Genomic DNA, 144,179 nt, shown 5'->3' with positions numbered 1-144,179 from the left:
TTGGAGCAGAACTGAAGCTGGCATTTCAGGCCCAGGTGTGGAGGGAAGAATCAAACTAACAAGCCTGTGGGAGAGACGGGACGAGACTGACCAGAGAAGAGAAGCCGTGGAAGGGAGCCACACAAAATGATTCATCAGGAGAAGGGCAAGGGCGTGACGTGGAGACGCCGGGAAGCCAGGCAGGGGCAGGTGGGCATGACTTCATCGGAAATGGGTTTAATTGTAGGTTCTGATATCATGAGATCAGAGTTTGATGGAAGGGAGAGCTACGGGCCTCCTGTCTCCCCCGACAAGAGGCCTGCAGGAGGAGTCAGTAGGAGAATCATCCACACGGGGGGGGGGGGGGGGAATGGCGAGGTTCACCATGGCATAGATGTTGGGGGTAAAGGGGAGGAGGAGATGACTCCTGGCGTAAGTCAGGACAGCAGGGCGAGTACACCGACAACACTGAGACTAAGAAGTTAGGAAGGGGGTTGCCTGAAGGAGAAAGCCCCGTGGTTGATCTTGTTTATGTAAGAGCCCTCCGTGCGGATGTCTCCAGGGTCTGGTTCCGTTTCTACTGAATGCTACCCCTCCTCTCACTTTCTTCCAGCATCATGTTTTCTAAAACCTCAGCTGAATTCATCTCTAGGTGTGCCTGGAGGCAGGAAGTTATGCAAGCTGTCCAAAGGTAACCATAGGTGTGCTCAACAGCTGTGTTGCCTAAATCTTTGTTGGGTCCCTGATGCAGTCAGCTAGCGGTCCCCCTGATGTCATATTCAGACTCCCTCACCTTTTTTTAAAAAAAATTTATTTATATATTTATTTTTGGCTGTGTTGGGTTTTCGTTGCTGTGCGCGGGCTTTCTCTAGTTGCGGCGAGCGGGGGCTACTCTTTGTTGTGGTGCGTGGGCTGCTCATTGCGTTGGCTTCTCTTGCTGCAGACCACGGGCTCTAGGTGCATGGGCTTCAGTAGTTGTGGCACATGGGCTCAGCAGTTGTGGCTCGCAGGCTCCAGAGCGCAGGCTCAGCAGCTGTGGCGCAGGGGCTTAGTTACTCCGCGGCATGTGGGATCTTCCTGGCCCAGGGCTCGAACCTGTGTCCCCTGCATTGGCAGGCGGATTGTTAACCACTGCGCCACCAGGGAAGCCCTCCCTCACCTTTTTGCAGAAGAAAACATAAGAGTTTCTGGAAAGGATGTGACTCCATATCAGGCAAAATCTCATGACTGAAGGAGAGTCAACGCCATAGAGAATCTTAGAATCCTAAGGTAACCCGGAGATGTTCTTTATGGGTTCTTGATAATATTCTTCCTCGATTATGTGCGTTCCAACTACCTCCTCCTAGTCGGTAACTTGTCTTTTCTCTTTCTGTAAGGTACCCTTTGATGAATGGTCACGGGTACCTTGCACGGATCCTCTGGTCCATGCATCCTGCCTCCAGGGAAGCCCACCCTTATCTGCTGCTGCAGTTCCCCATGGCTTCAGCTGGCAGAGCTGTGTGGGATTCTGGGCACCAGCACAGCAAGCAGGCCCGGAGGCAGCCAGCATCAGGAATTGAGGAAGGGAGTTCCAGATGGAAGCAGCAGAGTGTGAAGATGCTTGACTGCAGGCCAGCCCCGGGGCGGGGGGAGAGGTGCGGGGGCTTGGAATGCCCTAAAAGGTTCCAGACCAGTGGAGAAAGGCTGCTAGGAAAGGCTGAGAGCATCGGCACGCAGACCCAAAGGAACGTCTGGTATTCAGCCCCTATGTTAATAAGATTTGGGGAATTACAGACTCCCCAGGATTGAAATCACCCTCACCCTAAAATTCTCATGCCCACCCTCAAGCCTCCTGCCAAGATGACCAAAGCGGTGTTTCCCAAACAGAGGTGGAAATCTGCCACAACTCTTATGGGTCATTCCTTCAATTCCCCCTAATACTTCTATTGCCTTCTATGAAATGTCGAGAAGGATAGGAAATCCAACTTCAGATTTTTCTGGACAACTAGAAGGAAACAGGTAAGAGCAGAGGAAATGATATGCATCAATTACAACGAAATGAATAAACGTTAGAGAACAGAAAGAACTTCTCAGGAGTCTGAGAGGGTGTGAGATACAGACTACAGTCTCTAAAGTGAGTTTCCGCATTCTTTTATGGAAGAGACAACCACACTGGGCCTCGGATCCCTCATCTATAAAATGGGGAGACCATTCCCTGCCTTGTCTTACTTGATATTGCAAAGAGTAAAGTCCACTTGAGATGCTATAGACCTTAACATCTTCAAAGGAAGTTTCTTATGACTTCTGCAAAGTAGAGGCTTATGAACCGTGAGGTTATCCAACCAAGGAGATGGGAAAATGAGGGCCCTTCACCCCTAGATCATCTTCCAGAAGCACTAGATGGGTAAATGGGGCCAGAACCATCTGTAACATGCTACCAGACTGTGCTTATCCTTTCAGTTGCCAGATAATACCCTATTTTCTTCCCACCAAAGCAATCATGACTTGACCACTCCCAGGACTTGGTGACCCCGAGTACTCCAAGACCACTTCCCACCTGCCTCCATCAGAGCGCCCAAGTAGCAGGTGCAGACTCCTTCTGGAACCAGGGACTGGCCACATGCCCAAATGGAGGCAAGGAGAGAACACGAGGAAAGCCTGAAATACCGTCTCAACCTGTGGGTTTCAACTGCAGCTGAGCGAACCCCAGAGTCCCAGTGAGGTGTCTCAGTAGGCCAGGACTAGTTTTGGGTCTCCCACCCCTACCTCAACCACAGTAGCTCTGATGTTATTGGTCTTACATATTGGGGTTCCATATATGCTTTTGTTCACTAAAGGGGTTCTGTGACTCTAGAAATGTTTATAAAACTTTGTCTGCACTAATATATTTTATAGGTAAAGAAACCAAAGCCTAGAGGTGTGAATTAATTGTACTCAAGACTTCTTTAGAATCAGATACCAAATCCAACAGAAGAATTTTATTGGGGAAAGTGTCTATGCTGTCGACCCCAAACTAAGGTAACATGCACATAAATCCCATCTATCCTTCTATTCTTGCTGTTTCTTCAGCTCTCCCCATTCCCTCAACTCCTAAGCACTTCTCGGACAGGTAGAGATGCTATTTAGGAAAATGTCCCCTATGTATCCTCCCTCTGGGGCACTGCAGACCTTCCCTTCAGCTCTGTTTTGTGCCTCCTCCATCACTAACACTCCGTACTGTTGGTAGATTTAGGCTATGAACACCTCGAGGGCAGGGACCAGGTCTAATTCCACAAATCTGTACAGTCTCCACATTAGGGACAGTGCCAGTAACTCAGGAGAAGCTCAGTAGATGGTTGCAGGAAGGAAGGAAGGAAGGAGGGAAAGAAGGAAGGAAGGTAGGAAGGAAGGAAGGAACTTCTGCAGAGACATAATCTCTTGGTTTCTCTTCCCTAAGCAAGCTAACCTCCTCCACAGTTTTGTTTTTTTTTTTTTTTTTTCTTCTGGGTTACAGAGGGCAAATGCTGTAAATTCTCTCTAAGGGAAAAGCTGGGCAGATGTACTTGGGAACATTTAAAAAACTAGGTTGGCATTGGAAAGGAAACAGCCAATATATTTAGCTACCCATGGCACGCCAAGGCCTTATTGAGACAGAAATAAGCACTGTAGGAGGAATCTCAATTAAATATTTTTCTAAGCAGTCAGTTCTGGGCTTTGCCTGAACATGGGTATAGAGCTGGGGCGAAGCATAGGACAGGAAACCCAGAGGATTCTGAGTGGGGCTTCTGAATCGTCTTGGGGCTCAGCTGCTTGCAATATAAAGCTAGTGACCCCAGGGGTAGGGGCCTGACCTACTTCCATGGTCCAAAGAGCAGGATACCTTCCTTTTACGCACTTTCCAGAATCCCTGCAATGGAGGGACCCATCATCTCCTCCACACCTATTCTTAAGTGGCACCATGTCCCTGAAATAGTCTTCCTACAAGTGCTACCCAATTTTCCCAAAGCTCTTTCCATTCGTTAACACTCCCCAAGAGTCCGGCCTTATCGAGAAATAAGGTTCCTGGAATGACCTGAGCGGAAGCAATGACAATTTGGGCATGGGACTCCACACACATCCTGCTTATCTTTGTTCAAATATGCAGTACATCAATCCAGAGGCACAAGAATGACCGTCCCAAACTGACTGGGATGTGAGGATGGGGTCTCATGCTAGGCAGGGTGAGGATGAAGGAGGGTACCTGGTGGTGGCATAGGCCATAGGCAATCCAGTACGGAAGCCAGATCTGTCTGCCAAAGTACACACATGTGAATAATAACAAGTATCTTTCCTTTTTCATATTTGGGATCATACTGTTTTGAAAACAGCTTTTTTCACTTAAAAACGTATCATCAACATTTTCCCATGTCATTGAGTATTCTTCTACGACATGATTTTTAACATCTATATCACATGCTCTCATTTGGAAGTCAGACTTTATTTAGCCAACCTCCAGCTGTTAAGCATTTAGATTGTTTCCTGTTATTATAACGCTAAAATGAGCACCCCCAGGGCGCGGCCTTGTGTTCATTTCTAATCATTTCAAGAGGCAGAATGGCCTAGTGGTTAAGAAGGACCTTGCAACTGTTCTCTCCAAATCTCAATCCCTCAGTCGCTGGACCTTGCTCAAATGACAGAACCTCTCTGGGCCTCATTTTCTTTATTTGTAAAACGAAAATTTACTCGTAAAAAGAATGAATAGTACTGACCTTATAAGATTGTCCTGAGGATTAAGTAAATTAATAAATGTAAAGTGTTTTAAAAAATGCTATCCTTAGCATAGGGTACTCTGCTCAATATTCTGTAATAACCTAAATGGGAAAAGAATTTGGAAAAGAATAGATACACATATATGGATAACTGAATCACTTTGCTGTACACCTGAAACCAACACAACATTGTTAATCGACTCTACTCCAATATAAAATAAAAATTAAAAGAAAAAGAATACTATCCTTGACACTGTGTTGTTGGTTGAGAAAGTACTCAATAAACTTTAATTATTATCTCTTTTGGGTTATATTCTTTGACGAAGAATTTCTGCATCAGCAATTTTATAATTTTAAGGCCTTAAACCCCAATCCCCTGGTTCTGTCTCTTTTTTTCTGGGCTCTCCTCTTATACCTCTGGTCTTTCTTCCATGTCTTTTGTTACACCCCTGTCCCTGGGACCAGGTAATGCTGAACATTTCCTCAGGTCCAGACCTCGGCAGCGTCCTTCTCTTTCACCACATCCTTGTCTCGGAGGTGTCACTCACTCCACCCCCTCAGCTTTCTGATACCTGTAGCTCTCACTCATCACTAATGTCCCAATCCTATGCTTCTTGCCTGCTTTGGGGTAACCATGGGATCCAGTGCTGGCCAAAAAGTCATGAGGGCGTTTGCTGGGGATCTTCTGGCGAGATTATCCTAACTCTTAAGAAGGAGACACAAGGTTTTCTGACCTTTTTTCCCCTGGACTATGCCACGTCTGAAGTCTGATGTCTAGGATGTGCAGCCTGAGGAGGGAGGGCCTCAGTGTTGGTTGAATGATGTCATCAAGGACCCAGACTCTCCTGTCTCTCTGGTCATCCTCTTCCATGTGCTGGTTTCTTCCAAGCAGCAAGTTGGCTGTAGCAGTCCCAGGCATCATGTTCCAGGCACAGCGACAACCAGAGGAATAGAGAGACTGCCCTTTCCCGTGGCCATTAGGAGCACAAGAAGCTTTCCCATAGGCTGCCCAGTAGCCCCCTGTTCCTGCCTCATTAGCTGGAATTGTGTCACATGGCCTTTCTTGAACCAACTAATGGCAAAGGAAATAAGGAGCCCAATCAGGGCAAGCCTAGACCTGGGAGAGGGGTCATCACCCTGAGACAACGATGATACCCCTAGCAGCATCTCTACTGGCTCCTCTGTCCACTGGAAGTGGCGTCAAGATGAAGGACCTCCATGTAAGGCTCAAGAGACCTGCGTTCGGGTCCTGGCGAAATGGGTAGCTAGCTGGGTGACTTTGAATATGTCACTTAACTTCTTTGGGTCGATGTGCTCATCAGTAAAGTAGGAAGAGTAACCCTGTCTTCCTGTTGGAAGAAACCAAGGAGAATATGTAAGACGGCACTTTGTGAGCTTAAAGTTGTTCTATAAATGTAAATAAAGTGTATGAATTTTAAGGGGCTGTTTTCCTTCTTTATGAATCCACTCTCTTAGGCAACAGAGCTCTATAGCCAGCAGCCAACTCAGGGAGTCAGGAATCTGTCTCCTTCCTCTTGGCCACTCTCTTGGGCTGCCTCACCTTGTAACCCAGTGTTGTATCAGCAACCCACCACGGGTCATCTGTCCATCTCCACTCCCATAACCACAGGCCTTTTTTGGACTGGAGAGTCTTTTTTTTTTTTTTTGGCTGCGCCACGCAGCATGCAGGATCTTAGTTCCCCAACCAGGGATTGAACACCACCCCCTGCAGTGGAAGCACGGAGTCTTAACCACTGGACCTCTAGGGAAGTCCCTGGACTGGAGAGTCTTTAGGGAAGGAAAATGTCCTGCTTACTTCAGATGCCCAGGTCTGTGTGCCTCAAATCTCACTGTCAGAGGGCTGGAATGTTGCATTTCCATCTAGAAGCTCTAGGCTGTCTCCCTTTTGAATCAGTATCCTGAGATCTGTAAAGGCTGGACAAGAAGGTTTTAGAAAGTAGCTGTTAAAAGCATAGGCTCCAGAATCAGGCGGTCTCTGACTTAGAATATGGACCTCAATGCTCAGTAACTGGTTGATCTAAGCAAATCATTTAGCCTCTGCACTTCAGTTTCCCCATTTTTAAAATGAGGCTGTGAATGTCTGCTTCATAAGGCTGCTCTTAGATAAGATGAAACATGTAAACCGCTTAGCACTGGTTTGTGCCTGGCATACAGCTAGAACTCAACAAGCAGCAGCTAGGCTTTCTAGTCTATTTATAACAATTGTTGGGGAAAACTCATCCTAGCTCCTCTCCAGCGCTTGAGGAGGTAGAAGCCTTGGAAAGCGGAGAAGGAGATCTAGGTTCCAGTCCTGGTGCTACCACCATGAACTGTGTGGCCTTGGTCACCCCGTTTCTCTCTCAGCTTCCGTTTCCTGATCCGCGAAGTGGTGCGAGCTGCATGGAGCGACTCTCAGGCTCCTCCTTATGCCAGATGCTCACGAGCTTATTTTTGTGGCTTCCATGTTCTTCCATGGCAAGACTTCCAGAATCTCCTTCTGTCCATCTGATTTTGAGAATCGGCTCCCGGGACTGTCTGTGTCCAGGAATCTGCTCCAGGGTGCTCCTCACCATTTTCGGGTGTAGACACTGCATCTCCAGATCGGTGTTGCTGCTGCCCTTTTGCTTCTATCTAGGGCTCCTTCTGGGTTTCCTGGAGGAGAAGCCATCCTCACCCACCGCCCACCCCCCGCCCCAGGCTTCTGTGTCCTTTCACTTTCCCGTCTCCTGCCAAAATTCCTGGCTCCCTAAGCCAGGTAAGAAAGCGGTTTAGTTCGACCCGATCTGGCACTTTCTCAGAACCTCCCCTGCCTCTGGCACATTCCTTGTGTTTGGGCAGAACCCAGAGAGCTAGAGAATTCTTCTCCCTCCTTAGCGTGGGTCCCCGTGTTGGCATGCCAACAGTCCCAAATATTTAAAGCAATCATGAAAATGAGCTCAGAGTCCCATGCCAGAGCCTTGAAAGGAATTAGGCTAAAAACAGGACAAAGGAAGAGGTGAGGCCAAACGGAAGATGCCATGAAAGGCACTGCCCAGCCTGCCCGGGGCCCAGCGCCCTACTCACTGGCTTCATTCATCTGCAGCCAGGCCCTGTGCTGAGCACCAGCGACGCAAAGTTAAATTCATCATTATCCCTGCCCTCGAGGAGCAGCAAGTTCAGCCAGGGAATATACCAACAGATAATCAGCTACAGAGTGGTAAGTAGGGGTGAAAGGTCACCAAAGGCACAATGGAGCCACCAAGGAAGGGGGCATCACCTCTGCCAGCGAGGTCAGCAAGGCATCTCCTAGAGCATTGGCCCAGGCCTGCCTTAGGACAGGCCTTCTCCAGGGGACGAGGCAGAAGATGTGCTTCCAGGCAGAGGGGAAACAGCAGATGCCAACGCGCTGGAGCCTGAGACAGGGTGGAGGAGAGGGAGAAAGGGCTCATGCACAACTGCTTTGTACACTGTAAAAACGTCTCCACTGGGCATGTTTATGCACATGTAACGCACAGGACAGAGAACAAAATTAGCCTTACGATTTAATATTTTTTAAAACGTTGACAGGGATTGACATATATACACTAATATGTATAAGATGGATAACTAATAAGAACCTGCTGTATAAAAAAATAAATAAAATTAAATTAAAAAGTTAAAAATAAATAAATTAATTAAATGTTGACAGAGATGGACCCTTGGCTGCACATAGACAGAAGGAAAGTCTTGAGCAGAAAGCCTTTATCAGAAGGGCCTTGGAGTGCGAGCCAAGCATTGTGCATGTGCAGGGAGAGTGGCAGGGCCGTGTGCCCACAGAGCAGCACCTTTCCTGTGATTAACCCAGGGAGACTGATCCCCTGCTGGAGGGGAGATGGGATTTCCCAGGTCACTTGTGTGATGGAAGAGAGTCAGCTTGGCAAACTGGGAGAGCTGGCAGCCCTCCAGGCACCTGGCACTGTGCAGGGAAGGTTCCAAGGTCAAAAGCAGATGCCTGAGTGAGCTGTGATTAAGCGAGCTCCAGAAGGAGATGGGAGAGGTGGGGCAGGCCCAGTGCCTCCCTCCTGCCAGACTGCTTCCAAGTCCTCACAGCAGGGGTGGGGAGTAGCTTTGATCTGAATCTTGGTGTGCTGGGCAGCCATGGGGAAGCCTCTTTTGGAAAGAAATGAGCAAAATGAAAATGACACAAGTGATATGATTGTCAGGTGCTGTAAAAAGGGACAGTTATGACCAAGACATCTGCTAATAACACCGGTGCTGTCAGCAACATCATCATCTTTATTTATTTAAATGGTTCTAACGGTTACTAAGCACCTACTATAACGCAGGCTATGTTAAGCCTTATAGCCGTCTTCACAACAACTTCAAGAGATCAGTATCCTTACTAATCCCATTTTACAAAGGAGGACATATCTCCTCGGAAGCCTAAATGAAGGTCCAGGATGCCCTAAAACTGGGCAGTGTGCATTTAAAAAGTGGAAAGTGTTGGAGGTTGACTTGTGTCCTACCTCCCAAATTCATATGTTGAAGTCCTAACCCCTAGTACCTCAGAACGTGGCTATATTTGGAGATGCGGTCTTTAAAGAAGTAATTAAGTTAAAATGAGATCATTAAGGTGGGCCCTAATCCAATATGACCGGTGCCTGATAAGAAGAGGAGATCAGGCCACAGACAGGTACAAAGGGAAAACCATCCGAAGACACAGGGAGCAGGTGGCCATCTACAAGCCCAAGAGAAAGGCCTCAGAAGAAAACCAAACCTGTCAACACTTTGTTCCTGGACTACCAGCCTCCAGAATTGTAAGAAACTAAATTTCTGTTCTTTAAGCCACCCAGGCAGTCCAAGCAGACTAATATAGGGGAGCAGGGGCCCAGGAATACCTTAAAGAAACGAGGCAGACCAAGACTGCAGGAAGCATGTGGTGCCCATGAAGGGGAGCCGACCACCACAAGCCTTTGCCTTGTCCTTGGCTGTAGGGAACCTAAGGACATCTTAGCATCCTCAGCTGAGCGCTGAGGGTTTGCAGTTGCGCAGCAACAGTGCCATTGATGGGTGTCTTCCTTGACAAGATCGGGGCTTGAAATCAATGGGATGAACACTGAAGTTCAAAGAGATTAAAACACTAGCTCTAAAACAAAGCAAAGACATCATAACCTTTCCTTTATATACCTTTATACACCAGACCTCCAGGAGAGGTGAGATCAAGGGGGCTGACCAATATTTCCGCTTGCTTGAGAAGCAAAAGTGGTACCACAAAGGAATTCACGTTCTCACCCGAAATAGACCAGAGCCCAGAGGATGGACGCTCACGAGAAACACCACTAGGACTGGTCAGCAGTCACTGGGTCTGGGTTCTTGAATTCTTCGAAGCAAATTAATCATGAAAAGGAAGAGACGAAAATGTAGTCTTGAAGTTTGGTTAAACTAAAACTGGTCTAGTCAGAGAGTGGAGTGGGGAAGAGGGTTTCAGGAATTCAATCAGCCCCCCATGCAGCTGCTGTAGAGACCCAAGTTGCCCTGGAATCTGCAGTCGATATGGAAATTACCAGAAGTACAGAAGGAATGGGGGCTCCAGGTTACAGGGTGAGGAGGACGGAGATGGAGGAGTCAGGGAGAGGCAGCTGGAACTTTCAAGACAGCTGGATTTCTGTGTTGAGAATAGACGTTTTTTTATTTTTTTTGGCAAAGCCACGAGGCATGCAGTATCTTAGTTCCCCGACCAGGGATTGAACCCGGGCCCCCTGAAGTGGAAGCGTGGAGTCCTAACCACTGGACTGCCAGGGAAGTCCCGAGGGTAGACTTTAAAGTAGGTACAGGCTACTTGGACAAGGAGAAGGCTAGCCAAATAAATAAGGAAGAGGTGCTTTGCAAACTGGGCTCTGAAGGAAGAAGGATCTGGAGCTTAAAGGACAGAGGAAGGTGCTTTTTCCCTTGAGAAGTGTGAGAGAGAAACTCAAGAAGGTTCGGCGGCAGGAAGTCCTCAATGAAGCATTTAAAACTGGAAGGGGAGCCTTGGGCAGCAACTGGGAGGGGTGTGTGTGTGTGTGTGTGTGTGTGTCCCGGGACTTTTTTTTTTTGGCAGTGCCACACTGCATGCGGGATCTTAGTTTGCCGACCAGGGATCAAACCCGAGCACCCTGCAGTGGAAGTGTGGAGTCCTAACCACTGGACCGCCAGGGATTTCCCTGTGTCCTGGGACTTTAACGGGGAGGATCACTTGGTCAGACATCTTTGGTGAGAAGTGGCGCTAACTAACAGAGCCAGAGCTGACAGTAGTGGGGTGTGGAGTGAGCCAGGAGAATTCAGCAGGCGCCTTCCTGGGCAAAGGGGGAGCGGGGATAAAGGGTCATAAAAGAGGCCTGCTGGATTTTCAATCAGACCTGGAGTGTCAAGTTGCAGCTCAAGTGATAGCCAAATGTCTCGTATTTCTATTTGATCATTTCCACACTTAACTTCCAGCAAGCAGAGCTCACCATCTGCACAATGTCAGGCCAAAGAAATAAAACCCGAGAGGAAATTGCACTCCAGTGCAGCATAATCGGTCCGATACGCCTGGGATATTAGCTGAGACATGTGTGTCTTCACTTATCTAAGTATTAACATCTTGACTGTTTCGAAGCAGGACGTTTCCCATTTGGTCTGGCTGAGAGGCAGCTCCAAAATCAGCCGTGAAGTGGCAGCTTTCCGGTCTCGCTGAACTCCTCTCCCCGGCTCCTAAATCATATTTCTCCCCAGTCGCTGCAGATGATTCTCATGTGTTGACAGGTTATACGTTTCAAGACAAGACACCAGCGGGAGTCCGGGTCTGAGCAAGAACCAAACAGCGCAGCAGGGAGGCAACGTGAGATGGATGTTAAGTGACAGGGGCAGGAGGGGACCTGCCCGCTCTTCCCAGCCGGCTCTCTTCTTGGCCCTGCTGACGTGTCCTCTGCAGCCCATGGGCACAGTGGCCCATCTCTAACAAGTCACGTAAACTCTTCAAACCTTAGTTTCTTCCTATGGAAAGCAGGCTCAGCAATGCCTACCTTGTAGGGCAGTAGGAGAAGCTCCAAACACAGCACCTGGCACACAATATCCACAACATCAAGAAATGCTTTGAAAATAATACTAATAGTGAACGCTTGGGAATTCCCTGGTGGTTCAGTAGTTAGGACTCCTCGCTTCCACGGCAGGGGGCAAGGGTTCGATCCCTGGTCGGGGAACTAAGATCCCGCAAGCCAAATGGCGCGGCCAAAAAAAAAAACTAACAGTGAACGCTTATATCATGCTTACTACATCCCAGGAATGGTCTTCATTTATATGATTGATTTAATCCTCCACAACCCTGTAAGGCAAATTCCATTATCATCTCCACTTTACAGAGGAGGACGGTAAGGCACAGAGGGGGGTCTGTAACTTGCGCATGGTCACAGGGTTGGTAGAGCTGGGATTCAAAGTCAGGCAGTCTGGCTCCAGAGGCTAGGTGTGAATAGATAAACGAGTGAATTAACCAGCTGGTGTATTGGTGTACAGACGGACAAAGAACGTGGATCCCATGAACTTCAGGAAGGGGCAGGTTATCTAAGCAGCACATTGATGGCTTGCAGGCTGGAAGGTCCCATCCCAGCCCCATGGCGCTTAGGAACGCCGGTTAATCATCTAATGTTGCTGTGCAGTGGCCTCACCGACTCCAAGCTAGAGGCGAAGGCTATCTCCCTTACTGAGACAGGGATAGTATATGCTATAATTTGGAAAGTTAGAACTGGAAAGGACCCAGAGATCCTTTCCAGTTCTAATTGGACATTTGAGGGAACTGAGGCAAGAGACAGGAAGCAACGGGCCCAGGGTCACGCAGTACCTGCTGAGACAGGACCCGCACCCATGCCCAGTGCTGTTTTCACTACACCATATGGCCTCTCTTCATGCCAGCAAAGTCCTATCTGAAAGACGGAAGAGCAATGACAGACAAAAAAAGCAAGCTTTTCTGAAGAAGAGTTGAATACATGAATACATGGCAGATTGTTTTACAATGGAAAGGTCTTCTTTTGTTGCAAGAAGTTTCTATTTATGTAAGTCTGGTGACATCATCAGGCTTTGCCTCTCCTCTTGCCTGAAGGCTCAGGAAGATGCACGGATGCACAGAGCGAACTGGACACTGGTATGCACCCTCCTCGGCCAAATGGGCCACTTGCTGTTCCCCAACTGGTACAGCCAGAGTGGACTTTCTGGGCTTGAGCCACCTGAGGGCAGTGGGTCAAGTTCTCGCTCCCACATCAGCCAGGCCTGGGTGTGATTCTCCATCCTCAGCTCATTACGGTGCGACGTTTGGCAAGTACCTTAACAGTCTCCCTGACTCTATTTTCCATTTATCAAATGGGGAAATAATCCCCTCCTGTGGGGTTATAGAAATGAGATTAACATATGTACAGAAAGCATTTAGCAGAGGTCCTGGCACTCAGTAAATGGGAAACAGGATTGCCTCCCTGGAAGGTCTTATTCCACAGGCTGTTTTGATTTATGGTTGTTTGGGTTTACATCTTATCTCCCTCCTAAGGAGATACCCATCTTAATGGCAGGAACTGGGCCAAGCTCATCTTTCCACTCCTGCTGCGCCCTGAGCCCCGCACAAAATCGGTGCTCAGTGAGCACGCATTCAGTCGGAGCGAACTGGACACAAGCAGGGTGAGTTCACTGTAAACAGAAGCAGGGGTTACAGCTTTGGTAAAGAGCCTGTGCTGACTGCCATTCTAAATAAGCTTCAGAGGTGCTGGGTAGAAATGGAGAGTGGGGCATCACTCACGTCAACTGAAAAAAAAATGCACAACCTAAAATTTGAGAGTTATGTTTCATTCGGCAGACATTCTGAGGACTTCAAGCCCGGAACACAGCATCTCAGATAATGCTGAGAAACTGCTCTGAAGAGCTGAGGGAGGAGCCAGGATGTATAGGAGTTTTTGCAACAAAAGGCCAGGGAGTTGGAACGTCAAAAGATGACTGTCAATCAAAGAAAACCAGACATCTCAAGTTAACGAATTTAGCGCTTTTCTATGTATGGGAAGATACAAAGTCTGGGCTCATTGAAATCATTCCTTTGATATGCACCTCAGGCATCTGGGGCCAGTGTTCTGCACTTTCCCATCCTGAGTCTCCTCAGGGAGAACTGTCAGGGGAGGCTGCAGCATCCTCTTTCCCTCCTGAGTTCCCTCATGGCTCACCGTCAGGGTGACTGTAATGTGGTGGCTTGATGGCTGCAACATCCTTTGTTTACTGATACGGCAGGCGATATTTTAGTTCACACTCACAACTCTCATTACTAGTTTTCTTATGAGTGATAAACACAATAATGGTAACCTCCACCTACAGAGGACTCCAAATAGTCCACATCAGGTTCTTCACACCCTCTACCTCAGGTCATGCTGACTGAGCTAGGCATCATTAGCCCTATTTGAGGGAAAGGAAACTGAGGCTCCAAGAGATGACATCATCTGCCAAAGGTCAGATGGCAAGTGTACATCTGAGCCGGGGTTTCACCCCAGGGCTGTCTGACTCCCAAGTCCATGGTCTAAGCTCAGGGGCTGAAAAACTCCCTCCCACTGTCTGGCCCTGTGCCTGTTTCGATATGGCCATCAAGCAAAGAAGAGTTTTTACACTTTTGAATAGTTGGGGAAAGAATCAAAAGGAGACATATTTTTGACACATGAAAATTATATGATATTCCAATTTCTGTGTCCATAAATAAAACTTTACCAGAATGCAGCTACATCATTTCATGTATGTATTGTCTGGCTGCTTTTGTGCTATAACAGCCGTGTTGGAGTATTTTCAGGAGAGACTATGTGTCCCTTAAAGGTTAACTATCTACGACCTGGCTCTTTACGGAAAGAGTTTGCTGACCCCTGCTCAATGCCATGCTACCTCTTAAAGATAAACTTCCTGCAAAGAAAACATCCCTTTCCACAAAAGTACCGTTATAGAAAGGGCACCCGCTCCTGCAGCTATCAACGTTGGTCCTAGATTCTGCCTTTCCCTATGCATGCCAAGCCAGCTCTGCATTCTCACAGCTATCACCAGCTCCCGGTGCAATTCGAAAGGCAGAGCCGGGGGCAGCGTCTGGACTCTGCCAGGCAGGGACAGGCCGGAGCAAGCCTGGAAGGAGTGGGAAAGGGATTTAGACGCAGAAGTCAGCCCGACTTCTTTAATACCTTCGCCCCCTTGATTTGCGGTTTCCTGCCACATCTTGTTCAGCTGTGAACGTGCCCAGGCGCCAAGCAGGGACAGGCGGGCCAGAACCGATGAAAGCACAGGGGCCCCATGCCTCACAACATTTTAGCTGGCTCCCACCCTGGAGGAGGATAGAGGCCCGGCTCGGAAGAGCCTCTCTGGGGGGCCTCAGGCTATTCCCTCCCTGTCCTCCTCCGTGAAACGAGAGCTTGGCCCGGCTGCCCTATCCCCCACCTGCCCCACGCACCTGCGAAAAGCAGGCCTCTCCTTCACGCTGCATAACCACCCTGGGGGAGTCTACAACACCCTCTGCCCCTCCATTGCCCCCCTGGGGGGTGAGTTCCAAAGAGCAGATTTTGCTCTCTGTGGCACTCCTTCATTCAACAGGATATTTGAGCACCAGCTATGTCCACCTCTGCAGAGATACGAAGGAAGTAAAAGTAACGGAGGAGCTTTCTATTTGTTTCAGGATACAGATGCACCAGATGGAGAAGCTACAGAACAATCCGGGCAAATTCAGATCCCTTGTACAAATGCTGAGTGCCGGTTATATGTTTGGCATGCTCCAAGTGCTTTCACATCCATGCTTTCACTTAAGCCTCAAAACACTCCTGTGGCCCAGGCATCCTTACACCCATTTTACAGATAAGGAAACTGAGAATCTCAGAGTTTGCCTGATCAAATGGCTGTTAAGAGGTGAAGCTAGGCTCTCCATGCAGGTCTTACTGGTTCTAAAACATGTGCATCTTTGAAAAATGGGGCTACCCCCACGGGGTGCAGTTGGGTGCCTGAGTGGGTGCAGCATGGCAAAGGTAAAAGTCTTTTTTCTTTTTGGCCACGTGGTTTGTGGGATCTTAGTTCCCTGACCAGGGATTGAACCCGGGCCCCCTGCAGTGAGAACGCCGAGTCCTAACCACCGGACCACCAGGGAATTCTGAGGAAAAAAAAGTCTTAATTGAACCCTTATATAGCAGCTGAAAGAGCACTGGACCAGCAATCAAAAATTCTTCTAGACCCAGCTCTGCCTTTTAATGAGCGATATGCCCCTGGGTGAGATTTTTGTTTTTTCATCCCTGGGTCTCAGGGGATGAGTGAAACTACAGTGGAGAAGCTGGACCAAGTGATCTCAAAGCACTGCCCACCTTCACTGCTTCTCTCTGTACCTGCTTCACAGGTGCTGCACTTGGCACAGGATTCATCATTTAGCTCTGGCCGTGAATTGCAAGGCTCAACCCTAGTGCCTGTATCAGAACCTTAAAAAGACAGAGAAGCCCTCATAAAACTCAGATAGTTGAGCTATATGGGCTTATTTGGCAATGAGAAGGGAGTGGAAACGGGGTGATGGGGGCAGGGCAGGGGGCAGAATTCTAACCATATGTCTTTTTCTAATGCCTTTAAATTTTCCCTCCCTCCCCCCCCCACCTTTTAACTTTTTGAATCATGTAAAGGTAGTACTCATTCAAAAAATAAATTGAAAAATGAACAAAAGGAGTTGATTTACATAAAATTATTAACTCAAATACTGTGGAGGTGAAATGTGGATACGGCAGCAGTCATGAAGGTCCTGTGCAAACGACTGGCGCAGAGAAGCTCTGCCCTGCTCTGTCAGCAACCTGCCAATTGCGCCTTGGTCTGCTTCCTAGTAACTGATTGATTGATTATTGATCACCCTTTAAATCTTTTGGGCTGAACATAAAGTGGTAAGAGAAGAAAAAAACAGCAAGACAATTCACAGATTTTTAGACGGAGAAGAAGCTGAGAGAGCTTCTAACTCAGTGCCCTCACCAAACAAAAATTGTTGGGGATGGAAGGCTCAAGGCTTGTCAAGCCTCGTTGGCAGGACTAAGACCTCCCTAAGCCCTGGGCCGTTGTTCTTTTGGAGGCTCTATCTCCCATCAAGCACGTCCAAATGCACCCACATTGAATAAATGTTGTTCGTATAATCTCTAAAGCAAAATTCTAATTTTGCTTTTGAAGTGATTTGACTCTATTTTTTAAATAATTTTTATTATTTATTTTTGGCTGCATTGGGTCTTCGTTGCTGCGCGCGGGCTTTCTCCAGTTGCAGCAAGCAGGGGCTACTCTTCGTTGCAGTGCGTGGGCTTCTCATTGCGGTGGCTCCTCTTGTTGCGGAGCACGGGCTCTAGGCGCACGGGCTTCAGTAGCTGTGGCACGCGGGCTCAGTAGCTGTGGCTCACGGGCTTTGTTGCTCCACAGCATGTGGGATCTTCCCGGACCACGGCTCGAAGCTGTGTCCCCTGCATTGGCAGGCGGATTCTTAACCACTGTGCCACCAGGGAAGCCATGGTTTGACTCTTAGGAACGTAAAATTTACGACTGCTTACGATTCCTGAGTATTTGAATAATTGTGTTCCCTGGGATTCCTGCAAAAAATGAAAACCTCAATAAAAGTTGTTTTCCTAGGAAAATTCTAAATGCTAAATTTCATAGTTAATGAAGGTGACATAAGGAGAAGTTTTAATTAAACGTACATTAACTTTGATCTTGCAATTTCCTTTGGTATCATCTTTTTTCATGACTTAAAAGTTTCCTAATGCCTGCAAAGCTCCTAAGTAACAGGCACTGTGAGCTGGTGGCAGCAGAGGTCGGAACCCACTCCCACTACCTCCCAAACCACTGTACCCTCTGAGAACACCAGTCTTTCAAAGGGAGGAGAGAACTCCCGCCACTGGCACTGACAAACAGAGCCCGTCTCCTGCCCACTCTCACCTACACGGATGCTGCTGATAGTGGAGGTGATGGGAGCCCAGGGGGTCTATCCCCCCCCCGCCCCGCCCCGCCATTCCTGAAATAACCTGCTGTGGAAGGGGCTGTCCCTCCCTCTTTCAGCACCTCCCTCCCATCAGCCCTTCCGGCAACTCCATAAATCATCAAGGCTCTGCACAAAATTCCCTTCCAAGGTTTCCCAGAAAGAATCACTATTAAGTAAAAAAAAAAAAAAAAAAAGGCAAGGGTGGTGCTTCTTAGAGGCTGACCCAGGCATGAGGAGAAAGAAACCAAGAATGGGGACTGCAAGCTGATGCCTACCAGGTTTTGTTTTCAGTAACAGAGTTCTCAGGCTGCCTCTTTTTCATTTCCATTTGAAGTTGGGGGGGTGGGGAAGGGGGAGAGCTTTGGAGTGGGGTTCGGTGCTGAGAATATACACACAAATGAAGATGAGTCAAGGCTGGAAGCATCCAGATGACCAGGATGAAAAGCTTCCCGGGCATAGAGTCACAACTTCTATTCTCTTTAGGGACCCAAGAGATGACTGCAGGGCAAGACAAAGAGTCTGAATCTGTCTGTTTTAACAGGATGTGGCAGCCCAGGGACTGCTATGTAACCGCCCCTACTCCTATACCTCAAAGAGCACACAGGAGACAGAGACACCCAATTAGATATGCATTTATTGTCCTTGGTAAGTACAAGTGTCAATGCATTATTCATCACCTGCATCTTTTATCCACTTAATTAAATCCTGTACTTGCTCAGTGCTTAGCCTGCGTCCCTCCAACACCGGCTCCGTGAGGTCCCAGAAAGCACTGGTCTTAGCTTAGTCCATGAAAATACAATAATAATAACATTAACAGCTAAAACTCATGGGCTTTTTTCTTGTGCCAGGTATTTTGCTAAGCACTCCGTTCATATCTCATTTAAATCTCAGAGTACCACACTGAGATAGGGATCGTCATTATCTCTATTTTACAGGTGGGGAAACTGAGGTTTGGAGAAATTAAATATCTTCCAAGAGCCTAATAGCTAGGGCCAGGAAAACCCAGGTAGTCTGGCTCAAGCCACTCTTTGAACCAGTCCCCTTCACGGCCTTATTAACTGACCTCTGACTGTTATTTCAGGTTTGCTGGTGACCTGTGCTCATGCTCACCATGGGCTAAGATTAAAAACCCTCTACTGGACTCAGAGTGGTCACTCCTAAAGCACCTGTCCTCAGGGGCTCCATGTCTCCATTCTAACTCCACCTCACTCCCCCATGGCACTTTCCTACCGTGCAGCTGGCACTAGCTTAGCTTTGCATACCCTCTCTCCTTTGAGTCTCACAGCCTCCGTATGAGGTGGGCAGGGCAGGCCTTTTATCCCCACTCAACAGAGGGAACTGGGCATAACAGGGATGGAGAGACTTGTCAAAGGACACTGCAAGCATTTGGTACAGTTGGAATTCTAGCCCAGTTTTCTAGAGCCAAAGCCACCTCCTATTGCCAGTACTACATCTCAAGGTCATGATGAGGAAGGGAAGGAGACTCTCTAGGGTCCTTGGTTCTATGGCTTGTCCTCCTCTCACCAGAGGTCAGAAAATAGCTCTCTGGGATTCTCCAGAATGACTGACAACGGTGATTCCTTCCCAGTCAAGACTCTCCCCTTAATTCTCTGTTCCTTCGGGTTATGCAGTTCCCCAAATTGGTCTTACGCTCAAAGCACAAATGTGCCCCAGGGAGGAGTAACACAGTAGCTTCCTAATTCTTTCATGTTGAGAGAGTTCACAATCCCTTTGCGACAGAAAGGAGCCCACCGAGCTAAAAGTGAGGCAAGGAGACGGGTAAAGGAGACAGCAGAAGGGAGGCGAGGACTCGAAGTCGTAGAAAACTCCTTTATAGTTTTGCCAAAGTTGGTCCAGCACACTGCAGACAGACTGCTGAGCTCAGGGAGTGGGAGGAGGAGGCCTCCACCTTCTCTTTGATCCTCTCTTCTGCTCTCTCTCCCTCACACTCGTTCTTGTTGATCTGGTGGTGTTAAAGCATGCCAGGATTCAAGAGGGGGTTCAGGTGACCAGGGTGGGGTTCATGGGGCTTTCTTGAAGGAAAGTCAGAGGCAGTCTGGCTGTTAATGAGGCAAACTATTCACCAGGGTCTTTAGAGTCAAAGGAATAATCCCAAAGACTAAATTCTCAAAGAAGTTCATCATTTTTCAGCACAGCTAGCTTACCAGTTACCTTATGTGACCTTGGACAGATGGCCTATCCTCTCCAAACTCAGTTTCCTCAACTGCAAAATGAGGCTAGAAGAGACCTGCCTCCTCAGGATTGGGTGAAGATCAAATGAGATAATCTAAGTTCTTTGTCAACTCTAAGCCAACAGAGAGATGTCATTATTCCTCATTCACTAATCACCTTTACCCCTAATTGGCTGTTGTACACAAAGTGAGTACCAGAATCTGCCATTAAATTGTTTTATTGGAAGAGATAAAAAGGCAACACAAACTGAAAAAAAGGTTAGCATAAGAGAGCAGACAGTCCTGGACTGAAGTCAACAGCAGCCTTGACAAGGAAATGCCAAGTTCTCTAACCTTTGCACCACACCTCAAAGGGCATTGGCCTCTGACTCACAGGTAACACAAATATTTTTTACTCCAATGTATTTCTTCGTTCAGTACACTCATGCCGCTTTCCCTGGGTCCTCTCCACATTTATCAATATTGTGACTGCCTTTTAAATAGTAACCTGAGTGTGATAAAAATATCACAGTCACTTATTTAAAATGCCAGCTTCTGGGTTCCATACCTAGAGACTCTGGGGGGGAGCCTCACAATGGGTGACCCCAGACCCATTCTTTCAGACCCTCTGCATCGGTTTAGTTAAGTCCCAAAGGGCACGGACTGTGTCATTTAACTACCCAGAATATCGTCAGTGCCCAACACTCAGAAACGATGCTTGCTAATAAACAAGAAACACCAGGAAGTCTGAACACTTGCTTCTTAAAAGACGTAACACTTTGTCCCCAGTATCCTTTCACAACTTCAACCAGTTGCATAATTCCCACCCCTCCTTAAGAATGAAATTCCAGCCACGTCAGTTTTCCTGTAGTGAACTTTTCTGACACCCGCAGGCTGGATTAAGCGGCCCTCCGTTGCGGTTCCACAGCTCCCAGACCAGACCAGCACTTACCTTACATTCTATTTGTCAACTTAACTGTTAATCTTCCCCCCGCTAGCAAAAAGTTTGCCCCCTTCCCTGAGGACAAGTGCTGTGTCCCTTCTCTTTGGTGTTTCCACAATCTAGACTGGTGATTGGCACTAAATCAGCAGTTAATGAAATGAACCACAAAGGGTATGGAATGGGATGGGACAGGTGATAAACACTTTGGGATGGAAGAGGGATGAGAACCCTCTGTGACGTTCTAGTACAAGGACCCTCTCCTCCTACGATGAGCCACATGACTCTGTGTCGTTGTTTTCAAGGACTGGAGATTTTTTATCTTTTCTGTGGTTTGGGGGTTTTGAGAAATTATTTCAAGGAGTGGACATCAAGAGATGCTCTTTTTAATGCTGTGGAAGTGTCTCAGTTTTTCACACTAATTTTGACATCTTGAAGCACCTGTTTCAATTAGCTCATATCAGAGGATCACTCACACTAAGGTTATATTTGTTTATGTAGCAAATCGTCATAAATTGTATTACTTTTCACCCATGTCTGGTTACCTCCTGTAAGGGGATCATGCTTACCCACATTGTTGAACTCCATATGGCCATGTGACTTACTTTGGCCAAGTATTGTGGGCAGAAGTGAACAGAAGCACCTCCAGATGAGGCTGTAAGAGTAATTTTAGGCTTCAGATACCCAGGTCCCAGAACAAAGATAATGACAGGAGCAGAGCCCCAACTGACCCACAATGGACATAGAGTGTGGGCAAGAAATGAACATTTTTTTGCTGTAAGCCCTGGCATTTAGGATGTGTTACTGCCACATAACCTGGCGTTTCTTGGCTCGTGTCCAGATACCCACACGTCCCCTTTTTTAAATCAATGAAAATGTTCACACACAACTAGCTCGTTTTGTAATTTTAAGAAATATATATATTTTTCTTTTTTTTTGGCCACGCCACGTGGCATGTGGGATCTTAGTTCCCCAACCAGGGATCAAACCTGGGCCCCCCGGCAGTGAGAGTGCCGAGTCCTAACCACTGGACCGCCAGGGAATTCCCAGAAAATATATTTCTTAACATATATATCTGTGAGTCTCAGTTTCCATGTCTGTAAAGTAAGGGAAAGAATAATAACATAATAATAATATCAAATGTTAATTAAATGCTTATCATGTGTCAGGCTGAGTACTTTACTTTTTTATTTATTTATTTTTTTGGCTGTACAGCATGCCGGATCTTAGTTCCCTGACCAGGGATTGAACCCATGCCCCCTGCCATGGAAGCGTGGAGTCTTAACCACTGGACAGCCAGAGAAGTCCCAGGCTGAGTACTTTAGCAAAAGTTATCTCATTTTATCCTTACAACAACCCAGTGAGGTAGGCATTTTTATCATTATTATTATTATCATTATACAGACAAGGGAACAGAGGCCTGGAGAGGTTAGGAAACTTACCCTAGGAAATAAAGATACTAAGAATAATTAGTGATGGAATGGAATGATCTGGCACCAGAGCCTATTCTCCTGACTTCTGTGCTGTATCTGTGGGGTCATCTCTAAGATCCTGTCCATCTGGGACCCACTAAGACTCTGTGACATTGCCATATGGTAACAACTGCCCTAGGTCTTCAATTTTGAAACCAAGACCCATTTCCACCACTGCCCTTCTCTTGCAGGTTTAAGAAGATCATCTGTGCTGTGCTTTGAACGTCTTGGAGGAAGCCACCAGAGAAATGGAGGGGATGCCCCAGGCCACAGAGGAGGATGTGACTCCCCTGGGTGCAGGGTCTGCTCCAGTTACTTTCCTCTCCAGAGTTGCTGCCTTGCTGTGCGAGGAATGTGCCACCAAAGCAGAAAGCCTTCCTGCTCTTGCCGGCAGATTTTTATAGAGAGATGGAGATCACTTACTGGAGAAGTGGTAGCCAGGGAGGGGGCTTCCTCTGGGCGAGGCCGGGATGAGGAGGTGTGGCCTCATTGTGTGGCTCTGGACTCAGGTTTGCAGCCCCAGGTCGCAGGGGATTTTGTTCATTTTATCCTACTAATCCTCACAACAGGCATACCTCAGTCCCCTAAGAAAGGAGCAAGGCATAAGAACTTTCCCTAGTGGAAGCCCAACTCCTTTCACAGAATGACACTGGAGGAACACACACAGACTTCCCATATCTTGAGCCCAGTGAGACCCTGCAAGGAACCTGCATCCATCTCCCTTCTTCTGTTAGGCAGAAAGGCTGTTTTGAGAAGACATTTTCATTCTCTCTTGATGACCTGGCTCTAGAGATTGAAAAAAGCTCAAGAGTCCAACTGACCTGAAAAGAAACTGGTCCCTTCAGAAGAACAGAAATGCCAAACTAAGGGCCTCCAGAGTCTCTCAGCCAGAGGGCAGTAATGAAGCTCTCACCCATAAACCTGTCCCCAGAACAATCCTGAACTCCTTCCAAGGCTCTTGCAGATTCAAACCTGGGGTCTTGTCATGGAAAGAGCCCAGAAGTAGACTCTTGGCTCTGTCATTATCTAGTTGTATGATTGTCGGCAAGCCACTTCATTTCTCTGGATCTGCACCTTCTTCTCTGCGAACGATGGAGTTGGATGAGACACCCTCTAAGTATGCTCCCAGCAGTATGATTCCAAGATGCCATGGGGTCTGTGGTTCTGGGACCATATTGGCATAACTGTCTTGCCTGACCATTGGCAAGAATGGCATCATTGGTTTATCTCCTCCCATCCACTCCATCCTCCCTGTTATTGGAAGACTGGTGTCTCTTAACTTCTGTCCCTCTACCTACCTTTCAGCCACATCTAACTCTCCTCGTGTCCCCACTACCAGTGTGTACAACCTGTGGAGGGGAAGTACAGATGGATGCCACCAAAGGTCATCAGCCACTTTGTTTTGACCCTCAGCAGCTCTGGCAAAGGACATGGCAGAATTGCTGTTGGGGTGAGGATTTCACTCACCTGCCTTCTCCTCATCTTCCGTTAGCTGAGTTCACAGAGATTTGGTTCCATTTTGGCATCCCTAAGAGTAGAGCTGAAGCATGAGAGGGACAAGATGGATTTTTTTAGGGCCCTAAGCAATATGACGTGAGTAACCCCTCATGTTTTTCTACGAGAAAGAGTTCTACCAACGGCTGATGGTCAATGACATCAGCAAACCAACCCCCTGCTCAGGCTCCTCTGATCACAACTCCAGGGCCCCCCATTCAGGTGCTCTTCACCATGCCTTCCTTTGGGCAACTAAATTCTTACTCCCTCCCCTGCAGGCGAGTGTCCTGCAGTACTCCCCCCTACTCCCAGCTGATCTGGGCCCTAACTCATTGGTGCTGACTCAAAGAAAAGCAGACCCCTCAGGCAGCCGGAGGGTGGACCCGGGCCAGAGCCTGCAGGAGTGGGCAGGAGGGCAAGCAGAGGCGGGAAACCCATCAATCAGCCTGTCACCAAGTCTTTGCTGATCCCCTCCCCCACTCCCTACCGGGACTTGGTCCCACGCCGAGCTGCGCAGTGGGGTCCCAGAGAAGGAAGGGGAGAAGACAGCAGTCTTTATTTTGTGGCAGCTAAAGATGTAAAGATGGAGCTCATTCTTTTTGGGGGTCCATCCCCAAGTGTGCTAACCCACCGTCACTCACGGGAGGAAGGTCTGGGTACTGCCGGTAAAGGCTGCCACAGTGGAGTTTAGGGAAAGGGGCAGCCAGAGTAGAGTTTAGAATCCGTATTTGCATAAGAGTGAGATAATGTCAGTTGTTTATAAGAAAGACAGGAGGCAAATGGAAATTACGAGGAGAGTTTAATGCCCTCAAATCGACACCCTTGGTGCTACCATTGCCACCGGCCCCCCCTTTTCTCTCCTACCGGCTTGCTGGGTATGGGATAACTCCTTTGAGTTAAAGCACTGTTTTTAAAATGTCCCTGCTAAAATGAATCAGCTATGCTACTCTGAGAGTGTCTTTTTGATCCTGTTAGTACCCAGGATTGCATTTGCAGAGAGGGAATACAGGCCCATAAAAGATTCAGGGGCACAGAAAAGTGACTTTGGGATGAGGAGGATAAACTTTAGAACCCGAGAGCCCTAAGCAGTGAAATCGTGACTCAGTGAGTTACCTCGTGTAACTGAACTAGGGGCAGTTAGTCAGCTCCTTTGAGGCTTAGTTTCCCCATCTAGTGAACAGGAGTAAAGCAGCAACCTCCACGGGGCCTCGGTAGGAGAGGCACAGTACTAGCACTGCACAGGCACTCTGTTCGGGAAATGATGCCCGGGCACTGAGTAAAGACGAGAATGGGGAGAAATGAGCTCGTGGGGAGGGAGCACCAGAGAAAACGGCACTTTCTCCTCCTTCTGAGGCCAGGCTTGACGAGCAAAACGTACCCAGGGCTCCCTCTGCTGTCCATTCTTTACACCTGTCTTCCTGTAACAAACACAACGTGCCCAGGGTCCCGAGTCTGGGGCGCAGAATGGGCACGTGTCCTCATTTAATCAGTGGAGTCCTGTTTGCACTTTGTTAACGTTATTCCTTGAAAACTTCCTTTCCTTTCCATTCTGCTGTCCCTTCCCTAATTTTATGCCTTTGTCTCATGCCTAGGTTGGCCCTCCCATCACCAAAATCCTTCACAATATATCACTCTCAAAAAACCTCAGTCTCTATCTGTCAAAAGAAAATGTTCTCTGAAGTTGAAGCCAGTAAAATAACAGAGTTAAAGTTCGATAACGTAACTTCTAGGTTCAAAGTTCATCCTTTTTCCACATTATCACCTCTCTCTGAAGCGTGTGACCTTAAACATAACATTTAACTTCTCTAAGCTTTTTCCTCATCTGTAAAATGGAGGAAACAATTGTATTCATCCCATGAGCTTGGTGTGAGGAGAAAGGGAGACAATGAAGGAGCAAAGGAGAACCGACAACAGAAAGAGCACAGTCAATACCTGCTATGATCTTAAAGCACAGTGCGTTCAAGTAACTGAAGCAAGTTAGGTGCTTAGAGTGGAAACAGAACATGAAAACAGATAAGACTGGAAAGGTAAACAGGAGTCAAGTCATGAGCAGCATTGGAAAATATGGTCCCACAGTCACCCAGTGCAGGCTGTCGTGAGGATTACGTGCGTTTATACGGGTCAAGCCCTTAGAACAGTCAGGCTCACCACAAGGCGCATGTGTTAGGTATTCCTGATAAAACCCTCCCGCCGCTAATCACGACTTAAAACGAAAGCAGGGAAATTTGTGAGCAGAACAGCCTTGAGTCGATGAGTTAAGAAATAGTTGCTTGAAGGAGAAAAGACTTAGAAAAAAGAACATCAGGAAAGAGAAGTGAAGACCCACGTCAACCCTGTAATACTGGCCTTTGAATCTTAACAAATTACACCATTTCATGTGCATGTGTGCACACTCATGCACACACACACACACACACACACACACACACACAGCTCCCTCTCAACAGAGAGAAGCCCCTCTCCTACTGGCTCCCTTTCAAGCCATACCTCCACTCAGCAAGCTGTTGGCTCTGCCCAGTGGTAGCGCCATTAGGGCATCTCCCTGCATCAGTGTAATCTTTTGACCTACTTTTGGCGGGCCATGCTCTCACTTAGGTTCGCCCACTGGTTTGCGTCTTCATTGCTCTAGTTACTCAATTGGAAAGCCCAGTGTTTTTGACAGTGTATTTATTTAATACTTTCCTCCTGTACTGACCTTCTGAAAGGGAAAAAAAATTCTTGAAGACTCTGAAAATGTGGTTAGAGACCTGAACACCCTAAGTTTGACAAATGCTTGATAAATAAAATCTTATACAATTAAATGCATTATCACTACAGAAGAGTTTTGTTTTTACAACTGGTAAAAATAATTTTTAGTATTATTAACAAAATGAAAATACTAAATTAAAATGTTCTCTTCAAAGTAGCAAACCCTAGAAAATACACCCAAGTTCACCTTAATTATATATTAGTGGGTTGTCTGTCCCAAAAGGCCTGTAATTATTAAATCCTTTGGTCTCTTTCTTTACTTAGTCTGCTTGGTCACATGATGACATTATGGAAATTTTAAAATAAGTTAATACTTACTAAACTGTAATTTTACACAAGCGCTTAACCATTTTATATATGCCCTCAAGATGAATATTCCAAACCTTACACTTCATTGCCAGGCTATGTTCCTTTCTTGTGGTTATATTGTATCACCCCCTAGCGTTATATATGATGCTTGCAGCCAATACATGATGTCAAATCTCTGCTTTATTGAAGGAATGAATAATATCTGTACATAAGTACTTTCCTGATTTACAGATTAGGTTTCCAAAGAATATATGTAAATCCATTGGGTTCCAAGGCCAAAGTGCACTATATAAATCTTCAAAAACATCTAGAGAACTAGTGACCATACCATGATACCTTATGAAAGTTGTTTTCCAAAGTCACTGCACAAAACATATAGTGAATATAGTGTTATAAAATCAACAATGATTATTCTGTTTTCCCCTGCTGACATTTCTAGAGATACATCAATGTTTAATGTCAATCCACGAAAATGGAGTGGCAGGCTTCAGTAACAGAAAACAAAACCACAGACAAAGAGATGGCTCTAGTTCCACTTAAAAGGTTAACTTCTTTTAATGATTAGCATCTATTACTATTATATCTTGAGCTGCTGAAATAGTTCTTGGTATTTTTTAGTTTTTTTTGCTTCATAGAATTTAATTAACATGTTTTATAGCTTATAGTGACTCCAGCTTGCTGGGTCTTCTTGTTCATTGGCACTGACTTTGTAGAATTTATCAGTTCTCCTTATTTCCTCTAAGTTCTATTAATTCTTCAGTTTGCTCCTCAAGAACATCTTCAGAGCCATCCCCACCTACTTATCTAGTGTTTCCTATCTTCATCAATGGCCCAGAAATGCTAAAAAATCATGCACACATTTTTTGTTTAACAATATAAATGTCCCTGTTTCTAGCAATGCTTTTCTGCCTTGAAGTCCACTTTGTTAAATATTAATACTGCTTTTGTTTCACGGATTAGTGTTTTCAGGTTATATTTTTTTTTTATCCCTTTACTTTATTTTTTAAAAATTATTAATTTTTTTTTATTATTTAGTTTTTGACTGCGTTGGGTCTTTGTTGCTGCCCAGGCTTTCTCTGGTTGCAGCGAGCGGGGGCTACTCTTTGTTGCAGTGCGCGGGCTTCTCACTGCAGTGGCTTCTCTTGTTGTGGAGCACGGCCTCTACGCTCATGGGTTCTAGAGCGCAGGCTCAGTAGTTGTGGCACACAGGCTTAGCTGCTCCGCGGCATGTGGGATCTTCCCGGACCAGGGCTTGAACCCGTGTCCCCTGCATTGGCAGGCGGATTCTTAACCACTGCACCACCAGGGAAGTCCTATCCCTTTACTTTAAACCGTTCTGTATCTTTGTTTTTAGTGTGTCTGTATCCTTATATTATTTATATCTGATTCTTTAGGCCTTTCTTTAATCTTTATATTTTGTGTATGTAATCCAATTTGACGATCTTTATCTTTTAACTGAAGCCTTTAGTCTGTTTATATGTAATATTATTACTGATACATAAATACATACACGTGTATTTATGTATATGCTTAAATCTACCATCTTACTACGTACTGTCCTACTAGTTCTTTTCCTATCCCTTCTGTTTTTTAATTCTATTTCCACTGCGTTAATTTGTTATACATTATTTTCTATTCTTTTAATGATTACCAGAGATTACAACATATACTTGATTTGTAGTTTGACCTCTTCCAGAACAATCCAAGAACCTTAGAACATTTTAGCTCTATTTACCCTTTCTCAACCTATATGCTGTTGCTATAATACATTTTAGTATTACCCCCAAATTTATTATTGCTACTATTTATACAGTCTATATTCACGTGTACTTACCTATTTCTCCTTTTTTGTTGACTTTCATTACTTCCTGCATTTTCAAGTCTTAGTTATTTTCTGTCCAATAGGTGGATCTGCGATAATAAATTGTTTTGTTCGAAATTGTCTTTATTTCACCTTCATATTTTAAGAATATGGTCACTGAGTATAGAATATGAAGGACTTTGAAGATATAGACTCTTACAGAGTCTATTGTTAAGAAGTTGACTGCCTTAGTGCTGCTCTTTTTTTCTACTAGCTGCTTTTAAGATATTCCTTTTGTCTTTGGTATTCATAACACTACAATATTCTTAGGTGTGATTTTCTTTTCACTTATTTTGCCTAAGGCTTACAGGGAGATTCTTGAATATGTGGCTTGATATTTTTTTATTGATTTGGGAAAATTCTTTCCCATTATCATCCCTCCTCTTTCTCCTTCTGGAACTCGTTACACACTTGTTATTAGAACTCTTCATTTTATTTCCTATGTTTCTTACACTTGCTCATACCTTTCCATTGTTTTTTTGTGCTTCTGGATATTTTCTTTTGATTTCCCTTTCTAGCCACAGGTTCTTTCTTAATCTGCATCTAATTTGCTATTAAATTAATCCATGGAATTCTAATTTTAGCTACTAAATTTTTCACTACAAGAATTGTTTTTTTTTTTGGTAATAAAATTCTTAGTCTTGTCTTTTATTACCTTGTTCATATTATGTAGTTATTTCAAAGTCAATGTCCGATAACTCTATTGTTTGGATACTCTCTGGATCTGTTTCCATTGTTCATTGTTTCTCTTGGTTTTTAAAATCAAACTATCTTGTTTCCTTGTACACTTGGTTATTTTTACTTGGGTGCCAGATATCATATATTTAAAAGTATAGAGATAATTGAAGTTTAGAATATCTTTTCTTTTTCCAGAGAGTATTTACATTTGCTTCTTGTAGGCAGCTAGGGCACTAGGAATTCTAAATTAACTAAATCCAATCATGGGTTAAGATGATTCAGAACTCATCTTCAGTCCCAGTGAGGACTTATTTCTTGCTCATTTCTACTCCCAGTGTGTAGCCTGCTGGAGGAGTTTTACTCCATACTGGGATCTCACCAAATCAAAGGAAGAGCTAATACCCAGGCAAGAACTTGGGCAACTTCAGGGAATCTTAGAGGCAAAAATTCATAATCTGTCTCTTAGGGTACTTCCACTAAAAGACTCAATTCCAGCTAACCATCTCTCTCTGTGTGTGACTCTGCCCAATTTATAAATTCCCAGAAGAATAATTTGTTTGATCAATTATGTCAGTTTGTATTGTGACCAAGGGAAAGGATCCTGCTATTGGTAATCCCACCATAACCAAATGGAATGAAAAAGGTAAGTTGCGCAAAGGAAGAGATTTGGGGAGACAAAAATGTCTTATTATGGAACATAAGAAAGAGTAAGGAATCAGAGATCACAAAAGATGGGGAACAAATTTGGAGGAGAATATGATTTCAGCTCTAGAAATGTCAAAACAGGTTTCTGTGAAACATCTGATTTGTTCAGGGTGCCAGCAGAAAACAGATGGGACACTAAAATGGGGTGATTGAGGAGAGCTGAATAAAGGGACTAAGGTCAACAATGTGGGCAGGGTTAAGGGAAACCAACAATGGATGAAGCCTTCAAGGACTAGTAACAATGGGGAGTCATTACCACCCTAGGCCTTCAGGAATAAGGGGAGAGAGTGGTTAGTAAATCTCAGAAAGAGCACCTGTAAATACAGGAAAGAGCCACCTAAGAGAGCTGAAGCCTTCAGTAGAAGGTCTACCTGAATGAAGCAACTCTGCAAGGAGGAACAGAGGAAATAAATATCATGATTCTGCTTTCTTCTCATCTGCCAAGTCTTCTGCTGGTGCCTCCCATTTATTGAACCTAACCAGAAGCCAGAGAACAAGAAAACACATTGCTACAGCCCATACAAGGCAGAGAATCTCCTGGAGCAGAGCTGGGTTGTAAAGATGATGTATCTGGAGAGACTCCCTTTTCTGCGTGTTGCTTCAGTGGCATAAAGAACCCAAAATGATCAAAGAATTGCCTCAAGATTTCAATTTAAATAGAACCAAGATTGTGTTCCCTGGAAGAAGCATTTCTTCCTTAGGCACTGAGACCTCTAAACTCATCAAATTCAAGGTCACAAAGCAAGGGAAACAAAAAATGCCTTCAATGGGTCAACTGGCATAATTCTCAGTGGTGTTAAGTCCCACTTCGATCCCTTGCTTTCTTGACCCATGCATCCTATGAGGGAGAAAGCACCATATACTGTTAGGTTTAAGGCACATACTGTATCTCCTAAAACGGTACCTAACCTCACAGAAAGTTAACGCCCAGCTGACCCTATAACCGAGCCTTTGGCAAACCATTAAGTCTATCAAGCAAACTGTCTCTGGATAATGAGGCACATGGTACAACAACGGATTTCCATGAGTGTGAGCCAACTGCTGCAATTCCTTTACTTCCTTCACTGTCAGAGACTACATATATCACTGTACGGGATATCACAGTGATGAATTAGGTGTTCTGCAAGTCCATGAACATTGATGCTGGCAGACATGTTGTAGGCAAGACAAATCCACACCTGTAATACACATCTATCCCTAAGAAGACAAACTGCTGTCCTTTGCACGATGGAAGGCATCCAGTATAATCACTTGGCCAAGGGGCACCCCTAATGGTGTCATTTTAGCTCAGCGCTGGCCTCTTGCAGTTCACCACTCAGCAGAGGCAACAGCCAGGTCATCCTTGGTAAGGGCAGATCCAGCTTTCTGAGCTCATACACAGGCTCAATCACCACTATCATGATTGTTTTGTTCATGGGCCTATTGAGCAAGCACCGAGGTAGTGACTGGGGAAAATTGCTGACTGACATCCACAGAATGGGTTATCTCATTTATCTGCTTAGTGAAAACAATATCCATAATGGATGCTTTCTTGTAGGCATTTACATGGGATATATGTATCATCAACTCTGTACTCATTCTAAGCATTGTCTACAAATTTGTCCTTGCAACATTCTTGTCACCAATCTTTGATTCTTATTCTTTGCAACTCCAGCTGGTTAAGTCTAAGACGCTGGAGCAGGTTTAAAGTTGTAGTCCAAGTCACTCTGCCACTTAGTCTCTACAATCTAGGAAAGGCAACATTCCACTTTAGAAGGTTGCTGTACATATCCGATTTTATAATTTTATGGACCACGTAACAGATGGGCAGTTTCACATGCATAGAAACTCTATGTTCTATGTTCAGGCATTCTACCAGTAGCAAACAAGAGCTACTTTTCAAATGGATAAGAGATGTTAGAAGCCTCTAACTCCAAACCCTTAGTGCGTGTGACTCTTCTTTTGGAGCATCACAGAGCACCTCTACCACTAACAATTCCAATCTAATTGGGATTTGCTAGGTCATAGATGAAATGGCAGTAACTTGGATTATGACTTGGACCGGCTCCAAAGTCCTTTCTCCAGTCTCCACTCAAAACTGATTGCCTTACAGGTTACTCAGTAAATGGGAGGGAGAAGCACACCCAAATGTGATGTTTTGTCCCCCAAATCCAAACAGATCCAATAAATATCATGCCCCCTTCTTAATTAGGGGTGGTCTAAAGTGAAGAAACTTGTCTGTCACTTTAGATAAGCAGGGTGACCTGAATCACCGTATCCATGTCGAAGGCATGTAAGGTTCACAATACTTCCTGATCTCACTTGGTCCAGTTATTTCATCAGTGTAATGGATCACTCTCATCTTCTGTGAGACATCAACATGATCAAGATGCATCAGAATTATGACAGAGAATATGTGCGTTGATAGCCCCGAAGTAAAACAATGAAAGTATACTGCTGTCCCTGTAACGTGAAGGCAAACTAATTTTGATTACTTTGCATATAGGGATGAGGGGAAACATTTGTTAGTCTAATAGCATGCCAGGGCCCAGAGGTGTTGCTTTCCTCCAATATAGAAATACATTTGGAATCACACTGAGATTGGTTATGACCAAGACCATTGCTCATGACAATTTCAGTTGTTCAGTCATACCATTAATCTGATTCCCCAGGGATTCCTTTTGGTTTACAATCTTAGTATATGTTTTAGGTGCAGGGGAAGGGGAGGAGGCAGAGGAGTACAATTCTAGGTTTGTGCTTGACTTTTCCAAAACTAATAGCCCTCCCTCCATTGGCCAAGGGATGAATGAAAGTAATTCACCAGCTACTAAGTATTATCTAGTCCCATTCTACATGCTGGGAGTGGGGTAAAAACCTCAGGACGGGAGGCAGCATTCCACACTATCCACTGATGACTCAATCCAAGATAGCAACTGACTTCCATAAGCTCCTGTTTTGATCATAGTCAATGGCCTCAGGTTTCCATGCGGAAGAACTGAGGCACAACTTACAGTGTGTATTTGTAGCCTAGTTGTAATGTTCTTCAGTGAGTTGCAATTTGCAAGGTGGTTTGAAAGACAAAATGCAAGAAGTGTTACTTTTAAACTAGATGGTTTCTAAAAGTTTAGAATACAATTCCAGTAATAAGTTTTATGTTATGGATACCTGTCCTTCTAAAATTATAGCCAATCTGATTTCCTCTTGGAGATTTTTCTTGTCATGTGTAATTTTGATGAGACGGTTGACTAAAGTGCCAAGGGACAGAAATGTAACCTCAACTAAGCCAATTGGACCCTCTCTTCAGGTTTTTGACTACAGAATAATGCCCAAAAGAAATAAAGGGGGCTTCCCTGGTGGCGCAGTGGTTAAGAATCCGCCTGCCAATGCAGAGGACACGGGTTCGAGCCCTGGTCTGGGAAGGTCCCACATGCCGCAGAGCAACAAAGCCTGTGCGCCACAACTACTGAGCCTGTGCTCTAGAGCCCGCGAGCCACAACCACTGAAGCCTGTGCGCCTAGAGCCCGCGCTCTTCAACGAGAAGCCACCGCAATGAGAAGCCCGCGCACTGCAACGAAGAGTAGCCACCGCTCAATGCAAGTAAGGAAAGCCAGCGCAACGAAGACCCAATGCAGCCAAAAATAAATAAATTAAAAAAAGAAATAAAGGGGACTGTCTCTCAGCTCCTCCATTGATAACTGTGAAGATGCCCTGGTTTCTTCATCTTACAAACCTAGTCTTTTTCTTCTAGCCTGTGAAGCACTGAATTATGCTCCAATAAATATCTCTTCTGCTGTAGTTAGCTTGAGTCAGTCTCCTACATACAACCAAAAAACTAACTGAAACAGGTAGGAATTGGGGCAGCTCTGTGATCTTGGCAGGAGTCCATGAACGTTTTCCAAAGCTTAGTGCTTTACCTTAGTGTATCTCTGTGTCATATGATTCAAATTCTCTAAAAAGAAATGATTGGAGGAATTCCCTGGCAGCCCAGTGGTTAGGACGCTTTGCTCTCACTGCCAAGTGCCCACGTTCCATCCCTGGTTGGGGAACTAAGATCCTGCATGCCACAAGGCACGGCCAAAATAATATATATATGATTGGTTCCATTTACTCTATCATTTGTCCATCCCTTTTCAATAGTGCTTGGGGAAATTCGTTTATGATTCATGTGCAAAAGCAACCAAACCATAACTTACTTTCTCCACAGCCTGGAGTAAGCTAAAGACTAATCTACAATTAAAATAAAATACTAGGTGAAAACACCTGGAAAAGTTACCATTTCTTGATCCTTAGCAAAAATATCCTAATGTAACCCTTGACAGATCCACATGACAACTTCACAGATAACAAAACCACAAGCAGATGGGATGGAGCCGAGTAAAACAAACCTTCTTACAAGGAACAGCACAAAAGCCCAAAAAATTTTAGCTGTAGAGTACTCCGGATTATGGGTATGTCATATGGTCGTATGCACACGTGCGCACGCACGCACACACACACACGGCATATTAGCTTCCTGTATTAAAAAATCTTGTTTTAGCTCTTTTCCCTGGGATCAAAAATGTACTTTTTCCCTCCTGATTCCACCTTTCTACTGAAATACAGCACCACTATCTCCAAACTTAGCACTCTTTCCCTCTCCAAGATCCAGTTAGTGAGTGTTCTGAAGCCAATTTTACCTGATTTGTTGTTTGAGGGGGAAACTATTATATTCTTTCTACAAATGAGGAAATTGAAGAAACAGAGTAAACTTGTCCAAGGTCACTAGCTAGAAAGCAATTTAATAAACTCCTTCTGACTCTAGAATCCATGTTTTTAACCTCTATGCTACATTTTCTTGTTCTTGTCCTTGTCCTAATTTTGTTTCCAAATTAAATTTTGGGAACATTTTGCAGATTTCAGGTAAAGAAAAATTAGCATTTTGATTGAAACTGCCTTATATAGAGAATTACTTTAAAACACTTTTGTCAAATAAACCAGGAATTTGTAAATGTTTAATGAGCCAAGCTGTTTCACCCCTGCTAGCAAACTTTAAGAGTAACGATCATGGGGCTTCCCTGGTGGCGCAGTGGTTGGGAGTCTGCCTGCCAATGCAGGGGACACGGGTTCGAGCCCTGGTCTGGGAGGTTCCCACATGCCGCGGAGCAACTGGGCCCGTGAGCCACAATTACTGAGCCTGCGCGTCTGGAGCTTGTGCTCCACAAGAGAGGCCGCAATAGTGAGAGGCCAGCGCACCGCGATGAGTGGCCCCCACTTGCCGTAGCTGGAGAGGGCCCTTGCACAGAAACTAAGACCCAACACAGCAATCAATCAATCAATCAATCAATCATCACATTAAAAAAAAAACTGGTTCACTCTTAAAAAAAGAGTAATAATCATATCTTGCCCTTATTTCAGGGAGTGGTCAATGCACACTGGTTTAATGTACGGTCTCTATCTTCAATTAACCCCCTTCTTCACTAGCTGAACCCACAAATGTACCTGAAGTTCTTTGGTGTCAGCCATACCTCCCACACTCCTTGATACTTCTTCTCAAGGGTCCTGGCTTACAGAGCTGTGACATGGCATTAACCTGACCCCTGACTCATTTTGACTCATGTATCCCAAAACATATAATCAAAGTTTCCCTTCCCTGTTGTTGAATTCTGGCCCAAAGTGCTACCAACAACAAAATGGCTTTTGGTTTTTCCAGAGGAAGACCGTTAACAGTGAAATTTTCAAAACTCTATACAGACTGCTTGGTTCTGGTTCTACTTCCAAATTGCTGATGTTATTTCCAATCTTAACCGAGTCCTCCCACAATTCCTTCTCAGCCCATTTTTGGTCCCAAAATTCAGTCTCTAGTCCTCATCTCTCGCTAATAATCCTTTGAAACAAAGCTCAAATATCCCCAGCCCTCACCTACACACCCAAAACAAAACTTGCAATTAGATGTGTTCCTGTTTTGGCTTTTTGGTGACCTGTATACAAATAGCATTGGGTTAGCCCAAAGTTCATTCCGGTTTTTCCGTAACATCCTTAGGATATATTTAGAATACAATGAGATGGCCTGTAAGCTTAGAGTCTAGTAAGGAACACAGGCATTACTCTTTATACCCTGATGCAAAGTCAATTAAACAGCTTAGAAAAACAAACTCAGAAAACCACTGTAAAACCAAACCAGAGGGTGGGGAAGCAGATTATGAAGGGACACTCTTGAGCTCATAAAATATAAGGCAGTCTAGTACAGTGAGAAAGCGTGGATTAGGGGTCAGAAACCTAATTTCCAGCCCTACCCCTATCAGTTGCCTCCTGTAGTCTTGGAAAAGTCACTATTTTTTTTCTTGTGAATTTATTTTATTTATTTTTGGCTGTGTTGCGTCTTCGTTGCTCCACGTGGGCTTTCTCTAGTTGCGACGAGCAGGGGCTACTCTTCATTGCGGTGCACGGGCTTCTCATTGCAGTGGCTTCTCTTGTTGCAGAGCACAGGCTCTAGGTACGCGGGCTTCAATAGTTGCGGCACGCGGGCTCAATAGTTGTGGCTAGTGGGCTCTAGAGCGCAGGCTCAGTAGTTGTGGCTCACGGGCTTACTTGCTACATGGCATGTAGGATCCTCCCAGACCAGGGCTCGAACCCGTGTCCCCTGCATTGGCAGGCAGATTCTTAACCACAGTGCCACCAGGGAAGCCTAAAAAGTCACTATTTTTTTAGCCACAAAAATATTTACTATTTCAACAGCCTTCTAATTGGTCTCTATGTTCCCCACCCACTCTTCTTAAACTATCATAAAAAAAAAAACTATGTCTAGGCATTATCAGCTCTGGAACCAAGAATGCATGGGTTGAAATCCCAGCTTCATCATTTACAAGTTATATAACTTTGTCACGTGTAAATGAGAATATTATCTACACTTCATTAAGCTGTTGTGGTCTTTAATGATACTCCATGCTTAGAATACCCAGGCTCAACAAATGTTAAACGTTACCTTACCACTTTTAAAATTCTAGTAATTCTCTATTGCCTACAGAATCACACCCAAATTCCCAAGCAAAGTAACACAAAAGCCTTCAAATGAGACTCCAAATTAGTAATCCCAGCTCCCATCACATACTCCATTCTACCACCAGGCATTACGCGGGAAACTAAGCAGAGAAGTTAAGAAACTTAACATACACCATACAACTACCCAGGCAGCTTGGCTGAGTGGGTGCTTCTTAACCGCAGCCACCTAATGCTTATTCAACTCCCTATGTGGATCCAAAATCCCATTCCTGCAGGCCTGTGTCAGACATTTCTACAAGGTCAATGTGTGGTCAGACAAAACACCAAAAGTTAATAGGCAGTGTATGTCATCCTACCTTCAAAATATTAAAATATATATATTAACTGTGATTTTAAAACAGCTTGCATTTTTTGAACCAATGTATCTGAAAGAAATCTAACTGGCAAGTACAGACTTAGGCTCTTATTCTTATGTATCATTTGACTATCGGAAAAAAAACTGGATTATGACAACCCATCTCAGCATGTTTTTCCAACAAAAATTAGAAGAATTTTAATATCCAAGTCCTTTTTTAGAAAGCAAATTAATGCAATGCAAATAAGAACGTCTAACCAATAGAATTAACAACAAACCAAAGTAATTTTGTTACATAAATTAACCCATTTATTATAGGCTAGCAACGTATCAAATGGTGGCGCTTCTACTGGTCCTTCAATTCCTTCAGTCTTCTGATGGCAGACTTTACTGTGACGGCAGAAGTGGTGCTGCAAAGAAAAACAAATGTGGTTCCAAAACTAGTTAACATGTAGAATGGCAAATGAGAAATGTGCCTCATTTTTACATTATAATCTTAATGATGATGATGGTATCTATTAACAGCCATGTCTTCAGAACCTGAAGAATTAGGCAACCTCATGCATCTGATTTCTCAGACAGTAGAGCATGAAATTAACACGAAGGAATGACTACAAGAGGCTGCCTAAACTCATTAAAAGAGAATGGACAGAATGTCAGAAGAAACTAATAAATTATAAGATGGTACGATGAGATATCAAGAAACCAATGACTAAGGCAGTAAAGCAGACTAAAGCACATTGTGGAAATGACAAAAGAATGTTTTACCACGATACTCAGGAACTGTACCTGAAAAACATATAACCACCCCACCCCACACAGCAGATGAATGCTAATTTAACCATCACAACCAAGAGAGCAACCAACTCCCCACTTCCCCTTTCATCCTCATAGATACTCCCACAGGTGCTTATATGCATATCCACATTATCATTTCAACATTTTCCAATGTTTTACGTTGCTTCCATTTTAAATTTAAATTTAACAAAAACCAATAACTTCAACTACACTAACCAAATCACTTTACTATAGGTAAGTGACTAGTGTATTGGACAGCACAAGTCCACACACTAGCTAGAGGAAAAACATGTCAACCTTCAGGGTCAGCAATGAACTCCAAGGTTAGAGGCCTTCGAGAGTGGCCTGAGTTTCCAGAAATGGATCAACTCAAGAGTCCACACACTCAATAACCAGCAGAGAGGTTTATCACAGCAAAAATATCACCTGGCCCTTGTCAGTCACAAAGCTGGAGAAGTCCAACCAATACTGTTTAGAATGGCAAAGGTGTGGTGGCCCAGATGGCCTCAATACACATACAGTAATAAGCTAACTGACCTCTTAAATTTTATAAAAGCAGCCCGCCACACAAGTGTTCAGCAGTCAGCCCAACTAACAGACCTGTTAAACAAACGAGCCCACCCAGCAACAAACCTGGAACTTCGACATGGTCCAAACACTTCCAAATACCATAAAGAAACGGACTCACTTGTAGGTCCAGGCACCACCAGCTACCGTTTTCATGCAGGAACCACAGTGCCAAATGCCCACAGCTCGTCGCTTCATCTTGGTCTGTAAAAGACAACCAATTTTTCCTATGACCAAAAAAAATGCCTTTTATAATAATAAACGTCCAGGAGTCTCAATTGCACTAGAAAACTAAAGCTGGTATATTTTATGTGGCCATTCATGTTTTTTCTAATTTCAAGTTCGCTGGTGCGAAATTTGCATTCACCATGGTGACACTGCCAGGGATGTGAAAGACCCTTCCCTCCCCCAAAAACAAGCATTGCCGTAACAGTACGTTTGCACACAATAAACGTACAAATATTTAACAAAAATCTCTAGCAACATCAGTAGACAAAACTTACAGAACATGTCCCACAAAGCAGGTTTGGCTTCGGCTGGGGCTGCCAAATAATTTTTCCCCCTTTAGCTCCCAAGTAGTTTTCTTTAAATGAAAAGCGTTTGACAAAACGTGAAGTTATAAACAATACTCTGTATCTCATGACCGGTCACCGGTGGTATGCGCAACTCTAACCGCTCAACAGTTTAGAACCAGCAAACCATTTATAAACGTCCTTCAAGAGCGGGCTCACTTCAGAAGGAAACCTTCCCTCCCTCTCCCCCGCCCCAGGGCCCATCTTACCTTGCCACAGAAGGAGCAAGTGTACTTGGCGTGCTGGCTGATTTCAATTTTCTTCACCATTTTCCTGAGGGAGGCACCATAACGGGTCCCGTATTTGCCCACGATTCCGACCTTCTTGGTGCGTTTCGCCTGTTAAGAATGAGATAAGAAAGAAACCAACAATATTAGGACCCAGAAACGGGGACTTCGCCCCTCCACCAGGTCCCGGGGCCTCCATACGCCATTCTTCCACCCACCCAGCCCCCGCCCGTCACGTAGCTCACCCCCATTCCACCCCATCCCGGTAAAACCAGGACCGACGCTGGGCCCGGTGCTCCGAGGGCACCCGGTTAACCCGGCCTGACGCGCCAGCCCCCGCCAAGCTGCCCCGCCCGTCCCCTCCAGGCTGCGTCCGAAAGGAGCGGCGAGGACACGGAGGCCAGGGACACGGCACAGAGCGGGCGAGCAGAGAGGTAGGTTAGGGCGAAGAAACAAACCAAAAAAAGGGCAGATGCAAGCGGATACACATCTAGGCCTCACCCGGGACCAACACTCACCATGACGCAGCAACCTAGATCCAAGCCCAAAGAGGAAGTGGCCAAGTGCGCAGGCGCGGTTTTAGGCGGTCAAGCGGAAGTGGAGGGATGGGAGGCCCAGCTAGGAACTGAACTCTATGGTGCGGAGGTTTTTCTCGCTCCCGGCGCCTCCCGGAGGGTGTGGCTGGACGCTTCTACGACAGGTTTACTCTGTTTCACAAGTTGTAGCAACAAACTGTGTAGCAAAAGCACTTTAACACATCGACATTATCTGACACATATCTCACGAAATCCTGCAAAGCAGGTACGATTTCCATCATTTTTATGGACAAGATTCAGAATTTAAGTGACTTGCTCCCTGGCACTTGTCTTAGAGAAGGGCTTAGATCTTACGATTCCAAATCTCATTGCTTTCTACAGTATGCCTTCTAAAAGCGGCAGGCCCTGTGCAGGGCCTGTGAGACCAGTGAGACCAAGGCTCCACTCATAAATTACAGTCCAGCCAGAGGAAGCCATATGACCACATTAACAAGTTATAAAACCGATCAGAGCTCTGAAGGAAGGAAGATGGTTCCACCCGATCCTAAAACGGAAGAGGCTTGGGTTCCCTGAGGAAAGTCAGATCCGAAGGCTGGGGAGGAGCGAGCAGTCACCATGTAAGTCTTTCAGCTTCTCCCTCCATCTCAGTTCTGATGGGCTACCTCCCGCTTCATTTCAGAATCTGCTCCCACGGCCCCATCCTCGGCTGTCAGGTCCCTGCCTGAAACCTTAAGCCCAAGCATCTCACTCTTGAACCACATCTGTTATCTTTCCTTCCAGCTCCTTCATAAGGGTCAGCAGAGAAGAGCTAGGTTTCTGGTTAAGGCCAGGAAGTGAAGGGTATGTTCAAATAAAGAGGCTGGGAACATGCAGAACACGCTCTTGAAAGCTTTGCTGCCTTTTCTCAGAAGATGGTTACGCCCGAGGAGAGGAAGCTCAGAGAATTTTGAAATAAAAGTGGAAGGGAGGATCCATGATTTAGGAGATAAGAAAGACCATGAGGGCAGAAAGGCATTGTGGGATTACTTGACCTTGTTTACAATCAGAATTCAGGTTAAAAAAATGGCTTCAGTTCACAAATGATTGTGCATGTGTTCATGGCTCCTCACAAGTATATTAAAATTCCACAAGCCACCCGGCTTCAGCAGACAATTAACCACCAATCCTTGCTATTCAATATGGGCAGGGAAATTAAAAACTGGTTCTCTAGTTTGTTCTCTTGGATCCCACAAGGTATAAAAAACTTTCTGGCAGGAGGTTTTCATTTTCTTATAACCCTTTTCTTTTCAGTCATACTGATTTATGCTATATTTCATCTAGTACTCCATTGTTTTCCCTACTGTTGTAAACCTGTGACTAAGACTTTTTGGTCAAAGGAGACCTGGGACCAACAGGTCCGACCTTCCACTCTAATAATAGAGAAACATGTTAGACTTTAACCCTGAGATGAACAAAAATATACACCCAAAAAGAATGGCTTCTTGGTAGGGGTTACGCCACCTCCCCGCCTGGTCAACAGTTAAAGAAGCCCTCCCAAAGTCAACCTGGTTCCTTCCCTTTCTAGGCCCTTTAAGGCTGTTGTTGTTCTTCTCTTTTTGGCCCGTGTTTGTTTAACCTTTTGGTTAAGTTTGTGTCTTCTAGGCTCCAACAGTTTGAAGTAAGGCTCATCATGATGGCTCAAGGAATTCAACCCATTCCAGCAGAGAGTGTCCCAGGTCCCTACAGGTCCTTGGAACAGTCAGCGAGGGACTTCTGCATCTCTAGGGTAGGCTAGGGTCTGCGGCCCATGTCCAGCAGGAAGAAGTTTCAGAAGAGACCTTCAGCGCCTTACCCCTTAAGAATAAGGGTGTAGAATCTCTCCGGGGGAATGAGACAGGTTGTGACCTGGGACCCTTTGCTGCTGTGCTTGCACCTGGACACACCTCTCCTCCAGCAACAAAATACAAAGAAACTGTATGGGACTAAAAATAACTGCGTGCATGACCAAGTGGGGCAAATTCTGGACAAAAGATACAAAAGACAAAAAAAGCCCAACTGCCATTTCTGAAGAGCCAGGAGCAAAAACTGGGTGCAGGGAGCAAAGGCAAGGTACTGAGCATGCACCCTGCACTCAACACCACCAGAGGGGTGGGCAAAACACCTAAGCCTCCCCTCCGGCCCGACCCCTGGACACAGCCCTACCCTCACCCCATATAAGGAACCAGCTCTCCCCACCCCCGCAGTTCCCGAGCAAGCAAGGAAACCTGTTGTTAGTTCTCGCTCCTCCTTGCTGCAGCAGGGGCCGCAGTAAAACCTTACCTGACCAAAAAAAAAACACACCTTGCAGACAGTTACATACTTCGAATTTCATACAGTTACGATCTTTCAACCCTTCAAGATTTGAGTACAGGATGGGTAGAGTTGTTACCGATCAGGGTTCTTGGCCTCCGTAATCAATAGAAATTGATCAGAGGCCAGACAAGAAATTCAGGCAAGGCTTTATTGGCGGAGAGGTGGCTTAGAAGGTGTTGTGTGCAGGCGCATGTGCAGTACCCTGCTTTTGCTCCTGGCTCTTCAAAAGTAGCAGTTGGGTTTTTTGGTCTCTTTGTATCTTTTGTGCAGAATTTGGCCCAGCTGAGCATGCACGCAGTTACTTTTAGTTCCATATAGTTTCTTTGTATTTTGTTGTCCAGATGCAAGCACTGCAGCAAAGGGCCCCAGGTCCTAGCCTGCCTCACTGGGGCTCAAAGCAGCAGAAGTGATAACAATAATGCCAGCTGGCATGTTCTGGAAGGTACCATATGGTGGGCACTGTTCTGAGTATTTTACATGGATGTTCACATTTACTTTTCACTATGATCCTTTGAGATAGGAAGAATCATTATCTTCATCATTAGGATAAAGAGAGGAGGTCTTATGTAATGGTTAGGAACATAGGTCTGGTTTCAAAGCAGGGCTCTGCTATTTACCCCTTGTGAGACCTCTGATAAGTTATTTTACTTTTCTCTGTGTCGGTTTCCTCAACTGTAAAATCTGAATAATTATAATACCTACCTCATGATGTTGTTGTAAAGAGCCAATGAGTTAAACACATGACAGGCGTTTGCCACAGTGCCTGGAACATAGTAAACACTATACAGTTGTAACTATTACGGTTATTATTTCAGATGGAGAGACTACCACTCAGAGAAGTTAAGTACTTTGTCCAAGGACACACAGCAATGTGGTGGAACTAGAACTCAAATCCACATCTATCTGACCCCAAAGTAAGTTCTGTTAATTGTTGTCTTGTATCACTCCAAGTCATAATATTTAGTGCACTGAACAAAATCATAGCAGAAGACGTTCTTAACTTGAAATCAGGTCTCTGGCACTTGGTCCAGGGCAGGCTCTCTGACTACCTTGTGGTATGACTTTGGGTTAGCCACAGTCCCTGCATGGCCTGGAGAACCACTTCCCTGCCTCCCAGCACTGACCATCTTTACAACGAGGGGCTGGACAAGATGACCTCTAGGGTCCCATCCAGTTCTTGTGTTCTATGATTCCAGGAAGAGTTTCCAGACTTTGCGTGCTGTTGGGGCAGCGGACTGACTGGGCAATTTGTGTTGTCACCATCCTGTAGACTTTTTGTATGGAACAAAAGCAGTTCTCTCTTTACCCTCCCCGTTCTGTTATGCCAGCTCTGGCTGTGTAATTCCAGAGAAAAAGCAAAAAGTCTACTTTTCTGTGGTTGTGGGTAGTGGGAATATTTAAATTGAGTTTTGTTTTTATACATTTCTGCATTTTCTAATTATCTTTTATAATGAGTATGTATTTATAATTGGAAAAAAAATTTTTTAAGTCCATTAGCAGTGGGTACACCTAGCTCTCATCATGGTTTCTAATATCATTCTATTACACGATGAAAGGAACCAGGGCTCCTTGGAGAAATGACTGATTCTAGGACTGGGGCAGAACATGTACAAGATGAGCCTGGAGCATCTTGTAGTGCCAGAAAGTAAAGGAGTGCTCAAAAAGCAAAAAGCAGAAAAACCCTACTGTGATGGAGCTACGTCAAAGAGCCACGGGAACCAACTGAAAGAACTCCCAATGGATAAGTCTGGAAATTTTTGAGCAAAAAGTAAAGTTTTATTGATTTTTAACCCAAAGTAGAAAATAGATGCCCATGAGTTCATGCTGATATAAATAAAATGGTTGAATAAATAAATAAATAAATGGGGGAGAAGAGGCAAATCTCTCTTGCAGAAGAATTCTAGATAATTTTTGTGGATTCTGTGCCCTCTAGGAAGGGGGCTATAACTCCTCACTCCTTAAGTGTGGGCTGTGCAGAGTGACTTCTTCCAAGGAGCACAAAAAAGGGGAAAAAAGAGTACCTTTAGAGTGGAGAAACCTGCCAAACAGGTCAAGGTCAATATCAAACAGTCGTAAAGCATGGAGAGACTATGTCCCTCTGATACGATGTGATGACAATGGCACTTTATTTTTGTGATCCTCCTCCCCCAAACCCATAACCCCAGTCTAGTCACGAAAAAAAATCAGACAAATTCCAATAGTGGGGTGTCCTACAAACTACTTGACCGGCACTCCCCCAAACTGTTAAGATCATAAAAAGCAAGAGAGTCTGAGAAACTGTCACAGCCAAGGGGAGCTTAAGGAGACATGATGACTACATGTAAAAATGAGATCCTGGAACAGAAAAAGACGTTAGGTAAAAACTAAGGTGCGGGCTTCCCTGGTGGCGCAGTGGTTGAGAATCTGCCTGCCAATGCAGGGGACACGGGTTCGAACCCTGGTCTGGGAAGATCCCACATGCCACGGAGCAACTGGGCCCGTGAGCCACAATTACTGAGCCTGCGCGTCTGGAGCCTGTGCTCCGCAACAAGAGAGGCCGCGATGGTGAGAGGCCCGCGCACCGCGATGAAGAGTGGTCCCCACTTGCCGCAACTAGAGAAAGCCCTCGCACAGAAACAAAGACTCAACACAGTCATAAATAAATAAATAAATAAATAAATAAATAAGAACGTGGATTTCTTTAAAAAAAAAAAAAAAAAAACTAAGGCGCTCTGAATAAACTATAGATTTAAGTTAATAGTAATGTATCAATATTGGTTCATTGATTATAATGAATGTACCATACTAATGTAAGATGTTAATAACAGGGGGAACTGGGTGAGAAAGTATATGGGAACTGTCTGTACTATCTCTTCAAGTTCTGTATAAATCTAAAGCTTTTCTAAAAATAAAGTCTGTTTGAAAAACAACAAGCCAAGGTCACCACCACAAGTCAACTCCATGACGACAGGGCCTCAGTTGTCCACCTCTGCATCGCAGGACTGAGCACAGAGCCTGGTACATCTGCGGTAGTGGATATGTATTGAGTGGGGACGTGTTGCCTTGGATGGTATAATGGTGATGGTGGGTTTTAAGGGTTTTATTTATCTGGGCTTCTCTGCCTTACAAGGTCAATCCACTCACGTTAGAACTAAAGAAAGGCTTTAGGGATAACATAGCTCCAACTGGAAACTGAAGCCCAGCGAGGTCAAATGACTTGCCCAAGGTCATACAGCCAATAAATGACTTCCAGACTAGTGCTCTTTCTACTGTATCACAAGATTCAAGCTGTTTCCTCAGCTGCAAAATGAGTATACCATAACTTCTAAGGTTCTTGGGAAGATTAAATAATTTCTTTGAGGTACCTAGTGGGCAGTTCTAAATGATGGCTATTATTGTTGAGATGGTGATGATGATACTTGATTTTAATGTCTCTTGATGCCTTTTCAGTCCTCTTTTCTGTTCTGCCACACTCAGGGAACTTCAACATATCTGCTTTCTACTTCTTCTTAAAAATATGCACATCTCTTGTCTCCTTAATTTCTTTAGCTTGAGCACAATGAGACTATTATAGTCATGGCTACTGCCACCGACTACATGGCTACGGCCGATGGAGTAGGGTGTGCTCAGTGTCCCTCAGTTTCACCAGAGGCTCCACCCACACATTCTCTGTCCCTTTAGGGTGGAGGATGGCAAGGGGCCAAGGGAGCAAGTCTCCCCCAGAAGAGAAACACACTGCCTTTGGGGACGATTTCTGGAAACCTTTCCACCCAAACTATGCCCTGTCTCCAGAAAACTGTAAATTAAAATATATTAGTGCAAACAAACAGGACTGGTGAAGGAGTGTTGAGAAACAAGCACTTGGAAGTTCCCTGGTGGTCCAGTGGTTAGGACTCGGCACTTTCACTGTGGTGGCCTGGGTTCAATCCCTGGTCAGGGAACTAAGATCCTGCAAGCCGTGTGGCTCAGCCAAAAAACAAACAAAAAAAACCCCAAGCACTCTCATGGCCCTCCTGTTCCAGTCTGTGCCTCTAGGCCAGGCAGGAGTGGTGCTCACTCGTCCAGGGTGGGTGGGTAAGCGCGGCCAGCCTCGCACTGGGGCAGCCCGAGCTGAGGTGAGCTCTCCTGGGCTGGCTCTAGAGTCTAGTTCAGATCATCTTTTAGCACATTTACCATCGCCCACCCCATCTCCTGTATAGCCTCCTATGTGTCTGGCCTTCAAAGGGACACAGAGAGCAAGAGAAGAGAGGATGCATGAGTAGAAATGCAGTAGAGTGCCTGAAAATGAGACACTCCATTATAAGAGGAAGTCGTTGGGACTCCCTTGGTGGCGCAGTGGTTAAGAATCCGCCTGCCAATGCAGGGGACACAGGTTCGATTCCTGGTCCGGGAAGATCCCACACGCCGTGGAACAACTAAACCGTGCGCCACAACTACTGAGGCTGAGCTCTAGAGCCCGTGTGCCACAACTACGGAAGCCCGCACGCCTAGAGCCCGTGCTCTGCAACGAGAGACGTCACTGCAATGAGAAGCCCGCGCACCGCAACGAAGAGTAGCCCCGCTCGCCGAAACTGGAGAAAGCCCGCGCGCAGCAACGAAGACCCAAGGCAGCCATAAATAAATAAATAAATAAATAAAAGAGGAAATTGTTCGTGTTCAGAGCAGTGTTTTCAAAACTCAACACTTCTCTTTAAATAGCAAGCTTGAGGATGTACAAAGAGCACTCTCATGAAATCAGCCCTAAGTGACTTCAGAGAATTGTGCGTGGAGTCTCAATTTGTCTTCTCTGTGGGCTAATAAATCTCCATCCCCATTAGAGGATCATCAGGTGTAGAAGTTGTTAACTGTGATGTGTGCCCATAAACGTCTCAGTCAAAAGCTCTGCTGAGTCACCCCTCCTCCACAGGAGCCCTCAAAATTCACTTTTTGCCTTTAGAAAAATAAATGAGTTAAAAGTTGCCTTCAGAGAAGAGTTCTTGTAGCTGCTGCATTGACCAGTTCTCCTGGGGGCATATGGAACATTTTATTCTTGAAAGAAATCTGAGGTGCAAGCATCATCCTACATTCATCTCCTGCTGGAGACAGAAAGGGCTTATCCCGGGGTCCCGGGGCCCATGTTGTTTCTTCACTTTGTGCCTGAAGAGCTCTTGCTCGCCCTTCTCTGATGGCCATAGACAAGAGCAAAGTCTGCATAGAACTGTCAAAGAGTACTGTAAGCCAGGCTCCCCTGGGAAGAGCCGACTCAGCAAGAGGAGGGAGAGGCTGCCAAGGCCAAGGCCTGGACACCTGGAAAGAATCAGCTGTCTGAATTGGATTCAGCACATGGATTCCTTCCTTCCTCTCTTCTCTCTACAAATTTACTTTAAATTCATTCTAGTGGTTGGTTGTTTTTTGAATGGACATTTCATAGAGAATTGACACACGCGGTTAAATCCATCAGGATGGGAGTTACTCGGCAACTCTTAAAAGGGATAAGGGAGAGCAGTATGAAACAATGGCCAAATGTATTATGGAAAATGAGCCATTGTCAGTATGAAGCATTTGATACAATTTTTATAAAAGCAAATTCTATGTATATTTACACAGATTGGTATATATAGGGAATAAGTTACCGATGGCTTCATCCCAAATTGTTTATATTAGTTATTACCTCTAGGAAATAGGGCTAGGAGTAGGAGGGATGAGGATGTAGGACTTTAATTTTTTTATTTAGGCATTTCTAGATTAGTTCATTTTTCTATAAAATTTATAGTAGTGAATAGAGCAATGGCTGAAGGGACAGGCTTTTCAATAATGGAAAAATATTAACCTTGACCTTATCTCACTCCATGTGCAAAAATAAACTCCAGTTGGATTGTACATCTAAACATTAAAAGCAAAACAAGCTTCTAGAAGATATTATATTCATAACTTTGGGGTCATGGTTACACAGGTTTTTATTTTATAAATATTTAAAATAATATTTTAATAATATTTAATAATATTATAATTATTTTATAATATTTTGTTAAGCTGTAAATTTGTTTCATGGACTCTTTTGTATGTTCTGTTTCATCCCCCAAAAGAGGGGTTAAAAGGAAGAGGAAGAGTGCTTGGTACTCAATGTATCTGTTGAATGGGTTGGGGGGGGGGGATGTGGGCAGAGGGTGTTACAAAATGAGATAACTGTTAGCTGTCATAATACCCCAAAGACCGTGACTCACAGACTTCTCAATGCTTTCTGCTATGATGAGGAATCCATTTCTTTCGCTGAGACCCGCCCCCCGGAAGACGCAGCACTAAAATAAAACATAGGTATGAGAGACTGAGCAAGTGAATCCTCTTTAAGCAGCTTCTAAGCCTTTTTTTACATTGTAATCCTGAACTTGGTAAGAAGTCAGAGGACAGGGTAAAAAAATAAGGATAGACTTCTTTTCATCCCCTTTGCAGGTTAAATTTCACTTAAAGAGAGCTTCAGAAAACATCGTTTCCAATATACAAGAACGCACAGATAAGGCAAAACCCAAGAGCCGGGAGGGAGGGGACGGCACCTCCAGATCTGTTTCTCAGCTCTCCCTCTGACCTAGAAAAAGGCTCGTAGGAAGCCAAGACGGAAAAGACATGATTAATTCAAGCACAAGCGGATCAAGGCTAACAGGCTGCCTTTTGGAGTCTTCCTGACGCCGGCCCTAGAGGCAGAAATTAAGCAGGGTCATTCAGGGAGCAAGACTTCACTTGCTGACCGGGTGAGCAGAGGCAGAGCAGCTGCAGGGGGCCTTTAAGGGGAACATTGATGGCGGGGAGAGGAGTGGTATGAGATGCCCCCAGATTTTCTTCATTCCAACTGACCTTTCCAGAAAACATGGGAGGCCACTCTGTGTGGCAGGCCCGGGGTGAGTGCAGCAGGTTATCTGTTAATTTAACTTGGAAGTGATTCTTCTAAGTGATACTGTATGTCTCAAAATCACCTACACGTTCATTTTTCCTTTGAAGTGTACCCCTTGTATCCCAGCCATATCCCTGGAGTAAGGAGGGACTCTTAATAGAAGTAGGAAATGAGATCCTAAGCAATTAAAGAACTTAACCAAACGCCGCCAGTGGAGCCCATGGAAAAGCTGTACCCACACTCCCCAGAGACTCTGATGAGGGTGGAGGGAGCAGCAGGCAGGAGGCAGCACCTCTGCTGACGTCCACAGACTCACAGGAGAGGGCTTCTGAACGTTTCTCAAGCTGTGTGATGTAAGTGCATCGAGCAGAGGCTACGGAGAGGCAGTGGGGCCGGCCGGGAAGAAATGCTCCTTTCTGAAACTCAGGATCGGACTGTGATCCAAAACCTTTTTCCTTCTCAGCCTTTAACTCATTCCTAAGGACTTTTCCCTAATGAAGTGACTATATTGTTTCCATGAATGAGCTCCCAAGACTGCAAAAATCACATGGGCAAAGTTTATGTAGGATTGCTAGCATTTCTTTTTTTTTTTTTTTTTAATTAATTAATTAATTTATTTATTTTTGGCTGTGTTGGGTCTTCGTTTCTGTGCGAGGGCTTTCTCTAGTTGCGGCGAGCGGGGGCCACTCTTCATCGCGGTGCGCGGGCCTCTGACTATCGCGGCCTCTCTTGTTGCGGAGCACAGGCTCCAGATGCGCAGGCTCAGTAGTTGTGGAGCACAGGCGTAGTTGCTCCGCGGCATGTGGGATCCTCCCAGACCAGGGCTCGAACCCGTGTCCCCTGCATTGGCAGGCAGATTCTCAACCACTGCGCCACCAGGGAAGCCCTAGCATTTCTTTTTGCATAGGTTCTGTCCCCATTGGACCACCTCCCAGCAGGCCACCCGGTGCACAAGTGAACATGTCCTTCTCCATATCTGCGTTGATAACTGTGTCCACTGCAGATTATGAACCTCCAAGGCCAATAGCCATGAAGTGATGTAATTGCCTTTCCAGAGCTCCCGCTCTTGAAGGGACTTAATACAGCTTATCTGATGAAACAGCAGCCACTGCTCTATGTTAATCACTCTTAGGAAAACATTTAAGTTGCTATTTAGGGGAAAATTATAGTAAAATTTATTTATTTATGAACTTTATTTTATTTTTTTATATACAGCAGGTTCTTATTAGTTATCTATTTTATACATATTAGTGTATACATGTCAATCCCAATCTCAAAATTCATCCCACCACCACCCCCCCACTTTCCCCCCTTGGTGTCCATACGTTTGTCCTCTACATCTATGTCTCTATTTCTGCCCTGCAAACCGGTTCATCTGTACCATTTTTCTAGGTTCTACATGTATGCGTTAATATACGAAATTTGTTTTTCACCTTCTGACTTACTTCACTCTGTATGACATCTCTAGATCCATCCACGTCTCTACAAATGACCCAATTTCGTTCCTTTTTATGGCTGAGTAATGCTCCATTTGTATATATGTACCACATCTTCTTTATCCATTCATCTGTCGATGGGCATTTAGGTTGCTTCCATGACCTGGCTATTGTAAATAGTGCTTCAATGAACATTGGGGTGCATGTGTCTTTTTGAATTATGGTTTTCTCTGGGTATATGCCCAGTAGTGGGATTGCCAGGTCATATGGTAGTTTTATTTTTAGTTTTTTAAAGACCTTCCATACTGTTCTCCATAGTGGCTGTATCAATTTACATTCCCATCAACAGTGCAAGATGGTTCCCTTTTCTCCACACCCTCTCCAGCATTTGTTGTTTGTAGATTTTCTGATGATGCCCATTCTAACTGGTGTGAGGTGATCCCTCATTGCAGTTTTGATTTGCATTTCTCTAATAATTAGTGATGTTGAGCAGCTTTTCACATGCTTCTTGGCCATCTGTATGTCTTCTTTGGAGAAATGTCTATTTAGGTCTTCTGCCCATTTTTGGATTGGGTTGTTTGTTTTTTTAATATTGAGCTGCATGAGCTGTTTATATATTTTGGAGATTAGCCCTTTGTCTGTTGATTCATTTGCAAATATTTTCTCCCATTCTGAGGGTTGTCTTTTCATCTTGTTTGTAGTCTCCTTTGCTTTGCAAAAGCTTTTAAGTTTCATTAGGTCCCATTTGTTTATTTTTGTTTCTATTTCCATTACTCTAGGAGGTGGATCAAAAAAGATCTTGCTGTGATTTATGTCAAAGAGTGTTCTTCCTATGTTTTCCTCTAAGAGTTTTATAGTGTCTGGCCTTACATTTAGGTCTTTAATCCATTTTGAGTTTATTTTTGTGTATGGTGTTAGGGAGTGTTCTAATTTCATTCTTTTACATGTAGCTGTCCAGTTTTTCCAGCACCACTTATTGAAGAGACTGTCTTTTCTCCATTGCATATCCTTGCCTCCATTGTCATAGATTAGTCGACCATAGGTACGTGGGTTTATCTCTGGCCTTTCTATCCTGTTCCATTGATCTATATTTCTGTTTTTGTGCCTGTACCATATTGTCTTGATTACTGTAACTTTGTAGTATAGTCTGAGGTCAGGGAGCCTGATTCCTCCAGCTCCGTTTTTTTTCCCTCAAGACTTCTTTGGCTATTCGGGGTCTTTTGTGTCTCCATACAAATTTTAAGATTTTTTGTTCTAGTTCTGTAAAAAATGCCACTGGTAATTTGATAGGGATTGCATTGAATCTGTAGATTGCTTTGGGTAGTATAGTCATTTTCACAAGGTTGATTCTTCCAATCCAAGAACATGGTATATCTCTCCATCTGTTTGTGTCATCTTTGATTTCTTTCATCAGTGTCTTATAGTTTTCTGAGTACAGGTCTTTTGTCTCCTTAGGTAGGTTTATTCCTAGGTATTTTATTCTTTTTGTTGCAATGGTGAATGGGATTGTTTCCTTAATTTCTCTTTCTGATCTTTCGTTGTTAGTGTATAGGAATGCAAGAGATTTCTGTGCATTAAAAATTTTGTATCCTGCAACTTTACCAAATTCATTGATTAGCTCTAGTAGTTTTCTGGTGGCATCTTTAGGATTCTCTATGTATAGTATCATGTCATCTGCAGACAGTGACAGTTTTATTCCTTCTTTTCCAATTTGGATTCCTTTTATTTCTTTTTCTTCTCTGATTGCCATGGCTAGGACTTCCAAAACTATGTTTAATAATAGTGGCGAGGGTACTTCCCTGGTGGTGCAGTGGTTAAGAATCTGCCTGCCAATGCAGGGACACAGGTTTGAGCCCTGGTCCGGGAACATCCCACATGCTGTGGAGCAACTAAGCCCGTGCACCACAACTACTGAGCCTGCACTCTAGAGCCTGCGAGCCACAACTACTGAGCCCGTGTGCCACAGCTACTGAAGCCCGCGTGCCTAGAGCCCATGCTCCACAACAAAAGAAGCCACTACAATGAGAAGCCTGCGCACTGCAACAAAGACCCAACAGAGCCAAAAATAAATTAAAAAAAAAAAAATAGTGCCGAGAGTGGACATCCTTGTCTTGTTCCTTATCTTAGAGGAAATGCTTTCAGTTTTTCACCATTGAGAATGATGTTTGCTGTGGGTTTGTCATATATGGCCTTTATTATGTTGAGGTAGGTTCCCTCTATGCCCACTTTCTGGAGAGTTTTTATCATAAATGGGTGTTGAATTTTGTCAAAAGCTTTTTCTGCATCTATTGAGATGATCATATGGTTTTTCTCCTTCAATTTGTTAATATGGTGTATCATATTGATTGATTTGTGTATATTGAAGAATCCTTGCATCCCTGAGATAAATCCCACTTGACCATGGTGTATGATCTTTTTAATGTGTTGTTGGATTCTGTTTGCTAGTATTTTGTTGAGGATTTTTTGCATCTATATTTATCAGTAATATTGGTCTGTAATTTTCTTTTTTTGTAGTATCTTTGTCTGGTTTTGGCATCAGGGTGATGGTGGCCTCATAGAATGAGTTTGGGAGTGTTCCTTCCTCTGCAATTTTTTGGAAGAGTTTGAGAAGGATGGGTGTTAGCTCTTTGCTAAATACTTGATAGAATTCACCTGTGAAGCCATCTGGTCCTGGACTTTTGTTTGTTGGGAGATTTTTAATCACAGTTTCAATTTCATTACTTGTGACTGGTCTGTTCATATTTTCTATTTCTTCTTGGTTCAGTCTTGGAAGGTTATACCTTTCTAAGAATTTGTCCATTTCTTCCAGGTTGTCCGTTTTATTGGCATAGAGTTGCTTGTAGTAGTCTCTTAGGATGCTTTGTATTTCTGCGGTGTCTGTTGCAACTTCTCCTTTTCCACTTCTAATTTTATTGATTTGAGTCCTCTCCCTCTTTTTCTTGATAGTCTGGCTAATAAAATGGTTTATCAATTTTGTTTATCTTCTCAAAGAACCAGCTTTTAGTTTCATTGATCTTTGCTATTGTTTTCTTTGTTTCTATTTCATTTATTTCTGCTCTGATCTTTATGATTTCTTTCCTTATACTAACTTTGGGTTTGTTTTTTTTTTTTAAACTTTGGGTTTATTTATGTATTTATTTATGGCTGTGTTGGGTCTTCGTTTCTGTGCGAGGGCTTTCTCCAGTTGCGGCGAGTGGGGGCCACTCTTCATCGCGGTGCACGGGCCTCCCATTATCGCGGCCTCCCTTGTTGTGGAGCACAGTCTCCAGAAGCGCAGGGTCAGCAGTTGTGGCTCGCGGGTCTAGTTGCTCCGCGGCATGTGGGACCCTCCCAGACCAGGGCTCGAACCCGTGTCCCCTGCATTGGCAGGCAGACTCTCAACCACTGCGCCACCAGGGAAGCCCTAACTTTGGGTTTTGTTTGTTTTTCTTTCTCTAGTTCCTTTAGGTGTAAGGTTAGATTGTTTATTTGAGATTTTTCTTGTTTCTTGAGGTAGGCTTGTATTGCTATAAACTTCCCTCTTAGAACTGCTTTTGCTGCATCCCATAGGTTTTGGATCATCATGTTTTCACTGTAATTTGTCTCTAGGTATTTTTTGATTTCCTCTTTGATTTCTTCAGTGATCTCTTGGTTATTTAGTAACGTATTGTTTAGCTTCCACGTGTTTGTGTTTTTTACGTTTTTTTCCCTATAATTGATTGCTAATCTCACAGCATTGTGGTCAGAAAAGATGCTTGAAATTATTTCAGTTTTCTTGAATTTACTGAGACTTGATTTGTGACCCACCATGTGATCTATCCTGGAGAATGTTCCACGTGCACTTGAGAAGAAAGTATAATCTGCTGTTTTTGGATGGAATGTCCTATAAATATCAATTAAATCTATCTGGTCTATTGTGTGATTTAAAGCTTGTGTTTTATTAATTTTCTGCCTGGATGATCTGTCCATTGGTGTAAGTGAGGTGTTAAAGTCCCCCACTATTATTGTGTTACTGTCGATTTCCTCTTTTATAGCTGTTAGCAGTTGCCTTATGTATTGAGGTGCTCCTATGTTGGGTGCATATATATTTATAATTGTTATATCTTCTTCTTGGATTGAGCCCTTGATCATTATGTAGTGTCCTTCCTTGTCTCTTGTAACATTCTTTATTTTAAAGTCTATTTTATCTAATATGAGTATTGCTACTCCAGCTTTCTTTTGATTTCCATTTGCATGGAATATCTTTTTCCATCCCCTCACTTTCAGTCTGTATATGTCCCTAGGTCTGAAGTGGGTCTCCTGTAGACAGCATGTATGTGGGTCTTTTTTTTTTGTATCCATTCAGGAAGCCTGTGTCTTTTGGTTGGAGCATTTAATCCACTCACATTTAAGGTAATTATCGATATGTATGTTCCTATGACCATTTTCTTAATTGTTTTGGGTTTGTATTTGTAGGTCCTTTTCTTCTCTTGTGTTTCCCACTTAGAGAAGTTCCTTTAGCATTTGTTGTAGAGCTGGTTTGGTGGTGCTGAATTCTCTTAGCTTTTGCTTGTCTGTAAAGCTTTTGATTTCTCCATCGAATCTGAATGAGATCCTTGCTGGGTAGAGTAATCTTGGTTGTAGGTTCTTCCCTTTCATCACTTTAAGTATATCATGCCACCCTCTTCTGGCTTGCAGAGTTTCTGCTGAGAAATCAGCTGTTAACCTTATGGGAATTCCCTTGTATGTTATTTGTCATTTTTCCCTTGCTGCTTTCAATACTTTTTCTTTGTCTTTAATTTTTGCCAGTTTGATTACTATGTGTCTTGGAGTGTTTCTCCTTGGGTTTATCCCGTATGTGACTCGCTGCACTTCCTGGACTTGGGTGGCTATTTCCTTCCCCATGTTAGGTAAGTTTTCAAGTATAATCTCTTCAAATATTTTCTCGGGTCCTTTCTCTTTCTCTTTTCCTTCTGAGACCCCTATAATGTGAATGTTGTTGCATTTAGTGTTGTCCCAGAGGTCTCTTAGGCTGTCTTCATTTCTTTTCATTCTTTTTTCTTTATTTTTTCTGCGGCAGTGAATTCCACCATTCTGTCTTCCAGGTAACTCATCTGTTCTTCTGCCTCAGTTATTCTGCTATTGATTCCTTCTAGTGTATTTTTCATTTCAGTTATTGTATTGTTCATCTCTGTTTGTTTGTTCTTTAATTCTTCTAGGTGTTTGTTTTTTAATTCTTCTAGGTCTTTGTTAAACATTTCTTGCATCTTTTTGATCTTTGCCTCCACTCTTTTTCCAAGGTCCTGGATCATCTTCACTATCATTATTCTGAATTCTTTTTCTGGAAGGTTGCCTATGTCCACTTCATTTAGTTGTTTTTCTTGGGTTTTATTTTGTTCCTTCATCTGGTACAAAGTCCTCTGCCTTTTCATTTTGTCTATCTTTCTGTGAATGTGGTTTTCCTTCCATAGGCTGCAGAATTGTAGTTCTTCTTGCTTCTGTTGTCTTCCCTCTCTATAGTAGAATTTAGATAGACAATCATTTGTCCTCTGGAAGCTTCCAGCAAGACTGGTCGTGTTATAGACAAAAATGTTGACAGCTCACAAAATACAAAAATAAATACAGAGTTGGGAGTGAGATGGTGTGAGACAACTTCAGGTGGCCCAAAGGAGAGCCCAGACAAGAGTTCTCTCCCAAGCCTTTGGCCCTGAATTTTCTCCAGACAACCGTGGGTAGTTCTCATGTCACTGGGTGATGAGGAAACCCAAGTCCCGATCATTTATGGATATCTGGGGCCCCAGCAGGGCTTCTCATGGCAGGATAAGCTGGTGGATGCAGGCTCAGCTGCTAATCTCCACAATCCTTCTCGGAAAGACAGAAGAAGCAACTCATGCTCCTTAGACTTAGGTGTTCAGGCTGGACTTTCCGAAGAGCTCTGACCCTGCAGGGAAGCCAGGAGCAGCGGATCAACACTGTGATTAATAGGAAGCACAATCACCAAAAACCAAGGTTGACAGAGGAAAGCAGAAAGGTCAGCATCTTCCTAGTTATTTCCTGAGGCTGGAGTTTACAGAGGACATGACCCCCAGTCCAGACTGTGCTGAGAGGTCAGTAAGCCTGAACAGTAGTAGTGAGGGGGGTTGGGTGGCCCCCAAAGATCCCCTCTCTCAACTGGAGCTGTCTGGGAGCCCAGGAAAGGACAGTCAAAGGGATGAGAAAGGGGTGCATTCCAGGGTCTTGTTCTGGTTCGTTGAGCAGAGCAGCAAGGCGGCTGGGGGCCTGCAGGGAAGCCAGCACAGGTTCACAGCCAGGGCCGAATCCCTCAGGAGGGGGCCGTGTAACAAACTGCTCACAGGCCCCCCCAAAGCACTGTGGGCCTCCGGCCCCGGCAGAACAGCACACTGACGCCTAGAGTGGGCTCTTGGGGGACAACCAGGCTGCAGAGGCCACTCTGCTTCTTCCCAGCTGAGATGCCCTCAGCTCAGTTTCTGCATCTGCACAATGAAAATTTAACTACGTTCCTCCGAGGTGGGGTTCATAATGTCAGTATGCGAAAAGTGCTCATCCTGGTCAGGGCCCTGCATCTACTACACAGTGCAAAACGATTCAGGCTTAACAGACAAGCCACACACCATCACACCAGCACAACTAGGCAGCTTTCACTGCCGCCAAGAACATTGGTCTCACTCCAAGCCCTCACTTACACCTGGCCCCTGGCTTCCTATAACACCAGTTAGAGCAGCAACTTCTTTGTTTTTGAAACACTTAAATAAAAAAATCCCCATCCTGGACACCCATTTGGATCTCCTTCTCCTCTTCCCAACCCTAAAAGTTGAGTGCTTGGCTTTCGGTCAGATCTGCTTTTCTCCTGAAGCCACCGGACCCCTAGATGATCTCATCTGGCTGCATGACTATAAATACCACGTACATCCGGTGGAGGCAGAATCAGAAGACAGATACCCTACTGCCTACAGAACATCTCCGCTTGGACCTTGCTACAGGCTGGGTTTTCCAGAAACAAACTGAGACGGAGTTTGGGGTGCAAGATGTTTTTTAGGGATCACCTGTGAAAGGAAAAAGGAGGAAGCAGGGTGGGGCAGAGGGAGGTGAGCTGCAAGGCAGGCCTTGAAGAGCCGCTGACCACCCAGCGTGGAGTGGGAGCTATGCAGTGAAGACTGCCCATCAGCGGTGTCCCACATCAGACCCACCTTGCTCAGTCACTGATGCAGGCTGCCCCGGGAAGGGTGTAACCTCAGACAAAGTGGCTTTCTGTGGCCTGAGACTAACCGGAAGTTGTGGCCAGGTGGAGGCTATTTGCTGATTGCACTTCCGCAGCTGGGCAGCAAGTCCCTCCTCCAAGGGGGAGCTGGGTGGGCGTCTCCAGGGCTGCCACACATTGTCCAGTGGCTATCTCAAACTCAGCAAGTCCACAACCAACCCTTGATTTCGCCCGGTCCCCCAACTTCTCCCGCTTTTTGTTTCATCTCAAAGTGGCCAGGAGCACCGTCAATTTGCTGAGGCAAAACCACCCCCACCCCCCCCACCCCCACCCCCACCCCCCACCCCCCCGTCTCAGTATTGACTCTTCCTCAAATGCCCTTGGGCAATCCATCTGCAAATTCTTCCAGCTTCATGTTCAAGATATATCCAGATTCCAACCACTTCCCACCTCCTTCACACTGCTCCCTGGCTCGGCCCACCCCAGCGTCGCCCCTGTGGTCGGCTGCAAGAGCTCAGTAGCCCCTCCTACCCAACCAGTCCCTCGCTCATCCTTCCTCATCTCTTTCCTATGCACAAGCTGGGTGCTGTTTTAACAGTATAATCAGATTGCCTCATACCCCCGCTCAAAACCAGTCAGTGGCTTCCATTCATGTTCGGAATGAAATCTGAACCCTTACCATGACCCGGGAGCGCTACATCATCTGGCCCACCTCTCTCCAGTGTCATCACCTTCCTCTTCCCACGTGATACACCACTCCCCGCACCCGTCTCTAAACCTGCGCTGCCAACACAGGGGCCCCCGGCACTTGAAACATGGCTAGTTCAGACTGAGATGTGCGGTTAGTGTCAAATACACACTGGATTTTGAAGACTTGGTATGAAAAAGAGAATAAAAAGTTTCTCAATAATTTTTTTAATAGTGATTATGTTGAAATGACAGTATTTTGAATATATTGGGTTAAAAAAAGTATTACTAATTTGATCCTTCATTTTTAAAAATACTCTTTGGAAATAAAGAAGGATCAAATTAGTAATACTAATATAACACATATGTGCCCTGTGTTATATTTCTATTGGACGGTGCTGCTCTAAACCAGGGGTTAGCAAACTATTATCCGTGGGCCAAATCCTCCTCACTGCCTGTTTTTGTATGGCCTGTGAGCCAAGTACAGTTTTCATGCTTTTAAATGGTTGAAAATAATAGTCATTTGTGACACATGAAAATTATGAGAAGCTCAAAATTCAGTGTCCATAACAGATTTTATTGGAAAAGAGCCACAGTCACTTGTTCCGGATTATCTAATGGTTGATTTTGCACCACAGAAGCAGAGCTGAGTAGTTCCAACACAGACATCCTGGCTCATAAAGCCAAAAGTAATTACTATCTGGCTATTTATAGAAAAAGCTTGTCAACCCCTGCTGTAAACCCTTAGCTTACTGTATTTTTCTTCGTAGAACATGTAACTATTGCCTCTCCTGTTACATGATAACTTCGGCAAAGGCGTGTACTTTCTTCTTTTCTTTAGTGAATTGCTGCCAGCACTTAGAATAGGGCCTGGCACATATTAGGTGCTCTATAAATACTTGTTGAATCAATAAATTTTACAAATCTAGATTCCGGGTGCTGTGTAGGAAGCACCTCGTTAATTAAAGAACATGAATCACCACTACTACAGCCTACTGTCTGTTTCTCAGTAGGTTAAGCTAAGGTTACTTAAGACCCAAGCAAACCCACACATAATGAAAGGAAATGCTGACACTTGGCCTGGTAACCCGCTGGGCTTGGAGACAGAGACCAACACTGTGGTAATGACCAGAGGAGCATAGGCTTTCAAAAAAAATGCCTTATTTTAATAAATTCCATGATTTTTAATGCATTTTTGGCCCCTCTTACAGAGGAGAGGTAAAGCTGTCCCAGTTATCAAAAAATTCAAATCTGCTCTTCTTCAGTGGACTGCCTGTCAATGTGCTTTCGTCCAGTGTGTCTCCCGTGTCCTGGGAACCACTTCCCGGGTCAAAGGACTCCGCTGCCTCCAGGAGCTCCATGTCGCTTCCGTCTTCCTCAAAGGACTTCTGGAAAAAGTCATAGATCTTCTGCTGCTTTGGGTCCTTCACCAGAGGAAGAAAAGACAAAGACATCAGCACCCAGGCACCAACACTGACCCTCTCTCCACCACTGTGGGACAAGCTCAGTAAACTATTTATCACTCAAGCAGCCTCACTGCCTTTGTGTCTGGCTTCTTAGCTTCTCTGCAGCTTGCTGGGTAAAGAAGGAAAAACAAAAAACAAACGGTTGTGAAAGCAACACAGGACCTGCTCTCACACTAATTTATGTTGGGAATGTTTTCTCCCTTCTAACTTTACAAATCAGTATTTCAATATTGAAATAGCTCCCAAGCCTTTCTCCACTAAGAGGTTAGTTAGGCTGTAATTCAACTCCCAAATTGGTGTGTTCAGCCACGGTTTATACCTAATTTTCAGAGTGGTTATAAAACACACACTTAACATATTGATAAGTAGATACATGTACCTGTTTCTGACTACCTTAAAGTTACAAACGATCAAAATGCCCTCCAACTGCATCTATGCATTGACAATGATGGTGTAGTGCTAAAATCACGCCCAGCTGTTAAGACCACAGCAGACGACAGGCTTGCTCTCACCCCTTTGCTGATCTCTCCTCTGTCTAAATTCCTAACCCTGGCCATCATTCAACCCAGAGGCACATATTCAGTATCTCCACTGACCTCCCACAGGTCCATAAAACTAAACCTGTCTAAAAACCACAACCATCTGTCATCTCACTCCTACATCCCCAAACCAGGTCCTGTTCCCTAGTTTTGATGGTCTCGCACTATTCTCATAGTCCCCCCAGCTTGCAATCACCAGGGCATCTTGACTCCGTATCTCACACATCAAACTGCATCAGGTTGGTTTCTCCGTCTGTTCCCTCCCAGATACTTCTTGTAAAGTAGGCAGGCTCTTTACTTGGGCCACATTGCTTTGTACCTGCCTGGATCTGCAATGGCTTCACTGCACTTCCCACCTCAGGCCTTTTCCCATGTCAACTGCTCACCGGTCTTTTCCAGGCTGATTTTTCCCTACAGACTATCCTCTAACAAGATTTTCCTATCACATCATTGGGCACCCCTGTGCCTACCTCATCAAGTCTAATGCTGCTTCCCTGGCTTTCCAGGCCCTCTGTAGTCAGGTCTCAACCTAACTGGCCACTATTTCTTTGCTTTCACAGAAGCCCTCCACACTGGTGAAGTGAAGCTCTTGAAAACTGATACTGCAAGGACTCTAGATTATTCAATAATCTGTACCCTACATCCTCTCGCCTTTCAGGATCCCAGCTATTCAGATGGGAAGTGACATTAAAGGTCATTAAGGTCAGCCCCACACCAGCCACATGTCCTCCTCTGTGATATCAGCTTTTGTCTGAGCAACTGCAAGGTTGAGGAAATGCCACCCACAAGGCAGCTTACTCCAGGTAGAAATAGCTGTCCATGTGCATTTGAGGACATGATGGCAACGCTATGTGCTAACTTGGAGCACGCATAATTAAAGGGAAGCAAGTTCCAGGATCAGACGATATTTCACTTCCCTTCTCAGCAGGCAGGCAGACATGACCTCTTCTGCTTTTGGCTCCTATACAGGAGGCAACATTTTCTTTTCCTAATAGTTAATACAGTTTTCAGCCCTATTTTAATTTTTTTAAAGTGATATAATTATTAATCAAAATAAATATTGATAATCTCCATTTGTACTTTAGGCAGAAATTCTTTTTTTTTTTTTAAATTAATTTATTTTTGGCTGCATCGGGTCTTTGTTGCTGTGCGCGGGCTTTCTCTAGTTGTGGAGAGCGGGGGCTACTCTTCGTTGTGGTGCGCGGGCTTCTCATTGCGGTGGCTTCCCTTGTGGCGGAGCACGGGCTCTAGGCGCACAGGCTTCAGGAGTTGTGGCTCATGGGCTCTAGAGCACGGGCTCAGTAGTTGTGGCGCACGGGCTTAGTTGCTCTGAGGCATGTGGGATCCTCCCAGACCAGGGCTCGAACCCGTGTCCCCTGCACTGGCAGGCGGATTCTGCGCCACCAGGGAAGTCCCTAGGCAGAAATTCTTAACTAATTCAAAGCAACTGAGGGTCAGGCCAGTATAAATAAATGAGTTATAAATAAACCTATTCTCATTAGTTGAGAATCCTTTAAAAATAAGGCTCTTTCTTTTCAAAGGGCATATAACAACCAAGGCTCTGTCAAAACAGTCACCATTCAACTGAATTAGACAGTTCTTCAAAAAGTTTAAAAGGAAGGTTGTTTTAAAATTGGCTTATTAATTATAAGGATAATTTATACCCTGTGTTTAAAAATATGATCTCCCCCGAGTCTTATTTATCCCAATAATTACATTACAAAGAAAGAATTTAGTTGCAAGCAAATGTAAATGAAAGATTATATCCTCAGACGAGTCTTAGCGTCACCTACAAGATCGTGTCGACCTGACTCAGCTTCTGATGCTCGGCAATTCCACAGGAAGGAGGAGGCATGTCACCTTCCTGAAGCGCAGGGCCGCCTTTCTACACGAGGCTCAGACCTCTGTCCATGCTCTCATTAGAAATGACCCCCCAGGGGTCGCCCTCCATCAGGCAGGACCTCCCGAGTTCTCACCTTCCTTGTCAACCACCCGAGCAGGTGAAAGAAGACCAGCCTTTGGGAGTCTTTGCAACTCTGGCTCCTCTCTACCTTGTTTCATTGAAATGGAGGGGGAAGGGCTGTGGCAGCCATGGGGCTGGAGAGCTAGGCCAGGGCAGGCCTGCTGGGCCCTGGGCTGCCCTCTCCAGAGGCAAACAGGCCTCCTCTCAGCACCTCTGACAAGGCTCCACCTGGTCACGGAAGGATGCTCACCGGCCTCTCACTCTCCTTGACAATAAGAGGGGCTGTCACACAGGGAACGCTGGCTGAGTTTGGAAGCCTTCCGCCTGGGCTGGCTTCAAGTGACCCTTGACTGCGGGACAGTCTTGCTGCTCCGCAAGTCTCTGCTCACCCCTCTATAAAATGGGGAGACACTGAGAATAAGGTGCAGCAACAGAAGGGAAAATATGCTACACAGAAGCAATACCCTATGTGAAACACTCCCCATTCTGCGCGGGGGATGTGTTCCGGTGGTGTTGCTATGTACTTTTTGCAACAATTCAACTGTTGCCATGGGGAGTTTTCTGTCAGTTTCTAATGGCCTGATGGCAGAGGCAGCATTTGGAGGCCCTGGTTTTCGAGGATCTAGGAGGGCATGTCAGAAGCAGCAGGAGTTAATGCCAGCACTTCTCCATTAACGGATGCACACACGTGGATTGACCCGAGAACGAATGCAGCCATCATTTTAGCTCCCCAGCTGGGGGAGGTCCCCAGGAGTGATTCACACCGTCCCGCTCAGGACCTCTGGACACCCCAGTGGCAGGCAGCCACATGCTGGTGTTACCTTGTAGAAATAATCCGCGGCTTCTGTCATTTCTGAAAAATTGGTCTCAGAAAGCCCGGCTTCACCCAGAACTTTAATCTTCTCTTGAATCAGGGGCCTGTTGGGGAGAAATGAGCTGCAGTGGAAACAACCTGCACAGAACCAGCAGACTGATTACAGCGAGACCAGCCCCTGCTCTTGTGAGACACGCTCACTGTTTCACATCTCTCCATCTCTTCAGGCACAAACGCCCATCCTGAAATACTGACCTCTCTATTGTAAACCGACCAAGTCAGGGCTCACATCGTCAGGCTCAAAATTCTTTCTACTGGAAGATGTGTAGGAAATAAATGCTATTGCAACAAAAATTTGAACCTGGCGCTGTTATGAGCTGCCCAATTAACAAATCCATTAACACCCACACGCAAAATAAAGGTGAGATGCCTTAGTCATAATGCTGGAAACAGAGATAGATAGTGGAAACTAATGAGATAATCAAGAAACAATATGAGGAAGGGGGAAATGGAAATGGGGAGGGAGCATTTGGGGAGTTTTTGCTTAAGTAATGGACATGAAACCCCCGAGTTAAAAATCTGACCCCGTCTCTGCTAAGGAAGCACTACATGGCCCGGGGTGAGCCCCTTTCCCCCGATGGCCCCGCAGCAGCGCTGTAACATGTGGCCTTACGGTACCAGCACACCTCACACGGGGGCCGAGGGGGCAGTCTCCTTGACTCAGCAAAGGCCTTCACGTCTGGGAACAGAGTGTTTTACCAACAAAATTCCACCTACATTTCATCCCAATAAGTTCTCCTCCCTTGTCGCAGGTCAGTGGGAAGGCGCCACGTCCCCTTATTCCTACAGGGTTTCCTCATGCCCCCTGCAGCCACCAGTAACACTGTGCAGGAGGTCAAACAGGGTCATGAGGAAAGGGGGAGGGCACTACTAGCAGGTCTTCTGTGTGGATCCCTGGAGACCTGCCCCAAAGCAGAGGCTCTTAGGGAGCAAAGGGAACACGTCATCGGTGTCAACCCAACTGCCGGGCCACCCAGCGGCCTCACCAAAGGTAGTCATCAGCCGTGCCTCTCGCCACCAGGTAGTGGATGCCCACGGAGCTCGACTGCCCGATGCGGTGCACCCGGTCCTCAGCCTGCATCAGCACCTGCGGGGCGGGGATCGGGATGCATGTAGGTCAAGGCTGGAAGCTGCTCAGCCCACCACAGCAGGTGGCCTCTTGCCCCAGAGCCTCACCACAACCCTTCCTCCTCACTGCGTGTCACGTGGCAGGGGGCCTGCAAGCCTCTGTCCACAAACGGTCTGTCATCTGACAAAAGGGAGAAGCAAACACAATACTGGTCAGCAGGGGGGACCTCAATCTGCAGCTGGGTAGCTGTGGATGGCCCTTCAGGGCCGGGCCAGGTGCTGGGCGCTGCCGAGGGAGAGCCAGCTTCAGCTCTGCCACCAGCTGTGACGAAGGAGAGCCGGCACACTGCCACTCTCCCTCCACGGAGTGAAAAGTTATCTTCTAAACAGACAGAGATACCGCGCCCAAGGAGAGGCCATATATGATCAGGGGGTAGGGTGGCTCTTTTATACGGTGGTAAACCCTACAACGAATAATGAAAACCAAGAACATGGTTGCCATTATAAGATGCCTTCATGCTCTAAGCCCACCCATCGTTACAGCCGTCGCCGACGTGTGGTCGATGAGAGCCACACTGGTCAGAACGTCAGAAGGGAAAGAACTTCTTTCTGGAGTCGAGGAGAAAACTTTGAGTCCAAACAAATGTCTTCCATCTGCTGCCACAGCTGACCGGGTAAGGCCAGTGGGCGCCCGGGGCATGTTCAGGGAATACCCACCGCAGTCGCCCTGTTGCGGCCCCACTGGTAAAGTGGCTCCCGGGGGCGGCTGATAAAAGGGGCTCAGGCTGGGAAGCCAGAGGCCTGGGGCCAGGGCTGCCACGTGCTCCCCGTAAGTGACAGCTATGCTCTTGAGCTCTCTGTGCTCCAACTTCTTCATGGAGAGATGGATCCTGAGACTCCTAAAACTTCAACCTTCCCATTGGTAATAAGATGGTCGATAAGCCTACTACTGAGCAGGTTGTTGTGAAGACGTAATACCCGGCCAATGGATGTGCAAAGTATAAGCGTGTTTACCAGGCCTAACAGAAACAGAGGGAAGATGACGCAGGCACCAGGGACAGCGCACAGAGGCCCCACTTCCCCCCGCCACTGGCTCTCTCTGCCAGCAGCCAGGAGCACGCCCCTCACCCCGGGGTTCCAGAACAGCTCCGCGAACACCACCAGGTCAGCCGAGGAGAAGGTGAGGCCCATGTTGGCGGCGGTGATGGACAGCACGGCCACGGCGGGCCCCTCCAACAGCTGGAACTGCTGGCACAGGTCCTCGCGGTCGGCCGAGGAGGTGGAGCCATCGATGCGGATGTGCTTCACACGCTGCGGGAACAGGAGAGGGAAGCAAGGTGGGCGCAGGTGCGGGGCCTCGGCGGCACGGCTCCAGGGACAGAGCCCCGCGCTGCTCTGGCTCCAAGCTGGGTGGACCGTCAAGCTCGCCACTCCGTACTGCTTTCCGAGCTTCTTTCCCGGTCTTTCCTTTCCTTTCCAATTGAAACTTGTGTTGAGATAACTGGAGGCTCGCATGTAGTTTAAGCAATAATACAGAGAAGGATTCCTCGTATGATTTGCCCAGTTTCCTCCACTGGTAATATTGGTAAAACTACAGCATAATATCACACCCAGGATACTGACTTTGATGCAATCCACTGACCTTATCCAGATTTCCCCAGTTTTACTTAAACTCCTGTGTGTGTGTGTTCTATACAACTTTATCTCGAATGTGGGTTTTCACGTATCCGCCTTCACAGGCGAGACAGTGAACAGTTGTAACTGCAGAGGGATGCTCTGTAGCCCTGTCATAGCCCTGCCCGCCTCCCTCCCGCTTCCCCCTCACCCACCCAGTCCCTGCTGATCTGTCCTGCATTTCTAAAATGTTCCACTTCAGGAACACGTATAAATGGAGTCAAACGCTGTGCAACCTGTGGGGCTGGGCGCTTTTTACTCAGCATCATTGCCCGGAGTATCATCCCTGCCGTCGCACGTACAGTCGGTTCACACACACCCAGAGCTCATTCCTTCTCACTGCCGAGCAGTGTTCTGTGGCAGGGATGTACCATGGTTACCTGTTCACCTTTGGCAGGCCATCTGGGTTGGTTCCAGCTTTGCACTACTACAAATAAAGCTGCCGTGAACACTGGTGTACAAGTTTCTATGGGAATGTAACTTTTCACTGCTCTGGGATAACTGCCCAGGAGTCAACTGCTGACTTGTATCTGATAGTTGCATGTTTAGTTCAGCTTATTTTCTTTTAAAAAAAATTTTTTTTTATTTGCAATTAAAAATTTAATTTTAATATATATATTAAATGCCTTATAACCTTATGTAGTTACTTCTTGTTATTCACAGTAGTTATGTTCTATATGGTCATTATTATAAAATCTGAATTAGCAAATACTGAATAATTTCCCCTAGGGGAAACACAGGATTAGGTTCCTGAGATCAGCTTATTTTAAGTGGCGTTTATTGTTTTCTAATGATAAAGACAGACATTATGAGGAAAATAAATTACCAATCTATTTTTTCCCATCACTCTTTTCTCAATGTGTATGCTACATCTTTTAAATAAAAAGTTCTATATCTTGCTTTTCTCTGATAAACATTATACTGTAAATAAACTAAATTCTTAAAATGTTTTCTAAAACATGATTTTTAATGGCTGTGTAATAGTTCATTATGCAACAACAGTATGCTTTAACCATTTATCTATTTCCTCACATTTGGGCAGGTTTCTACTTGTCACTAAAAAAGGATGGGCTGTCTGCATGTGTCAACTAAGAAGTCCCCATGCTGCAACTAAAAGATCCCACATGCTCCTACTAAAGACCCCACATACCGCAACAAAGATCTCACATGCTGCAACTAAGACCCAATGCAGCCAAAAAAAAAAAAGGATGGGTTGGCAAATGTCCACCAACAGGTGAGTGGATAAAGTGTGGTACATGCATACAATGGAATATTACTCAGCAATAGAAAGGAATGAACTGTTGATACATGCAGTAACATGTATGAATCTCAAAATATGTTGAGTAAGAGAAATCAGATTAAAAAAAAAAAGGACTACACACTGTATGATCCTGTATGATTCCACATTTATATAAGGCTCCAAAAATGCAAACTAATCTATGGTGACAGAGAGCAGATCAGTGGTGGCCTGGAGACGGGAGGATGGGGAGAAACGGGGATTACAAAGGACAGCAGGAAACTTCTGGGGCTGACGGATATATTCACTACTGTGTGGCTGTTAGCATAACTGACACCATCTTGGGCCCGTGCAGTTCCTCCTGTCCTTCCAGTGACCTTGCCTTGGGCTGTACTGTAGTACACTGTACTGTACTGTAGTAAATCTCTCCTTTGTCATCTAGGGCTTCGTAGTTAATAGACACTGTTTAATGATCATTAGGTCCAGGTGGCCTGTATGCTCGGCTAGTCTCCGATGATGACAACCTTCACTGACGCATTCCTGATGCTCAGGAGGCTAGTAACCCATCATAAATCTTGACTTAGGAATGTGCTTCCTGTCTCCAAGCACATACCCCTATACCCTAGGTTAACTATAAAATCGTTCCAGTGGCTCCTCAGCATTGCAGAGTGCAGCTGCAAAGGCTCTGGATCACCATCTACCCAATCCTACCCTCCAAGTAAGTTACCCTTTAATAAATGGATCCATTGATTGTATGGAGCTGCCTGCCTTGTTTTTAGGTCTCAGGATACCTTCTCAGTTCAGTGGGCACTTTTTGTTCCTTCTGTGCAACAACTACCTCCACTCCTGCTCAACTGTATACTTTAAATATGTGCAGTTCATTGCATGGTAATTATACCTCAATAAAGCTATTAAAATAAAACATTTTAAAAGATGGGTTAAAACAAACCTGTTCATGGTTCTACAAGCAAGAAAAATTATTCGGAAAGTCGTCAGAAATGTTTCCGGAAACCTTCATCTCATTTCTTTGCTCAGATCTGACCTTGGCCTGCTTAGCAGCTGACACACAAACAAGAAAAGCACCCTGCGCTGAATTTCAAAGGGAGCTTACCTTCCTCTCAAGCTCATTAGTAACTGCATCCAAGACCACCTTATGGTGTGCAAACACTAGAAACTTCTCTCTTCCGCTTTCCAGTAGGTCCAGGATATATTCACTGCATTTGACAATGACAACACAATAAATTAAACACAAACGCAATCCAGCTGAGGTTAATTACTGAAAAGTGACTGCATCTGTAGCAGATACCTTCCGGGTACCTGCCTCCCCAGCTCATCCTCTCCCTCCTCTGAGAGCTGACCTCTCCCCCCTGCCCTCAGGAACCGTGGGGAAGTCATCTTCCGCCATATGCAGAAAGAGTTCTTCCGTACTTTTTAGTCATCTCCCAAACACAAATAAATCAAAGTATCCTTACGTTTTACATGTCTCTGATAGGTTACTGAAACATTCTTATTTCCTGGGATCATACAAGATAATTAACAGTTTGCACTTTGGCTGCTACTATCATTATAATGTGTTTTCAATAAAAATTGAAGTGTCGTTTACAGATCTGAAAATGCCTGGGCAGGGACTGAGGGATTCTTGACAGTAATAAATTTCTGGAAATGTAGTATTGAGACGTAAGTAATAATACTGAAGAGACGTCAGGGATCGCCCTCCAGCTCCCTCCTACATCAGACTGCAAACCACAGGGCCAGCAGTTAAGGCAGAGGTAAGTGAATTCGTTTCCAAGGCCAAGGAATATGGGGTGAAAAGGCCTTGTTTACATGGTCTTCATTCTGCTTTTAATTTACTTCTCTCCTCCATCCACTGTGTTTTTTCTTGACTTTCTGCTCCTTGTCTTTAGCTGTGGCCTTAAAGGAAGGCAGCGACCCCCAGGAGCTGTAAGGAGGAGAGTCACCCAGTTGGCAGATCCCAAGCTTGCCCTGGCACTAGCGCCCTGCAGAGGGTTCCCAGTCCCAGTACAGGTCACCGCTCCTGCACGGGCGGCGGGAAGGTGAGCTTCCTCGGACAGGACACAAGGAGCCCTCGCTCTGCCTGAGGCCATCCCCACACGTGGGTGTGTCTGGGCAAAGAACAGACATTGCTCTCCTTGGAGAAGAACAAACCTCCAAGGTTTCCTATTACAGTACAGGTAGGTGGGGAAAAGGTAAGTGGACTCTCTTCTAAACATCTAAGAATTTTTTCAAACAACACTATGACTAACTATGGTATGGATTTGAGTTCAATCTGTGAATTGTTCGTACTAATAGAATCTACTTTAATTAGTTTGAGAGACATAAAATTTGCCATGATATAAGCAAAAAAGTTAACTGCTACAGCATCAGAAAGTCACAAGGCCATACAATCAACTTGGCCAGCCCATAAACACCACGGCCCCCAGTTTTCCTAATGCCTCTCGTCCCTCTACATCTCAGACGTGGCATTGCTGCTCTGCCCTTCCTCACGTCCCTGAGTTACCAAGCTGGAAATATCTGCCGACCACAATAACCTTGGCTTTATATTGAAAGATGTCCATTAAAATGAAAACCAACAACAGCAAAAATGGGAAGAAAAGCAACTATCAGAGGAAATTGGGGTTTTAAGATTTATAATCTAATTTCCACTTACTAGCTGTATGATTCTGAAGTTTAGAGATTTACGTTAGATTTACTCAGTTTCTGCATTTTAACTTATTCTACTGATCTCACGAGGAGTCTATAAATGTGACATGAGTTAACAGATGTCAAAACTGTTGGAAACTATAAATCACTATATAATTTATCATGGAATTGTGAAAAAGTATGTATAGGGTATGTTATGATTTGAATGTTTGTGTCCCTGCCCCCCAGTTCATAGGCTGAAATCCGAACCCCCAATGTGGGGCCTATGGGAGGAGATGGAGTTACTGTTCTTATAAAAGAGACCCCAGGAAGCGCCCTTCCCCTTCCGCCATGCAAGGACACAGCGAGAAGATGGCTGTCTACGAGCCAGGAAGAGAACTGTCCCCAGACTCTGAATCTGCCAGCACCTTAAACTTGGACTTCCCAGCCTCTAGGACTGTGAGAAATACGTGTTTGTTGTTTAAGGTGCACGGCCTATGATATTTTTGTCATAGCAGCATGAATGGACTAAGACAAGGTATTACCGAAGTTTATTTATAAGGTGAAAATGGTTAGATTTAAAATTCCTAAGGGAAAAGGGTGGCTCTGGGCCCAGCACTCAATGGACCCTGGATTTTGTAGGTCACAAGCTGAGAGAGCGAGGGAAGGGGCTCACACCCATGCCATGTGTTATTCAGCAGCACATGAAAAATGTTGGTGGAGGCAATTCAGATTAGTGTCTGAGAGAGAAGTTTCCGGGCCATAAAAACCACATCTGGAGTTCACTGGTCTCTTAAACAGTATCATAAATGAAAAGGGCAGTGCCCAGAGGGTGAAGGAGAGCTGCCCAACATTCAGGAGTCTTTGCGGAGAGTCTGTGATTTGAACAATGCAGCGAACTCACTCTCCAACCACACTTAAGGGTGCGGAGGGAGAGGCCTGTGAGGCTGGGAGATGCAGAGGCTGAGTGAGAGGGCAGGGCAGGCTGTGGGTCTCCATTTATCCATGGATCTCGGTCCCCACAGCCAATCTGGGACCGCTCAACCCACGCTAAATTCATTTCATTGTAATTGAATCACTTGGACCATTATCCTGCCTGAGTCTTACACAAATGTTAATCAGTAAAAAATTAGGCAAGCTGCACATTGTTAGACTTGCTTCAAGTTTCTATCTCAGTGATATGTGAACAGCAGTGGGTTTTTCTTTCTTTAGCCAAGGCAGACAATTGAGATTTTTTTTTTCAAGTCAGTGAATAATTTTAAGAACAGAAATCATTACACCAGCTTTAGTTGAGAAGGCAGAAGGAGACCAAGTGTGACAACAGCCACTTGCCCATATCTTTTGAACAAACGATGTTATTCACCTTCTTTCTTATTTAGGTAAATGACATCTGAAACATGATGTCTTTGGAGACGACCAGAGAATCTCCGTAAGGCAGCTTCTTGGTCTTCTGTGAAACCCCTAATTTTTTTCCTACAGGCAAGTGACCACAGTTCTCTTAGCAAGAGGAAAACTTCCCTTCAGTGCTTGGGTCACCCCACCCTGCTCATAAGTGGCTACAGCTCCAGCTCACTTGGGTTAAGACAGGATCTCACAGGGACCCCAAGCACATCCTGGCAGGGCTCCAGCGACAAGCCTACTTATGCCTCCTGGGTGATGAGGCCGTGGTGCCCTAAACTTTATATTCAAGGCAACTGTCATTCAAATCTCTAATCACTTCTTACAGAGCAATAAAGCCGTCCTGACGGACTAAGATAACAGGTATTTCTTTTTAAAAAAGAGAGAGAGAGAAGTCGACACTTGGTGACCACTTACATGACAGATGGGATTTTAGCTTCAGCTGTTCTGTTGAAGAAGAGAATGAGGGCTTCTTTCTGCTGCTGTTTCTGTGGAAGGAGAAATCGAGGGTTTAAAGTCTCCCACTCTGAGAACTCCGTGACACGCTGACATGATCATCACCACCAAGAGCTTTACAAATCCCAACATCAATCGCCAGAGCCAAGAGGCCCTGACTTATCCCCTCGCTTTAGCCACGCCACAGGAACTGTCTGGACTCTGGTTTTGTCCTGGGAGACAAAGTAGCATTACAGCTATTCTGTCACCCTTCGAGAACTGTTGTGAGAATCCAATGAGGCAAGGAACATGCAAGCTCTTTGGAAGGGCATTGCAGGTAGTGCTTCACCATCCATACCAAGCTCATGTGCTCAGCGGGAAGGCGGCCCTGCTAAGCACACCTATTTACTCTAGGTATTACAGCCTGGTGGCAACTTACACATGACAGTGGCCCACGATGTTCCCCCACCCCTTTCCTTCTGCCAACTTGTGTCCGTACCCAACTGACGAAGCTCACCTCTAAGACTTACTGAGTCATTTCCAACTGACCCCAACTAGTCTATTCTAGTATCATCTCAAAATGTTATTCACGTTTCTGGCCTGTGTCCACAGAAGGTAATTGACTTCCCTCAAGAGGAAATGGTATTTTCTTTAGAGTTTGCATCTTAATAAATCCCAGTAAAGAATGCTAACACAGGAGGTGCTTAACCAGTTTCATAACAACATGAGACAACATTTACCATTACTCTTGGGTTCCCAGAGAGGACAGATACTCTCAGCATCCTTGATAGGGCAGCCATCCCCTTCCACTAGCCAGCATGGGTTTATAGATGCTCCTACATTTTGGTCCTGGGCCCTGTGAGGCCAGTGATTGACATGGCAGCTTCCTCATGGAACCAAGAGGTGACCCAACAGTAATAACGCCTATGGCCCTGAACTCATTAATAACTCAGGAAAGCAGTCACAGCTGGACTGTACCTTAAATTACAGACACCACAGATGGTGAGAAAAGCTACCTGGTCAAAATCGTTTTTTGGCTTTAAACAGCATCTCTCCTCTAGGCCTTGACAAAAAAGAAGAAAGAGACCCAGGAACCATAGGAATCCATAGAGGCACTGACGGGGTAGTGGATCCATTTCATTTTCTACATGAGTCGTGGCAGTGGTCGGCACCGTCCCCCTCCTATTTTGTGGCAGCAGTTCAATTAAACAACTCTAATCTCCTGGGAACTCACATTGAAGATGTGATTCTGTGTGTGTGTCTTAACTTGTTTCTCAGCCCCAGGCCCAGTCAGGATTCTGATGAGGCTCTGGACACACACACTTTTCGCGTGTGGCCCATGAACTCACATGGAGTCCATTCGTGTCTCTCAAAGGGTCCCCTGCAGCAGGTTAGGCCCTCCAACCGAACGCGTCCCTAGTAGGATATGCTGAAGGCACAGTGTCAGGCTCCCATCTGACGACCTCACCCGCAGCGTGTATGCCTCAAGCAGACTGCACCCCACCCATTCTCAATCCACAATTAAACTCCTGTTCCTTCAGAGACTCTTGTCAGGTCCTTCCCTCCCACCCACACTCACTCCACACTTGCTCTTAGAAAGGAAGAGGGCAAAACAGATGGAGAGATGGTAAAAAGCACTTTCAGAAACCCTGCCCCAAGATTTAATACGCAGAGCCAATGTGGGTGTGAGAAAACAAACATCATTATTACACACAGCTTGGGGGATGGTACCCTGGGCTAATAACCCTTTTGGGGCTGATTTATCAATAGGTACCAAAAGTCTTCAAAATATGTCCATGCCCTGTGATGCAGCAACTCACTCCTAAAATTTATCCTCAGGATAGAATTGGAGGTACACAAATTCAGATGTAAACTGCTTTTTCAGTGTAGTGTTACTTAGCATAGTGAACAACTGAAATAACTTAAATAACCAAATGTCCAACTACAAATGATTGGCAAAATTACAATATAGCCAGGTGAGAAAACATGCAGTCTTCAAATATTATGTTTTAAAAGAACATACAACAACATGGAAAAGGGTACAGATACAGTTTTGTAACTTGCTTTCTTCCCCACTTGATGTATCTTTATAAGATCCCAATTCTGCTTTTAAAATACGTATGTTGCTTATGTACATAAGTTATAATATATATATAGAGAGATAAATAATATATATTTTAAAGCAAAATACACATAAATTTTATAGAAAAAATACCTAAATGATATATGCCAAAATTATGTAATATAAATAGATGGGTTAATCTTTTTTATAGTATAGTGATAAAAAACACTTAATAAATGTTACATATTATACTTTTCTTTATTTGGCAGATTTTATACAATAGATATCTATTGTATTTTTAATGTGGGAGAAATCAATAGTTTTATCTTAAAAAAAAAAAGCTCCCCAAACTGAGTAGACATAATACTAGCCCATTAACTATCTTACTTCTTTTGTCAGCCATGGACTGGGAAAATTTTTATTTATTTATTTATTTATTTATTTTTTATTTATTTATTTTTTATTTTATGGCTGTGTTGGGTCTTCGTTTCTGTGCGAGGGCTTTCTCTAGTTGTGGCAAGTGGGGGCCACTCTTCATCGCGGTGCGCGGGCCTCTCACTATCACGGCGTCTCTTGTTGCGGAGCACAGCCTCCAGACGCGCAGGCTCAGTAATTGTGACTCACGGGCCCAGTTGCTCCGCGGCATGTGGGATCCTCCCAGACCAGGGCTCGAACCCGTGTCCCCTGCATTGGCAGGCCGACTCTCAACCACTGAGCCACCAGGGAAGTCCCTGGGAAATTTTAAATAACCTGCACTCTTTGCTCCTGCCTCTTAGATTTTTATTAAATTAGATCCACTGGGTTCTGAATTTATTTTTCTACGTTGCAATCTAAATGGATTGTCAAACGGCAGAAAGGTGAGCTGATGCCATCACCAGGAAGTCTGCGTGGACCAGCTCCGCTTTTCTGTTCCTGGTCTTGCTGATCAAAAAACGGCTTTAGACAAAAGATGATTAGAGTCAGCTTTTCTCAGCCTGTGAAGAGCTATCTATTATTTTGGCTGAAAAGGAGAAAAAGCTTTCACTGTACATTATGTTTTATAAATTGGCAGCTTCACCTTCGCTTCTGTGATTTAAAGCTTTTTAAAAAATGTCTTCCTCCAGATGGGAAGGTGTGAGGGAACAAAGAAAGAAATCACTTTTTGACAGGCTAGCAGTGCTTTGCTGGAACCACCATAATGTGTAAAATTGCAGGGAAACTTGGGGCTACAGAGTCACTATAAAAATGGTGGTGGTGGGGTCCTTTCTGCAGATTCACAGACTAAAACCACAAAACCATGATTCTCCATTTTAACACTTTCAGTTCAGGATTTCACAGCCAGTCAGGGCTTGGAAGGCATGCTGATGGCCGTCTGGCCCACGCCCCGGCTGACACTGGCTCCCCGGCCTGGGTTCAGGTGGCAGGAGGGTGCTCCCAGGCAGGCCCACGGTTTGTAGATGCACCAAATCTGGGGCTTTACAGTAAGAAAGGTTCTGATGTTCTAAAGGGTCATGCTCCTAAATTCATTTGCTACTTGGATTTTTCATTATAAAAATTAATTTACATTAAAGAACACAAAAGAAAACCAAATTTTCAAGAATTTGTCTTACTATCTAAAAGAATTTAGTATCTGGCTTGAGCATCCTGCTGAAGGCAACCTGTATCTATTCAATTTCTCTCTCTTAGGGACAAACTTAAATTTCCCAAGACACCAAGGAAGCACATAGCAATTCTCAAGCACTGGACTGGGAAGAACTCAAGGCCCCTTCTCCACTGGATTCTTGAGGAATTACACTGCAATTTAGGGTTTGTTTTCACAATCTGCAAAATAGTGTTAAGACTCTGGGCTGAAGAAGCAGAGACAACAATCACACACAACAGGTAGGACTCAGAGCAACTGTCACAAGTCCTTCGTACTTTTCCAGCACCAAGCCTGTGAGGCAGGTCGTGGCTCCCCTTTTTAGGGAAGAAAATATCTACAAATCCCAAAGAATTTAAGGGATTTGCATAGCTACGGGGAGTTATAAACACCCAATATTCCTGATTTCCATGGCTCAGCCTAGTCAATTTCACATCACTGTCGATAAACTCAGAAATCAAACTTGCAGGTTACATCTGAAATCATCTTTGGAAAGAGCCACTCACCTAACTATGTACATTGGCAGAAAGTTTAAAAAATGCTTTCAAACCTTGCTGCACTAAGTTCAAAATTCCCATACTTCTTTTTCTTTTTGGCCATACTGCACAATTGACAGTTGCCTCTTGATCACTTCATGTGACTTTCCTCCTCAATTCTAATGCCCACAGACCGCTTTGTCAGTTGTCTACACTGGCTGCTGTCCACCACCTGGTTCAGGAGATGGACTGGGTACAGGTGACGGTGTCCTCTGGGCACTCCCACGAAATACTAATAGACTTTCTTCCATCACACACACAAGGAACTAAAACATAGCATTTTATAAACATTCAGACCTTTGCATCTAAAAAGATCATACATCTGAATTTTTCCCATTAATATTACATATGCTATACATGTTCACTGGTTTCCTTGTCTGGTGGAGTTCACTGGTGGGCAAAAGTTAGTAGACATTAAAGGTTTAAGAAAGTTCTAAGAAAAAACTAAAATTGAGAAAACGTTTTTATTCACTGCCTTTTTTTCTCTAGAAATCAGAAAAAGACACCAATGCTGATTTTAGCAACAGAACACCCTGGTTCTGCTCGTGGTTCCAGTGAAATATAATTTGAGAACCACTGGTCTGTATGTCCACATCAATGTTAAGGAACTTTATTTGAAAACTCCACGGCAAAGAGATTATGCCTGCTCACTTCCTCCAGGCCATCCTGATTATTATGTATAATACAGCATAAATTAAATACTGCTAGACAAGTTACCAGTGCATCCTCTACCCTACACTGTTTCTTAAAAATTACTAGCCAGTCTTGTTCATCACATGGTAAAATAACATTAAAAAAAAAAATCACACATTCTGTCTCCTGTCATCTTATTTATTTTGTACTCTCCCAGAAGGCTGGTATCTCATGTAGATCTAAGTTTCTGTATACAGGGTAATATCAAGCCCAGATAATGCTTTATGATAATGTCAGAAAATGTCAATGACTGTCATTTTCTTGGGAATGAAAATTGCAAGGTTTTTATCCCAAGAGGACAGAAACGGGGCTGGTATAGATTACTTTATAGCACTTAGCACAGTATAACACTAAAGACAGATATGAAATGAAAGTATTTTGAAAAGACAAAGTCATCATAGTGGAAAGAGCCCTAATACATAAGGGCTAACAGGCTTGGTTATAGCCTCAGCTCTGCCATGGAGTAGCCATAAGACCTTGGGCAAATCCCACTCTCTGTGAGCTTCAGTTTCCCCCTCTATAAAATGGGGGTGACAACTTGTTGCCAACCATAAATGACCATAATAAGGATTAAAGGTTAAGAGGGTTTGAAAACTCTTTGTTATATAAATGTCAATTTGTTTTTTTGACTAAAGCAAATGACATGGGATGGTTAGAGCGTTAACATATATAACAAATACACTTAGGACTAATTTCTAACGACCGTTACTAAAGGAAGTATTCTCAAAATACACTAAATATAAACTCCAACTTTCTTTGAGGGATTCAGAATATGTATCACCATCTTGTGGTTGCCCTGGGGTTTATCTCTATGACTGTCCGTCAACAGTGATCTACACAAGTAGAAAACTGCAAATTAGTAAGAGATTTTGGAAGCGGACTAGGTAGGCTGAGAAATGAAGCGGGATCACCATCCTGCCCAGGGCGGGGGGGAGAGGTTACGGGAAGACAAGGTCGGGGGACTCTGGGTCAGCTCTGCAGTGCCCCCCCAGGGAAGGAACAGCTGTGCACAAGGGGACCTCCCAATCCCCATCTCCAGCCCCGGACTCACAGTGCTGTCCTTGGTGGTCATCTCCTTGGCCGCGGCATCCAGGGCAGCTCTGGTCCTGGCGCTGATCTGGCCTGGGGCGACCACCACCATCTTGCGCTGTTTGGCTGGGAGCTGGGAGAGGACGTCGCCCTTGAGGCGTCGCAGCATGACCGTCTCCTCCAGCAGGAGCTTCAGCTCCCCCAGGTTGGAGGAGCCTGAATAATCCCATCCCCAGGGCAGCTGTGGAGGCAGAACCGAGACACAGCTCGTGAGAGTCTCCAGGGCCAGGACCAGAGCCGTCACCTCCGGGAATGGCCTTCTCACAACCCTCTCTTCCCTTGGCTTTGTTCAGAGAACTTCAAGTGGCTTTAAGGGATGAATAAAACCTCACAGAATACAAATGAGAAACAGGAAGGAAAAGGAAGAAAGAAAGTCAGGAATGAGAGAACCAAAAACGTGTATCATGGCGTCCCACAATTTGGCGCTAACCTTTCTGGCAGCAAAGGCAAGATGTCAAGCGGTTTGGTGCCTGTTACATTCAAGAACAAACGAGACACTCAGCTTGTCAGACTCTTCCCATACACTAAATGCAGAAATTTTCCCTAGGGCTTACCCTACAGAGCCTGGTGCACAAGGTAACAGATGACGCTGTAATATCTTTACTTGATGAGGTTTACAGGGATTACGAAGCTGTTCTTCCCCAGCGTGGGCCTCACCATGCGTGACCTGGTGAATGCCATTGCGGTGGCCATGGTGGAGGCAGCGGAAGGGAAGAGAACCCAGAACACAGGTGCTGCAGTCTTGCTGAAACCAGAGGAGGGTTTTAGAGTGCCCAGGCAGTCCTTCATAAAAACGGTTCCTTCATTTAGCAGCTCAAGGAGGCAGTGAGCAAGAATGTCTACTTCCTACCACACAGGTAGAGAAGACGTTACCAATTAAAATAAAAACCCTGTCCTTCACTAACAATCTTACTGGAAACAGGACTGACTTCTACGGTCTTGTAGAAAATCAGGGAGCCAGGGTGTCTGCTGCCTTAGGGTTTCAGCTGCTCATTTTCCCTCGTGCCTCACCCCACCCTGGACTGTGAACCACCGAGGGCAGGGGCTAGGCTTGATCATTTTCGAGGGCCAGTGGACCTAGTATAATGCTGGAGATGTGATAGGTGTCCTGTAAACCTCTGCTAAATTGACAGCAGGAAGAGATAGCCAAAGGTGGAGAAATAAAATGATCAAAAACTGCTTCTTCTTTTAAAAAAATACACTCTGAAATCAACTGGAAGTTCTCAGCAAATGCCTTCACGGTATAGGGTTGAAAATGAGCTCGGCATGGGGCATTCTTTTCAGTGGCTTCTCTTAATGCAAGAATCTGGCCACAGTTAAAAGAAAAAAAGAAAGTAGGGACTTCCCTGGTGGCGCAGTGGTTGAGAATTCGCCTGCCAATGCAGGGGACACAGGTTCGATCCCTGGCCTGGGAAGATCCCACATGCCGCGGAGCAGCTAAGCCTATGCACCATAACTACTGAGCCTGCGCTCTAGAGCCCACAAGCCACAACTACTGAGCCCACGTGCCACAACTACTGAAGCCCGTGCGCCAAGAGCCCGTGCTCTGCAACAAGAGAAGCCACCACAGTGAGAAACTCGGCAACCAGAGAAAGCCTGCACAAAGCCATGGAAGACCCAACGCAGCCAAAAAAAAAAAAAATTAATTAATTAAGTAAATCTATTAAAAATACAGGTTTTAGAAATTGTGATTTTTAAAAAATTTTATTTATTTATTTATTTATTTATTTATTTATTTATTTATGGCTGTGTTGGGTCTTCGTTTCTGTGCAAGGGCTTTCTCCAGTTGCGGCAAGCGGGGGCCACTCTTCATCGGGGGCCACTCTTCATCGTGGTGCACGGGCCTCTCACTATCGCAGCCTCTCTTGCTGTGGAGCACAGGCTCCAGACGCGCAGGCTCAGTAATTGGGGCTCACGGGCCTAGTTGCTCTGCGGCATGTGGGATCTTCCCAGACCAGGGCTCGAACCTGTGTCCCCTGCATTGGCAGGCAGATTCTTAACCACTGCGTCACCAGGGAAGTCCAGAAATCACGATTTTGATTGCAGTGGCATTTGTTTACAAGGCTTCCTCTGCCATTTTTGGAGAACGGAAGCTGTGCAGACTGTAGCTCAGGGGCAGCTGCTCCATTGGCACCGTATTCATAGAGATAATTTGCAGGTCAGAGGCTTCTGGCCTGCTGACCAGGCGCGATTCACTATAATGAGTCGACATTTATGAGCAAAGGCCCACTGATGAGAGCCCACCAGGGGAGCCTGAGATCATGCTTCCCACTCCACCTGTTCAAAGGCTTCCTCTGTCCTTTTTGCGCAGAGTATGTAGGGCCTTGGCCTCACCTGGAGCTCTCCTCAGTGCCCTTCTCTGAGGCAAGAGCTGTTGGCTTTCAGAGCTCCAGGCACCTACGCATTGGCCACTGGTCGCTCTACTGGAAAACACTAACCTGGAATCACCACAAGCGTTAGAACTCGGAGGGGCTGCTCGTATCTTACCCTAGAGGACACTCCAAGGTCAGAGTTAGGGGCAAAGCAGAGCTAAAATCTGAATCCAGCTCTATGGCCAGTGCTCTTCTGATCACACCACAGACGAAAAGAAGGAATGGAAAGGGAAGTGTGAAAATCAGGGTGGGGGTGGGCGGGGAAGAGGGGGAATAAAGAACAAATACCCGCTTGGCGCCACAGTAGCGAAGTCCAAAGGTGTGGAACTGAGGGAAGAAAGTCGGCCTGACGGCGAGGATCTGCGTGTAGAGCTCTGCCGGCCGGGACATGGCTGGGGTGCCCGACAGTAAGATCACCCTCTTGGCAACCTAGAACACAAAAGCCCAAGATGCTGAGATGCACAGAGGACATGGAAGGGATGTCCCCAGCACCCCCAGGAGTTGGAGCCGAGGCCCCCGGAACAGTACACCCCTGGAATCTTGCATGAACACCTTCACTTCCTCGCACTCTGACCGCAGGTACTTCTCAAGTTCATGCATCTTAGATCCAAGGTAGATCTAGATTCCAAAGACACTATGGCTGGCCTCACTCCAGAGCTCTGGGTGACCACAACCTGGGAACTCTAAGCGAAGGAAGGTACCATGACCAGAGAAAAAGAGCATGTGTGCTCCAAGAACCTCACGGTGTGACCCGTGTAAGAGGCTGGGCGTCATCTCCTAAGCTGCCTCGGCCACACCCTCTGCCCGCATCTACATTAGCACTTAGTCCCTTACACTGAATTCTATCTTGTCTGTCTCCCTCACTAGACTGCAAGCTTCTTGAGATCAAGGACTGGGCTGTGTCCACCTTTGTTTTCGTAAAACAGTGGCTGGCACAAAGTAAGCAATCAATAAATATTCACTGTATGCCTAAAAATATTCACAAGGAAGCTAACTGGTGTCCTACGGAATGTGGAGTAAACTCAAAGAATCCAGCATGGTTAGAGGAAGGGGAAGTAGGGGAGACAGCAGCAGGTCCGAACTTTTTCCAGGATGGATTTCTGACACCCAAGCTGAACCTATGATTAGATAATGACACCTAGGACCAGCCCTTTCTCAATCCCAGGAGAAAGCATCAGCAATGGCCTGTGTATAAGCCTCTATTTGTTTTCTTTAGAGGGGAAAAAAAAAAAAAGAAAAAAAAGGCTGTCACTAACTCAGGGGCACAATGCTTCGAGCCTAGAGATCCCTGATTCAAGCTCATTTGGCAGTTAATAAGGACTTAAAAGGTGGGACCCGGATCCATCTACCCTACACTCAGCCCAGGCCTGCAGCAGCCTGCTCAGCTGAGGGCAGGACGGGCATGAACAGTTGGTCAATTCCAATGACAGACTTCGGGTTCCTCCTTATCCTGACACCAACCTGACCCAAGAAGACCAGACCCAAAATCCTACCTCTTACTCAGATGAGAAAGAGGGTGAGATAAAAAAGGAGACACTTCCCTACTGTACTGGAACATGGAATGGCCAAAGATCACTGGAGGTAAAATCCATTTCAGCTCTGGGAAGGGACCCTACTGGGGGGCTCAGTTGTCTAGAAACAGCTTGTTAACCACTGTAACCTTGAGTTAATGATGGCAGCATAAGGCAATCGCATGCAGTTAGTCACCTAGGGGAGGAAATTAGGTTTTCAGATAGATACACTGCCTCATCAAAATAAATAAACAAAGGTGCAGCAGAGGGAAGAAAAAGGATTCTTTATAAATATACAATATATGCCATTCTTGAGATGCACGTTTGCCCTCTCAGCAACTGCCAATACCTAATTCCATTATGACAGGAGAGCTATGAATTTCTCCAGCTATAATTTCCCACAGTTCAATTACCTGGGCCTTGTAATTTCCTACACCATTTAATGCAGACTCATTAAAATAACAATGAGCTTCTTGAATGACGCCTGTAGCACCACTTGCCTTGGCTCAAGACCATTTCAATGAAACGGGGAAAATGAAAAGTCTTATCAGTAAGAGAGAATCAGCTCATCCTCCAAACCTGTTCCCCACGTCATCACTGCTGTAGCCTGGGGATGGAGCCCGGGCAGCAGCTCACAGATCAGGAGCTGGAAAGTAACCCCAGGGTTCTCTGCCCGATATTTATAGGACAGAGTTAACATGGAGTCAGACCTCCCATATACTGTCCAGACTAGGGGGGATGATGGGACCGTTGAAAATGGATGCTTGTGGGTGTTAAAAAAAGCAGAGGCGATACATGCGGAGAGATTAACCAAGATGGCGGAGTAGAAGGACGTGCTCTCACTCCCTCTTGCGAGAGCACCAGAATCACAACTGGCTGCTGGACAATCATTGACAGGAAGACCCTGGACTTCACCAAGGAGGATACCCCACGTCCAAGGACAGAGGAGAAGCCACAGTGAGACGGTAGGAGGGGCACAATCAGAGTAAAATCAAATCCCATAACTGCTGGGTGGGTGACTCACAGACTGGCAAACACTTATACCACAGAAGTCCACCCACTGGAGTGAAGGTTCTGAGCCCCACCTCAGGCTTCCCAACCTGGGGGTCCGGCAACGGGAGGAGGAATTCCTAGAGAATCAGACTTTGAAGCCTAGTGGGAATTGATTGCAGGACTTCGACAGGACTGGGGGAAACAGAGACTCCACTCTTGGAGGGCACACACAAAGTAATGTGTGCATCGGGACCCAGGGGAAGGAGCAGTGACCCTGGGGGAGACTGAACCAGACGTACCTGCTGGTGTTGGGGGGTCTCCTGCAGAGGCAAGTGGTGGCTCTGTTTCACCGTGGGGATAAGGACACTGGCAGCAGAGGTCCTGGGAAGTTCTCCTTGGCGTGAGCCCTCCCAGAGTCTGCCATTAATCCCACCAAAGAGCACGGGTAGGCTCCAGTGTTGGGTTGCCTCAGGCAAAACAACCAACAGGGAGGGAACCCAGCCCCACCCATCAACAGTCAAGTGGATTAAGGTTTTACTGAGCTCTGATCGCCACAGCAACAGGGAAGGAACCCAGCCCCACCCATCAACAGTCAAGTGGATTAAGGTTTTACTGAGCTCTGACCGCCACAGCAACAGTCAGCTCTACCCACCACCAAAGCCTCCCATCAAGCCTCTTAGCCTCAACCACCAGAGGGCAGACAACAGAAGCAAGAAAAACTACAATCCTGCAGCCTGTGGACCAAAAACCACAGTTACAGAAAGACAGAGAAGATGAAAAGGCAGAGGGCTATGTACCAGATGAAGGAACAAGAAAAAACCCCAGAAAAACAACTCAATGAAGTGGAGATAGGCAACCTTCCAGAAAAAGAATTCAGAATAATGATAGTGAAGATGATCCAGGACCTCGGAATAAGAATGGAGGCAAAGATTGAGAAGATGCAAGAAATGATTAACAAAGACCTAGAAGAATTAAAGAACAAACAAACAGAGATGACCAATACAATAACTGAAATGAAAACTACACTAGAAGGAATCAATAGCAGAATAACTGAGGCAGAAGAACGGATAAGTGACCTGGAAGACAGAATGGTGGAATTCACTGCTGCAGAACAGACTAAAGAAAAAAGAATGAAAAGAAATGAAGACAGCCTAAGAGACCTCGGGGACAACATTAAACGCAACAACATTCGCATTATAGGGGTCCCAGAAGGAGAAGAGAGAGAGAAAGGACCAGAGAAAATATTTGAAGAGATTATAGTCGAAAACTTCCCTAACATGGGAAAGGAAATAGCCACCCAAGTCCAGGAAGCGCAGAGAGTCCCATACAGAATAAACCCAAGGAGAAACACGCCGAGACACATAGTAATCAAAGTGGCAAAAATTAAAGACAAAGAAAAATTACTGAAAGCAGCAAGGGAAAAACGACAAATAACATACAAGGGAACCCCCATAAGGTTAACAGCTGATTTCTCAGCAGAAACTCTGCAAGCCAGAAGGGAGTGGCATGATATACTTAAAGTGATGAAAGGGAAGAACCTACAACCAAGATTACTCTACCCAGCAAGGATCTCATTTAGATTTGATGGAGAAATCAAAAGCTTTACAGACAAGCAAAAGCTACGAGAATTCAGCACCACCAAACCAGCTCTACAACAAATGCTAAAGGAACTTCTCTAAGTGGGAAACACAAGAGAAGAAAAGGACCTACAAAAACAAACCCAAAACAATTAAGAAAATGGTCATAGGAACATACATATCGATAATTACCTTAAACGTGAATGGATTAAATGCCCCAACCAAAAGACATAGACTGGCTGAATGGATACAAAAACAAGACCCATATATATGCTGTCTACAAGAGACCCACTTCAGACCTAGGGACACATACAGACTGAAAGTGAGGGGATGGAAAAAGATATTCCATGCAAATGGAAATCAAAAGAAAGCTGGAGTAGCTATACTCATATCAGATAAAATAGACTTTAAAATAAAGAATGTTACAAGAGACAAGGAAGGACACTACATAATGATCAAGGGATCAATCCAAGAAGAAGATATAACAATTATAAATATATATGCACCCAACATAGGAGCACCTCAATACATAAGGCAACTGCTAACAGCTATAAAAGAGGAAATCGACAGTAACACAATAATAGTGGGGGACTTTAACACCTCACTTACACCAATGGACAGATCATCCAAAATGAAAATAAATAAGGAAACAGAAGCTTTAAATGACACAATAGACCAGATAGATTTAATTGATATATATAGGACATTCCATCCAAAAACGGCAGATTACACGTTCTTCTCAAGTGCACACGGAACATTCTCCAGGATAGATCACATCTTGGGTCACAAATCAAGCCTCAGTAAATTTAAGAAAATTGAAATCATATCAAGCATCTTTTCTGACCACAACGCTATGAGATTAGAAATGAATTACAGGGAAAAAAACGTAAAAAAGACAAACACATGGAGGCTAAACAATACGTTACTAAATAACCAAGAGATCACTGAAGAAATCAAACAGGAAATAAAAAAATACCTAGAGACAAATGACAATGAAAACACGACGACCCAAAACCTATGGGATGCAGCAAAAGCGGTTCTAAGAGGGAAGTTTATAGCTATACAAGCCTACCTAAAGAAACAAGAAAAATCTCAAGTAAACAATCTAACCTTACACCTAAAGAAACTGGAGAAAGAAGAACAAACAAAACCCAAAGTTAGCAGAAGGAAAGAAATCATAAAGATCAGAGCAGAAATAAATGAAATAGAAACAAAGAAAACAATAGCAAAGATCAATAAAACTAAAAGTTGGTTCTTTGAGAAGATAAACAAAATTGATAAGCCATTAGCCAGACTCATCAAGAAAAAGAGGGACAGGACTCAAATCAATAAAATCAGAAATGAAAAAGGAGAAGTTACAACAGACACCGCAGAAATACAAAACATCCTAAGAGACTACTACAAGCAACTTTATGCCAATAAAATGGACAACCTGGAAGAAATGGACAAATTCTTAGAAAGGTATAACCTTCCAAGACTGAATCAGGAAGAAACAGAAAATATCAACAGACCAATCACAAGTAATGAAATTGAAACTGTGATTAAAAATCTTCCAACAAACAAAAGTCCAGGACCAGATGGCTTCACAGGTGAATTCTATCAAACATTTAGAGAAGAGCTAACACCCATCCTTCTCAAACTCTTCCAAAAAATTGCAGAGGAAGGAACTCTCCCAAACTCATTCTATGAGGCCACCATCACCCTGATACCAAAACCAGACAAAGACACTACAAAAAAAGAAAATTACAGACCAATATCACTGATGAATATAGATGCAAAAATCCTCAACAAAATACTAGCAAACAGAATCCAACAACACATTAAAAGGATCATACACCACGATCAAGTGGGATTTATCCCAGGGATGCAAGGATTCTTCAATATACGCAAATCAATCAATGTGATACACCATATTAACAAATTGAAGAATAAAAACCATATGATCATCTCAATAGATGCAGAAAAAGCTTTTGACAAAATTCAACACCCATTTCTGATAAAAACTCTCCAGAAAGTGGGCATAGAGGGAACCTACCTCAACATAATAAAGGCCATATATGACAAACCCACAGCAAACATCATTCTCAATGGTGAAAAACTGAAAGCATTTCCTCTAAGATCAGGAACGAGACAAGGATGTCCACTCTCACCACTATTATTCAACATAGTTCTGGAAGTCCTAGCCACGGCAATCAGAGAAGAAAAAGAAATAAAAGGAATACAAATTGGAAAAGAAGAAGTAAAACTGTCACTGTTTGCGGATGACATGATACTATACATAGAGAATCCTAAAACTGCCACCAGAAAACTGCTAGAGCTAATTAATGAATATGGTAAAGTTGCAGGTTACAAAATTAATGCACAGAAATCTCTTGCATTCCTATACACTAATGATGAAAAATCTGAAAGAGAAATTATGGAAACACTCCCATTTACCATTGCAACAAAAAGAATAAAATACCTAGGAATAAACCTACCTAGGGAGACAAAAGACCTGTATGCAGAAAACTATAAGACACTGATGAAAGAAATTAAAGATGATACCAACAGATGGACAGATATACCATGTTCTTGGATTGGAAGAATCAACATTGTGAAAATGAGTATACTACCCAAAGCAATCTACAGATTCAATGCAATCCCTATCAAATTACCAATGGCATTTTTTACGGAGCTAGAACAAATCATCTTAAAATTTGTATGGAGACACAAAAGACCCCGAATAGCCAAAGCAGTCTTGAGGCAAAAAAATGGAGCTGGAGGAATCAGACTCCCTGACTTCAGACTATACTACAAAGCTACAGTAATCAAGACAATATGGTACTGGCACAAAAACAGAAACATAGATCAATGGAACAAGATAGAAAGCCCAGAGATTAACCCACGCACCTATGGTCAACTAATCTATGACAAAGGAGGCAAAGATATACAATGGAGAAAAGACAGTCTCTTCAATAAGTGGTGCTGGGAAAACTGGACAGCCACATGTAAAAGAATGAAATTAGAATACTCCCTAACACCATACACAAAAATAAACTCAAAATGGATTAGAGACCTAAATGTAAGACTGGACACTATAAAACTCTTAGAGGAAAACATAGGAAGAACACTCTTTGACATAAATCACAGCAAGATCTTTTTCGATCCACCTCCTAGAGTAATGGAAATAAAAACAGAAATAAACAAGTGGGACCTAATGAAACTTCAAAGCTTTTGCACAGCAAAGGAAACCATAAACAAGACGAAAAGACAACCCTCAGAATGGGAGAAAATATTTGCAAATGAATCAACGGACAAAGGATTAATCTCCAAAATATATAAACAGCTCATTCAGCTCAATATCAAAGAAACAAACACCCCAATCCAAAAATGGGCAGAAGACCTAAATAGACATTTCTCCAAAGAAGACATACAGACGGCCACGAAGCACATGAAAAGATGCTCAACATCACTAATTATTAGAGAAATGCAAATCAAAACTACAATGAGGTATCACCTCACTCCTGTTAGAATGGGCATCATCAGAAAATCTACAAACAACAAATGCTGGAGAGGGTGTGGAGAAAAGGGAACCCTCTTGCACTGTTGGTGGGAATGTAAATTGATACAGCCACTATGGAGAACAATATGGAGGTTCCTTAAAAAACTAAAAATAGAATTACCATATGACCCAGCAATCCCACTACTGGGCATATACCCAGAGAAAACCGTAATTCAAAAAGACACGTGCACCCGAATGTTCATTGCAGCACTATTTACAATAGCCAGGTCATGGAAGCAACCTAAATGCCCATCAACAGACGAATGGATAAAGAAGTTGTGGTACATATATACAATGGAATATTACTCAGCCATAAAAAGGAACGAAATTGAGCCATTTGTTGAGAAGTGGATGGATCTAGAGACTGTCATACAGAGTGAAGTAAGTCAGAAAGAGAAAAACAAATATCGTATATTAATGCATGTATGTGGAACCTAGAAAAATGGTACAGATGAGCCAGATTGCAGGGCAGAAGTTGAGACACAGATGTAGAGAATGGACATATGGACACCAAGGGGGGAAAACTGCGGTGAGGTGGGGATGGTGGTGTGCTGAATTGGGCGATTGGGATTGACATGTATACACTGATGTGTATAAAACTGATGCCTAATAAGAACCTGCAGTATAAAAAAACAAACAAAACAACTAATACTAAACTTTCATTGGGTTATTTGTATGGAAATATGTTAATATAAATGTTTCAGACATTACATGAAATTTCTAAAAATCTTATATTTGTATTGGTATGGAAATATGCATGGAAATATGTTAATATAAATGTTTCAGACATTACATGAAATTTCTAAAAATCTTATATTTGTATTTGTATGGAAATATGTATGGAAATATGTTAATATAAATGTTTCAGACATTACAGGAAACGTCTAAAAATCTTATATGTTCTGGTATAATGTTATAAGTAATAATCCTAGTTATTACTTTAAAATGTATATCTCAGAAATAACTAATTTTCTTGTCAACTGCATTATTATGAACTTTCATCAAATCTTTAACCATGGTCATTTTTAAGTCTTTTGTCATTTACAGACAGTTCTGGGTGTACTCTGATGATTTTGCAAATATGTTCCTATAAAAGGGTTTCATCTTCAAGAAATTCATGGAAAAGACTCTGACAAGTACAGGTTTCTGGTAACTGACTGTACTGCTGAACTGAATGAATAAGCATTTTCAGAACTCTAATGAAAAACTGATGAACTCATAAAAGTGCTAACAAAAGATCAAGATGAAAAAAAAAGAAATTAATTACATGGGACTGAGTGAACTGATGAGGATGAGTATAATTTTTGTGACTTTCTGTCTGAATTAAAAAAAAAAATCCCACAAGGACTCAGAGGAAAAGAATATACAAATCAATTTTCACTGCAAAGTAAAGGAGCTGTTACAGTGGAGGATTACTGGACTGAATGTCAATATTATGACATAGTATAAGTGTGTTTCATGTTTGGTAATTGCAATCATTGTTGCTTTTGTTGTGGTCATCCATGTACAATGCTTGGTGTCAGTCTATTTATCTCTTGTAAAAATAAAATACAGTGTGTGTGTGTGGAAAAAAAAAAAAAAAAAAAAAAAAGAAAGAAAAGCATTGTTGTAGAAGATAATTCTATAGTTACTATAAACTCCTGTACGTCCAGAAAAAAAAAAAAAAAAAAAAAAAAAAAAAGCAGAGGCAGCATTATGGAAAGAGAAAAAGGCCAGCTCTGAAAAGAAACCAATACGGCGTCTCACCTATTACGGAATGACTCAGCCTGCTCAGCCCCGACACATTTACTATCATCACTGTCATCCGTAAGGCCTTTAATCGTGCCCGGTTTCACATGGTTTATACGCCACCCTCTACCCTTGAGAACTTCCAGTTTAGGAAAATATAAATGCATAAAACTACATAAATCAACCTTAAATTGAACGCCTTACAGGTAACTCTTCTAGCATCCAAGAAACCCACGATGGAACAATGCAAAAAAATGATGTCTATTTAGCGTCAGAGAGAAGTTAGTTGATTCACACGAGCAGGGGACTCTTCCTGCAGCCTGCCTGATCACACTGGGGGTGAGAGCAGACCCTCCAGCGGACACCACTCCCGCTCTGGCCTGAAGAGGCAAAGAGCCATCTCTCCAAACGCAGGACTGGGTTTTCTCTTCTAGGTGCAGAGGAACTGGGTTTTCGACTCCCTGCTTGTATATGACAAGTACTGCCATTGCAGTACTGTATAAAACATCCAAAACCCGGTTACAAATCCAACAAAAGGGATCAGATGATACACATTCTGACAGATTTATACAGTAGAATACTATTTGTAAGAATGAGGTCCAGTTATCGGGAATGAGGTGGCATGATCACCAAGATACACCATTAAGGGAAAAAAGGAAGGTGCAAAACTGGTTGTAGAACACTCTAGGGAGGGAGAAAGGAAACACACGTTGAATGTACTGACATGGGCATAGACTAATTTTTACAACTAAACCCCAGAATCCAGTAACTGTGGCTGTCTTCGAGGAGAGAGATCAAGGGACTGGGGGATCCAGAGGGGGGAGAAAGAGTTATTTTTCACTGTACACCCTTCTGTACTCTCTGAATATATCATCTAGTTAAACTACTTCAATGAAAAAGGAAAAGAAAAAGCTCAGATACCTTAGACCACTATTCTCATCTGATCTAGCCAATCGACAGACATAAAAGGACTCTACTCCCACAAAAAGAGAAACAGCTGTTTATTAGGGGAGGATGGTGGGATTCTGAGGGCCTTTCTTCTTCTAAAGAAATAATCTAACTGGTTTAACAATAAAAAGCACTATAAATTTAAAAAAACCACTAAAGGAAACTCAAACACACCTCACTGCTCACAATGGAAAAGTCAGATACCCTTCAGGGCTGGAGTCACATGGAGAAAAAGACCATGGGATTTGGCCTGAGCAGGAGTGAAGGTGGTGATGCATGGCCAGACTGGATTTCAGAGGCAACTATCAAAAGGTAAAACTACAACCCAGAAATTCTGAGTGGAAGAATTCGTCCTAAGAGGACAAAGTATACAAGCTATGAACATACGGATGAGGTTCACTTGCAGAATTATTTATAATAGCTAAACAGTGTCCAACACTAAGGGTTAAATCATGGGACGCGTCCATACCACAGAACGCTCCCAAGCCATTAAAAATGATCTTGCCCTACAGCTGACACGTTAGAAAAATAACCAAACTGTTAACAGTGGTTTTCTGTGTTGGAGGGATTAAAGGGGATTTCAGTTTTGTTCTTTATAGCTTTCTGTCTTGCCTACTTTCACACAGTTGACCCTTGAACAACACGGGTTTGAACTGTACAGGTCCACTCAGGCAGATGTTTTCAATAGTAAGTACTACGGTACTATACTGCCCGAGGCTGGATGCATGTCAGTATGTGGAGGAACCTCAGATATGGAGGGCCAGCTAAATATAAGTTAAAGGCACGCTAAACCCACGTTGCTCAAGGGTCAACTGTAGATGAAAATAGAACCACCTCGCTTGACAGCCCAGGAAAACAGTGCTGTCGGGGAAGAAAGATGTCACATTTCCCAGGGGGCAACACCACCAGTTTCTTACGACCTAAGCAAAACGTCCTCTGCATGCAGCTGCTGTTTCCATTCAGGAAACCCACATGATCTGGCCTATCTCACAGACAGTAGGATATAACCTAATTACCTCACCATGAACATCTGCTGAAAATATTTTGACATATTAATTATCAGAATATAGTTCTAAGAGACGCACAAGTTAGAGGAACAGTCAAGTGGTATTAAACTCGGCCCTTCTTTGGCTCTTCAAAGGCATTATTTTCCTTCTTCCCAACTCTCCTCTTATTCCCAAAATACCTAGATTCACTCATTTCCTTAGAGTATCTGATCAGTGGTTCTCAACAGAAATGGCGAGGGGTAATTCCCCCTTCCTCCCCCAGGACGCTTGGCAAGACCTGCCAAGACAATTTTGGTTGTCACAACTGAAAGAGCCAGTGGCATTTAGTGAGTAGAGGCCAGGGATGCAGCTAAATGTCCTACGATGCCCAGGACAGCCCTGTGGATAACAACGAATTATCCAGCCCAAAATGTCAATAGTGCCAAGGTAGAGGAACTCTGATCTCAATGGAAATACAGCAGAGAGGTGGGAGGTTTGATTAACAGAATAACACAGGATGCCTCCTCCTCCTCCACTCAACTGTGCCAACGGTCCAGCACACGTGAAGTCAATGTCATGGATGACAGTGGCTTCGAGACACCCATGAACAGGCTATATTCACGGGTCCTGTTTTGAAACATTAATTCATCTGAGTTCTACGGCCAATGCAGAGTAATACATACTAGTTAGCAGTTAAAATTTTGTTTTAAATGTGCCACTCTGAAATATACCCAAGATCTGAAAAATGTAGACACTGCTTTAAAAGGTCTGGCTCAGAAACACATATTTCAGAAACCAATATTTAAGTCCAGCTTGCCTGACCAGGCAATGAGTGCATTAACAAGACAGTTGCTAAGAAGCTTTCCTATTATATCTTTAATGATATCATCTACCTACTGTGCAGTTTCTTTTGTCTAAACAATCAGGGGTACAGATTTAATTTTAGTTATGGCTGTAATATTGGAACCACAGTACCAGGGTCTATTAACATTTTTCAAAAGAAAACATATTAAAATTCCCCAAAAGAAGGGTCACCACTTTGGGAAAAACATTTAAGTGTGTCCATAAATGGCTCTCGACCTATAAACATTTATAGGTAATTTGGGCAGAGAATCAAGGTTTTTAAGTAAAGGACCTTTAGGTTTGGAGAGAATAGCATAATCCTGCTTTGGAAGATGTTATCATATTACCTGTTACTCCGAACACAAAACAAACTTGAAATGAGCAGACACTCGAGTGTGTTTTGTGGGGAGTTGGAAAAAATTAATTTTCAAATGCTACTAAGTTTCACCAACATTCAGCATATTTGTTTTCCCTAGCTTAGGTACAACTTAAAGCTTCTTTTAAGCAATAAAAGCTGCAGTTTTAAAATCGGGTGCAACCCAAAGGCCACTTTACTAGAGCCCAAGATAAACATGCACTTTTGTTTGCTCAGTTCATACAAACCAAAGGAGATTCCCCCAAAGTCACCTGTGAGATATTTCTACCTTGTTATGAGAGAAAAGACTACTTTTCTAATTGTACAACTTTTTTCCCTGAAGTAGGAAAAAGCTCACCCTAAATAATGGAAGGAAATTTGGGGGCCTTCCCTCTGTTGGGGATGGAGGGGCTGGGACACAAAATATAGACACCGAAGTGTGTACCACACAAAGCATGGAGCTTATACTGCAGGTCAGAATAGAATGCCTTTGGATAAAGATTCAAAGCTGCACTGTACACACACACACAGACACACACACCCACACCCCTTCTGCTCTGAAACCAGGACTCAAGTTGCCAAAGGCTCAGCATAGGTTAGACCACCTCAGAAAAGGATGCGGATGGCTGACCTTCCTGCTAACAAAACAGCCCTAGGGCGGCCCCAGAAAAGGGTATCATCTTATTTATAAAGCAGGTCTCAGCTTTGTGGCGCCTCTTGCTGATGCCCACGGCCTGGTTCTGAGTCTGCACCGTGAGAGCTTTGCCCCGCAAGCCACGTAGAAGACAGGCAGTCCCTCCTGGGCTGTTTAGAGGACCCGCTGCTGGAGGCTGTCCCTCTGCCTTGTCCAGGAGGAGCCCGAGGACAGTCCAGAGTGAGTTCCAACCTGGCCTGTGTCCTTCAACAGGTCTTCGTGTTTGAGAGACAGATGACTGCACTAGTTCCTCAGCAGGATGTTAGGAAGAAAAACGAATCTGGTACCAAAGTCCTAAGCAGAGATGCCCTGAGTCAGTGCTAAGTCACATCCACGGCCTGCAGCCCTGGACTTGCGGCCCCTGCTCCCCTTGGACAGCAGTCCAGCCCGAGCAAAATACGGCAGATGTCAGTGCCGAGTGGGCTCAGGCACCAAGTCTGTCCTCAGCAGCACTCACCTTGAGGAGGGGCACAGCTGTACGACAGCGGGCAGTCTTAATGTTTTTGAGGAAGTGAGATTCATCCTGAAAAGAAACAGTCACGTAAGTGAACAAGGCCAAATCCTGAGTAGACGGAGAGAGCCCACGTCAAGCTTGACCCTGGTACGGCGTCGCACTGAGGCTGCCTCTCTTAGTGCTTTCTCCTTCAAGGAGACGGCTGGGGGCCTGGGCAAGGACCAGGCTCTGGGGCACCTTCTCTATGACATTGTGAGCAAGTCGCTTCATCTCTCAGGGACAGTTTTCCACTTGCAGAGTGGGTCTGGCGACTCCCCTGCCCTGCCCACCTCGCACGCGGCACGGGACAAACCCCTGAAAGGTGCTCTGCTGTCTTGTCAGGCTGCACCGGCCCCCCTGCACAGCACTAACGCCGTGTGCTGAAGACCCGTGTGTGCCCCGAGCTGGCTCAAGGCTCTGCGGCCCAGCCCGCGCCTTCTCCCCCGCTTCCCTGAGCTCCCACAGGCTCTGGCTCCCGCGTCTCCGAAGGCCCCGGAACGGACTGTAATGATCTGCGTGTGTGTCGGTCTGTCTCACTGGACTGCGGCTCCCCGGAGACCAGGGGCTGACCGCTCGCTCCACGCCCGCGGTACACAGCCCTGTGCAGGGCCCAGAGCTGCCTTCGACCTCTGGCTAGCTGAGCCAATGGACGAAGGCGCCTCCCTCGCGGTCAGCCCGCTGCCGGGAAACCCGAGGCAGAGGCCCCACTGCAGTCTTGTTGACGCGAGTGACTCAGAGGTCCTCAAAGAGTTTTCTAAAAACCCTTCCTTTCGCTCCTTCTAGATGAGACGTGCACTAGACAAGACGAGCAGCAAGATCTGGGAGGCCGCTGCAGGTAGAGAATCCTATTTTTAGAGGAGGAAAACACCACTGGCTTTTTCAGGTCACGCTTTTGAATAAAAAACCTTTCGTGTTACCCGGAGGCACTGGGTTTCCCTGTTCTGCCAAGAGGGAAAAGCGAGGATGAGCTTCCCCTGGAAACCATCCACCGCAGGCTTCGCCCCAGGATGTCTGTCACCTGGACTGGGGGTGGTAGCTGGCTGGACGGGGCCGGGGACGGGAGAGACTCACTCGTTTTCAGGGCTGTATTTGTGAGCCACGTAGACACACTGAGTACTGACAGAGGAGGCTGGAAGCCAGTCTCTCTAGACTTTCCTTCTGGAGGTTGAAAGGAGTTAGAAGAAGGAAAGCGGCAGCTAAAAGATGTACCATCACATCTGGGAGCAGGACTCTAAACTCTAAAGCCTGCTTTAAAAAAAAAACAACTAGGGTAAAAATTGCTTTTTTTTTGGTAGGAAGGGAGCATCCTTATATCGGCTGGAAGAAAATCTATTAACTGTTTGAACTGCACGTCTGAGTCACGCCGACAGGAGGGCACCAGACGGAGGCACAGCCCATGCTGTCCAGGCTGTAGCTCCTGGAGCCCCGGGCCGTCGGGGGTTCACGTGCTCGCCTCCATCATGACCCCCCGTGGGGAGAGGTGGGCTAGAAACCCTCAGCACAGACCTAGTAAACCACAATTTTTCAAAAAGCGCCCGCCCCTGCCCCAGAAGATCCTAATATGTAGCCAGGGTCGAGAACCGCTATTTGAGAGAAATGAAAGATCACTTCCCTACAAAATAAAGCCAGTGATTTCTACCCTCCTAGAAACCCAGTGAGGCTCATGAGATTACAGACGTGGACATTCTTGGAGCTTTCGAGCAGAAAGTTTCCCCAGAGATAAAGCACTTAAAGACTTTGCCAAGTCACTTACAATGATGACAACTCTAAAAGGGGGTTTCAGCTGCTTTTCTAACTTGCTCAGAAGATCAAAACTGACAATGTTGACCAAGCCAGCTGTCAGGCGGTCCTTCCCAGTCACAACGACATTGATGTGGTCTGGGCTCAGAGACGGCAGCCACTGACGGAAGGCCTGGGGGTGACAGGAGAGAACAAAACCCAAGTGGTGATCCAGCCTGGCAGCTGCCAGCTGTGGCCCCGCTAACCCACCCACCGCCTCTCTCCACGTGGACCGACGTGAATGCCCCCTGAAGACAAACTCGGTCTCTTCCCCTCCCGGTCCTCCTGCATTCAGCATAACCTTGTCCCCACGAACAACCGTCGCTGCCCTGTTCCTCTCACCCACCCACTCCCCTTCGCTTTCCACTAACAGGACACTTCCCTCCTCGGTAAGCAAGCACTTGTTAGCAGTCGCTTTGGGGTGTCTGTGGATTCCACCTCTGTGACCTCTAGCTAGATGACAAGTTTCTGCAAGGAAAGAATGCAACTCTTTTTAAGAGGAATTTTATAAAGGAATTTTTAGCAGAGCCTGGTACACCAAAGGCACTGACGATGATGAAAAGGTTCAGTGCTTTCTACAAAGGCACCTGCTTTCCCCAGAAATCTTGCCATCTCTAGCCAAAGCCAGTACCTGAGCCAGTGGACGGCCACCAGGTGCCTCTGTCCTTGGCCGGGGGTCTGGGTGCTCCCAGTGAGCCTGGGCTGACACCATTCTGACTCCGGGAGCGCTAGGCCAGGCTCTGTCCTGCTGATAAGCATCTGACCCTCTGCTCTTCCCTAGAATTTCCGAGGGTGCTGTGGGAATCTAACGTGTGTTGAATTGTTAGCTCCTAGAGGCTCTGGCACAATTCAGATCACAAGGACAAGAAAAGAGTGAGGTACTGTTTCGATATGCACTTTTTTAAAGTTTTGCTTTCTCCTGGGTTGGAAGGGCATGTCTGGGCGTCAGGCCCCCTGGCTGCAGGCAGAGCTGCCTCTTCCCCAAGAGCAGCTCACGGGGGCTTAGTAACAGCCTCGGCATGAGGAAGCCGACAGCCAGCTCGAGCAGCATGAAGCTGGGAAAAGCTACGGACGATGAACCACGTCTTCCGTCCTCACCAAGTTTGCTTATGTAGAGTTTTATTCATTTCATGGGACCGCTCTGATCCTTGGATTTACGGGAGACAAAGCTCACAGCTGAGTGATAATACAATGGTCATGTCAGATTTTTCTGCCATAAAGGTGCCCGGTAGACTGTGAACCTCCTGCCCACACCACCTGCTACCGGTGTGAGCCCTGAGCCCAAAGTCAGGAGGTGCGACCTCAAGGCCCCGGAACCGTTCCTCACTAGCAGCAAGCACGGTGCTTAACCTCTTGGAGAGGCAGTTTTCTCATCTGTCAATGGGGTTAATATCTTGTGCCTGCTGCACACGGCTGTTTAAGGATGAAGGGAAATAAAGGAAGTAAGACTATTTTGAAATTTAAGTGGGGTAGAGGTGAAAGGTGTTCTTCGCAGGGGCACCGGAGGTGCTCGGGAAGCGTCTACTGACAGACGGAAGCAAGTCTGAGCTTGGTAAGGCCTTGCCCTTCCTCCCTAAAGGCCTAGCCTGATTCTAACTCAGACAACCAGGAGCCTGGCCTCAGCAGGCTCCCTTCCTCCTTCAGCTGAGACACATCTTTCGAGCTCCCCAGGTCCTCTCCCCAAACTGCCGTTTGACGACTCTGACACTGAGGAAAGCCTTCCTCGTTAAAATCACGGCACCAGGAGAGCTGACCTGCTCCCAGGTGAAGCGCACAGATGACGGTACCACCACCAGGAGCGGCCACTCCTTCCGGTAATAGGCGGCTATGCAGATGGCTTGGATGGTCTTCCCCAGGCCCATGTCATCAGCAAGCAGCAGGCGGCCTCTTTTCGCTATGGCAAAACTGAAAGCAGACACGGTCAGGACAGAGCACGGCGGCTTCCCAGGGCGTCGGCTAACCCGACATCGAGCCGCCACGTGAAGCCACACGGCCGCTCAGTGTGGGCGAGGCCCAGGGGATATAAAGGAAGAGCGTGGGAAACAGTCCCTAACGAGGGGCTGGGAGGGGCACGCTTGTCACATGAGGGATCTGCTGGGAAGGGAAGAAAGAAGAGACGGTGGGGTGGAAAAACAGCTTTCTCAAGATCAGACAGGACCCTGTACGCATAAAGCTGGCAAAGACAGAAAACGCTGGAGAAAAGGAGGATGGCCAGAGAGAAGGATGGAGCAAGAGTGTCTGCCTAAGAGGAGCACCGACCTCAGCAACGTGTCTCATTACCTAGCAGCCTCCGGGGTCCCCAAGCCCTCCAGGGCAGCAGCCCTTGCTTACAGTTTGTGAATAAAGCATGGAATTATTATTCTACTCCTTCGGAGCCCGACTGGCCTGGGTTGGAATCCCAATTCCACCACCTGGGGGCTGTGTGCCTTTATGCAAGTTATCTGACCTCCTCATGCCTCCACTGTAATGTGGAATAACGACAAGGCCTACCCCAGAGAGTGTTACGGGGGTTCATGAAGTTCAAAGCACTTAAAACAGCGCTTGGTGCCGTCGTAAGTGCTGGGGAAGTGCTTCCCTTATAAAAATTATTCCCCCAAAGGAGAAAAATAACCAAGACACAAACAGTGATGGTGACTTGCTTGACTGGCATATGAATCCGTGAAAAGCTTAAAGGATCCCCAGTGCCAGATACCTGGTCTCCTGCTCCAAACACCACTCCCCTTTCATCGGAATTCCTGAAGAACTGATCATTTGCTCAGGAACCTGATAATAAGCCAGTCGACTAGCTCTTCTCCTTTCCTTCTCACCCAGAAAAGATAGAGAACGTCCCCTCTTCTGACCAGCAGCTGCTATGGCCCACAAGAATTCCGGGGTGCACATGGCCTTTCTGAATTGCCTGGAAACGGCATTTCCACCCTTTAGAAGCCAGTGCCCAACAAAGGTAGGAAAGTGAGCAGCGGGTCTGCGGGTGGCGTGAGCCCAGGACACCCAGGCTCAGCAGACAACGAGTGTCCTGTCGTGGTCCTGGCACTTCTCTGTCCTCCCAGCTGCCACACGGCCCACCCAGTGACAGGTGGTGCCCCCCTCCCCTCCCCCCTGGCCATGGCCACCAGACTCCTGCAATGGGGGGAAGGGAGCCCACCCTCCCCTTGTCATGCCGACCTTGGTGAAATCTTCCAGACCATTTCCGGGATCAACTCAGACAGACGCATGCGGAGAGACAAGTATAAAAGACTTATTTTTAGGACTTCCCTGGTGGCGCAGCGGCTGAGAGTCTGCCTGCCAATGCAGGGGACACGGGTTCGAGCCCTGGTCTGGAAGATCCCACATGCCACGGAGCAACTGGGCCCGTGAGCCACAACTACTGAGCCTGCGCGTCTGGAGCCTGTGCTCCGCAACAAGAGAGGCCGCGACAGTGAGAGGCCAGCGCACCGCGATGAAGAGTGGCCCCCGCTTGCTGCAACTAGAGAAAGCCCTCGCACAGAAACGAAGACCCAACACAGCCAAAAAAAATAAAATAAATAAATTAATTAATTAAAAAAAAAAAAAAAAAATAAGACTTATTTTTTTTACATTACTTTCTGATTTACAAAACTGGTGGTCAGGATGGCCAGGGGCACCTATGCAACAAACCAGGGAGGGCCTTTTGTTTCAGCCTCCGAGGCGTCGCTACCATTTACAATGTCTGCACGGCTTCATCCACCTGGTCATTCCCAAAGCAGAACAGACCCTTGAATTTCATAGCCTTTCCTTTTACTCTGCCTTGAGGTAGTCCAACTAAGGAACAAAGTGATCACAACTGAGAACAAAGATGTCGCCTGGATAATAGAGAGACAATCACACAGCTGAATGCCGTTTTCGACAGTGTAGTTTGGTATTACACAAAAGACGCTGCACTCATCATCAGAAGATAGGATTTTAGCCCCAATTCCACTTTTGGAAACTGAGCAGCTTTAGACAGAGGACTGTCTTCCTCGGTCTCAACTCACTCCTCTAGTAAAAGGAACCGTTTAGATATTAGAGCAGGCTGATATCTATCTAAGAGATTTTGCTCTGTACATTTAAATGTACATTTAAATGAGTTTCCAGTTGTAGTACTTACATAAAAAACAAAACAAAAATGTGGAATTGACAGCCCTTCCCTTAATACCAAACTCCTCCACTTCAGGGAATGAAAGTTAAAAACTGGAATTAATGCAAAGTTTTGAAGAAAGGCTTCAAGTACCATTAGCAGTTTCAGAGCCATAGAGAAAAAGATGGAAACAGCTGGCTGTGCTCTGGCTCTGATGTACATACCCTGGTGTGCCTTGCACCCACCACCTCTCAGCGTGCACTGCATGTGCCCAGGGATCTCCAGGGGAGCCATGAAGAACCTGGATTCTGAAGACGGGGGCTGCCCAGGAGCTGGGGGTGGGCAACCTCTCTCAGCATTAATGAAGGAGACGGAGGAAGAAAGATGAAAGGGAAAACCCACCTTGAGCCTGGGTAAAACGAGGCCCAAAGGACATCTCAACAGATGAAAGAAACGGCAAAGTGCGTTATCTAAGAGAGATGGCAGCTGGAAGGCAAAGGAAGAAAAGGGTGTGGGCAGAGCTGGGACCGTGGGGATGCAGTGAGGTCCCACTGTGCCCAAACTGCACCCGGAGAACAAAATCCTACAGAGACAGCAGCCAAGCTTTAACCAAAACACCACAAGTGGGCTGCACGTGGGCAGGCTGCCTTCGTGGGCCATGTCCATTGACAATGTAGGTCCTTCCTTTGCATGGGGCTCTATCTCCAACCACACCGCCTGACATCAGATCTAGCTCTTATTATTTCTACACGGAGTCTCAAGACAGCCTTTTCCCTCTCCTCCACCTCCCATCTTTCTACTAGAAGGCAAATTCTGGGGCAAACCTGTCATTTTGTTTCTCCTAAAAAACTCTGGAAAAAGGGACAGGTCAGGACGCGGGCTTATCTTTTTTCTTTCTATCAATATAATAAGAGCACTTTCTTTTGGAAAACCACCACTTTACACCCTCAGTCCAAGTAATTGGGGTGGGGCAGGCCCTACCCTTTCGCTCCAGGGATGGGCCTGTCACCTGGTCTTACCAGGAAGACCTCCGAGGCCCCCAGGACACAGTGACTGACCAGCTCAAGCATCAGCACCAAATTTCAGATATTTCAGTGTGGGACCCACTAGAAAAGAGGTGCTTCCGCTGGGCTGCAGAACCGATGGGTGCGAAACGGAAGCCCCCGGCTGCCCCCGCTGCCACACTGGAGGAGCAGCTGGCTGAGAACAAAGCAAACTAAGAAGAAAGCAGAGCTGAGAGGGGCACAGAGTCCTGATGAGCTCTTTAGAGACCCTGGGCTTTCTATTACACGCAATGAGAAATCTCTTTTCTTACACTACTCTGAGTTGGGTTTCTGCACACTTGGAATACAGAGTCCTAATTAACTTATGGAATTTGAAATCAGTGGTTACAATCAGGCTTTGGTGACAGCACACCTGGGCTGTTTAATGCTAATACCCAGATGCTTCTAGATGGCTGTGAAAGAGGAGCATTCATGAAAGAGGGAGCATCTGAAGCCAGTCTGTGGTGAGCGATAAATCTGAGCAGGAGAGAGCAAGAGGAAGACAGATGAAGAACCTACTTGACTCCAACTCTCTGAAAGGGCAGCAGGCTAGACACGAGCTTGGAATCCACTCTGGACAGGTCTGCCTCGGGGATGTCTGCCACGGGACACAGAGACGTCTTCTGGAGCTGAGTGGCGAAAGCCAGGGTGAGAGTCTTGGGCAGAGGATCCAGCTGAACTTGTGGAAGGCAGCGCACCCTTTCCACTAGAAAGGAGAACAGAGGTGTGTGAATTGGAGTGTTAATGTCCAAGATTTCTGGGGGGAAAAGAAAGGGCTTTGAGATAGAAAGTTCAATGGCTGGAATTCTGCTGCATGCCGTCTTCTCCGAAAAGTAACTGGAGAGAAAACTGGGTGCAGACAGATGCATGGCAGAGAACCAGTTTTCCCTCTCTATTCCTAGTGTCTGCAAACAAGAGGGCACTCAGTAATGCAAAATTGATCTTCACTACACTACACAAACACTGGAAAGAACGAAAGTGTTCTTGTGACCGATCTATTTCTAACCTCAAGTCATTTAAAAAATTATCTTAGTATTCCCATTCAATAAATAAGGACCCATATTCTTCAAAAATCAGCCCAGGAAAAGCAAGGTCTAAAATGAATAAATCTTGTCTTGTTTCCATTCTCCTTATGCTTTATTTTGGTTTCAGTGTTTGAGAAGATGGAGAACTTTACGCTATATGCTGTCAACAGGCAAGACACTGTGGTCTATGCAGAGAAGCTGTTAGGTATTTCCAAGAAAGATCAGTAGGACAGTAGTGCTATTTACAAACAACAACAAAGGGCAGAGTCCATGCAAAGGCCACCAACTGACAACAATGCACGTGGCCCTGCACACTTTTGACCTTTTCCATGAGGGAATAAGCATCTCCTCTCGAGAGAGGTGAGTTTTACGGGTATTGGCAAGCTAAGGCCTGTGGGCAAATCAGTCTATTACCTGTTCTGGTAAATAAAGTTTCACTGGAACACAGTGGTGCCTATTTGTTCATGGACTGTCGTTTACTGCTTTCATGCCATAATGGTGGACCTGAGTCGCTGGGACAGAGACCGCATGGCCCACGAAGCCTAAAATGTTTACTATCTGGCCCTTTACAAAACAAGTTTACCAACCCCTGCTAAGCTTAGAGTCTAAACTATTACTAAGGGTGGCCATGACTCTCCTTCAATTAAAGCTTATATTTAGGGGTCTTTACTTTCCTTCCACGTGTGCTGGTTCTAGACCCCAATACAATGGATGGGGAAATCTCTTCTAGTCAGAGTCTTTAACCCAGGCGGGAAAAATAAATGACCCCGGATCTACATGGAAATAAAAGAAAATCAATTTCACTGATTTTTCTTTTTGAAGGAATTTAGCTTCACCCGATTTTAAAATTAAGAGGAAAAAAAAGAAACCCTTTATTCAATAGAGAAACAGAAAAAGAAGAAAAAAAACAGAGATATAAATAAAACATAATTCTGGGGGGCGGGGGACAGCAGGAGAAGACAAGTTAAAAATTAAAAAGTTAGAGAAAAGAGGATAGACCTAGAAATCCCTGGGAGTAGAATTATCATTAAACTTCTAATCACAGCCTGCTGTCCTACAGTTGTAGCTTTCAAGATGTTCTTCCCTTTCAACATTTCCCTTGAAAAATCTAATTAGAAGAGTCAGGAGAGTGACCATTGTTTACAGAGCCTTGATTGCTGTTTATCTTTTACCTTTTCGCAGCACCCTGAGATAGTCATAGCAACCCACCAAGGGGCTAACTGGGTCCTCCAGGAATCCAGGAGAAGGAATCAAATAGAGAACTTGCATCTATTTCATCTCTACCCGATGTTACTTGAAATTCTAAGGTTGTCAGTTCTCTATTCCATATGGTCACAAGGTATTCCAAAAGTCTTCTGCCACAACCATCAATTGGCAATTGCAAATACTGATGTGAATATGGAGGGCTGAGCCATCTACTGCCACCTTAAATTGCCTTGCCTTTTCAGTATATTTGAATCCATCTCTCTCTTTCCCTAAATATAGGTATCAGTTATTTCTGGAAACAGTTTGCATGAACAGAATCACCATGATAAGAAATTAGGTAAGGTTGATGGCTTAATATAAAAGAGAGTGTCCATAGTGATGCAGAAACACACTGCATGCTTCCAAATTAAATCTGAGCGTGCTGATTTCTGCACACTTCAGGAGACTGAGCACTCCACGTGCTTTTAGAACCCATTTTCATTTTAATCCTAGTGATCTTCAGCACTCAAATACCTGATGAAAGCTAAGGAAGGGCTAACGATCCAGCTGCTGTGAAACACAGGGCTTTGTAAGCATTGTGTCCTTTTGGCCACTCAAGAGGAAAAAATACCCACTTTCTACTCTGTTTCCTATCGACTAGTATCTCCCCAAATCCCATGCTGCTGGTCCAGCCAACTGAGTGTGTTTCTGAGACAGCCTCCATTCACTGTCAGCAACTCACCGCTATCCCTTCCCTGTGCTGGAAGAGGACAGGAACGTGCAGTCTGGCTTCATGAGTCACACAGAAGTGTTTCTGTACAACAGCTCTCCGGCAGAACGCTACCGGGCCACACAGCAGAGAGATGCTAACGTTTTCAAATAGCAGCTGACAAGATCACTGAGGGGGACGAAGAACCCTTCTGGACTGTGACAGGCGGGGGGGAAACAGAAGGCCTCATGCCAGTTTCACTGCGGGCAGGAGGAAGCAAGTCACTTAGGAAAGAGGGAGGAGGATTGCCCTGCGGCTGGCCGGACCTGGAGACCGCAGTCACCACATTAGCAGTGAGCACTCACACGCCCAGTTCTCACCGTCATTTCTCAGTTAGTTTCATGCGCACACGGTCACTAGCTCAGGTCAGTGATCTGACTTCACATGCGAGACCTAGAGGTGAGGAGAGAGGTGCCAATTCCCCAGGTTTACAATCTGCTGACAGTGGAACTGGAAGCAAGCTGGGAACGGCAGTGTCCTGCAGCGCCTCATCACCTCGGCTTCTGACGTCATAGACCGGGGTCTCTAAGTTTCCTAGTGGGTCACATCACAAACTCAAAATGGCAATTGTAGTCAGACTTCACTGTGACCCTAACAAGGCTCCCGACAAGGAAAACAACTGTTTTCCTTCTCTGGGTCCAAATTTTTCCCAATCTATGAGATGGGGAGAATCAGTCTTATATTCTATGAACTCTTGACTCTAGAATTCTTAACTCCAGACCCATGGAATTATTAATATCAAAGGCAAAATCTTACGTGTGGCTGGTATGTGCATTTTTCTGGGTGAAGAATCCATTGTTTTCAGCAGATGTTTCAAGGAATCTATGGCCCTCAAGACTTGGAACGATTATATAACGCTATGTAAGTTGCAAGTCATGGTTTTTCAACATTACATTCATCTGCTAGTGCTGTAAATATCCTGCTTTTTGTTGCTCCATAAAAGTCAAAGCCTTTATAGCTCACATATTTATATGTCTTTCTGTGGTTGAAAGACAAAGGGGTGAGAGGGAAAAACTCACTCCTACCGCTCATCAAAAATTCAGCTTTGGCCAAATAATCTGCTCTAAATCACGAGTTCCAAATAGCAGCAGCCAAGGGGTCTCAGATCAACGTCAGCCATCCTTCCTGCTTCAGCTAGTGGTTGCTGATACTAAATAACTCATCATATTCAAACTTAACCTTGAGTTTGCAGCAAGTCTTTCCTCAAGGAATCAAAAGCTCTTCCCTAATATTTAATTTCTGTCAGTAGGGCAAATATGGATTAAACACCCCGTTTTTTACTGAAGGGACACATGGGACCCAGAATATCGAATTACCTACCTGACGTTGCATAGTAAGTCACGTGAGGAGGAGACAGAGGGAAGAGAGTCTCTTCCTTAAAGCCCTAGCCTGGTGGGGCAAGACAGCCAATGATGTGGGTCCCCACTCCCAGCCCCACTGAGCTGGAGCACGTCTCTCCTGGCCGAACCCTGGTACCAGAAAGTTCTCAGGGGGTCAAGCAGGAGGAACCTCCATCGGGCCGGCTGCACACCCACTGCAGAATATCGACGGTCTGGAAGATGGGTAACAGACTGGTATTCCAGGACAGGCTGAGCTATGACCACACCCCAACCCCCTTTCTCTGGCATACTGGAATTCATTCACTGCCCCACCCAAGCAGAGCACAGAGAAGAAAACTGATAAGCCCAAACTGGCTTCCCCTTCTTGTAGTTACATCTGTACACATGGCCCTTCCCTTGGTGAGACTCCAAAGCGCTTATTAAACGCTGATGCACCCTGGCCTTGGCTTCTGCCTCTGGCAGAGCTCAGCCCTTGATGAAGCCTGTAACCACTAAGGCTCTCCAACTTTCACAGACCATCTGGTTCTAGAAGTAAGCTGAGAGAGCCTGTTCTTAGAGGGAATCTAAAGTAGCTTCCATCTAAGCTCAGCAATCCTAGCTTGCCTCTGATTCCCAAAATCCACAAACCCTCACTTCTAATACTTCTATGATGGGTGTGAGGTTTCACAGGCCCCAAGAATTTGACTAGTACCGCCTCACCCTGATGGAAGATGAGACCCTGCACTTGCTTGGGCTGCTGTAAAGCTGCCATCCCAGAGCACAGGGACATGGCTGCCCGAGACCAACTTCACCTTTACTAGTCCTGTACGCAAGCATGTGAAGTTATCGCAGTGGAGGGGAGGAAGGAGGTGATTCTTTCAAAATACATTAAATTTAAGGCACATAATTAAGGCTTAACAACAGCATGATATAAAACAAGCAAGGTGGTCAGCTCACTTAGTTTACTGTACTCTTCCAGGAGAAAGTTCCACTTCCTGGTCTTGACATCTGCAATGACAAGAAACAAATAGGCAAACATGACACCCTGCCCTCCTGCAATGTCACCACACTTACTCATTCATTCCCTGCTTTCACAAACCCCCAGGAACCTCGGGTGATGTGGCTGATCTTGTGCCTGGCACTGAGGACACGGAGATGGAGAGTACCAGTAATCGAGGCTTTCACAGAATTCAGGGAGGAAAGACAAGCAGACATGAAGATAGCACTGGGCTGTAAGCGTGGTGATAAAGGGAGCTATGGGGACAGAGGACTGGGGACGGCCCAGCAAGTCAGAAAAACCCTTAATCTCCAAGGTCGGGATAATACTATAGCTTGCACTTATTCATTGCTTACCTTAAGCCAGGCACGGTGCCAAGAGACTCATATGCACCATCTCATCAGTTCCTCAATACGCTATAAGCTGGGCACCATTATCAGCTCCATTTTGTACATGGAAAACAAGCTACATGTGGTCAGTGTGGTCAAACAGTCTATGTTCAAATCCCAGGTCTGCCGCTTCCTGGACGTGTGACTTTGGGCAAGTTATGTAACTTCCCTGTGCCTCAGTTCCACATCTGAAAAAGGAGCACCCTATAGCCCCTGCCTCACAGGGTTCTTGTGAGGATTACATAAAATTTAAACGTAAAATGCTTATGAAAGAGTTTCTGGCAAACAACGCACTTAAAAAAGGTAAACAATGATAAATTATTATTATTATTCCACCTTCTGATTAGTACGGTGTAGCATAAACTACACATAATATTAACTAAGAAGGGTGAGTGTCTGGCTACCCAACATTGACTAATTACTTAGGTTTTCCTACCAATCGACCTTCTGAGAAAATCAAGCAAGCTTCAACTCAGTTAAGTGCTTTCTGGGCAGCAAAAATGAATTCTTCTCTGTCTGGTCATTGAAGAAGCAAGGCAGTTAGGGAAAAGGCATCAATGGATACTTTGAGTCCACTTCAGGAAAGAAGCAAGGTGGCCCAGGTGTAATCTGACAGAAAGACCAAAAGCAGAGCGACTACTCTTGATGTGGGAGTAGTGCAGGAGACCCTTTCTGACAAGAGCTTGATCCTGGCAGTGGCAGGGCAGCACATGGGAAAGACTGTGAATAATTGCTACGGACTCCCAAAAAAAAAAAATCCAGTCATGGTGTTTTAACGTCTAGGGGCCTGGGCAGGGTTGGGTGTGAATATTTTCACTGTTCTCATTCCTCCCCAAACAGCAGAGCATGTCAGGAGTGTGATTTCAAAGGCCACAGGTCAGAAGACACAGGTCATCGGGACTTGCCTTTTGAGGGCCACCCCAAGCAGAAGCCGAACACCTGAGGGGCCAGGGGAGGCAATGCCCTCTGGACTGAGGCTGGGTCCTGCACGTTGTGCCTAAGCCCTACTCACCAGCCTGCTCTCACCAGTCAAAACTCTCTCCATCTAAGGGATAAAAACACAACAGCCAGCATCACCGGCTCCTGAAGGAACCCCCGACCTTGATGAAAGCTCACTGAGCAGGTCATTCCACAGAGGTTTGCTCCGTGATGCTGCCTGCACGTAATGTCTCAAAGGCAGGAGGTTTTAAAGGTTTGCTTTCTACTTGCCTAGGGAAATGCTAAAACCATTTCAAGAATGGGAATACAAATCCATAAAAGCCACACTGTTTTGTAAAACAACACGGCCCAAGCTAAGAAAGAAACCCAGGCGTTCAGAACTCTTCTGCTCTTTATTCTGACGTGGCAGCTTTTGAAGAACCTCACAAAAAATAAAGCAAAACTGCTTTGCTTTCGCTGGTGGTTTTCAATCCTGGCTGATTATTAGACTCACCTGAAGATTTTTTCAAACACCAATGCCCAGACCCCACCTCAAGCCGATTAAATCAGTAGCTCTGGGCGGGAACTAGGCACCGGCTTTCATTCTGGGGGTGGCGGTCGGCAATCTGTAATGTACCCACCCCTCCAGGTGGTTCGGAGCCATGCTCAAGTTTGAAAACCACTGGCTTAGTCTTCCCAAAGGCATTTATTTTTATGGCAAATGCCTATTTTTCAAGCTCTACTAAGGACAAAATAAAACTAAATGGGTTTAAGTGGCTGAAGCAGGAAGTGACCTGCTTCTACCAAGAAGACCGTGCCCAGGTGACTGGGGAAGGAGTCTTCTCTTTGTGAGGCCTTTAAAGACAAAGCAGGCCCCACTATGTGTTCAACAATCTGGAACAATTTAGGGAGCATCTTTCTACAGGAAGAGGAGGAGGTTAGAAAGGCTCTACCAAGAAAGTTATTTCTGAACATTTAAAGAGAGGAAAACACCCTAGTCTGAGATCACAGGCCACTCTGCATCCTGGAAATCAGGCAGAGGCCGACTACTTGCCGTATTTTCTGGAATCCATCTGTTTAAACAGTGCAATCAGGTCTTCTGAATAGCTGATGTCTGCCTCAAAGCGGGCCCGGGAGATGAGTACGCACTGCCCTTTGACAAAGGCAAGGGACGGAGCTACAGGAAGGCAGGTCTGGGTTGCAATGCTGCCGCTGCTGGTAGAGGGTGACTCCACGTGGCCCTCGGCCCCTTCCAAAGGCTGCAGAGTGACAGCCTGGAGGTGCTGGGCTGCTTTCACTGCCGAAGAAGAAAAGGACAGAGATGACAACCCAAGCGACTTTTTCGCGGCCCTGGCATGCTAAGGCAGGCACAGGAGGAGGGCAGGGGCAGGGTGAGGAGGAAGTTCGCTGGGCAGGCAGGAGAGAAAAAGCGTAGTCAGATGCGGAAGGTGTGCAGGTGTGTTTTAACTGGGGCTTCAGGTATTTCAGGATTTCCTGAATGTAACTATTCTATTCCTTAGGTTTCCCAATTTAAAAAACTTAGAATTCAGAAATGAACACGGGGGACAGGGATCTCACCAGGATGGGTAAACTTATCAGATAATTTCTGTGGCCATGTCCGAGAAGCCACCGAAGGAAGTCAACACACCAGAAGTCACCCCCTTAACCCTGTTCCCAGGTCACTGCTCTGTCCACCACTGGGAGGACAAGGAAGGAGACACAGGATCATCAGGCCACAGATGTACAGTGTTGACCCTTATTTTCTCTACTACTGAGGCATTTTATAGATTAATAGATTTGACGACATAGAGCTAAACTGTCAAAAAACACAAACTGAAACGAAAGGCAAAAATAGTGAATAAAGATATTTGCAAAAAATATGAACAGAGCTCATACTTTAAAAAAAATACCGGGCTTCCCTGGTGGTGCAGTGGTTGAGAATCTGCCTGCCAATGCAGGGGACACAGGTTCGAGCCCTGGTCTGGGAAGATCCCACATGCCACGGAGCAACTAGGCCCGTGAGCCACAACTACTGAGCCTGCGCATCTGGCGCCTGTGCGTCTGGAGCCTGTGCCTCGCAACAATAGAGGCTGCGATAGTGAGGGGCCCGCGCACCACTATGAAGAGTGGCCCCCGCTCGCCGCAACTACAGAAAGCCCTCGCACAGAAACGGAGACCCAACACAGCCAAAAATAAATAAATAAATAAATGAAAAAAAAAATACTAAGACCACATAAGATAAGAAGTTAGGCAACCAATTCAAAAGGGGGAAAATGACTAATAGACATTTGGAGAAACGTGCAACTCCACAAACAATCAGTAATAAAAAGCCATTTTTAACTTATTGAACTTGCAGGATTAGAAAAATAGATATCAGATAGGAATAAAACCTTTTGGAAAACAATTTGGCAATATACAGCAAGAGCCCTAAAAAGTGATCATAATGATTCAACTTCTAGGAATCTATCTCAACTAACACAAGTTGAAAAAACAAAAATTTATAGACCAAGGTGTTCCTTACAGCTTTGATACTGGGGAAACTAGGAGCAAATTAATATTAAACAAAAAGAAAATGATTTACCCAGTATATGACACATTCTTTTTTTTTTGGTTGCGCCATGCAGCATGTGGGATCTTAGTTCCCTGACCAGGGATCGAACCCGTGCCCCCTTCATTGGAAGGCGGAGTCTTAACCACTGGACCACCAGGGAAGTCCCTATCACACATCCTTACAATGGAGAATGTTATATAGCCATTAGTTTGTTTGTTTTTTGGAAGAAATTTTGGAAAAGACAAAAAATGCTATTAAGTATGAAATTTTTTTGGAGGTCAAAGTGGTTCAGTAATGGACACGCACATTTTCATCACCCAGAATTAACTGTTTAACATGCATCATTAAAATAAAAGTGCTTTATGCAGGAACATTAAGTGAAAAAGGCAAGATACAGATTACATTACATATAGAAAACATTGTATATCTTAATGCATAGGGGAAAAAAGGCTGGAAGGAACAAAACTAACATGCTGGCAGTGGTTAAGTGAGTGGGGACAGACGGGGGTAGGGGAGGATGACTGGTTTCTCTTCTTTGCACATTGACATACTTCCCACATGACCTACAGTGAGTGTGTGGTAGGGTTAAAAAGGCAAAATTCAGAGGTGAACCCAAACAAATAACAGAAAGACTGACAGTCTTCATATGTTGCATTAATAAAAAGTATAATCTACTAAGATGACACAGCAATCATCAACTATCCGAAAATTAAGAATCAAGGGTAAAGGCACAAATCCACAGCTGTTGGGAGAGTGTTCAAGGTATACCTTGGTAGAGAGCAGACTGAGTATGCAAAACATTGAGAAGGATACAGAGGAGCTCAACAATTCCTAATCAGCAAAATTCACCTGAAAGCTAAAGACAGAATTTTGTGCCCAATGAACAGTTAAAAAAAAAAAAGTACGTGGAGCATTACCAAAAACAACCATACTGCACAGAAAACCTGAATGAATTTGCAAAAGCATTGGTCATCTGAGTCACCATGCCTTGTGGTCAGAGGACAGGAGTAAAAAGAGGACAAAACAAACAAAACAGAGACTTTTTAAACAGTCTCTGTAGGTTACTTTTGTATACATATATAAAAGTATAAGAAAAGCAAAAAAAAAAAAAAATTGACATGACATGAAAAGAATTTCATAACAGTGGAAATCACTGGTTTAACACGAGCAATAACACAACACCAGGTATCAAGACCTACAATGTTAACCCAGAGCACTGGGTCTCCTCCCCACAACACCTAATAAATGGATTAAAATAACGGGAAAAGCGAGCTCCCCCAAACCTAGTGTCAAACATTTCAAGAGGTAGAGGACAAGGAGAGAAACAGGAAGTTCTGCAGGGAGGGAGCTGTCCCATCACCCCCAGAAACTGTACTGGTGATGTCAGAGAATTCCACCTCGTGCCCCAAATCTGTGGAGGAGCAACCTCACCCTGCATCCTCTGCTTTTCCCTTTTTGAACTGGGTGGGGACAGAGAGGGCACAGAAATGGCTGCTGGGAGGGAAGAGTAGAACGGGAGATGAAGACACTCAGGGCTGACTCTAACAGAGGTGCAGGCTTCAGGCACTAGGACAAGGTGACAAAAACCTTGGTGTAGGACAGTCAACAAAATCTCAGAAGACAGAGTGGTGCGCACCCGGGGGCCCTGACCACCACCAGACATGACACAGGCTGGAGCCAGCCTGGGCAACACCCGCTCCCTGCACTCTCCGGTTTGTGTTGTCTGCTGAATGGTTACCGTTCCTGGGAGCAGGGCCGGCACAGCTGCCTGGCATGGCTGGAGCCTGCAGTCCAGTGGGAATATACACTCTGAAGTCAGGTGGCTTGGGTTTGAATCTCAGTTGTACAACCGATTGGCTGTGTGACCCTATGTTAGTTACAGAGCCTCTCTGGACCTCAGTTTTCCCATCTGTAAAATGGTTGTTATATGGAATAAAAGAGGTAGCATAGATAAGGGGCTTAGAACAGCCAAGTATGTAGCAGGTTCTGTAAGTGCTAGCTTCTGTTAACATGACCGGTGCCCTCCTCCCAAGGACCTGCCTCATTAGGCTGACCATGGGGAGAAGGAAGAGGAGCCCTGGGATGGCATCCCAAAAGCCATCTGAACCACAAGCCAGACTATATCTGCTACTCGAGGAACTTTTCAATACTAGCATCCCCCTGCATGAGGGGGGACCACACACCTACTTACTTAGGGCACCGTAGTCGGTCATGCTGAAGTTCCACGTCTTGGTGGCAGGATCTGAAATGAAACAGAAGTACCTGGTTTGCCCACAATAAGGTTGATGACTGCTGGTATGAGCTGTACTTGGACATTCAATAAGGGTTTGTTAAATGAACGAATGAATGCTAAGTTCAAAACAGTTGACTGAAAAGCCCCTACTGATGTACAAAATCCCCGTAGAGGACAAACAGCAAATATAAATGAGGATAATGCTTTGGCTCTGCCCTTCTGGGAGAAGCAACCTGAGCATGCCACGTCACCTGGCTGAGCCAGTTCCATCGCCTTTAAAATGGAAATAACACCTACTTCTCACAAAAAACTGTTTTAGGCTTAAGTGCTACACTGCATACAAAGCACCTGGCAGGGGAACTATTCATCCATTCTCCATGTGGCCGTGTGGCAGCCCCCAAGCATGGCAGCTGTTTGAAGGAACGTCTATTATAAAAGGAAACATGAGCTAAAACAGAACATTTTTAACAACTGGATGGACATAATGTGCCAATGAACTCTCTTCATATTTATGAGAAACTGTTAGATTTAAAGAGCCTCTAGAAGCAGGAAAAAACATCTGAAAGAACTAGATGGAAGACTCATTACCGTAACGTCTGCTGGGCAGACTCTTGAACACTGCAATGAGCTCCTCGTTGTACCCAATCTTCACCTGGAAACGATCACCGATTTTTATGCATGTTCCCTGCTGGGAGCCTGCTGCCTTGTGGAGTGGGGTCCCTAATTTCTGTTGTAGTCTTTCTTCTGTCCTGGGCGTCACACTCCCTGAAACGTTCTGCCCAGAGGTGGAGGGTCTTGCCATCCTGGCCTCGAATTCAGGATCCCTGGGAGGCTGTCCACAGGAAGAAGCTGCTGTCTCCTGGAAATTCTTGGCTCTGGCCAAAGGCTCATGAGTTGTGTTAACAAAGGGTGTCGATTTGGTCTCGTGTGAAGCCTGGATCTGACCTTGCTCTAACCCATAACCCCAGAGCTGTTCGCTGGAGACCGCTGGAGGACTGTTTGCCAAGGGAGGGGAGACCCCAGCGAGAGTCACTTGATTTGGTGGGCGGTGGCCCAGGCAGGCTGTGGGCATCTCTTCTTGCCTCTGCCATGTCCCCTTTGCCTGCTCTGAGGTGCTGAGTTGAAAACTGCGGGAATTTTGAGGTCTCTGATCACCATCAGATGAACTCCTGGGATTCTGTTGCTTGAAAACGACACCATGGCTCCCTGACTTAGAAGGATCCTGGTGGAGGTGTCTGGAAGGGTCCTGCTTGGACTGGGAAGGTTTGGCAGCAATGTTGGAGCCCGAGACTGTGTTCTGATGTTGTTCTGCTAATAATTTCTCAGCTCTACGGGCCAGAGCCTTTTGCCGATTCTCTTCAATTTTTTTCCTCTGCTCCTCTGTAAGGGGCAAGGACATTTTAACAGGGAAATGTTCATGCAGGAATGTCAATCTTTAATCGGAAACTTGGCAAAAGCTGAGAAAGGAAAAACAATATTGAAATAAACATTAAATGTATGTATTTGCTTACCTTGATTTTAACAAGCTTTTGTCCCAGGAAATGCACAAGGAGCCAAAGGATTTATGAAAGTTTCTTTTATAATTAAACACATACCCACACAGATAGTAGGTAGCGTATGCCAAAAACCATGACTCTGACAAAAAGTAAAAAGCAAGGTCGATCAAATCCAAAGCCAAAAAGGTATTTCAACTGCAATATTTTTCTCCCTCTCATCCACCAGCCAACATGAGTTATCAGATCCCAAAAAGTTATATAGTGCAACCTAAACCCATCAGATAATGAGAAGGGCGACGTTTCAAACTAGAAAGGATAATGGATTAGACTGACATAGACCAAAACAACCACATACCATGGCGTGACACTTGCTAGAACAGCCTCTTTCCAACCTGGAAGAAGGAAAAAAGCTTAGCATCACATACACTGTATACTGAATTCACCCCTCGAATACCATCGTTTTATCATTCCTGGCAAGTCAATCTGCAGGTGGTAAACCCACCACCATAGAGCAACGAGTGACTCTTCTGGAAAAATAAGCACAAAAAAAAAAGTAATACGCTCACTGTACAAATTCAGACGCTACATAAAGATGTAAAGAAAAGAGTAAAATTAATCTGTAATCTCAGTATTCATCAATAACCACTGTTCATAGTTTAGAATACAGTATAATTCTGATTTTTTTCTATCCATATCCATAGATACAGGTCATGTATAATATTTGGAAGACAGATGATTTATTACAAAATAGGATTATTATATGTGTTCTGTTTTGTATCCCTATCCCGATTTTTTTTTTTCCAATTAATTTACTTAGGTCATTTTTCTATGAGCTGAGCCACTTTTATAATACTCTAGACCCAGGCGCTGGACACCAATTTCTCTGGCTTGATTCGAACTGAAGAGCCGCTACCCAATGTAACGCCACGTAATGTTTATAATGATGATAAGGTGGGGGGCCTCTGAGAAGCTCCCGAGGGTAAAAAGGTTTCCTTCCTGCTGGGGCTCTCTTTGACGGGAACTCCAAACATCGATCCCTAGAGACCTTCCACTTCCTCCAAACACCAGCAGTTAAGAAGGGGTTAGGGAAAGGCATCGTTCCCGGGCTCGGCTGCAGTTCTCAGGCTCCCCGGGTAAAACACTCCTGCCTAACTTTCCAACCAGCGCTCTGCTGCGCCCCCAAACTCTCCAGGTCCAAGGCCAGGTGCGCTGCCTCCACTAGCCAGGGGAGACGACGCCATGGGATGAAGTCCCAGTGATCAGCCCCAAACCATAAAGCCATCCCACTACATGGACGCCCCTCTTCTTTGTTCTGAGACCTGTGTTCCACCCCATTTTGGGGGCGCGCCTCTCCCCGACCTGGCAGTATGGGAGCGCCACTCCCACCCCTATCATCTCCACCTGGATTCACCCTTTCCGTTGGCCCACTCCCTGCTTCAGGGTGGCATTTGGTCTCGTCCGCCACCGCCGCCTTCCTCCCAGTTTACCTTCTCACCCGGTGAAGCCTAGAACGCGAGCCATATTCGCCCCCGACCCCGAACCCAGGCGCGTCTCCAGGGCCCTCCCGAGCCAGGTTACTCTTCCGGGTAGCCGGTTAGGCCCAGTTACTCGAGCGCTGCCAGTTCGCTCGCCTTATTTCAGCAGCCAGGCCTCAGAGGTAGTGCTGGTGGTGGGGTCGCTCCCCGAGGAACTACACTTCCCAGAGGGCAACGCGGCCCCAGTTACACTTTACAAAGTGAAAGACCTCAGACGGAAGACCCGAGCAGTGCTGCAAGGCCTTCTGGGATTTGTAGTTTGAACTCGGAGCCTGGTGAGAACTAGGAGACGCAACGCCGTGGGCGGGGGTGAAATCGTGCACCCTGGGAATTGTAGTCCTCGAGTCCCTCAAAGGTTTCAGCAAGCACCGGATCGTGAAAGCCTGGGTCGTTGTTTCCAAAACTGGAGTCACGCTGTCAGGAGTTGTCGGAGGTTTTTGTTTTTTTGTTTTCCATGCTCTTCCTTATTTTTATTAGCACCCAGGAAGGAAGCAATATGAGCTGTGCAAAATGTACAACATCGTAGTAACACAGAGTTTGATTTGACAAGCCAAAGGTAACCTTGCAATTTAAGCACCACCTGCTGTTCCAACCCCGACCTGACCTTCTTGGATCAAAAGAGAATTAGCATTGTCGTCACTGTCATTGTTGTCATCATCACTGTCTTCATCAGTCATTGTGCTGAGCATTTAATGTGAATTATCTCATTTAATCCTCACTACAACCTTAAGGAACACACAGTATTTGTATCCCCCTTTTACAGATGGGAAAACTGAGCAGCTACTGGATAACTTTTTCAAAGCCTTATTAGCCTATTTGTGATTCTGACTCTGGAGCCCACACTTTTGAGAGAAAATTAGTAAGCTGACACTATCAGAGTCAGTTTACCCCATTTCTGAGCACCAACACCCTTTCCATTCCATAATCAACTGCACTATTAAATATTGGTGGTAAATATAATATTTCCCTGTCATCAGTATTCACATAAATGTTGCTATTCTATTTTCAAACATGGCTCATTTTAAAACAAAGAGGTAGATCTCTACTTAAGGATTTGGAAAAATGGCCAAGATGTATTGTTAAGAAAAACAAAGCACATCAATGTGTATAGTTTGATCCATTAAAAAAAAAAAAATCCCTACCTATCAATGCATGTAAACTCATAGTTCAGGAACAGGGGAGGATGGGATACACTCCTCTCCTTTTTAACCTATATTTTTCTGAATTATTTGAATTTTCTTAGAATAATCATATAGAACGTGTGTGACTTTTGAAACAGTAAATCGGGTTGGTTTTTGGGTTTTTTTTAAATTAATTAATTAATTAATTAATTATTTTTATGGCTGTGTTGGGTCTTTGTTTCTGTGCGAGGGCTTTCTCTAGTTGTGGCAAGTGGAGGCCACTCTTCATCGCGGTGCGCGGTCTTCTCACTGTCGCGGCCTCTCTTGTTGCAGAGCACAGGCTCCAGACGCGCAGGCTCAGTAATTGTGGCTCAGGGGCCCAGTTGCTCCGCTGCGTGTGGGATCCTCCCAGACCAGGGCTCGAACCCGTGTCCCCTGCATTGGCAGGCAGACTCCCAACCACTGCTCCACCAGGGAAGCCCTGGTTTTTTTAAAAATTAATTAATTAATTAATTTTTATTTTTGGCTGTGTTGAGTCTTTGTTTCTGTGCGAGGGCTTTCTCTAGTTGCGGCAAGCGGGGGCCACTCTTCATCACAGTGCGCAGGCCTCTCACTATCGCAGCCTCTCGTTGCGAAGCATAGGCTCCAGACGCGCAGGCTCAGTAGTTGTGACTCACGGGCCCAGTTGCTCCGCGGCATGTGGGCTCTTCCCAGACCAGGGCTCGAACCCGTGTCCCCTGCATTGACAGGCGGATTCTCAACCACTGCACCACCCGGGAAGCCCCGGGTTGGTTTTTTAAATGACAAAAACATTGGCCTGGCTATAGGCCTTGAGTGAAGTTCAGCACTAGATAGTGTTCAAATCTCAGCTCCACCCCTTTTATTGGCCACATCAACACATGACCATGCCTCTAAGTTCTCATCTGTAAAGTTAGGATGAGAAAACAGTACCACCTTGCTAAATCTCCTTGTGGTGAGGATCAAATTGAGAAAATACGGGAGAAGCACTTAGTGAACTGTGAAATCCCAGAACAGATGGGAGAGGGATGTTGCTATTATTTGAGGTCAATCTTCTCAGGTCCTTCATTTCTCTGCACCCAGCAGCCATTTCCTACTCTATAGTGTGAACAGAAATGAATGAACATCTTTCCCTGCCCTTTCTGTTCCCCAGCCGACTCAGTTAATTTGCTAAGAAAGCTGGGTGCTGGGCACTTCACCCACGTCTGCCACCAATTCATAGGACAGTCACTGCCCTTGGCTGTGCTCAGTTGGCTCGCCTGTAGAATGACATATTGCCCTTTGATGTGTGCTAAGAAGGCATGTGGACCAGTGGAGCTTGGATTCTAGTATTCCTATGGATTCATGGGATCAAAATCCCAATTCGGGAAGTCTGGATTTGAACTAAAAGATGTGCTTACCTTTCTAGCTCAAACATTCAAAAATTATAAGAATGGGAAATTAGAATTATACTCCAATAAAGATGTTTAAAAAAAAAAAGAATTCAGTTAAAAAACACCTTGTCTTCAGAAAGTAAACTAATCAAATACCACTCATTGTTCATATCTGCTTTGTCAATAGCACCATTTATTGAGTACTGATATATGCAAGGCTTTTTTGTTTAAATTTCTGTACTTCCAAAGTTCTTCAGGAAACTTATAGTAAAAATTCATTCATTGAAAAGGTTTAAAGGCCTGGAGGAAAGCGCCGGAGCCAAGGAATGCAGGGAGAGAAGAGGCTAGTTATAGCAGCTGAGCTCCAAATTAACTCAGGGCTTCCTGGCAGCTAAAGCAAAAAAGTGAAAACATCATGCAAGGCCTTCAAATAAACACCGCACAGCTGAAGCTCCCAAATGCAAGTCAGCTAGGCAGTGCCAACTGGTTTGAAGTGTCACCTGATTGCCTTGGACTCACACAAACAACAGGACAATGTGATAGGCATCTTGTAAAGTTAATTTTTAAAAAGATTTATATAATTATGTAAAATTACATTAAAATGACTTGAGAGTTCATCTAGTAGTTTTTTAAAATTTAACTGACTTTTCTTTAGTAAAGTGATGAATGTCATAAATGCCTTTATTTACCAAAATTAAAAGTAGTTTTTCTTTCAAAAATATCCAATTATATTTAGTCTGTGAAATCCAAAAATCTGGCAGACACAATTGCAAGGGATTCCAAAGATGAATAAGATCCTGTTCCTGTTCCTCCAAAAGATTACAGTATTTGGAGGATAGACGACAAATAGCTAAAGCTGTCAGATTTAGCAAATGTCCCAAATAATTGTCCCCAACATTGCATGCACATACTTATATTTAAAAAGTATTGCTTATCTGAAATGTAAATTTAACTGAGGGTCCTATATTTTATCTGACAACCATAAGACCAGTCCACTCCTATGGTATCAGTGGGCAGCGAACAAATACGCATTGATAGGTAGATGATTCACAGATATATCGATATGTTGAATTTTAAAGCTAGAACGGACTATGTGGTTTTATATGTGAGGAAACAGAGGCCAGATCAGCTGCTAGTTCAGACAGCACCTTTGTGTGTTGTAAAAACACACCCAGAGGAATTAGCTGTGCCTGACATGAAGGACCAGGCAGAGGCTGGGCTGGAACGGGGAACATCATTTCCACTGTAGGACTCTTTCTGACACTAATTAAACCTACAGATAATTGTTGCATGCTTGGCGTTGCCTAACAGTGTGTCTGGGTACCTACTGCAGTCCTCTTCCTGGAGCTTACATGCTAGTGATGCAGGCCCTGGGCTTCCCTCTTCCCTCCGTTTCTGATCCCCTAGAGAGGGCCTGACAGCCCTTTGGGAAGGGAGTTTTTGACAGGCACCTCAAGGGCATGTCATCACTCAAGTTAATTACACCTAGAGCCCTGTGATAAGATTCAGAAGCAGGTGCAAGACTTTGGGTGGATACGGAGGCTGTTCCTTCCTCGGGTGCTGCCAGTTGGTAAAGACATTTGCATATCCAAAGCACAGAGGAGCCATGTGAAGGTTTACAAGCCAAGAAATTCACCTTCCTTAGCGGTTGTTCCATTCTGATGGACTTAATTGCTTTGAGTCTGACAGTTCAGTTTTTCTCCCTTCTCTCATCTGCACCCCCATTGCTCCTCCCCCCAAAAGCTCTAAATGTATTATAAAGACAGAAACTCAGTATTATTTCTACACCATGCATCCCACAGTTTGGTGTGAGGGTTCGTTCTCCAAGCATCTTAATTTCTCAAACTTTCTGGTCTTGGTGGCTGTGATTAATTCACAAGCCTCTCCCTCAAATCTGGCACCTTTTCTGCTGGGATGGCTTTGCCAAAAGCACCCCCCCCTTGACACCCTGCTCCAGTTTTCTTAAATCTGTGAAGTTTCACTTTTCCTGTTTCTCCAAAATCACAAATTCCACTTTATTCACCCATCCATTCATATATTCGTTTAGCAACAATTCAAGGACCTGCTATGGGCCATACACTGTGCAAAGGCCCTGGGGTTGCAACAGTCAATAAAAACCCAAAGATGTCACCCTTTCTTCTTAAAGCTTACAGTCTGGTTGGGGAGGCACACACACACACACACACACACACGGAAACAAACTAAATGATAAGTGCTTGAGGGACCTAAGCAGAGGGCCCAAAGAGAGACTATAGAAGGAACTATTTCATGGTGGTTAAGAGAGGACTCTCTGAGGGAAGGCCTTGAAGCTGAGACCAGAAGGAGGAGGGGAGGCAGCCATGTAAATGTCATAGGGAGGAAGGTCCTGAGCTAGAGGCACCCAGGCAAGAAAGATCTGGGCATGTTAGGGGAGCTGAAAGAAGGCAAGTATGGCCACAGGACAGTGAGAGAGAAGGCGAGGGGCACACGGTGAGGCTGGAGAGGCAAGTAGGACAGATACTGTCAGGGTCCTGCAGGCCCCAGAAAGATGTTTGGATTTTGTTCTGGGAGCAGTGGGGAACCACCGAAAGGATTCACCCTGGAATAGTGTGATATGGTGTGTGTCTTAAGAAGATTGTTCTTGCCGCTGACTGGAGGTTTCCCTGGAGGAAGGTGAGAGTGCCAACAGGAAGGCCTTTTAGGAAGCCAAGCAGGAGTCCAGACCAGGAAGCCCGGTGGCCTGGTGAGATGGTCCCTTTGGAAAGCTCCTTGGAGGGAGACTCCGGCACCACGTCTCCTTCTCAGGGAGCCTGAATGTCTGAGTGCAGCACACAGCACTCAAAGAGTGCCCCGCTGCTCACCTCCCACTGCGGCAGTGGACGTGAAGCCGCTTAGAAAGCTGGGGTAGTAAATGGAACTTTCTACGGACTGCTGTTTTTTTCTGTATAATAGGCAGCTTCTTTACAGAGATATGAATTGGAAAAATTGCGTTCTTTCATGATTATTAAAGGAAAATGGAGGCAAAGAGGAGACAAGTAGCTTGTTCAATGATACAGATAACACTGGAACCCAAACTCTCAGATGTCCTGCCTCCTACTCTTCATCCAGTATGCAGCTTCCTAGGTGTTACAACAAGGGAAGAACCATCAGGCTTTGCTTAATATTCTACTCTTGCTATAGAATAGGTAATCCATCCCATGGGAAATTGCCCCCTTGGCAGCCCCCCATTTGTGTCTACAGATGGGAAAATTTAACATTCAATTAGAAGTCATTGGCTTGGTGCAATACCCCTAAAGGCCACCAGGAGGCGAATAATAGTCCATGATCCTAGCCCATGTTACTGTTTCCCATCACTCTGTCCTGGCTCCTCTTTACTCCTTGGTTCTCTATGTTTATGCTTTATCTCGTCTTCTTTCTTTCTTTTTCATCTTATATTACATTTACTACCTTTTTATTCTTCCCTTTCCCCTTCCCCCCTTCTGCTCCTCTAACCCCATAACCAGCCTGCCCACATCATGGAACTAAAACTTATTTTTAGTAGTTTGTTGCATGTGTTGAATTTCTCCTGGTTTTCAGTTCTCAAAGACTGTAAGGGTAACACTTTATATTACCCTCCCCTAGACATTCCCCGCTCGCATTTGTTTGATTTTTACTTCTGTGGCCATCAGTTGCCTTCCCCTCTTCAATAGAGAAAGAAAGGGGATCCACTCCTGACTCAAATAAAACATCGCACAAACAAAAGGTCGTTCAATCGTTAAGGAATTTCAAAAGTAGAGGGAAATTTAAGTGGCCTTGAGGGCTGCATGCTGTCTCCGCTGTAACTAAGACAACATCTAAATAACCATCCAAAGTGTGGGGTTCCTCTGGATCTGAGAAACGTGTTGCTCCTTCCTTCCCTTACTCCAGTATTTCGTGTTTCTTAACTGTCAGAAGATTCTCCTTAGTGTCCACTCCAGATTCTCTGCATGTTCAACTTTGTTCTGTCTATGGGAGAGAGATATATGGAGGGAGCTGCTATCTATTTTATGTTCCCACTGACCTGGGAGCTTGCGATCAATCCCTTCTGCAGAGCCACGCTGCAAGCTGCAGGTTGAGGCATTAGGGTGGTGAGGACACAGGTTGGCCATCTGCTGAGAACAGAGCTATTTCCACCTGCATTAGAAGGAGGCCCGCTCAGACTAAATCACAGAGAAGGAACAGTCCCATTTATCACGAGGGTAAATTATCCTAATTGAGCGGTTAAGAGAATGAATGCTTTCTAGGTAGTTTACAGTAAAGGACCTCTTTCTCCTGGCTGCAATAACAGAAAACCACGGACCATCAGATCCATTTGGGAAAGAGCATTAGCATCCAGTCCACTCACCTCCTTGGTCCTCCAGCCCTTGATTCCAGGAAGTCAGCCTCCCTCTTAGCAATCAGTTCAATATCATTTGAGTTTTTATTTTCCTCTTGTAAGCTTCTGAAAGAGCAGGGAGTCTCTCCTTAACCCGACTTGTACAGCAAGTGATGTGAAGTCTGGTAAGTATTACATACTCAAGGCTTTCAGACTCCCAGCACGAGTCTGTACTTTGAAATGATGGAGGTAAATCCCCACCTTCCACTACTCCTCAGTTTCCAGTAAACAGACAACTCCACAATTCCTTCTCAGCACCCTCTCTAGCTTGCTACACGCACCTCCTTCTCTGCTTGTAAACAAATGAAAATACTTAGTTACTTGCTTTTCTCACAATTTAAAAGGCCTGTTTCATGTTATCAGTTGAAGAGATAGCATTTAAAAATATTAATTAAAAAACTATATATATTTTGAATAAGCAATACATTCACATGATTCAAACCCTGTACACATGTGAAAGCACATACAGTGAAATGTTTTCTTCTAGCTGGAAGCAGATTTAACATGAAGTTATGTAAGCTTCGACTTCAGGGACCCTCATTTGCAATAGGCCTCTTCTAAGGTCCTGTACCTAATTCTATATTCATTTTGTATTATTTTTTCTTTAAAAGCTGCCCTTTCCCGGGACTTCCCTGGTGGCACAGTCGTTAAGAATTGCCTGCCAATGCAGGGGACACGGGTTCGAGCCCTGGTCCGGGAAGATCCCACATGCCATGGAGCAGCTAAGCCCGTGCACCACAACTACTGAGCCTGTGTGCTGCAACTACTGAAGCCCGCGCACTGCAACCACTGAAGCCGGTAGGACTAGAGCCTGTGCTATGCAACAAGAGAAGACACCACAATGAGAAACCCGCGCACCGCATTGAAGAGTAGCCCCCACTCGCCGCAACTAGAAAAAAACCGCGTGCAGCAACGAAGACCTAACGCAGCCAAAAATAAATAAAATTAAAAAAAAAAAAGCTGTCCCTTCCCAAATTGTATAAGCTTCAGTGCCTCCAAGACTTGCATCTGCATCTGCCTGCATCCCTGTTTTTTAGCCACCCATCCCTTGCCCAACAGGCAATAAATGTCATCATTTTCTTGCATATTTTTCTGGATATATTTTATGTACATGTAAATAAAACCATATTTATCCCTCATTCCTTTCTCTATACAGGGTAACATGCTAGTCACATGGTTCTGCACTTTGATCTTTGCACTTGTACTGAAGTAAGTTAATTTCTTCCTATTTTGACTTCCTCCATTATAAAATGGAAAAATTGGGCTTATCCCAGAGACTTCCTGTTAGGATTAAATGAGATCATGTAAAGCTCTTAGCCCATTGCCTGGAACATAGGAAGTGATCAATATATTAAGCTATTATTCTAGAGTTAAAATTTAAAATGTGCTACAAAGCTATGCTAATGAAAACAGTGGTGGGGCTGATAACATAACAGCAGACAGATGAAACGAAGTAAGAAGCCTCTGCAACTCTTTATTATTTGTCTGCAAGATTCCATTGTCCATGATTGGAATACAAACACTAAAAAGAAAATGTTTGTCTCCAGGAGCTTATAGTCTAGGAGAAGAGAGGAGATGTGTGTCAAAAATGTGATATGAGGGACTTGCCTGGTGGTCCAGTGGTTAAGAATCTGTCTTCCAATGCAGGGGACACAGGCTCGATCCCTAGTTGGGGAACTAAGATCCCACATGCCTAGGGGCAACTAAGCCCTCACGCCACAACTACTGAGCCCGCGGGCCACAACTACAAAGCCCACGCGCTCTGGAGCCCATGCGCCACAACTAGAGAGAAGCCCGCACACCGCAGTGGAGGATCCCACGTGCCGCAATGAAGATCCTGCGTGCCGCAGCTAAGACCCAATGCAGCCAAAAATTAAACCAAAAAAAAAAATATATATATATATATATATATAAATTATAAAAAAAAATGTGATGGTGGGTGCAGAGGGCCCACAGGACAAGGAAGGCAAAGTAGATGGAGTGGTACCTGAACTGGCCTTTGAAGGACAAGTAAGAATTTGACATCCAGAAATAACCAGGAAAAGTGGTAGCTCCAAGGATGATTGGATCTGACAGAATCACAAATGCTGAGGAAAATTTGGTTAATTAAATGAAATAACTTTTAAGAGAGAGAGTTATAGATTGACAGGATGTTTTCCTGAAGGACACGATCTTTGGGGTCCTTCTGGCAAGTCTGAATGAGTAAGGGAGGGCCAGGAGTCCCTCAGTAGGGGGTGTTATGTGGTCTTTGATTGAATTTGGCATCTCAATCTAACTCTCAACGGCAGTTGAAGTGGGGGTGTGGGGGGAGTCTCAATATTCACAAATCCAATCCCTCATGAACAAATTCAAAGTTTAAATCTTTAGCTAACGCTTTGTCAATAACATGTTCTAATTACATTTGAGGCTTTGAAAACATGGCTCTGTATGATAATTGCTGTGAAGCAGATTTTAGTCACAGGGACTTATACATTGTACTTGTACAGAAGACATAGAGAGCTTATGAAATCATGTCATTTGATTGCAACTGCAGATCCTGACAATGCTTGGAACAACGGGAGCCCCCAACCACATCCCCCCTCCCCTGCCTCACCTCCTCCCCTGTGTATCAAGTGTATAAGTAACATCACATATGCAAAATGGCCCGTAGGTCATCTAACCATTCCCCAAGGCCAGACGGGACTTCGGGGAAACTGAGTGCCAAGCCACGTGTTAGATAAAATGAATCTTACATCTTGATCTCAGAAATTCAAGAGCCCTATGGCTGAGTCAGCTTCCAGATAAACACAGGACCCAGAGAAGAACCAGTTCCCTAAGGCTCTGTCATTGGACTGAACACGTTTCAGGCCTAAAGAGAGAGAGAGGCCCTGAAACTGTCTCCCCACAGCATGTGTAGGGTGGGCTTCTTCTACCCATCTGGCACCTCTTTTGCCAACTCCTCCTCTCAGTCTAGATTTCCCTTGGCCCTCCAGCCCTGACCCAAACAGTGTATACTGCCTGAGTGATCAGCAAGTCATTCAGAGAAAAGCTTTTTAATTAAGAGGAGAGCAACAAATGATTAAATCAGAGTCATTTATTACCCTGCCATCTGGCCAGGACTCCTCCTGGCCCCCTTCTCCTCCGAGCCTGCGTAGGCATAGAAAGGGACAAAGGGGATGGAACGTGGGAAGAACTGTCTAACCCTTCCTGGAAGCAGGGAGGGGGTTTCAGGAGGATGTCTTGGGATCATTTCCATACTTTAGAAACTGAGCCTCAGTTTCCTTACCTGTAAAGTGGGGGCAATAACATCTACCTCAGTGCTTGTGAGACACCTGGCACAATGGCTGGCATAGTAGAGGTGCTCAGGAAATGTAAGTTGAATCTAAAGCCTGTAAATTAGGAGCTTTGTTTTGAAGGCAGTATCAGCTGTGGCAGGAGTGAGGCAACGAAAGTCTTCCTCTGGTAAGCAAGCCCCAGCTGGTTCTCTTTCTGTTGTGACACACAAGGGCATTCCCTGGTCCTCTCCCCCAAAAGTCAGGGAGCTCAGGAAATCCATGCCCACCTCTCACTCCTACCTCCTCCAAACCTGGATGTCAGGCATTATCCTAAGGGAAATGCAGCAGGAGCCTTCCGTGTCTGGTTTGGGCATGATAAGAAGAGGGGCTGGGAAAGGCTTAGAGTTGAAAGAGGCTAGAAATGGAACTTAGGGGTGTATTTCAATAGGTGACAGCTCAGAGAGGACTCCACTAGATGATATAATGAAATAGACGCTAGTCCCTAAAAGTAAAATCACCACAAATGTGACAGCTACGAATGAAGACTAATACAGGGATATTGAAGTCTCAATTACCACGAGCAACATTGCTGTCAGAGATGTGACTTCCAAATTGGTGAACCACTCCTGGTAAAGCACTGAACAAAATATAAAGTATAATCTTCCTGCAGTTTACATAGTAGTTCCATTCTTAGGGTATACTTAGTGTATATTAAAAGCCTTTTAAAAAGTCTTTCTGTTTACATATAAAATGAAGTTACATTCTAAAGCTCAGATGATTATAAATGAGTTTCCAGCTCTATAAATATCTAGTGGGACATTTAAAAGTTGTGTGGAGCATGGCGTTAGGTATGTGTAGAATTGTTGCACAAGTTGCAATATATTAAGCTGCTGGGGTCCCAGGCTCTGCTTGCCAGGAGCGGGACCTCTACCCATCATTGGGGCAAACCAAATCACTCCACACTTTTCCAAAGTACCCCCTAGGGGGGTGATCCTATGCTAGGCTAAAAATTAAAATGTGAATCAAATTAAATTAAATATAAAAAAATTTAAAAGACAATCAAGAAGTTTTAAATGTAAAAAAACACCTTGAGGGACTTTGCTGGTGGTCCAGTGGCTAAGACTCCATACTCCCAATGCAGGGGGCCCGGGTTTGGATCCCTGGTCAGGGAACTAGGTCCCACGTGCTGCAACTAACGATCTCGCATGCCTCAAAAAAGATCCCACACGCGACAACGAAGATCCCGTGTGCCACAACTAAGACCCTGCTCAGCCAAATAAATAAGTATTAAAAAAAAAAAAGGCACCTGAGACAACTGAGAAATTTTGAGCTGGATATTAAATGAGATGAAAGAATTTTTGTTCATTTTGCTTGGTATGATAAAAAAATAATTTTATGTAAAAATACAGACAGACATGCATACAATAATGCAAAAACGGAAATTTCAGTGGTGACCACCTGAGTACGATATGTCTATGAGCTTTTATAGAAAATAGTTCCTGGGGTGGCTGCTCAGCTCACAAAACTCGCTCTTCTCTGGGAACGTCCTCCGTACAATATTCAAGGTGAGCCCTCGTTTGTATCGTAAACTGCTCCCACGACCGCCCCCTGCCCCATCCAGGTGACTGGTCTAGGTCGGGGTGGGGTACACCTGACCCAATCAGATGCTCCTTCACAGGAACCTGGCACCTTGAACTGGGAGCCTGGGGTGTGAGAGTTGTTCACACTAACAGTGCTCCCAGAGAAGACCCATAGGCTTCAGGTGCTCAGGTCTCCAGAACCACCTTGTTTCCTGCCCTTCTTTGGGTTTGGCAATTCAGTCCTCCCATCGTTTCTATGGGACACCATGGAATCCTTCCCCCAAATTCCATCTCTTTGTGCTCAAGCCAGCTAAAGTCGATGCCTGCTATTTACAGCTAAAGAATCTTAGTAAGATTCTTTCATCCTGGAGACAAATAGCATATCAGGAGAGGCTTTACAGAATAAAGATTGACTACCATAGATTAGGTCCCTTGGAAGTCAGAACTGGAGAATTATTTGATTCTTCAACGTGGTTATATTTAGACAAACCCTGCAAAGAAGGATGCAGTTGAAAGTGGCAAATCACTTGTCTTGCATATATTGAAATTATCATTTAAATAGAATAACTGTGGTAGCCAGCTTCCAAAAGGGCCCACAATGATGCTTGCTGCCTGAGGTTCACATTCTTGTTTAGTACCCTCCCATATTGAATAGAGCTGACTCATGTAACCAATAAAATATTGCAAAATATTGTGTACGGAATATGACTCCTAAGGCCAGGTCATAAAAGACTGAGATTTTCACCTTGTTCTGTCTTGGGTCACTCACTGCAAAGTGGGGCTGGTCTCCATGTCATGAGGACACTCATGTGGTGAGCAGCTGAGGCCTCCTGCCACCAGCCAGTCCAACTTCCCAGCCATGTGAGTTGGCTACTCTGCAAGTGGACACTCCAGCTCCACTCAGACCCTCAGGTGAATACAGCCCTGGCTGATATCTTGGTTGCAGTCTCCAGCCTGAGCCACTGAAACTGTGAGGTAATAACGTGTGCTGTTCTTTTAAGCCACTATGTCTTGAGATAATTTGTTACACCCCGATTGAGAAATAATCCAAAATAATCAAACTCCTCATAATGACTCACAGGACCATAAATGGTCTGCCTGCCTCTCCCCAATTTCACCTTTGACCTCATCGCCCAATCTTCTCCCTTTCTATCATTCTGCTTCAGATAAACTGGCACCCTGATTTTCCTGGAACATTCCAGGCACACTCATGCCTCAGTTACTCTGCATCTGTGGGCTTCTCTGCCTAAATCCTTCTTCTCCCAGACACTCAAATGACTTGCTCTCTGACCTCCTTCAAGTCTTGGTTTAAAACTTACCTTTTCAGTGAAACCTTCCCTGATCACTGTGCTTAAAATTGACTCATCACCTCATCTGACAATTCCATCTCCCTCTTCTGCTTTATTTTCTCCATATCCCTTATCACTCTTTAACATATTGTATATTTTTTTTAAAAGATTTATTTATTTATTTTTTTTTATTGATTAATTGATTGATTGATTGATTGCTATGTTGGGTCTTCATTTCTGTGCTAGGGCTTTCTCTAGTTGTGGCAAGCGGGGGCCACTCTTCATCACGGTGCGCGGGCCTCTCACTATCGTGGCCTCTCTTGTTGCGGAGCACAGGCTCCAGACACGCAGGCTCAGTAATTGTGGCTCACGGGCCCAGCCGCTCTGCGGCATGTGGGATCTTCCCAGACCAGGGCTCGAATCCGTGTCCCCTGCATTAGCAGGCAGATTCTCAACCACTGCGCCACCAGCGAAGCCCTATTGTATATTTTATTTATCCATCTTCTTTATCTTTAGCTCCATGAGGGCAAGGATTTTTGTGGGTTTGTTCATTGAATCCTTAGAGTCTGGAAGCTCTCAATAAACTATTTGTAAAGTGAACGATAAATGAATTAATCTAGTTAGCTTAAAAAAAAATAGAACACATTAGGTGGGTTCCTTGTATAAAAATTAGAAACTGTGATAAGCTTTAGGAATGAAATAAGAACCATTATCTGGAAATATCCAGTACTATATATATCCTTCCTGACTGCTCTCATCAATGCTCTTGCTGTTATAAAAGAATGGAAATCCATTCTGGCTGACTCAAACTCAGGAATATTATCAAAGCCTGCGGTGCACTCCAGGGAACCCTGCAGGGCACAAAGTGTCTCTGGGCCCCAAGGGAACAACACTCCGACAGACACAGAACCTGCTTTTTCTGGCTCCATGGGGCCTTGGGACCCCTTTCTCATGCATCTCTGCTTTGTCTCTCCACCTGCTCCAATCTTCTCTCTCTGAAGACCACTTTCCTTTGCTCACTCCTTAGTTCACAGGTGGCCTTCCTGTCTGCCCTGGAGCCTTCATGATTTTTCAGTCTCACTGGCTCAGTCTTTCATTGTCCCAATTCCAAGTTCCAAGAAAAGTCTGACTGTGCCAGCTTAGGCCAGACAGCCTGATCAGGTAGACAGGGTCACAAACCTGTATGAGTTTGCTAGGGCCATCATAACAAAGCACCATAAATTGGGTGGCTCAACAACAGAAATTCATTGTCTCACAGATCTAGAGGCCCGAAGTCTGAGATCAAGGTGTTAGCAGGATTGATTGTTTCTGAGGGCTGTGCGTCTCCCCAAGTTTCTGATGATTTGCTGGAATCTTTGGTTTTCTTTGGCTTCTGCTGCACACCACAATCTTTTTTTTTTTTATAAATTTATTTATTTTAGTTATTTATTTTTGGCTGCAGTGGGTCTTTGTTGCTGCATGCAGACTTTCTCTAGTTGCGGCGAGCGGGGGCTACTCTTCATTGTGGTGCGCAGGCTTCTCATTGCAGTGGCTTCTCTTGTTGTGGAGCACGGGCTCTAGGCACGCGAGCTTCAGTAGTTGCGGCACGCAGGCTCGGTAGTTGTGGCTCGCGGGCTCTAGAGCGCAGGCTCAGCAGTTGTGGTGCACGGGCTTAGTTGCTCCGCGGCATGTGGGATCTTCCCGGACCAGGGCTTGAACCCGTGTCCCCTGCATTGGCAGGCGGATTCTTAACCACTGCGCCACCAAGGAAGCCAATGCACACCACAATCTTTACCTTCATTTTCCCATGGTGTTCTCTCTGGGTGCATGTGTTTATGTACAAATTTCCTCTTTTTTTATAAGGACAATGTCCTATTGGATGATGGCCCACCTTAATGACCTCATCTTAACTTGATCATCTGCAAAGACCCTATTTCCAAACAATGTCACATTCACAGGTAAGGCGGCTAGGACTTCAACAGCTTTGGGGGGGGACATAATTCAATCCATGACAGTCACATGGGCATAGTAGATTTGCACCTTCAAATTGCTCTGAGGAGTAGAAGCAATGACATTTGTGTGATACCAACACTGTTTTCTGTGTAAATATTTTTGTGTGTGTGCAAAAATGGAATCGTATTGCATGTGTTTCCCTTAACAATACATTGTGAACATTTTCTCATGTGATAGCATACTTTACCTTGTTTTTAATGGTTACGTAGTATTACACTATGTGAATACATCATAATTTATTTAAGCAATCCTTTGTTGTTAGATTTCCTCCAATTTTTTGTTATTTTGTGCAATACTGCAATGAATATCTTTGTCTCTAAATCTTTGTGCACGCTGATAATTATTTCTTTCCGATAATTCCTGGAAGCTGATTTCCAGGAGGTTTGTTGAGAGTGACTGTCTCCCAGTATCTTTGCCAGCATCCAGGAGAGTATTTTTGGTCAGCCAAAGTCAAAGAGATTACAAAATATCTTATAGTGGTTTTAATTTCTATGTGAGATTGAATTTTTTTTCTGCATATTTATTAGTCATGTGCATTTCTTGTTGGGGGGAATTGTCTATTCATTTACTTTTCTTAATTTTCTATTGGGTTTTTTTTCTTATTGATTTGTATTAACTTTCTACCTTAGAGATATTAATCTATTACGTACTGTAGCTATTTTTTTGTGGCTTCAGTTTATTTTTATTTTGTGTACAATTCTTTTTTTAAATAAATTTATTTATTTTTATTTATTTATTATTTTTGGCTGTGTTGGGTCTTTGCTGCTGTGCGCGGGCTTTCTCTAGTTGCATCGAGCGGGGGCTGCTCTTTGTTGCAGTGCGCAGGCTTCTCATTGCGGTGGCTTGTTGAGGAGCACAGGTTCTAGAGCGCGCGGGCTTCAGTAGATGTGGTACGTGGGCTCGATAGCTGTGGCTCACAGGCTTAGTTGCTCCTCAGCATGTGGGATCTTCCCAGACCAGGGCTCGAACCTGTGTCCCCTGCATTGGCAGGGAGAGTCTTAACCACTGCACCACCAGGGAAGCCCTACAATTCTTTTGAAATACAGAAGTTTGAACTCTAATTTTCCTTTCTGGTTTCTTTCAATTCTTTTATGCTTAGAGAGTTTCTCCACCCATAGAGGGGATAAACAATCATGCATATTGCTTTTTATTTTTTCCCCAGTGCTTTGTATTTTTACATAAAAATGTTGATATGTATGCTCTCATTACCTCTGGTAGATTAAATATGACTGCAAACTCGTTGCTGCTCTTACTTTTGAGAGGTGGAGTCTAATTCTCCAAGGTGGCTTTAGTGACTTGATTAACCAATAGAATGTGGTAGAACTAATATCCTGGGAATTCTGAAGCTAGGTTATACTCTTGTTGCACAGGCTAATGGAGTCTTGAGTCTCCACGTAAGAAGTCTGATTACCTTAAGCCACCATGCAGGAGAGGTTACATCCGAACACTTGACCATCCCAGCTGAGCCCAGAATTCCAGCCATTTGCACCAATGCAAAGCAGGTATCGCCAAGTAACCTCTGTCAACACTAAATGGAGCAGAAGAATCACCCAGCCAAGCCCTGCCCAAGTTCTTGACCTATAAACTCATGAGATATGACATATACAGTTGTCCTTTTAAGGCACTAAATTGTAGGGTAGTTTGTCATGCAACAGTAGATAACCGGAACATTACCTCTTGCCTGGGGTATATTATAACAGAAGCTGTGAGGTACAGAAAAAGTCCTGGAGTTGCAGGAAAATGGAAGAGCCAAGAGCTTCAACAAGAGTATTCTCATCAATTGGTAATGACTAATGATATTAAAAGCAGCAAGGTTTACAGCTGACATGTACTTTGAAAAGAAAAGAAAAAGGCAAATCAATCCCAACCCAAGCACATTTTGAGAAAAAACTCTTTTTTTAAATAATTGAAAACCATGGAGCATTTTTAATGTACCACACAGAGCACTAAGCCCTTGACACAGATTTTTCCTCATTTAATCCTCAACAGACTCCCTGTGAGTAGCTGTCATTATTGTCCCCATTTTACACATGAGGATATGGAGGCTTCGAGAAGGTCAATAATATACCCGTGGTTACAGAGCTAGAACTAGGATTTGAATCCTTGTGTCTGAGCCTGCACACTTGGCCACAGGACTTACCTATTTTGCTCTGCCTTGGAGTGAGGGCGATGCCCTGATATCAAAGTGCCCCTTTGCCAAGGGACAGGTCTGGATGCCTTCTCCCCCTCCAGATCCTGCCATTTAGATGTCTCTGAGTCTGTAAAATCAGAGGGCCGGGCCAGACACTCTCCAACCTCTCTTCCAGATCTTGTAAGCCTGTGGTTCTTAAAGTTGAACCATGGGCCTGGCAACATGGACAATGCAAAGGTAACCAAGTGGTCTCCCTGAGCCGGGGATTCAGCATGACTTTTCCTATCCGGGGTCCTCTGGTTCCAGGCACCTGGAGTGATGGAGCAGGTCACTTAGGCAGCAGGTCCTATGGGGAGGGATCTTGTCTAATTCAAGGTCCCTGTCTCCCTGCAGCCCAATACAATGCCGGGCCCCTTGAGATATGTTTGTGCCTCAAATTACAGTGACCTCAGCTGAGACCCCAGCCCTCTGAGACCCTCAGACCAGTTTGGAGTGCTTTCTAGGGTGTTGCCTTACCCACGTCCAGGAAAAAGACCATGAGGTTATTTCACTCTGCCTTATCCCCAAGACACTGCCTCAGCCACTGACCTCCATGATATTCCTACTGGGTACCACTGCCCTACAACTACCACAATTCTAGCTACTTCTCTGACCTCAGGAGAGGAGACAATGCTCGCTGCTCTGCTGCTGGGTCCCAAGCAGGTATCAGCCTCGTCCTTCAGCCACTACAGCATCACTGAGATCAGGCTGTAAACCTCAGGGAGACTTTTCTCTAAGTCCGGGATTAATGGAAGAAATTAGGAAAACTGAGAATTATCAAAATCCCTTGCTCATCCTTCAGATCTATTTCCTTGCTTCACTCCTGGCTTGGCTCCACTGACAAAGGGCAGCCCTCTTCCCCCTGCCCCAAAACCCACTCACACCAGAAATACTCCGGGGCTGTTCTTGGTCTTGGGGTGCCAGCTGAGGAGATATTCTACTCAGGGGAGAACAGATACTTTTTTTTTTCTTTCTAATATAAGTCCCTCCTCCTTATATCCTTAGGATGAGCATCCAGTTAAATTTGTGCCAGGATGAATGACAATGAGAGTAGCCTTTTGCTTCAAGGACAAGCCCTCCTCTCTTCCCTCACAAAGGTGCGTCTGGCAATCACAAGAATGCTCTGACATTAGTCCATTCTTTCATTTGGTTTCTCCAGTCTTATCCATGGGCATCTTGTTAATGAATGAATGAAAGACCTAACCCAAACCAAGGCACCCACCCTGATTCCAACCAATAAGCCCCTACACCAAGCATCTTTTTAAGTATTCAGAGAGTTTCCCCTTCAAGGTAGAGGCTGTAAATTCTAAGCACAACTCTCAATCCCGTGAATACCAGACTCCTCTCCTTTGGCTGTTGTCTGTTTCCTAAACCCAAGATCATTAATCACTCTGCTGCCTGCCAGGCCCTTTCTGTCAGCAACTGTTCCCTCTGACCCTCCCTGTCAATCTCTCTCCCTGGCCCCAGCCCTGACAGAGCAGAGCAGAGGGAGGGTCACACCAGCAGCATCATGGGGTGGACAAAATCAATCAATCAGGGGCAAGAATCTCTCCCACTGCCTTGCTTTGTCCCCCCACCATTTCACCCCTCTACTTCTCAAGAGCATGCCAGGATTAAAAACTTTTTTTTTCTTGGGATTGGCCAAGGGAAAGTGGTGGCAAGAGGAAGTAGGAAGGAATTTAGGGGAAAACAGCAACAATAATTGGAGAGCCCTGCAGAGCTCTGGAAGCTCCCGAATTCTGGCTGCAGCAAGCACTTGAAAAACTTCTCCAACTTGGACCCAGATCCCCACGGGGCGACAACCCAAACGTGAGTGCCAAGGAGAGACAGAAAATGATGCTTTGCTTGGAGGCCTCATTGCCTTATTTTCTCTAAAGCCTGCTGCCTAATTTCCTCAAGGCCCTGGTCAAAGGAGCATGAATGAATTGAGTGACTGGCGTCTCAGTTGGACGAAAACTGTTAAGTAGGCCACTCTTGTCTTCTCTGAGCTCCTGGCAGTATTAGCTCTTTGTGCTAAAAGGAGCAGATGTAAGGGCCCCCCTTCCACTCCCAGGAAACCTGCTTTAATGGTGACCTGCTGGGAAACGTGCTCCATTCTTTGTCATCTAAAACCTTCATGACTCTAATGGTAGGAATTGCAGGCCCGATAAGAAGGGAGGGTGTCCTAGGCTGGTGGGTAGAGGGGATATTTTTAGGCAGCCAGAACCTCGGAGAACCCATCAAATCACAGAGGCCCGCCCACTCCACTTGTGTGTTGGCTTTAAATTTGGATTGAATTTTTGGTGGCACAAAAGATTCGGTGCCTCCTGCCACTGGGAGGGCCCATTCTCCCACTCTGCTGTCTGGTTATTCCATCTTCCAGCATCCAGCTGGCTCCAACTCTGCCTGAAGAAGAACAGGCAGCCAGACCAGCTTTGCCAGACTGGCCATCTGTCCCAGCTGAGGGTGAGGGTCCCTCCCATCCCCGGGCTTCCCAGGGCTGCTGATGCAGCTGCCCTAGAAAGATTTTAAAACCTGTGTTCTTGTGGGTGTCACTAATTAGATATGGATCCTGGTAGAGTAACTTCTCCCACTGCAGGAAAGCCAGGCCAAGTCCCCAGTCTCTGCATGGACCATTTCAGAAAACAGAACCCAGGGGCTTCCCTGGTGGTGCAGTGGTTAAGAATCCACCTGCCAATGCAGGGGACACGGGTTCGAGCCCTGGTCCGGGAAGATCTCACATGCCGTGGAGCAACGAAGCTCGTGCGCCACAACTACTGAGCCTGCGCTCTAGAGCCGGTGCTCCGCAACAGGAGAAGCCACCGCAATGAGAAGCCCGTGCACCGCAACGAAGAGTAGCCCCCGCTCGCCGCAACCAGAGAAAGCCCACGCGCAGCAACAAAGACCCAACACAACCAAAAATAAAATAAATAAATAAATAAATTTATATGTAAAAAAAGAAAACAGAACCCAATATCAGGTAAGTGAGGTGAGGGAGGATGAAGAAGAGTGGAATTGTCAAGAGGCGTGGCTTCTAGTCCTGGCTCGGCCACTCAGTAACCACGTGACCTTAGTAATCATTTCTGCTCTGTGGGCCTCAGTTTCCTCCTCTGAAAAATGAGAAAGTCAGATAGGATGTATCTAAGTTTCCTTTTTATGAATACAGTATCACTCCAGATGATCAAATATCTATACAGATCATCCAGGCAAAATCTACAGTGAGTCAGTGGAATTTGAAATTGTGACAAGTGTCCATATTCGAGGCTCATACTTTCCTTAATTTTATTAATGTTTTAGGCAGAGGTATTTTGTTGTATTTGGGAAAGTGGGCTGGGAGAGATTGGGTAGTACCTCATTGTACTTTCTTTCCTGGTGTAGACACAGCTAAAGGGTTTGGATTAATTTGGGGGGACTGGCATCCAAAGTACTTATATCTCTCATCTGCTCTGAGGTGATTTTCTGATGCTGGAGGCTCTATTCTTATTCCATCTCTATCAGTTAGATCACTTTTTATTGCAAGGGACGGAAAACCCAACTTTTTTTTTTTTTTGGCCGTGGCACAAGGGATCGTAGTTCCCTGACCAGGGATGGAACCTGCTCCCCCTGCCGTGGAAACGCTGAGTCTTAAGCACTGGACTGCCAGGGAAGTCCCCGGAAAACCCAACTCTAATGGACTAAAGCCAAGCAAAGAAAATGTATTTTCTGATATGTCCAAACCATTGTCACTAAATTACATTTCTTTTCTCTCTTCTCAGTCCTGCATTCTCTGTATTTTCTCACATCTTAAGTAGGATCTCCCTGTGATCACAAGAGAACATCCAGAAGCTCCCAAGGTTGCATACATCCATTCTGAAGTCCATGTCACTTAAGATAACTTGAGTTGCAAACAACAGAAAATCTGACTCAAGTTAGTGTAATCAATAAGAAAAGTTTTCACCTCACACAATAAGAAATCCAAAGATGTAGTGACATCCAGATTGGTTAACTAATCGCCTCAACAATGTCATCAAGGAGCCACGTTTTTTCTACTCCATCTCTAGTATCAATTCTTTTCTTAGAAGAAGAGCCCTCATGGTCACATAATGGCTATTGAAATTTCAAGTGTCATAATTAGACATTGCAAGGTGCAGGAAAAGAAGGAGAACTACCTCTTCCTACAGCTCTTTCTTCAGAAAAAAGAAATGTCCCCTAGAATCTCCTAGAAGACTTCTTCTCATGTTTTATGGCGCAGAATTGCTTCACTTGCCCATTCCTCAACCAACCACTGACACATCGAATAAAATTACCATGTTAGCTTAGATCAGTGGTTTTCAACCTGGGAAGATGTATCACATTGGCCATTTGACAATATCCAAAGACATTTTTGGTTGTCATAAATAAAGTGAGGGGTGCTACTGGCATCTAGTGGGTGGAGGACAGGCGTGCTGCTAATCATCTTTGATGCACAGTGACAGCCCCACAACAAAGAACTATCTGGTCCAAGATGTCAGTAGTGCTCAGGTTGAGAAACCCTTGCTTAGAAAATCATCTAGGGTGCAACGGCTACTGGAGAGTCAACCATAATATCTTCTACAATGTTCTATCTGGAATTCATCAACAGTCTTAGTTCCAGCATTTCTAACAAAATCTTACTATATCTTATTGTTCTGACTGCATTACATGTCCATCCCTGAACCAGTTACTGTGTATGGGAGAATTAGAGGCAGTGATTGGTTTAAGTCTAGGTCACATGTTCCACCTCGGAGCCAGGAACAAGTCAGCCCTACCTGAAGACATGAGCTGAGAGTGGGAGAAGAAAGGGTAATACCCCAGAGAGAACTGGGAATGGTAATCAAGATGAGATGAGTAGAAGCTAGGCAGCAAAAACAAAACAAACAAACAAAACCCCAGCTGCCCACTACGCCATTCCTCTCACTGACAGACTAGAGAGGCAAGAACTGTGTTTGTACTTTGAGTCAAAATAGCAGTAGCAGCAGTAGGCTGCTATAATGGGACCGTCTAGGAACACTCTGGGCTGGCTCCTGTGAACTGCTTATTCCACGTTGTGGTTAGAAATCCTGTAGCTTTAATGACCTCCATCCAAGCAGCACTTTTCACCTAAGGAAATGCTCAGTCAACCTGGCAAAGTGAAAGCAAGAGGAGCAGAGAAGGGGAAGGGAGAGGAGGAGGTCGCAGCTAAGATTGGTGCGGAGAGAGGGAGAGCTGGGGTACAGGTGTGCTGTGTGTCCCCAACCCTGGATGACTTCTCTGTCCTGGAGCTGACTGAGCCTGTGGACCACATCAGCCAGACACCCTTGTCCTCTGGCTTCCAATTGGCTTTGGTCAATGACTGGCGACTTCAGGAGATGAAAAGGAGGGAAGAGAGAGAGATTTGGATATTTACTCCTCCTGATTCCTCCCGGATTTGTCGTGGTCTGGGAGTGTCCACCTCTCACTAGCGCTTCTGTTGGGTGGTTCCCCTTCCACGGTGCACATTCATTTAGGCTCCATAACACTATCCCCTCCCTGTGTCCACAGGCCTAAAGGTGACTCAACACTCCCCACTGGTTCCCTTAATCTCACCTACACATCTGTATATAGTATCTTCATTAGAAAGCCTCTGAGTGTGTTGTCCTGACCTCCCAAGGAACCTGTTATAACAGGCAGGTGGCAGGTGCAAGATCCACTCATGCCAGGTGGTCACACCAGGGTGTGCTGTGCCTGGATCACACCTAATATTCTGTGAGCCTAAAGAATAGCCACTCACACCTATTCCTTAGGACCTAGCCTTATTGGGAAGCCTAATTGTTAAAATGATGGGTTTAAGTGTTATTCTCCCTCTCTCCTCCTAATCTCTGCCAACCTCTTTACCCTCTTGTCTAAGCAAGTAGAAAGTATGCTAACCATGCTATATTTGTAGTGGTGTCTACCATTTCTTGAACACTTATAATATGCCAGACACTGTACCAAACACTTTATGTGCTTTATCTCATTTATCTGCACCACAAACTTATGGGTTAGATACTATTTTTCCCTTTTTAAAAAAGAGGGAACTGAGGCTCAGACAGTTAAGTAACTTGCCCAAGATCAAACAGCTGGTATGTGGCTATGGTGGTTAATACCAGTGGTCACCAAGATTTCTGATTCTCTTCCCCTTCCTGGATATGTGGAAAACTATATTTACCATCTTTCTTTGCAATCAGGCAGGGTCTTGTGGATAGTGTTGCCAATGGATTGTGACTTCAAGTGACAAGGTGCTCCTGTGCTGACACATTTTAGAGCTGGCATGCGGTGTTCAGTGCCCGATTCCTCTGCCACTTCAGTCACAGGAGCACGTGTTGAGATGGGGGTGCTATGAGACTAAAGCAGCCTAGACTGCTGAGCCACTACATGAAGACAGCTGCCCTGCAGAGTCACTAGGACTGGTACTGACTTGGAGAAAAGGTCAAATAAACTTTCATTGTGTTAAGAAACTGAAAATGTGGTGCTGTTTGTTATGGCAGCATAACCTAATCATTCCAAAAATGGAAACAGAGTCTTGGATTATATAAACAGCTTGGCCACTAATCAGCTAGATGACTTCAGAGATTGGTTACAATCTGGGCCTCAGTTTCCCAGTCTGTAAAATGTTTGCCTGGGATCGGAGGAGCAATGCAGTTCATTCTGGTTTACCATTCTATGAAATACTCTATTGTAGCCTGAATTTGAGCCAAGTTTTTATGTGTGAGTGGAAAATAAGTCTCTGGTTTCCCTCTCACTGCATGCCCTGGTCACTTGATACTAACTCAGCACTTTCTCCTCCTTTCCAAGGCTCCTGACTGGTGCCTGACACCACCCACATGGTCTCTCCTCTCTGCCACATCCTCAGTCCAGAGCCATCTGTCGGGGTTTTCAATTTGGGGGCGCTCCTGGAGGGGAATGCCTAGTCAGCCTGCTCCGTGTCAGCCACAGCCTTGCTGCCCATTGCTGGTACCCAGGACTGCACAGCCTTCTCTGAGCTCTTTATCTAGGAAGGCAAATGGTATTATTAAATATTCAAGAAGGCTGCAATGAGGCAGTGGACATGATAGACGGAATCTTCTTCTCAGTTGTCCTGAGAGGGCAGTTGCCTGCTCAGAGTCAGGCTGAGACAAAGGGAGAGGTGGTCTCAGCTGAAGATTCCCCAGGATCCTCTGGATCTGCCTCTGATGTGTCCACCCCACATCTGGCTCCAGAACACGAGGGCTTTTGTTCTTCATGAGGACAAAGTCCTCCACTGACCAATCCTCTTTGGTAACATATCATCTTGTTCGAGTGACATGTGATTATGCATGGAACTATGGGCATCTGAGACGTACAGATACATATATAGTCCTAAATAGAAAAATAATCTATATTTATACCACAAACTCTCCCAGTTTATAGTGTACAATGATACCCACACCCTGTAACCTTTAGCCATGTACATACATGTAACCTATTTTAACAGAGAACCCACTTAATGCAATGTGGCTTTCAAAAAAGCTATTTAAAGCCTGTTTTAAATGGCTACTCAATGTGCATATGTAGATCGATAGCTAAACAGATAGAAATATTGATTTGTAGATACATATGTAGCAATCATAAAACCTTGAATTTATATACCTTCTTTCTCCTGGGGAATTCACAGGACGTGCCAAGTCTCCCCTATGTGGATAGCACAAAAGTTTATCTGTGCATATCATGTGAAGTGGAATTAATATAAACACATAGAAAGCCCCCCATAGCGTCCTGGTTTATGTCACCTTATACCTCATATACCTTGAGCATCTGGATTCACATACCTTCCAAAATAAGGGAGACTTGGGTTCTATAAATCATAACAAGAAAATGTAATGTAAAACCATCCATGTGCATGCTACAATATTATGTTCTAAATAATGTCATCTGGAGTTAAAAAAAATTGTAGCTGCACATCCTGCAATATTTATCATTGCTGCATTTTCAGATCAGATGTGTTTATTGACATAGAACGTTGTTACCTGGGTATCTAATTGTGTCAAACTCCCTTAAGCTATCTGCGATATTGTGATTTATAGGAAAAATATATACTTGGTCATTCAGATGAGATATGAAATATGAGATATTTCTCACAGATATTTGCTCATCGTTTACACTTCCTGGCTCACAGCTCCCCAAACCCTTGGAATTTCCTGAGTGATAAGAGCAACGGGATAGTATTTGGTCTCTTGTCCTCAGTTCCTGAAAACACTTCAGAAAACATGACTTTTGGATCCCATCCAAGTGTGGGAGCTGGTTGCCTGGAGAACAAACCAAGTGATTAGAGGGTTGGAACTTTTAGTCCCACCCCCTGATTTCTGGGGAGGGGAGAGGACCTTGCAGTTGAATCGATTGCCATTGGCCAATGATTTAATCAATCATGATTTTGTTATGAAGCTTCCATTAAGACCCAAAAAAGACAGGGTTTGGAGAGCTTCCAGGCTGGTGAACACATGGAGATACTGGGAGAGTGGTGCTCTTGAAGAGGGCATGGGAGCCGCATGCCCCTTCCCACGTACCTCACCCTGTGCATCTTTGGCTGTTGATTCGTACCCTTTAATATCCTTTTACAATAAACTGGTAATCTAGTGAGTAAATGGGTTTTCCTGAGCTCTGTGAACAATACTGGCAAATTAATTGAACCTGAGGAGGGGATTGTGGGAACCTCTGATTTATTGCCAGTTGGTCAAAAGTACAGGTAACAACCTGGACTTGTGACTGGCATCTGAAGGCTGTCTTGTGGGACTGAGCCCTTTACCTGTGACATCTGATGCCATCCTTGGGTAGATAATGTCAAAATTGAGTTGTATTCTCAGACACCTTATTGGTGTCAGAGAATTGCTTGTTGGTGTGGGGAAACCTAGACACACACACACACAAACTCACACACACATGTTGGAATTGGGTTCAGGAACTGTATTTACTATCCACTTAAGATTTGTGCACTTGAGTGTGTATAAATAAATACCTCAGTATAAAAAAGTAAGAAAACACAAAGTTGCCTCTTGAAATCCAGCATGCATTCTCATAAACTGGGGCCAGGACGATGGAAGATATGTAGTGCATGGGCGTGTCTAAGAATTCTGTTGGTCTAGATAGCGGTGGGACACTGAGTCCTGATTCTGAAAGTCATGTGATCTTGGCCACTTAACCTCTCTGTGCCTGTTTCGTCATCTGCAAAAAAAATAGAACTAACCTTGAGAAGTGGTGGTATAAAGGTTAAATGAGAAAATGAAGGTAAAGCACTTCACATGGTGTCTCCACAAAATCAACTCTCAGCAACAGTTGGCTATTCCCATTATGATTGCAATGACCCCAACTCCTTGTGCTGACACAGCCAGAGACCACTCAGTGCAAAGCATCATTTATGTGCCACAAACTCTGTCCCTCCCCAAGCATCTGCAAAAGTAAAAAGGATTAAATGTTATCAAAGACCTAATTAATGTCCTGGTTGTCCAACCCTCATCCACAACAGCCAGACAAATGAATTTTGGTCTTCCAAATTCCCAGCTACTCATTGTGTTTTCTAACTTCCTCAGCAAACAATACAACCTCTTCCCATCACCAGCTCCCCTACCTTAACATGCTGTCATACCTCTCCTTTTCTAATCTCGAGACTACCTGCTGGTCCTGGTCCTGTCATCCAGCAATTCCTTTTATATACACCCCTGCAGTTATGTACCCCAGAAAAACTAGCCTAGTCCGCATGAGTGGTATGTGTCTGTGGAGAATGAACAAAACATGGACTTTGTAGAAAGAAAGGCCTGGATATGGATCTTAGGCATGGCCCTCAGTGCAAGTTACCTGACCTCTCTGAGTCTTAGTTTCCTTATCTAGAAAATGGGACCACTGATCCCTACATTAGAGGGTTGTGATAAGAATGGAGTAAGAACACACATATCAAGTAAGTGCCTAACATTGCTGAAGAGATGAATAGATTAGTGCCAAGCAAGAAGGCGTTTGCTGCAAATTCCTTGCTTAGGGGAATGTTTGCTGTTCTGTTGGGCAAGATAATTCCTTATTAGCTGAAATAAAATTCTGTGCCTCCTTGAGAATTATCTTCTCCGAGCATTTTCATTGAGAGTGAGTCCTAGCTAGGGCTGGCAAGATTTGTGCAATTCACACATACTTGTGAAATTCAGGAACATTATCTCTTACTGACAGACTATAATGACTGTAATAAACAAGGAAGCCTCTGTTCTAATAAACAAGTAATTATAGTTGACCAAAAATGTGTAAACATGAGGCTAATTCGCAAATCCTCTCATAGCTGTTCCCAGTTTGTAGACATGTTTGGGAATGTGCCTAAGACCGGGCACTCTGTGTTCTCATCCATAGGTATATGAATATGTGGGCAATAGCTGCCATCTTCTTGGTCAATCCTTTTTTTTTTTTTCTGATAGAAAGTATTATATATATATATATATTTTTTTAATATTTATTTATTTATGTATTTTTTGGCTGTGTTGGGTCTTCGTTTCTGTGCGAGGGCTTTCTCTAGTTGCGGCAAGCGGGGGCCACTCTTCATCGCGGTGTGCGGGCCTCTCACTATCATGGCCTCTCTTATTGCGGAGCACAGGCTCCAGACGCGCAGGCTCAGCAGTTGTGGCTCACGGGCCCAGTTGCTCCGCGGCATGTGGGATCCTCCCAGACCAGGGCTCGAACCCGTGTCCCCTGCATTGGCAGGCGGACTCTCAACCACTGCGCTACCAGGGAAGCCCTATTATATTTTTAAGTCAAGAAAATGGGGTCATTTTAACATCTTGGTTACCAATGTAATCCCTTTAAACTCAGGTTTCCTAGTAACCTTGGGAGACTATAATTTATTACACAATTGCCTTTAGATATGGGGACACTGGCCTCATTACCTGGGTTCTTTCCAAACTTAGATACAGAGACTGTCAATCCTTGGGATTTGAGAATGATGGGTGATGGAAGGCTGAAAGGGAAGGTGGTTTAGATTAATAAACAGTCTTAAACTAACAAATGGTCATTACTGAAGCAAGAAAGAGGCCACATAGGGAACAGTGACCCAAATGGAGATTCTGTCCTGCTTGCAAGTAGAAGGGCCATAGCTTGGAGGCTTTATTCCAAAGAAGAGAGCATTTCCATTTATGCTTCCCTAGAGATGGGCTGCAAAAATATTTTCAATGAGGAGTAGCCACAATTAATTCCTTGATCATGAGCAAAAAACCTGGATACTCTAACTATAAATATTTTTCTGAGAAATTCTCCTTTTTATTTTCTGTATTTTTTTTAATTGACATAGTAAGAAAAGGAAAGACAGGCATGACTTTCTACTAATCTCTTTCTTCTCTTATTCCTCTAGTAATTGTCCTCATAAGGATTACATTTTTTTCTTAGATCCTCTTTCTTTCATCTTTTCAAGGCCATAACTTTATCTAAGAGGTCTTCATGGATAATGAGGTAGGGAGAAGCAGTATTGCCCAGTAGTTAAGAATACTGACTTGTGGTTCAGAAAGACTTGGTTTTGATCCCCACTTCACTACTGTTTCAGTCAGGAGAATCAGAAATCTTGGTGACCACTGGTATCAGCCACCATAGCCACATACCAGCTGTTTGATCTTGGGCAAGTTACTTAACTGTCTGAGCCTCAGTTCCCTCTTCTATAAAATAAGAAAAACAGTAGTATCTAACCCATAAGTTTGTTGTGCAGATTAAATGAGATAAAGCCTATAAAATTTTTGGCACAGTGTCTGGCATATTGTAAGTGTTCAAGAAATGGTAGACCTCCAATCCACTCCCTACTCAGCAACCAGAGTGACCTTTTAAAAAATAGAAATCCATTACTTAAAATCCTTCAGTGGTGTCCCAGCTCACTTAGAATTAAATGCAGTCTCTTTCACCATTGTTACAGGACTCTACATGAT

At 45.0% G+C, this 144,179-nt stretch overlaps 2 protein-coding genes across 4 annotated transcripts; both read right to left on the bottom strand.

Moving 5' to 3' along the window:
- Positions 1-37,488: 37,488 nt before the first annotated feature.
- Positions 37,489-40,147, bottom strand: RPL37A (ribosomal protein L37a). 2 transcript variants are annotated; one of them, XM_007187887.2, is made up of 4 exons: positions 40,007-40,147; positions 39,471-39,599; positions 38,811-38,893; positions 37,489-37,734 (listed from the first exon to the last, which is right to left on the bottom strand). In XM_007187887.2, the coding sequence occupies exons 1-4, from the start codon at positions 40,007-40,009 to the stop codon at positions 37,671-37,673; spliced, it is 279 nt and encodes a 92-aa protein (XP_007187949.1). In that variant the 5' UTR covers positions 40,010-40,147; the 3' UTR covers positions 37,489-37,670. The 2 variants fall into 2 exon arrangements, with proteins under 2 accessions (XP_007187949.1, XP_007187948.1); XM_007187886.3 differs by lacking the exon at positions 40,007-40,147 and adding an exon at positions 39,734-39,754.
- An 18,908-nt stretch (positions 40,148-59,055) lies between these two features.
- SMARCAL1 (SWI/SNF related, matrix associated, actin dependent regulator of chromatin, subfamily a like 1) lies at positions 59,056-115,287 on the bottom strand. Of its 2 annotated transcripts, none has more exons than XM_007187883.2 (18): positions 115,096-115,287; positions 113,964-114,000; positions 112,701-113,569; positions 112,071-112,121; positions 108,383-108,625; positions 105,982-106,032; positions 101,246-101,432; positions 97,366-97,516; positions 95,586-95,744; positions 93,797-93,862; positions 80,452-80,592; positions 77,754-77,972; positions 71,776-71,846; positions 68,432-68,534; positions 65,538-65,720; positions 64,328-64,428; positions 63,289-63,385; positions 59,056-59,923 (listed from the first exon to the last, which is right to left on the bottom strand). In XM_007187883.2, the coding sequence occupies exons 3-18, from the start codon at positions 113,509-113,511 to the stop codon at positions 59,705-59,707; spliced, it is 2,853 nt and encodes a 950-aa protein (XP_007187945.2). In that variant the 5' UTR covers positions 113,512-113,569; positions 113,964-114,000; positions 115,096-115,287; the 3' UTR covers positions 59,056-59,704. The 2 variants fall into 2 exon arrangements, with proteins under 2 accessions (XP_007187945.2, XP_057407556.1); XM_057551573.1 differs by having other exon boundaries at positions 115,104-115,287.
- Between the last annotated feature and the right edge of the window lie 28,892 nt (positions 115,288-144,179).

The sequence above is a fragment of the Balaenoptera acutorostrata genome, chromosome 8 (genome assembly GCF_949987535.1).
Source record: "Balaenoptera acutorostrata chromosome 8, mBalAcu1.1, whole genome shotgun sequence".
NCBI classification, from domain to species: domain Eukaryota; kingdom Metazoa; phylum Chordata; class Mammalia; order Artiodactyla; family Balaenopteridae; genus Balaenoptera; species Balaenoptera acutorostrata.
Note: the sequence above shows the minus strand (reverse complement) of the source record. Positions and strands in the feature narration are given on the sequence as shown.

Excerpts from the sequence above, each read along its gene's own strand:
- RPL37A (XM_007187886.3), bottom strand. Across the intron at positions 38,894-39,470 it reads CTTGCTCCTTCTGTGGCAAG|ACCAAGATGAAGCGACGAGC; the intron begins GTAAGATGGGCC and ends TGTCTTTTACAG. Across the intron at positions 37,735-38,810 it reads GGTGGTGCCTGGACCTACAA|CACCACTTCTGCCGTCACAG; the intron begins GTGAGTCCGTTT and ends TTTTCTTTGCAG.
- SMARCAL1 (XM_007187883.2), bottom strand. The coding sequence starts at position 113,511 with ATGTCCTTGCCCCTTACAGAGGAGCAGAGGAAAAAAATTGAAGAGAAT. Across the intron at positions 108,626-112,070 it reads GACCGACTACGGTGCCCTAA|TGAAAGCAGCCCAGCACCTC; the intron begins GTAAGTAGGTGT and ends CTTCTTCGGCAG. Across the intron at positions 63,386-64,327 it reads ACGGCTGATGACTACCTTTG|GCCCCTGATTCAAGAGAAGA; the intron begins GTGAGGCCGCTG and ends TCTCCCCAACAG.